Source organism: Thunnus albacares, chromosome 20 (assembly GCF_914725855.1).
Source record: "Thunnus albacares chromosome 20, fThuAlb1.1, whole genome shotgun sequence".
NCBI lineage: Eukaryota > Metazoa > Chordata > Actinopteri > Scombriformes > Scombridae > Thunnus > Thunnus albacares.
In genome coordinates, this window is record NC_058125.1 from 23,866,939 (window position 1) to 24,011,117 (window position 144,179).

General features: G+C 39.2%; 6 protein-coding genes and 1 long non-coding RNA gene across 17 annotated transcripts in view; 5 read left to right on the top strand and 2 right to left on the bottom strand.

Moving 5' to 3' along the window:
* Positions 1 to 783: 783 nt before the first annotated feature.
* Positions 784 to 16,856, top strand: LOC122971480 (hydroxycarboxylic acid receptor 2-like). Of its 8 annotated transcripts, none has more exons than XM_044338154.1 (6): positions 798 to 1,623; positions 1,880 to 2,135; positions 2,401 to 3,097; positions 3,829 to 4,420; positions 5,166 to 5,381; positions 15,812 to 16,856. In XM_044338154.1, the coding sequence occupies exons 4-6, from the start codon at positions 4,001 to 4,003 to the stop codon at positions 16,274 to 16,276; spliced, it is 1,101 nt and encodes a 366-aa protein (XP_044194089.1). In that variant the 5' UTR covers positions 798 to 1,623; positions 1,880 to 2,135; positions 2,401 to 3,097; positions 3,829 to 4,000; the 3' UTR covers positions 16,277 to 16,856. The 8 variants fall into 8 exon arrangements, with proteins under 8 accessions (XP_044194091.1, XP_044194092.1, XP_044194089.1 ...); XM_044338153.1 differs by having other exon boundaries at positions 798 to 1,431; positions 1,624 to 2,135; XM_044338151.1 differs by having other exon boundaries at positions 798 to 2,135.
* Positions 16,857 to 20,412: 3,556 nt separating this feature from the next.
* LOC122971482 (hydroxycarboxylic acid receptor 2-like) lies at positions 20,413 to 22,592 on the top strand. The gene is made up of 2 exons (XM_044338159.1): positions 20,413 to 20,849; positions 21,689 to 22,592. Exons 1-2 carry the CDS (start codon positions 20,466 to 20,468, stop codon positions 22,364 to 22,366), a joined length of 1,062 nt encoding a protein of 353 aa, XP_044194094.1. The 5' UTR covers positions 20,413 to 20,465; the 3' UTR covers positions 22,367 to 22,592.
* A 2,720-nt stretch (positions 22,593 to 25,312) lies between these two features.
* LOC122971462 (poly [ADP-ribose] polymerase tankyrase-2-like) lies at positions 25,313 to 58,699 on the top strand. Of its 2 annotated transcripts, none has more exons than XM_044338111.1 (30): positions 25,313 to 25,574; positions 26,885 to 27,246; positions 27,733 to 27,848; positions 28,019 to 28,127; positions 29,311 to 29,406; positions 29,772 to 29,808; positions 30,163 to 30,238; positions 31,564 to 31,658; positions 33,602 to 33,668; positions 34,292 to 34,369; positions 36,171 to 36,279; positions 38,285 to 38,406; positions 38,619 to 38,710; positions 39,947 to 40,025; positions 40,350 to 40,536; positions 41,650 to 41,732; positions 41,971 to 42,116; positions 42,282 to 42,447; positions 42,563 to 42,782; positions 42,972 to 43,081; positions 46,191 to 46,379; positions 46,650 to 47,034; positions 47,187 to 47,263; positions 49,703 to 49,823; positions 50,739 to 50,836; positions 51,000 to 51,074; positions 52,909 to 53,014; positions 53,188 to 53,374; positions 54,591 to 54,747; positions 57,178 to 58,699. In XM_044338111.1, exons 2-30 carry the CDS (start codon positions 26,910 to 26,912, stop codon positions 57,232 to 57,234), a joined length of 3,777 nt encoding a protein of 1,258 aa, XP_044194046.1. In that variant the 5' UTR covers positions 25,313 to 25,574; positions 26,885 to 26,909; the 3' UTR covers positions 57,235 to 58,699. The 2 variants fall into 2 exon arrangements, with proteins under 2 accessions (XP_044194046.1, XP_044194048.1); XM_044338113.1 differs by having other exon boundaries at positions 41,653 to 41,732.
* A 3,196-nt stretch (positions 58,700 to 61,895) lies between these two features.
* LOC122971493 lies at positions 61,896 to 68,888 on the top strand. Its single transcript, XR_006399483.1, has 2 exons — positions 61,896 to 62,137; positions 68,803 to 68,888. It is a non-coding gene; the product is annotated as an uncharacterized LOC122971493 (long non-coding RNA).
* On the bottom strand, positions 62,143 to 63,308 carry LOC122971488. The gene is made up of 3 exons (XM_044338165.1): positions 63,198 to 63,308; positions 63,024 to 63,082; positions 62,143 to 62,882 (listed from the first exon to the last, which is right to left on the bottom strand). Exons 1-3 carry the CDS (start codon positions 63,218 to 63,220, stop codon positions 62,362 to 62,364), a joined length of 603 nt encoding a protein of 200 aa, XP_044194100.1. The 5' UTR covers positions 63,221 to 63,308; the 3' UTR covers positions 62,143 to 62,361.
* A 10,641-nt stretch (positions 68,889 to 79,529) lies between the features above and the next one.
* Positions 79,530 to 81,449, bottom strand: LOC122971476 (D(5)-like dopamine receptor). Its single transcript, XM_044338147.1, has one exon. It carries the CDS (start codon positions 81,041 to 81,043, stop codon positions 79,637 to 79,639), a length of 1,407 nt encoding a protein of 468 aa, XP_044194082.1. The 5' UTR covers positions 81,044 to 81,449; the 3' UTR covers positions 79,530 to 79,636.
* Positions 81,450 to 85,534: 4,085 nt separating this feature from the next.
* LOC122971469 (serine-rich coiled-coil domain-containing protein 2-like) overlaps positions 85,535 to 144,179 on the top strand; it is a 64,475-nt gene continuing 5,830 nt past the window's right edge. The window contains exons 1-14 of one of the 3 annotated variants that reach the window (XM_044338134.1): positions 85,535 to 86,016; positions 110,378 to 111,771; positions 112,499 to 112,666; positions 112,780 to 112,956; positions 113,061 to 113,134; positions 114,727 to 114,900; positions 124,130 to 124,220; positions 125,136 to 125,220; positions 127,671 to 127,785; positions 131,869 to 131,952; positions 132,185 to 132,271; positions 132,553 to 132,678; positions 133,951 to 134,056; positions 137,422 to 137,461. In XM_044338134.1, coding sequence (XP_044194069.1) covers positions 110,421 to 111,771; positions 112,499 to 112,666; positions 112,780 to 112,956; positions 113,061 to 113,134; positions 114,727 to 114,900; positions 124,130 to 124,220; positions 125,136 to 125,220; positions 127,671 to 127,785; positions 131,869 to 131,952; positions 132,185 to 132,271; positions 132,553 to 132,678; positions 133,951 to 134,056; positions 137,422 to 137,461 — 2,678 coding nt within the window. In that variant the 5' untranslated portion in view covers positions 85,535 to 86,016; positions 110,378 to 110,420. The remainder of the gene's footprint in view (positions 86,017 to 110,377; positions 111,772 to 112,498; positions 112,667 to 112,779; positions 112,957 to 113,060; positions 113,135 to 114,726; positions 114,901 to 124,129; positions 124,221 to 125,135; positions 125,221 to 127,670; positions 127,786 to 131,868; positions 131,953 to 132,184; positions 132,272 to 132,552; positions 132,679 to 133,950; positions 134,057 to 137,421; positions 137,462 to 144,179) is intronic. The other 2 variants (XM_044338133.1, XM_044338132.1) reach the window with 2 other exon arrangements.

The following is a 144,179-nucleotide window of genomic DNA, read 5'->3' on the forward strand; positions in this document are numbered from 1 at the left end:
TTTAAAAAAATATTTTTTGGCCTGGCGGGGGCTCTCGCTGTACTATTATAGGGGAAACACTGTATATATATATATATATATATATATATATATATATATATGTGTGTGTGTGTGTGTGTGTATTTTTTTTTTTTTCTGCTGAAAATGAGATTATTTTTCTTAAATAGGCTGTTTGACTTCGTTTAACAACATAAGGCTCTTGTGAGTTTATGATGACCCTGTTTACAGAACTAACAGTACTGTATAAAGTATAATGATAGATTAAAACTCTGGACAGGAGGCCAATAAGATCACTGCCATGTTCCTAAGAAATTCATCTTAAACTCATCTATAAATGCCTGAAGAGGCTCCTCAGGTTGCTCTCAGGGTTTCAGCCTCAGTAACATGAGGTGCGTCTACTGGGAATTTTAACTCTGACTGGTTTAGTCCCAAATTTAGACCCAACATTTCTCCTATGTGCAAAAAATGTAAGAAGGCAGTGGGAATGTGTTTCACTTTTCAAGAGGAATTTTGATTTTTCGATTGAAAAGGTACTCTTTGTAAAATCATTCTTTTCCTACACATTTTGCTACCGCTACTTAAGTGTATTGAGTGTATTAATAAAACTATTGCGCAACGGAGCTCGCGCTTCCCGCCCATACACTCTGGGTTCCCCATGCTGCCTTCAGGACCTCACGGAAATATTACAATTATCGAGTATAATACATAAATGATCATAAACGTGAACAACAAAGGTCTCAAAAACGCATATATTACCATAATATGTGAGATGTCGCATTTATAGGCTGTAAATAACATATCCCATGTCCGTTTCTGATGTTCACTGTGGAGCAATAGGGTAGGTTTATTTTTGTAATACCGTTTATATATTCCATAGTTTATTATTTGATCAATTACATGTCTGACCTATTTTTTCATTTCATTAATTCATTTCATTTAACCCGTATTAAGTTAGTAAAATCCGCACCAAAAAATTACTTAACAAAACATGTCTATTATCCTCTGTAAGTAAACGTGAGACAAGCTTTTGATGAAGACAAATCTTGGATGGTGCACTTGAATGCATCGTCATCGTTGACCGTTGGAAGCAGGTTCACGTCCCAGATGGAGACAGAGAAATGGATCGGGATGCGGTGATTTATCGGTTCGACGACGACCAAATTAGTATATTTAAAGAAAAATGTGTATCAAAGAAGAAAATGCTGAATGACCCTGACATGATCGGACTGGTGGAGCACAGCTGACAACAAGGGGAGGATGGCGAAATATGGCTAAAGTTAGGAGCTAATGTTACAGATATTTTACGTTAGCTGAATGTCAGCCTTCATGATGGCTAAAGTTATCAGCTAATTAGCAACCAATGTTGCAGATATTTTACAGTTTAGCCGAATTAGTCTGTATGATGGTTACAGATAGCAGCTAATGTTACAGGTACTTTACATGTTAGCTGAATGTTAGCATTCATGATGGCTAAAGTTAGGAGCTAATGCTACAGATAGTTTACATTTTAGCTGAATGTTAGCCTTCATGATGTCTAAAGTAAGGAGCTAATGTTACAGGTACTTCACATGTTAGCTGAATGTTAGCCTTCATGATGGCTAAAGTTAGGAGCTAATGTTACAGGTACTTTACATGTTAGCTGAATGTTAGCATTCATGATGGCTATAGTTAGGAGCTAATGCTACTGATATTTTACATTTTAGCTGAATGTTAGCCTTCATGATGGCTAAAGTTAGGAGCCAATGTTACAGGTATTTTACATTTTAGCTGAATGTTAGCCTTCATGATGTCTAAAGTTAGGAGCTAATGTTACAGGTACTTTACGTGTTAGCTGAATGTTAGCCTTTGTGATGTCTAAAGTTAGGAGCTAATGCTACAGATATTTTACATTTTAGCTGAATGTTAGCCTTCATGATGGCTATAGTTAGGAGCCAATGTTACAGGCGTTTTACATTTTAGCTGAATGTTAGCCTTCATGATGGCTAAAGTTATCAGCTAATGTTACAGGTACTTTACATGTTAGCTGAATGTTAGCCTTTGTGATGTCTAAAGTTAGGAGCTAATGCTACAGATATTTTACATTTTAGCTGAATGTTAGCCTTCATGATGGCTATAGTTAGGAGCCAATGTTACAGGTACTTTACGTGTTAGCTGAATGTTAGCCTTTGTGATGTCTAAAGTTAGGAGCTAATGCTACAGATATTTTACATTTTAGCTGAATGTTAGCCTTCATGATGGCTATAGTTAGGAGCCAATGTTACAGGCGTTTTACATTTTAGCTGAATGTCAGCCTTCATGATGGCTAAAGTTATCAGCTAATTAGCAACTAATGTTGCAGATATTTTACAGTTTGGCTGAATTAATCTGTATGATGGTTACAGAGAGCAGCTAATGTTACAGGTACTTTACATGTTAGCTGAATGTTAGCATTCATGATGGCTAAAGTTATCAGCTAATTAGCAACTAATGTTGCAGATATTTTACAGTTTAGCCAAATTAGTCTGTATGATGGTTACAGGTAGCAGCTGCTGTCACAGATATTTTACATTTTAGTTGAATGTTAGCCTGTATGATAACTATTGCTATCAGCTAATATTACAGATATTTTACATTTTAGCTGAATGCTAGCTCTTTTGATGCAGCTAAATTTATTGGCATTTAATCTCTTTCTCTTTACCTTAGCTTTTATAATGGCCAACAAAGGGGAACCTTGCATTATGTGTTTTGTCTTTTTTTTTTTTTAAACACATTATTAAAAATAAGAAAAATGGGTTCCAGTTGAAGTATTAACAAGTTATGCCAGGCTTACACCAAATGACTTTGGTCAGTTTCACTATTGCAAACAAATTTCCAATGTCAGAGTAAAATCATGAGAGTTGTGGCGTGTTCCTGTCATCTCAGTCATTGTAAGTTGGTCATTAGTTGTGGTCAGTGACTTCTAAAAACAGCACTTCACGGAAATGTCAAATGTTTCGAGAAATGCACTTCACCCAGGAAGTACCCATGTCAGCAGGAACACCCTACTGTGAGAAACAGACCAAAGCCATACATCACTTTATTTCCTCCTCCAGTATGTTATGAATGACACAGCTGACTGGTGAGTTCTGCATATTTACTGTATTTAATGTGTAAACTTACATATAGTTTTGTTTATATTGGATTTCATTTATACATAATTCAATATTTACGTTTTTATATTATATATATTACATTTATATTTAATCTTGTTATACAAGTTTTTTTTTACAAGTTACTTTTTTTAATAAGAAACTTTTTGTGCAACATGCCAAAGTACATATCATGAAAAGATTCATATATTTTTAGTTTATACATACATTTTCAAATGCTTATTTTCACATTATTAGTTTAGTTGGTGTAATGAAATACTATTTTCTTGCACTGTTTTCTAATGTTACCTTTAGAAAAATAGTAGATAGACTTAGACTGCTATATGAAATTTTCAAGTTTATTTGTGATAGAATATTCTTCTCTTATACGTTTACTTATATTTTCTTGGAATTTGGAATTTGAAATCCAAAATGGCCAATTGTAGAGCATCTTGAAAACTTATGTCATTCTAATACAACTTATATTAAGGCTTTACTGGTCCAGTTTGCTATTTAATGTTTTGATAAAATATGTTTTATTATTATTTATTTTAATATTTATTATTTATTAGAATGCTTTTCAGATACTTTTGCAATATGCTCTTGTGTCACACCACTGGCACAAATTTACCACAGAGTGTCTTTTTGTCTGGTCTGTAGAAAAGTTGAACTGGATTATGTGCAAACACAAATGTTCTCTCTGTTTCTCTCTCTTATTCAGATTTCATTCTAAGAATTAGGAAGAGGGTTGAAAAGGGGAAGAGGCAATTCATTAAGTCATACTTATTCAGTCACCTGACCCATGACTGTTATTTAATAGAAGCACCTAAAAATAATCTCTTTTTCAGATTGTCTTTCCAAATTTTTCCAATTTTAAGATTTAATTTGTCAAAATGATATCTGAATATAACAAAAACCTCACCATGACCATGTTAAATTTCACAACTCCAATCCCTGGTGATGGAGGCAGCGGCGTAAGTTGCTGTCAATCAGTCCATAGTCAACTGGAAGGTGCCATCCTACCCCCTGTCCTCACCATCAATGTCATACTGGGGCTGCTGGGAAACATAGTTGCTCTGTGGATATTTTGCTTTAAACTGAAGGTCTGGAACCCCAACAACCTGTTCCTCTTCAACCTGGTTATCGCCGACTTCCTGGCTCTCATGAGCCTACCTCTCAGGATCGATGCTGCGCTCAGAGGCCACTGGGTGTTTGGTGATGGCTTGTGCAGGATTGACCTCTTTCTGATGTTTTCCAACCGCTCGGCCAGCATTGCACTCATGACCGTGGTGGCAATTTACCGCTACTTTAAGGTGAGTATACACATTGTATTATCGTCCACACTCTGATAAACTCGAAAATGCTGCTAACACTTTTTTCATACTGAACACTTCAGTAGGTCATATATATTATAGCATTATAGCAAAACCCTCAACAATGTCATAGTTTTGAGGCATTGCTTAAAAAATAAAAATGAAAAACTGAATGCACCAGCAAATGATGAGTTTATCTGGTGTGATCACATGATAAGTCAAGTACATTTTTATTAATATTGCCCAAAAATATAAATCACACATTTCCTTTACAATCCGTATATAATCTGTCCTTATTGTGAATTCAGAAAGAACACCAAGCAAATTTTGAGGCGGCAAAGTCAAAGTATTTTTCACTCAATGTGCTGCAACTGACACAAAGATTTGCCCCTTGTTGCACAACTTGCCTGAGAATCATCACATTTTTATGTTTTCTTCAGTATCAAAGTGATAATTGTCTGTACATCATTCGCTACACTGCAAACAGGAACTGCTAATAGCTATTGTAAAGGAGACTAGAGTGAGAGCAACACCAGCAGGCTGGGGTGGACTAAACACAGTAAAGAAAGGATCGACTTTATTTTAATCCTTTAAAATATGCCTGGATCGCCCAGCGACTGGTTCTTAGGATTGGCTCTAATTGGTAATCACATTGGCCACCAGGAAATGACAATATGACATCAGCTCTTTGACACATTTTTGCTGTAACTGAGGCAAAATGATCATCCCTGTCCTCTTGTCCCAGGTGGTCCACCCTCACCACCGGTTCAACCATCTGACCAAGAGACAGGCTGTGCACGTGTTAGTGTTTGTCTGGCTGTTGGTCATCAGCCTTTGGGCTCCTATACTGGCTTATAAACACATCAAAGGCAGTGGCAACAGCACCCAGTGCTTATACTTCACTTCTTCTTCACTCACCATCTTGGTCAAAATGCACCGCATGCTGACGGTGCTGGAGTTTTTCCGGATTTCCATCTTCCTGAGGGAGCGGCAAATGGGAAAATCTGAAAAGGTGCGAAAGGCGATGAGGGTGTGCAATGCCATCGTCGCTGTGTTCATAGTGTGCTTCTTACCTACCGTAGTGACGAGCATCGGGCTGGGGGTCATCCACTCGTACCGCCCACAGGACTGCGCCACCCATTACACTTTCACCCAGCTCATCATCGTGTCTTTGGGGCTGAACTTCCTGAACTCAGCTCTGGACCCCATCTTATACATCTTCTCCAGCTCCATGTTCAGGAAGGCGCTTTGCAGCTCACTTCCCCGTTTCCTGCGCTGCGGTCAGGACACAGGCGACACAGAGGAGACTGAATGTCAGTGGACCACCCAGCAGGAAACTGTAATCCATGAGGACCGACAGAGGGAATGAAGCCATGTAATACGCTTTTCTTCAATAACAATGACTGGATTATGTTTTAATGTGTTTGATTTTTGTAGTATTTTGTACTGAATTGTCTGCTTGTATTGTGTGTTTTATTAATTTTTTTTATGCTGCTGAAGCTTTGTTTTACGTCTGTGAACTTTGTAAAAACATTAGATTTTCAGTTATCATAATTTCTTAAATCCAAAGTCAGTGTATGTAAATATACTTCAAACTTCTGTGGTTGAAGAGATTACAGATGTGTGTTTTAATTATAGGTATTTATTGAACCTTTAAAAGTTTGAATTGCCCTCAAAGTTTGGAAATTTAGAAAAATACACATAGATTTGTTGTGCATCATCTTAGACAAATTTCTGTGAATTTTGTGAATATATCTATATATATCTATATATTGAGTCATGGATGTACAGACAATTATCACTGGATTACTTTGATACTTAAGAAAACTTAAATATGTTCTGATTCTTCAGCAAGTAAGTTCTGCAGCCTCCTTTTTCTCTGATTTTTATATGGATTTTTTGAGGTTTATTGGCAATGGATATCAGGGTTAATGATATCCTCAGGAAGTGTAGGTCACACCAAATGATCTCAATATGTGTTTCATGTCTGTGTGGTATGATCTGACTGAGTTATGACTCTGAGAAGGAGGATGGTTTTTGACCTAAATTCCTCTCAATGTCTTTGCCTCACCTTCAACTCTCCAGTGCCCCCCTGGGGAGGCTGTCAGGGTTGGTAGTTACAGTGTTGGGAGAGGTGGGGGGGCTGACTTTTTGTTAAACTTCCCAGAGTAAATTTCTTTTTGTAAAATACATCAAATCTCAATCTAGTCAAAATCTCTTTTGTTAATATGTTGTTATTTTGTTAAAGATAAACTTCATAGGCTTAAGAGCTATTTGTTGTTTTAGTAGTTAATCAGTACCTAATAATAACTAACTCTGGAAACTGCTCATGTATTCCTGCAACAGAAACGCCAAGGTCATGGGAAATCTTAGGATTTAGCATGTCACCCTCCATCCAACAGCTCAGTATAGCTATTAACTTAATCTGTCTCTTTTATCACCAAGAGAAGGATCCTCTGCAAAACTAAACAAACCTAAACATTTCTTTAAATTTAAACACTTAAATGTAACATTAATGGTGAATGTACATTCATTCCAGTTTTTCATACACATAATATTAATGTAATAATAATATAATAATAATAAAATTGACTTTGTTTTCATGTTCTGCTTTTCTGCTTAATGGTGACTGCTAGGGCTGCAACTAGCAATTATTTTAATTATCCATGGATTATTTTCTCAATTAACTGATTAGACATTTTGTCTATAAAGTGTCAGAAAACAGTGAAAAATGCCTGTTACAATTTCTTACAGTCCACGATGACGTCTTCAAATGTCTTCCCAAAAGGCATTTGAGTACATAGTTGCCAGGTTTCCATCCAAATGTAGCGCAAAATTTAACCAAATTTCCAGAATATTGGCAAAAGAAAACTTAAAAGTTCAATGTCTAGAATTTAGTTGCATCTAGCGGAATGGACTTGGCAGAAATGGAATATCATCTTCATAAGTATGTTTTAATTAGTATATAATCACCTGAAAATACGAATAAATGTTTTTGTTGCCTTAGAATGGGCTCTTTATATCTACAAAGGGAGTGGGTCCTCTTCCACATAGCCTACCATGTTGCATCGCCATGTTTTTACAGTAGCCCAAAACGGACTTTCTATCTACCACAGCCCCGCTCTTCATACACTCGCTAGCTCGCTCTACCTCAGCTGCTCTCTCTCTTTCTTGCTGGTGCTCTTTCTATCTCTCTTTTTTTGTCTCTTGTCTTTTTTAAAATGAGTTTTACAGCTCTGATCAATCTTATAGCTGGTTGTGATAGGCCACCACAGCGTGACGTCGAGTTGAAGAGGACACAATGAGATGATGTCATTAAAAGAGCGGCAGTTTAAATTCAAACGATGGAAAACATGATGGAAATATGACATTTCTGTCTGATCCATGTATTGATATGAGGAAGGTTACAGTCCCCTCATCGCTCCACACTGATCTGATGTTTTCAGCTCTTGAGTGACATTTAAGTTACATGCTTCATGTACTTCATCATTACTTACTAAGTCTGTTTGTAATGTACTTTGTCACATTTTTGCAGCAACTTCTCCAGCTCAGCCAAGTGTAAAAACTTTTAAACTCTGTGACTGTGTGTGTTGGTGTGTGTAACCCGCCCCTCTCCCGTTGCTTCTCACACACCTGCTTCAAGTTTTTGGCAACATTTATAAAGGTGGCACCTCAAACCACGCTGCTCATTTCAGAAGGTGATGTGAATGCTGACAGTGAAGCCACAGAGTAGAACTGTCAACACAAGACGTTCACCACCTCCACCCTGGTGGAAATTCTGCTCTGTATCTACATGGTGAGAGTTCTCAATTTGTTCTGGTGCTCTGTTGCTTCAGCTATTGCTTCCTTTTTCCTTGTTTTTTTTTTTTTTTTAGTGTGTGACCAAATTTTTATTGGATGTTTTTATTCTGGTGTGATGGACAGACAGAAAGTTGTAACATAATAATATATATACAGTACCAGTCAAACGTTTGGACACACTTGAGGTGTGTCCAAACATATGTCTGATATGTAGCACTGTTTTCTAAGCTCAAAATGAACAGTACTTGACACTTAAGAAGTGTTATTAGTACTAAGATCTAGAATAAAAATAAACGCCTGGTTTTCAGAGGCATTTGTGTGATTATATTTATTTGTGTGACCCTCCCTGACATGCATATGCAAAAACAGGCACAAAGGCCTTAGAAAATCCAGCCCTGTAACTTTAAAAGATACCTTCTTGATATGTCTGTTACTGGGAGGTGGAGTGGAGTACTGGCAAAAGTGAAGATGTGGCTGTGGGTGTTAGCTACAAAGGAATATTTAGGAAAGGAGAAGATGACCAGTGTAGGCTTGGATGGAACGTCATGTCCAGGTGTTTTGGCCACAGGTGGTGGAACCCATCAGAAGCTACACTCTATGAAGAGCACAATAAGCAGTGCTACAATCTCCCTCTTCCCTCTACTGGCTGCACCCGACTTGGAGTGTTCTGTCCTTCTACAATGTCTTATCTGAGACTCTGAGTCACCTCCACACCTTCCGCACTGAATTCTCTGGGCCTGTTAACCCAGCCTTCTTGATTTGGTGTGAACAAAATTGTGTGTTGCTGACTCTGTGAACAGGCACCACATGAGTCAATTCAAATTTGAATACAAAATGATTTTAGATACATTTTTACAAATTTTAGCTTTTGATTTCTACACATTTCCTTCCTGTATTCTATTCTTAGTCTGTTAACCTTGGCCATCGTGATTGTCCTTCAAAATAGCTGCTGATGCTGGCGTGTGCTCACGCACTACTGGACCAAAGCTGCCTTTGACATAATCAATCACAGTATTCTGTTATATCTGGGATATCTTTTTTCTGAAATCGAGAAAGTAGTCAACAGTAACAGTATGTTACATGATCCATAAATAAAAACAAGATTTACAAATGTGTATGTACATTTTTGGGTAATTTATGGTGTTATGTGTCTACATTTGAAACATTAGAGTTTCTAATACTTTATTTCCATTTTGAGACTTTTTCTTTACCACATTTCAGAGGGAAATATTGACCTTTTTACACCACTACATATGTCTGACATCTGAAATTATTATGAAGAACTATTTTCTGAAGATAAATATTTCTGTTGTGAGTTTGTCCCCCTTAGTTTAGCCTAGTTGACTTATCATAATAGTCATTCTCATGTAGAGGCTCTAAAATAAAGTCACATTACATTTCTTATCATCATTTCTGTGTCTATGACTTGATGTGATGCAACATCCTTTTGCATTTTCTTATCTTAAGTTTGAGGGAACATGTTGAAACAGGAAATCCTCATGGGCTAAAGCCCAGTAACCATGATTTGCGCTGGGGAGGGACTTATGTTTTTTATTTTGGCTTAGGAGAGGGACATGCAACTTAAAACAGCTGGATTTTGTATTTATTTTAAATATGATTTTTTCTTTTGAAAATACGTGTTTTACCACTGTATGGTGATGGGGCTCAAAACATTTCTGAGGAAATAAACCCTTCAAACCTGCCTATTCAGTTTGTGTTGGAATGTGACGGGTTAAATGAAAGAAGCCTCTAATAACATAATAGCTGATATTATTCTCGCTGTTTTTGACACTGTTGTGTACGTTATTTTATTTAGGAAAACAGTCATTAATATGCACATGTCACTAATGTTGGCTGTGTGCATGCTGTGGTGTGTTTGTGTGTATATGAGAGAGATGTGTAGGCTTATTAAATGTTGGTTTTGTGTGGGAGGAGGGTGGCTGTGATGCAACCATATTCTGCTGAAGTTCACACAGCTTGTGTAACTTGTAATTTCTTGTAAGGAGGATTTCCATTGTTCCTAAGCACATCTCGTTCCTGACCTCATCACTGTCATGTCAGCAATGACAGGAAAGCAAACCGTCATCTGTAATATTGCTCAAGTCCCTCACTATGTGAAGCTCTCTGATGTTTTAAAGGGGACGTATCATGCACATTTCCAGATTTATATTTATATTCTGGGGCTTTACTGGTATACCATTGCATGTTTGTTGTTTGTTTGTTTGTTTTTTGCTGATTAGTCAGCTTCCGGAAAATGCCCCTCAGCAGACTAACGGCAGCTCCGGAGGCTAAAGAAACAATAGCATTTGTATATAGCTTCTTTTTCCTGTTAGAGCCCAAATCAGATCCAGAATATGCAAGTAGACAACCCGTGGAACAACCTTAGAACAGTTGGAATGTGCGAACAATCTGATGTCATCATGAGGAGGAAGTAGAAATAACATTGCCAACATGTTGACCATGTTTAATTACAAACGGGATGATATGTCCCCTTTAAGAAGCAATTTAAAAGATGCTACGACTCAGCCACACTGATTTCCTCACACTACATACAATTCCATATGGTAAAAGGTCAGAAATATAGCAAGGAGAGAGAACAAGATGAGCCTTAAAAGTAGTCAGTAAGATCTTAAAATCATTTCTAAAACATTCTTGGAGCCATGTGTGCAGAGGATAAAAGGTATGATGTGATCATGTCTCTTGGTTGTGGTTAAAAGATCTTTGGTAAATGAGGAGAAACACAATTCAGCTGTTTAGAGCTTTAAAAAGGTAGTTGGCCTATGGCGTTTAATTAGTTTCAAAACCAATGCACACAGAAACCAGGCGAATGCATGTGATAGGAACGCACAGAACAGTATCTGCATTTTTTCATGTGAAGCACTTGGTGGATGTAATTTCTTTTGTTGTAAAACACTTTGAGCTGCATTTCTTGTATGAAAAGCGTTATACAAATAAAGTTATTATTATTCTTATATAAGCCACCATGACATTGTGGCAACGTGAAACCTGTCTATAGTATGTAACATTACAGGTATTTAACCATGTAATAAGACAAAAGTTAGCAGCCAACATTACTGATATTTTACATTTTAGCTAAATGTTAGCCTTTATGATGACTAAAGTTAGCAGGTAGCATTGCTGTAATAATATTAGGGTATACTAACATTGCCACAGTGAACAAAAGCTAACTAAATGAAGCTGAAATTCTGTCACAGACTTTAGTTTGAGCAACAGTGGTTTTACGTTGGCTTGTATGTTGACTATGATTACCAGCAATCTTTCTTGAAGTTTTTACAACTTTTCAAGCCATAAAGTGTAACTTCACCCCCAGGTCTGAGCCTAACTCCACCCACTGCATAAATTTGAAAAATGCTAAAAAGTGGGCAAGGGGCTGAGAGGGGGGAGAGGTGAGGAGAGGGGAGAGCGTGGCTAAATGAGGCAGCAGGGCAGGAGTTGTTCAGCGACATATAATAATAATAAGAAGAAGAAGACAGACAGTGCAATGACATTTAAACGGGCCAGAAGTCATTTCCCATTTCGTCCTGTAGCTCTCTAACTCTCCAACTGTCTGTTCGTTATCAGCTGGTAAATTCTTGTTTCAAAACTTTAAATCGCAGTTTAACTGGAGTCGTTACTGAACCTGTCTGACAGCAGGCGAAGCTGCTCCAGAAGGGGACAGTTTCAGCTGACAGACCGAACAGACAGTTACTGGTTACACCGTGATTGCAGGGCGAGATGTGAGGAGGATTTCTGTTGTTTTTGTGGCTGCCAGTAGTGTTTCCTCCCGCGGACATTTGCAGATGGAGAGATTTTCTCCAGCAGGCCAGCACTGCTGTTAGCTGCTGAAGCTAAAACTGACTTGATCAGTATATATTTGAAAATGAGTGCAGGGCTGGGGGAGATGGGTGTTAACACTTTACCATTTATATACATTTCATGACGTAGAGAACTCCCAAACATTTGACTCTATGACAGCATTGGCCAAGCCTTTTAAAGTTCCGATTTTAAACAGCAGATGACAGGTTGAGCCATTTTCAAGCCATGAATTGCTGATTTTTATAAATTTGATGTCAATGTCAATATTAACACCAACATTGGTGTTAATATTGAGAAGGATGGAGATACAGAGAAAGAGCATATTAAGTGAGTAATGGAAGAGGTAGGTCTTTGTCTTGATTTTTGAGGACAAAAGGGGGATCTGCCTGCTGACATAATCGAGTTCGGCACCTTGTTTCACCACCAAGGGACCAAACAGGTGAAGAGTTTGGATTGAGATTTCCTCCCTCGCAGTGACGGTAGGACTAGTCATCACTTGATCGTATGGAACAAGAAGGTGCATTAAGCTGAAGGAGCTCAGGTAGGTGGTTGTTGTGCTAGTTGGAACTTAAGTGACTTGAACTTAATGCAAGTAGCAACAAGGAGCCAGTGGAGAATCATGAAAAGTGGAGTGACATAAGCTGTTTTTGGCTAGTTGAAGACCAGACATTGATACTTTTCATTTGACCTAAATGTCGTCCTGTTGGTTTAGGTTAGCAGTGACCATTGCTGTTATTTTACAATTGAGCTAAATAGTGGTCTTAATATGGCTAAAGTAAAGGACTAATTGTACAGATATTTTATATTGCAGCTGAATGTTAGCCTTCATATGGCTAAAGTTATTAGCTAATTAGCAAGTAATGTTGCAGATATTTTAAAGTTTAGCTGAATGTTAGCCTTCATGATGGCTAAAGTTAGGAGCTAATGTTACAGATATTTTCCATTTTAGCTGAATGTTAGTCTGTATGTTGGCTGATGAGAGAAAGTCTTGAGAAACCATCTTGCACAACTGTCTTCGCGCCTGCAGGCGCCTGCAGGCATGAAGACAGTTGTGCAAGATCAGATATCCTGATAAAAATCAACAACACAGGAGCATCCTCTGTGAGAAACATAGATTCACAGACCAAAGTCATACATCACTTTATTCCCTGCTCCAATGTGATATGGATGACACACAGCTGACTGGTGAGTTCTGTATATTTACTGTATTAAATGCTAAACTTACATAGAGTTTTCTTTATATTGGAATACATTTATAAACAATCCATTATTTACATATACTTATATTTAACCTACATGAGTAATGATAAGTTATTTTTTCTAATGGGAAACCTTTTGTGCAACATGCCAAAGTACATATGATGAAAAGATTTATACATTTGTAGTTTATACATACATTTTCAAATGCTTATTTTCTCAGCATTAGTTTAGTTGATGTAGTAAAATACTATTTTCTTCCACTGTTTTCTAATGTTGACTTTGGAAAAATAGTATAGATTAGATTTAGGCTGCTGTATGACATTTTCAAGTCTATTTGTGATAGAATATGTTTCTCTTATATGTTTACAGTTATTATTTATATTTATATATATATTATTTATATTTATATGGTTTATTATTTATATTTTCTTGGAATTTGGATTTTGAAATCCAAATTGTCCAATTGTAGTGTGTCTTTAAAACTTTAAAATAAAAATACACCATATGTCATTGTAACAAACAACTTTTATTAAGACTTTACTGGTTTAGTTTGCCATTTAATATTTTATTATTATTTATTAAAATGCTCTTCAGATACTTTAGCAATATGCTCTTGTGTCACAACACTGACACATATTTTCCACAAAATGTCTTTTTATCTTAACTATGGAAAAGTGGACCTGCTTTATGTACAAATGCAAATGTTCTCTCTGTTTTTCTCTTTTACACAGATTTCACACTAAAGAAATAAAAAAGAGGTTGAAAAAGAGAAGAGGCAAATTCATAAAGTCATACAGCTGTTTTTCTCATACTTATTCAGTCTTATTTGTCTTTCCAAAATTTTACACTAAATTGATTTGTCTATTTTGGATGGACTAAAGTTAATAACACAATTTTAAGATTTAATTTGTCAAAATAATATCAGAGTATAACGAAAACTTCATCATGACCATTTTAAACTCCACAACTCCAATCCCTGGTGGTGGAGGCAGCGGTGGCAGCGGCTGCCCACCAGTCAATTTTAAACTGGAGGGTACAATCATGTTACCAGTCCTCACCGTCATACTGGGGCTACTGGGAAACATAGTTGCTCTGTGGATATTTTGCTTTAAACTGAAGGCCTGGAACCCCAACAACCTGTTCCTCTTCAACCTGGTTATCGCCGACTTCCTGGTTCTCGTGAGTCTTCCTCTCAGGATCGATGACTTTCTCAGAGGCCACTGGGTGTTTGGTGATGGCTTGTGCAGGATTAGCCTCTTCCTGATATTTTCCAACCGCTCGGCCAGCATTGCACTCATGACTGTGGTGGCAATTTACCGCTACTTTAAGGTGAGGACAGGAGTATACACATTGTATTATTGTCCATACTCTGATAAACCCAAAAAATGCTGTTAACATTTTTTTCGTATTGAACACTTCAGTAGGTTATTTGTATTATAGCATAATACCAAAACCCTTTTGAAAAATAAGCATGAAAAACTGAATGCACCAGCAAGTGATGAGTTTATCTGGTGTGATCACATGATAAGTCAAGTACATTTTTATTAATATAGCCCAAAATCATAAATCACAAATTTGCTTTACAATCTGTACATCATCTGTCCTTACTGTGAATTCAGAAAGAACACTAAGCAAATTTTTACATGGCAAAGTCAAAGAAAAACAAGACTAAAGGTATTTTTCACTCATGCAAAGACATGCCTCAACAAGATATTGTTTCAAGTTGTGGTATAGTTGTACATCAGCCAACACAGTGGACTCTAGTGTGTCATCCCATACACTGCCGTCCATTGGCCAGCCTTTGTAAGTGCAATACAAATTTCTCAGAACCATAGACTGTAAAAGCTCAAAACCAAGATGGCCGCCTGCCGGCTCAACAGCTCAGGAATATCTTGCCAATCCTTCTATAGTAATAGACCCTTGCAGGTAAATACAATTTTGTAACATCAAGTAACAACTAAGTAATACAATTCTTAAAATTTCCAAGTATTGATTTTGTGTTGGGAGAAAATGACAATTAGTCATCTGTCCACTAACACTACAAACTCCTTGAAAAATGCGTGTTTAAAAAAAAGTTCAAATATTTTTTTTCATGCTTTAAGAGGAATAAAAACTCTCAAGAAAAAAGTCCTGACTGAGGTTATCATAATTCATGCATGAAAGGGTTAAAATACGCCTGGATCGCCAAGCAACCAACTCTTAGGATTGGTTCAGGACATCTGTAATTGCTAATTTAGACTGTGACTGTGACTCTATAAATTCACATTGGCCTCCAGGACCTGACAATAAAACATCAGCTCACTGACACATTTTTGCTGTAATTGAGGCAAAATGATCATCTCTGTCCTCTTGTTCCAGGTGGTCCACCCTCACCACTGGTTCAGCCGTATGACTAAAAGACAGGCTGTGTACATGTTAGTGTTTGTCTGGTTGTTGGTCATCAGTCCTCGGGTTCCCATTCTGGCTAACAACTTCATAGAGGTCTGCAGCAACAGCAGCCAGTGCTTATTTTTCACTTGTTCTTCACTCACCACCCTGGTCACCACGCACCGCATCCTGGTGGCACTGGAGTTCATCATTCCACTGGCCATGCTGCTGTTCTGCTCCATCCGGATTTCCAGCTTCCTGAGGGAGCGGCAGATGGGAAAAGCTGACAAGGTGCGCAAGGCGATGAGGGTGTGCAACGCCATCGTCGCCATGTTCACAGTGTGCTTCTTACCAACCACGGTGATGACCATCGGGGTGTGGGTCATCCGCTCGTTTCACCCACGGGATTGCGCCACACTCTACACTTTCATCAAGCTCACCATTGTGTCTTTGTGGCTGAACTTCCTGAATTCGGCTCTGGACCCCATCTTATACATCTTCTCCAGCTCCATGTTCAAGAAGGCGCTCTGCAGCTCGCTCCCCCATTTCCTGCACTGCGGTCAGGACGCAGGCAACGCTGAGACGACTGCATGCTCAACTGAAAGTCAGTCAGTCATACAGATGGAACTGAAATCCACGAGGGCTGACAGAGGGAATGAAGCCATGTTATAAGCTTTTCTTCCAAGACAATGACTGGATTATGCAGGACTAGTATTTTGCACTGACTTGTCTGCTTGTTTTACATGTTTTATCAGCTTTTTTTATGCTGTTGAAGCTTTGTTGTACATCTGTGAACTTTGTAAACACATTAGCTTTTCAGTTATCATCATTTATTAAATCCAAACTCAGTTATACTTGTAAATATACTTCAAACTTCTGTGATTGAACAAATTACAGATGGGTGTTTTAATTATATCAATTTATTGAACCTTTAAAACTTTGAATTGCCTTCAAAAAAGTTGAAGCTATATGATGTGACACCAGTTTTTAATTTATTTCTGCAGCATTCCATCAAATGGAAATATTATACTTTACAGATGTTGCTCATTTCAATTGATATGTTTACCGTAGTAAATCCACAGCGGCAGTGAATGAGGGTGAAATAATATATCCAGGAGTTGCTGCAGTGTGCACCAACCACCACCAGGTGGCACATGCAGTCTAGATGCAGTCTGTCTGTCTCTCTGTAAGGTAGTCAATACAAAATGGCGACCATGCTCGGCAAGCAGACGCAATGGGGGAACAGAAAAACGCCATGAAAGTGTTTGGGAATTAGTCATAGCACTGATATAGTATATTTTCTGCCGGGCCTGTACAGTACACTTACACGTTATATAATGGACATTTGTGTTGTTATATCAAAACCAACCATCCATCCACACAATTTAGACCTCAATATATGAAACATGGAAATTTGTTTCCCCTAATATTTGTAATTGACTGGACATCAGATTCCCCCAGAAGATGAAAGAAAGCACATTTGTTCTCCTCAGTATTCAAAGTTAAACTGATTCCAAAATGCACAGAAAACCTGCTGTGTCTCGTTTGTGTTCATGTTCAGCAACAGTGAAAAGCAGCTGTGAGTGCAGTGCCAAAACCTTTGGGTCCATCTTGCCACTTCAGCATTTTGAGTATAGCCCCTCATATTTCTGCTCCTTAAAACTGGTATTTTAATGTAACAGCAGATTTTTATGTGGCGCATCGGAGAGAGGGGGAGAAATATGGTGCTGCACATAACAAGACGCATACAGGCCGTGGCTGTATTATAAGATCAATAAAGTTATTTTTACAGTGAGAGGAGCAGTTTCTGCAGCTGTCTCTAGTGTTTATAACCATAAGTATGTCTTTAAATTGAGAGCGATGTGCGCATTTACGCATGCGGCACAGCAGCGGCAACTTCATTAACACCAGATTGGTCAGGATCTGTCAATAAACAGTCCTGACTTTACTTCAGCTTTGTGTTCGCTGTCTGCCAAACTAGTTAGTTAGACCTAGAGAGGGCAGAACAGACATGATTAGATCATTAATACTGAAGCATCAGTGTTAGAGCAGCATGTGACTATTGTAGCTGCTGGAGATGGAGCTGGTTTCAACTACCGTTAGCTAGTTTAATCCAGTGGTTCTCAACCCAGGGCCCCTCCAAAGGGTCAGCAGCAGCCTAATAAATCTGAGGGGTTGTGAGATGATTAATGGGAGAGGAAAGAAGAAAAAACAAAGTTCTGATACACAAATCTGTTTTCAGTTTTTTGGACTTTTTCTCTAATCTTTGATTTTTGTTGAAATATTGGATCATTTGAACATTTATTGAAATGAAAACATGTGAGAAGTTTAAAGGGAAAAATCACTATTTGGTGGAGCTCTTAACAACTCATAGACATGTGAAATGTGACCCCGACTACACACTGCTTTCAGCCAAAAAGGTTGGAAACCACTGGTTTCATCTTTAACAATGTGTTGTATTTTAAAAGCTTGTTATATTATCCATTGAGTCAAATCTTCATCTGAAAAGTAACTAAAGCTGTCAAATAAATGTAGTGGAGTAGAAAGTACAATATTTCCCTCTGAAATGTAGTGGAGTGGAAGTATAAAGTAGTATCACATGGAAATACTCAAGTAAAGTACAAATACCTCAACATCGTACTTAAGTACAGTATTTGCACTCCTGGCCATCCTGGTTCAGGGATCCTTTTGAATTGCCCTTCTGAGATTTCTTCCATTTTTTTTCTACCAATTTTTTCCTTATCTCCATGATGGTTAAGTTGAGGGGGACATTGTGATGTGGGCCTGTAAATGCCAATTTTTATAAATTTGGTGTCAATATCAACATTAACACCAACATTGGTGTGTTTCATCACAGTACAGTCATATAATTTGGTTTACTGCTCAAAAAACATGTTTTTAGTGTGCAGTACCTTTAATTAGAGTAAATAAGGAATATTACGTCACTTGTTCAGTTTACCTTAACATTAGCTTTTATAATGGATAAAGGTAGCATCTAACCAATAGAATGGCTTCTATCAGCTAACGTTACTAACATGGTACCATGTTAGCCTGTATGTCGACCAAAGTTAACAGATAATACTGATGTTTATTGCTTTGGTAGATGCTTTTGTTCAAAGCAATGTACAAATAAGGTACACTCCTAGCTACAGTCAATCAAGGACAAGCCGTTGTGAATAACGGCCTCAACACAAACAGAAATGATTTTTTTGACAGAAATCCTGAGAAGGATGGAGATACAGAGAAAGAGCATATTAAGTGAGTATTGGAAGAGGTAGGTCTTTGATTTGATTTTTGAGGACAAAAGGGGGATCTGCCTGCTGACATAATCGAGTTCGGCACCTTGTTTCACCACCAAGGGACCAAACAGGAGAAGAGTTTGGATTGAGATTTTCTCCCTCACAGTAGGACTGCGACACTTGATCGTATGGAACAAGAAGGTGCATTAAGCTGAAGGAGCTCAGGTAGGTGGGTGTTGTGCCAGTTGGAGCTTTAGTGACTTGAACTTAATGCGAGCAGCAACAAGGAGCCAGTGGAGAATCATGAAAAGTGGAGTGACATAAGCTGTTTTTGGCTAGTTGAAGACCAGACATACTAACATCATTGATACTTTTCATTTGACATAAATGTCATCCTGTTGGTTTAAGTTAGCAGTGACTGTTGCTCATATTTTACATTTGAGCTAAATAGTGGTCTTAATATGGCTAAAGTAAGGGATTAATGTTATAGATATTTTACATTTTAGCTGAATGTTAGTCTCTATGATGGCTGATCAGAGAAAGAGTCTTGATCTTGATCTCTGATCTTGGACAACTATCTTCACGCCTGCTCGACATGCAAGCGTGATAAAAATCAACAACACAGGAATATACACCGTGAGAAACATATATTCACAGACCAAAGTCATACACCACTTTATTCCCTCCACCAATGTGATATGGATGACACACAGCTGACTAGTGAGTTCTGTATATTTACTGTATTAAATGCTAAAGTTACATGCAGTTTTCTTTATATTGGATTACATTTATACATAATCTATTATTTATATATAATTACATTTAACTTTGTTATACATGAGTAGTGATAAGTTACTTTTTCAATAGGAAACCTTTTGTGCAATATACCAAAGTACATATGATGAAAAGACTTGTACATTTTTAGTTTATACATACATTTTCAAATGCTTATTTTCACAACATTAGTTTAGTTGATGTGGTAAAATATTATTTTCTTGCACTGTTTTCTAATATTAACTTTGGAAAAATAGTTTAGACTGCTGTATGACATTTTAAAGTTTATTTGTGATAGAATATGTTTCTCTTATATGTTTACAGTTATATTTACTTGGAATTTGGAGTATGTAGAGTATCTTTAAACTTAAAAAATTAAAAATATACCATATGTCATTGTAATAAACAACTTTTATTAAGACTTTACTGGTTCACTTTGACATTCAGTGTTTTGATAAAATATTTTTTTTTTTATTATTCATTAAAATGCTCCTCAGACACTTTAGCAATATGTTCTTGTGTCACAACACTGACACATATTTTCCACAAAATGTCTTTTTATCTTAACTATGGAAAAGTGGACCTGCTTCATGTACAAATGCAAATGTTCTCTCTGTTTTTCTCTTTTACACAGATTTCACACTAAAGAAATAAAAAAGAGGTTGAAAAAGAGAAGAGGCAAATTCATAAAGTCATACAGCTGTTTTTCTCATACTTATTCAGTCTTATTTGTCTTTCCAAAATTTTACACTAAATTGATTTGTCTATTTTGGATGGACTAAAGTTAGTAACACAATTTTAAGATTTAATTTGTCAAAATAATATCAGAGTATAACGAAAACTTCATCATGACCATTTTAAACTCCACAACTCCAATCCCTGGTGGTGGAGGCAGCGGTGGCAGCGGCTGCCCACCAGTCATTTTTAAACTGGAGGGTACGATCATGTTACCAGTCCTCACTGTCATACTGGGGCTGCTGGGAAACATAGTTGCTCTGTGGATCTTTTGCTTTAAACTGAAGGCCTGGAACCCCAACAACCGGTTCCTCTTCAACCTGGTTATCGCCGACATCCTGGTTCTAGTGACTCTTCCTCTCAGGATCGATGCTGCACTCAGAGGCCACTGGGTGTTTGGTGATGGCTTGTGCAGGATCAGCCTCTTCCTGATGTTTTCCAACCGCTCGGCCAGCATTACACTCATGATCGTGGTGGCAATTTACCGCTACTTTAAGGTGAGAAAAGGAGAATACACATTATATTATTGTCCATACTCTGATAAACCCAAAAATGCTGTTAATATTTTTATAACACTTCAGTAGGTCATCTATATTACAGCACAATACTAGCACCCTCAACAATGTTGATTGATCAGCTTTCCGGTAGTTTTGAGGCCTTTTTTGAAAAATAAGCATGAAAAACTGAATGCACCAGCAAGTGATCTGGTGTGATCACATGATCACACCAGATAAACTCAAGTACATTTTTATTAATATAGCCCAAAATCATAAATCACACATTTGCTTCACAACCTGTACATCATCTGTCCTTACTGTGAATTCAGAAAGAACATCAAGCAAATTTTGAGGCAGTTAAGTCAAAGAAAAACAAGACTAAAGGTATTTTTCAGCCAGTGTGCTGAAACTGATGCAAAGACATGCCTCAACAAGATATTTCAAGTTGTGGCAAAACTTGCCTGAGAATCATCACAGTTTTATGTTTTCTTCAGTATCAAAGTAATCCAGTGATAGTTGTCTGTACATCCATGGCTACCCTGTAAACAGGAACTGCTTATAGCTATTGTAAATGAAACTAGAGTGAGGGCAACACCAGCAGGCTGAGGTGGACAAAACACAGTAAAGAAAGGATCGACTTTTGATTGACTTTATTTTAATCCATTAAAATACGCCTGGACACCCAGCAACCGATTGTTAGGATTGGCTCCAATTCCTAATTTAGACTGTGACTGTAATTCTATAAAATCACATTGGCCACCAGGAAATGACAATATAACATCAGCTCTTTGACACATTTTTGCTGTAATTGAGGCAAAATCTCTGTCCTCTTGTTCCAGGTGGTCCATCCTCACCACTGGTTCAACCGTATGACCAAGAGACAGGTTACGTACGTGTTAGTGTTTGTCTGGCTGTTAGTTATCATTCTTTGGGTTCCCATACTGGGTTCCAACCACATCGAAGGCAGTGGCAACATCACCTGGTGCATATTCTTCAATTCTCCTTCACTGACCACCCTGGTCACCATGCGCCGCATCCTGTCAGTGCTGGAGTTCATCATCCCGCTGGCCATGCTGCTGTTCTGCTCCATCCGGATTTCCAGCTTCCTGAGGCAGCGGCAGATGGGAAAAGCTGACAAGGTGCGCAAGGCGATGAGGGTGTGCAAGGTCATCATCGCCATGTTCATAGTGTGCTTCTTACCAACCACAGTGATGACTATTGGGGTGTGGGTCATCCGCTCATATCACCCCCAGGACTGCACCACCCTCTACACTTTCATCCAGCTCTCCATTGTGTCTTGGTGGCTGAACTTCCTGAACTCGGCTCTGGACCCCATCTTGTACATCTTCTCCAGCTCCATGTTCAAGAAGGCGCTCTGCAGCTCGCTTCCCCGTTTCCTGCACTGCGGTCAGGATGCAGGCAACGCTGAGACGACTGCATCCTCAACTGAAAGTCAGTTAACCACCCAGCAGGAACTGAAACCCATGAGGGCTGACAGAGGGAATGAAGCCATGTAATAAGCTTTTCTTCAATAACAATGACTGGATCATGCAGCACTCTGAAAAATCCTGTTTTATGTATTTGATTTTTGTAGTATCTTGCACTGAATTTTCTGCTTGTTTTGTGTGTTTTATTAGCTTTTTTAGGCTGTTGAAGCTTTGTTGTACATCTGTGAACTTTGTAAACACATTAGATTTTCAATTATCATCATTTATTAAATCCAAACTCAGTTATGCTTGTAAATACACTTCAAACCTCTGTGATTGAACAAATTACAGATGGGTGTTTTAATTATATCTATATATTGAACCTTTAAAACTTTAAATTGCCTTCAAAAATTTAGAAAAATACACATTATGTGGCAGTGTCACATAAATATTTTGAATCATATCTTGTTCTAGTACTTAATTGAAACTACATGAAGCTACATCCCATCAAATGGAAATATTATACTGTACAGATGTCACTCATTTCCATTGATGTGATTACCACAGTAATTCCACAGCAACAGTGAAGGAGGGTGAAATAATTTATCCAGGAGTAGCTGCAGTGCAAACCAACGACCACTAGGTGGCACGTGTGAGCAGTCCAGATGCAGTGTCCATCTTCAGCAAGCAGACGCAAGGGGGGAACAGAGAAATGCCATGAAAGTATTTGGGAATTAATCATAACAAATTATATTTTCTGCCGGGCCTGTACAGTATACTTACATGTTGCACAGTCTTAATTTCAGAATGGATATTTGTGTTACTATATCAAAACCAACCATCCATCCACACAGTTTAGACCTCAATATATGAAACATGGAAATTTGTTTCCCCCAATATTTGTAATTGACTGGACATCAGATTCCCCCAGAAGATGAAAGAAAGTTAAACTGACTCCAAAATGCACTGGATGTTCATTCACAGCCTCTGCTTCAGCGTTTTGAGCATAGCCCCTCATATTTCTGCTCCTTAAAACAGCAGCACTTAATGTCTCAATATAATTTTTTAACGGTGAGTGGAGCAGTGTTTGCAGCTGTCTCCTGTGTTTATAATCGTAAGTATGCCTTTAAATTGAGAGTGATGAGCACATTAACGCATGTGGCACAGCAGCGGCAACTTCATTAACACCAGATTGGTCAGGATCTGTCAATAAACAGTCCTGCTTTACAGCTTTGTGTTCACTGTCTGCCAAACTAGTTAGTTACACCTAGAGAGGGCAGAACAGACATCATTAGATTATTAATACTGAAGCATCAGTGTTAGAGCAGCATGTGACTGTTGTAGCTGCTGGAGATGGAGCTGGTTTCAACTACAGTTAGCTAGTTTAATCCAGTGGTTCTCAACTCAGGGCCCCTCCAAAGGGTCAGCAGATAAATCTGAGGGGTCGTGAGATGATTAATGGGAGAGGAAAGAAGAAAAAACAAAGTTCTGATACACAAATCTGTTTTCAGTTTTTGGACTTTTTCTCTAATTGTTGATTTTTGCTGAAATATTGGATCATTTGAATATTAATTGAAATGAAAGCATGTGAGAAGTTTAAAGGGAAAAATCACTATTTGGTGGAGCTGTTAACAACTCATAGACATGTGAAATGTGACCCCGACTACACACTGCTTTTTGTAAGACGTCAAAAGCCAAAAAAGTTGGAAACCACTGGTTTCATCTTTAACAATGTGTTGTATTTTAAAAGCTTGTTATATTATCCATTGTGTCAAATCTTCATCTGAAAAGTAACTAAAGCTGTCAAATAAATGTAGTGGAGTAGAAAGTACAATATTTCCCTCTGACATGTAGTGGAGTGGAAGTAAAAAGTAGTATCACATGGAAATACTCAAGTAAAGTACAAATATCTCAAAGGTGTACTGAAGTACAGTACTTGAGTAAATGTACTTAGTTACTTTCCACCACTGCCATGTTGAAATCCTACACATGAATGTGATGAAAAGCCGGACCTCTGAGTTTTACCAGCAGCACATAAATGCAACATAAATTTGTGGATCTTTGTTCTGTATATTAATGCAAAAGAACTTCACAAATATTTCTAGACATGTTATCAGATATAGGAACTCAAAATTGAATATGGGCCATATATCTGAAATACTGATATTTATTTAAGCTGCGATGTATTTATCTGTAATGTAATAAGCATGAGCATCAACTACCGGTATATCCACACACACAAACCTGTAAATCTTGTTTGTATTTGTAGATTATGTAAAACGCATTTGTCATTATTGAGAGGAGAAAGACCGAGAGGATTACTCCTTTAATAAGACCCATCTCACACACACACACACGCACACACACACACACACACACACGCGCGCGCGCACAGACACCTGCGCAGACTCAGAACACAGCGCTCCCTGCTGCACGACCGAGGTGCCGTCTGCAGAGCGCCACAGGCCGGGGTGCGCTCGATTTATGTCCCCACAGCGGTATTTCACTTTTACATTCATAAACAAGAAGAAAAAAAATCACATAGTTTAAATGAAGATGACAACAGAGGCAGAGGAAGATGAGGGAAGTTAAGAAGCTGTCATCTGTAAATACTCATCTTGCTTTTTTCAGATTATCAGGAAACTTGATCCGAGTTTTACAGAAGCATATTGTGTTCACCAAAGAAAACAAAAATATCTCATGATTATAAGATAAGGCCTCCATTTTCTCTTTCTTTGATGAACACAATGTGCTTCCTTAAAGATTTCCTCGTTGGTTTTTAAGTTTCTTTACGTTTCAACAAAGAAAAGACAGGAAAACATTTAAAATAATCCAGTTAGGAGATGCATGTGAGGAAACACTTATTAGTTTAAAGCAAACATGTCAAAACGATTCTATTAAAAAAAAAAACACAAATGGATCATATCGTGTTTTCGGTGCATGAGGAGAAACAGCAGAAGCTCCACCCGCCCGGGCGGAGCCAGGAAGACAAATGAAGCCTTCCTCTGTGGCTGTTCCGGACTGCGGTCTTCCTCCCTCCGTCAGCAGGTCCATCAGATCCGGTTATTTATTGTTACCCCCCTCTCTTTCTCTCCTCTCTGCACCCGGATCAACCCGCCAGCCTCCCCCCGAGAACCCGCTCCTGGAGGCGGGGGAGGAGGAGGATGGAGGACCGGAGCCGGTCTGCAGTCAGCCGGGGAAGATTTAATGCAGCGGCGGCCAATTAACAGCCGATAATATTCCCATAACATCCCTGTAACGTTACTGCAGGGTCTCTCAGGGCGTCTGCGGCCCCGCGGTGAGTTCACTGACGCCTTTTGTGCGGCTGAATTCTTACAAGATGAATGAATGAAATGAATTTTTATGTTTAATGGTGATTTTCTTTTTTCCTGCAGCAGGTTTCTATTATCTTCCGGATAGGTGGCGTATTTGTGCTCCTTCATATGTGCAATCACTGTGTTTCTGTTACATTTTTACATATAATGTAATTAAGAAGCTTCATGTTTATGTGATATTTTATATGCATCTATAATACTCCTGTCATTTTAATATACTGTAGGGAAGGTATTACATACCTTTCAGTACATGTTCATGTTATTGTGTCTTAAAGAGCTGCAAAGATTAATCGATTAGACAGAAAATTAATCAACAATTATTTTAATAATCGAACATTTTTCAGGCCAAAATGACATTTAATGGTTCCAGGTTCTCCAGTGTAAGAATTCACTGCTTTTCTTGATCTTTAATGAAAATATATTGAATATTTTTTTGGTTTTGTTGAACAGACAAAACAAAACATTTCCAGATGTTACACTGGGATTTAGGATATTATGACAGACATTTGCAGTGTTTTCTGATGTTTTATAGACCAAACAATTAATCGATTAATTAAATAAATAATCTGCAGATTAATCAGTGTTGAGAATAATTAGTAGTCGCAGCCTTATGGTGTTTTTCTTCATCTCTTTCAAATGGAAATAATATCAGTGGTGGAAAGTAAGTTAATTAAGTATTGTAGTCTATTATAATTTGGTGGCACTTGTACTTATTTGAGTATTTTCATTTGATGCTGTTTTATATTTCTACTCCACTACATTTATCTGACAGCTGTAACTACTGTAATGTCATTCTTATCAAGTCTGTTTTTTAACGTCTCCCTTCACTCAAAAATTATTTTTTCTTCTTGTTACTTCAGTCGGATGTTTTTTTTTCTTCTTCTCTGTTTGTTTTCACATCCATCTGCTGAAGGAGGAAAGTTTCTCTGAGCTCAACTTAAATCTCAGTTTAACACCTGGACGTACCTGCAGGATTTGTGACATCACAACTAATTTGGAGCCAATCGTTATCCATTCAGATTACATTTTTAGTTGTTTTTTTTCCAGAAAAAGACTACAACATGTATAGTTCTACTCACATGCAAAGTGATGGTATTTCTTAGTCACCCAACTCCTGAAAAGATCAATATATAGCATGTCTGGGTGACACATACAGTGACTTACAGGAGCCTATAAATTAAGGAAATAAAGAACAACAGTTAATATTACCCAGAAGTTAAGTTTTCAGGGTCACTGTGGTTATTTTAATCCTTTGTTTCCTGCCTCCCTGCAGCGTCGGGGGCTTGTTGTTCTTCTTCATGGCTTCGGTGGCTGCAGGTTTCTGGGGTTCAGCTGCTTGCTGCTCGCACTCCAAACTCTCCCGAGCAGGCAGTCTGAAACTGCGACGAGGCCGCTCGCCGCTATCCATGTCGTCCGGACGGAGGTGTTCGGGAGTGTCCGGTCTCGGGGGCGGGGCCGTGTCCCCGGGGCCCGTGGTGGCGGAGGTGTTGGAGGGGGCCGGAGAGGCCAACAGGGAGCTTTTCGAGGCCTGTCGGAGCGGAGACCTGGAGCGAGTTCGTAAACTGGTGACTGCGGAGAACGTGAACAGCCGGGACACAGCGGGGAGGAAGTCCACACCGCTGCACTTTGCTGCAGGTGAGAAACACTCACATAAATCTTTTACTAAATCCAGTTTTTACCTTTCCTCTGCTCACTGTTTCATTATCTGACAGTATTCAGAGTCAACAGGGGTAAAATTTTATATTTAAACATCTGTGAATGAGAGATGTTTTAAAGGATTTCATTTTCACAGAGGCAGAATGTACTTGAAGAATTTCACTTTTATTCCAAACAACACCAAAGTCATTTTTCAGAGAGTTAATTAAACACACACCTACATTCAGAGAAGGCTGCTATCAGTACCTCTCTACATTAATGGTTTTATCATTTCACTGCTTCCTCCTTGTAAAGCCTGGCAGCGCTCTGCTTTACTGTAAACTTACTGAATAATTTATTGCAATGAAACAGAACGAGACACAAAGACGTCTGAGGGGTTCAGACAGTATGAATAATAAACTGCAGAGCTTCTGAATGATTTCTGGTTTCTGAGAGTCGCTCCATTAACCGTCTCTGTGTCTTCAGGTTTCGGTCGTAAAGACGTGGTGGACTTCCTCCTCCAGAGCGGAGCCAACGTCCACGCCAGGGATGATGGAGGGCTGATATCCCTCCACAACGCCTGCTCCTTCGGCCACGCTGAGGTACACACAGTGGTGGAAAGTAAAGTACATTTACCCAAGTACTTTACCCAAGTGCAGTTTTGAGATAGTGACTTTTCCCTCTAAACTTCTCACATGGTTTCTGTAAAACAGTGGATTTTTTCCTTTAAATCTCAAAGACCTTTATATTTTGTCCTGGTGTTTTTGTGTAGGTGGTGAGCTTGTTGCTCCATCACGGGGCGGACGCAAACGCCAGAGACAACTGGAACTACACTCCGCTTCACGAGGCGGCTATTAAGGGCAAGATCGACGTGTGTATAGGTACAAACACAAACATCCAAAACAGCAGAAATACCTGAAAAATGTCCTCGAGTACAGAGTACAGAACACTATGTAGCTGCAACTGTGACAAAAAAATATCTGCTGATTTTCTTTTTTTAGAGAGCTGAAGTCAAACCGGAGCTTCCAGATTCTCCAGAAGTAGGAAAACCTCATTAAAAATCTCCTTAACATTTGTAATTCCGCTAATAAGTAAAAATCCAGCCTCGGATCAGAACCTTTCTCAACAGTATGTCATGTGTCTCGCTTCATATGTTCAGATAAGGACGACAGCTTTCTGAAAAACTCATCTAATATCATTGTTCATTCAATATTTATGTTTTATAGCGGCTTTTAACGAACATCGTTTCTCATAAGTCCTAAATGTTTATTGTCTAAATGTAACGGCTCGACAGAGGAGTCAATGAGCCAGTAGAGGGTGTGGCGGTGAGTTCAGACATGTCTGTAACATCAGCAGGACACAGAGGAGCAAACGCTCTTCACACAGCACAGATTACAGCTAACCTGACGCGCCAGATGGTTTGTTAACACAGAACCATCTGAGGAGTCGTCCATGGAAACCGTTTAGGAGAAATACTTGGCAGGTGATTGGATGAACCATCTGTCTATCACTGTCTTACTTCGCGAGGCAGCTGGATTCACAGCGCTGATTGGTCCGAACCATCGGCGGTTTGGACACGAGCTCATAACTTGAAGTCCGACGGGATGGATTCTTGATCTCATGATTGTGAATCCAGCTGCCTCGTGAGCCGCAAACAGCAACAGTGACTTTAGAAGAAGAAGAAAGCATCAGGGAGGTTCATGGATGCGGACAAAACCAAGTCATGCTTGTAGTTCTTTTAATGGGAGATGTAGTTTTTTCTGTTGTTTAATTTGTTAAAATAACAAAAGTTTAAATGTCTGACAGCAGCTGGATGTGATGTCATGACTTCAGCTCTCTACAATGAGAAACTTCTCTCAGTGTAGAGGAAGTAAATGAGAGTTCCAACTTGTGTACAGTTAGATGTTATAAAAGCATAATTCTCTAATAAATGATGAAACTGTTGAGAAGAAGAGGTGAACCTCCCTCACACTGGTCTTTAATTAAGATTTCAACTAAAAAAAAAAATTATTATTATTATTATAGTGTGTGTGTGTGTGTGTGTGTGTGTGTGTGTGTGTGTAGTGTTGTTGCAGCACGGTGCCGAGCCGACCATCAGGAACACAGACGGTCGAACCGCTCTGGATCTGGCAGAACCGTCCGCCAAAGCAGTTCTGACAGGTGAGGACTCTCTCTCTCTCTCTCTCAGAGCCACATTTACTAAAAAGAAGTTTTCAATCTGTGTGTATTTTAGCTCCTTGTTTACTCAGAATCTGAAGTAAGTGATTATGGACACGCAAGTCCTACATTATCATATCATCTGTTTATTATTCATATTATTCATTAATTACATTTTTGTTTAATTCTTCTGATGTTGCTGATGTTTGAGTACGCCCTGGTTCACTCTGAAATTTGGAAAAGAAAGATGTCGATTATACAGAACTGAAGAAAAACAACTTGTCTGAACTCTCACAAAGGAAATGCTTCAGTTTTTCTAACATAAACATTTTTGTGTGATTTTTTTTTGTTTGTTTGTTTCTGTTCAGGTGAATACAGAAAAGATGATCTTCTGGAAAGTGCGAGGTACAGTCATGTTAATATCTGTCTGAATGTCAAAGTAAACAGACTGTTTGCTTTCAGATCATTATAGTGAACGAATCTACAGACACACAACAACAAACTCCTCCAGATTCTTGTTTACTAGCTGAAGTTGAAGCCTGAAAGGTCCAATATTATTAGAGCTGAAACTATTAGTCCATCAACTGAATGTTACTTAAATTATTATATATGTGTGTGTATATATATATATATATACATACATACATATATATATATATATCAATCAATCAATTGAGATTATTATTGGTAAAGTGATCGGTAATTAAATTAGCTGCAGTTCTAGATATTATTGTTGAACTCCAGCTGATGTCCCGACAGGAGCGGGAACGAGGAGAAGCTGAAGGCTCTGCTGACGCCGCTCAACGTCAACTGTCACGCCAGCGATGGACGGAAAGTAAGACGCAGTTTGTTTTGTGTTTTTCTTTGTGGTCTTTTTTTAGTCTTGATGATGACATTTGATTCACAGAAACAAACTTTTCTTTGTCTCAAAACTAAACAGAAGACAGACTTCACAGATCGCTGACATTTATAAAAATACACGTCTCCCTACATTCATTGGCCAAAGTCTTGAGTCTTGTTTGTGTCTTTTGGTGTGAAAACACACTTAAAATCATTTTTACTGCATATCTCACATCAGTGAATCCCAACCAGGGATATTTGTAAAGATTGTAGCTCAACTAATCTGATCCACATACTGAGTCAGCTGTAACACTCGAACAATGTTGGAATAAAGAGGGCATGAAAACTAGTTAGCAAATGATCAGAGATGTTGAAATAGTTTGAAGTACAAACAGCTGAGATAACTAAAAGTCAAATATTAATGGCCAAAATAGTCAAAAGTAATGGATATAAGAGGTTGAAATAGGTAGAAGTGATTGATATAGTTTAAAGTAACTGATAATGTTTGAATGAATAAATAATTAGAATAGCTAAAAGTAAGAGATGGTGGAGCAGAAGAGTTGAGACAGTTAGCTTAAAGTATAAACAGTTGGTTAAACTAGAGAAAGCTTAAAGTAACTGATCATTGTTTGAAATAGTTAAACGTACAGATAGTTATAGTTATAGCTAAATAAACGTAACGGACAATTGGTTGGAGAAGTTGAAATTATTCAGCTGAAATAGATGGTTATGGATAAATGACTGAAATAGCTAAAATCAATGGATAAACAGTTGAAATAGTTATTATTACATAATACTGTAGCTAAATGTGATGAAGAAATGGTCAAAATCATCACTTGTAATGGAGAAGTTGTTGTAAATGCTACAAGTGATTGATCAACAGCTTAAAGTAGCTGATAAATGTTGAAATATTTTTGCTAAAAATAGATAAAAGTTTAAAATTGTTCATATTAATGGATAAGTAGGTGATAGTTAAATAGTTAATAAATGGTTGATAAACATCCAGCTTCTGCCCCAAGTGGTACAAATTCAAACTGACCTAAAGACCGACAATAATAATAATAATAATATATATATAGTTAAATAATATCTAGTTGCTACATGACTGACTAACAGGTTTGAACCAGCGAGATGTTAGAAATGTCTTTAAAACATCAGTAAAAACTGAAATGACCTCCCAGGTTTTACTTCCTCTCTGGTAGCGGTGGAGTCGGCGCGCTTGGTTGTGTTCTGGCACATTTGGGTCATTTTGTGCAGAGAATCGGCTCCAGTTTTTTTGTTGTGACTAGACTGTAATCATCAGTCGTCTTGTTGTTTCAGTCGACACCATTACACCTGGCGGCGGGATACAACCGCGTCAAGACGGTCCAACTGTTGCTGCAGCACGGCGCTGATGTGCACGCCAAGGACAAGGGGTGAGCCATTGCTAACGGGAAAAATGCAGTTATATATATATATATATATATATTTGTTGACCTTTAATATGTCTGATTAAAGTAGTTTTTGATTGCAGCACCAGAACGTGGCTGGATTAATCTCATATGGGCCCCCACAGTAAAAGTTTGTTGTTGGGCTCCTATTAAATGCTGAAATGATTAGATGATTAATTAATAAATTAATTTTTTAAGCAAAACTGTCAAACTTTATTAAATTAGTAGCAGCTTCTCACATATTTACTGGTTTTCCATTTATTTATTTATTTCAATTCAATTCAACTCTATTTTATTTATATTGCACCAAATCACAACAAAAGTCATCTCAGGGCACTTTTCACATGGAGCAGGTCTAGACCATACTCTTTAATTTACAGAGAGAGAGACCCAACAATTCCCCCCATGAGCAAGCACTTGGCGACAGCGGTAAAGAAAAACTCCTCTTTTAACAGGAAGATACCTCAAGCAGAACCCGGCTCTTGGTGGGCGGCCATCTGCTTTGACCAGTTGGGTTGAGCGAGAGAGGAGAGAGGAGGGTTGGGAAGCCAATGAGGCAAAGCTAAGACGGGGGAAATATGATCTCTTTTTCTAGTTTTAGTCAGCACACATGCAGCTGCATTCTGGACCAGCTGGAGAGTCTTTAGAGACTTGCTAGGGCAGCCTGATAATAATGAGTTGCAATAATCCAGCCTAGAAGTAACAAATGCGTGGACTATTTTCTCTGCATCTTGTTGAGACAGGATGTGCCTGATTTTTGCAATATTATGTAAGTGAAAAAAGGCAGTCCTTGAAATTTGTTTTATATGGGAGTTAAAGGACATATCCTGATCAAAGATAACTCCCAGATTCGTTGCGGTGGAGCTGGAGACCAGGGTAATGTCATCTAGATTAGCTATATCATTAGATAATGTGTCTCTAAGGTGTTTAGGGCCAAGCACAATAACCTCAGTTTTGTCTGAGTTTAGTAGCAGAAAATTACAGGTCATCCAGGTCTGTATGTCCTTAAGGCATGCTTGGAGTCTAGTTAGCTGACTGGTTTCATCAGGCTTCATTGATAAATATATTTGGGTATCATCTGCATAGCAATGAAAATTTATGGAGTGTTTCCGGATAATATTACCTAAAGGAAGCATATACAAGGTGAATAGTATTTGTCTAAGTACAGAACCTTGTGGAACTCTTTGTCTAACTTTTGCTTTCAAGGAGGATTCATCATTAACATGTACAAACTGAAATCAATCTGATAAATAGGACTTAAACCAGCTTAAACCAGCTTAATGTAAAACAAGTCGTCTAAATATGTTCACTCAGGCTTCAGGAAATAATGATTGGCATTTTATACACTGATCAATCAATAGATTATTAAAGAAAATAATAGCTGCTTGCAGTCTTACACTCCTATTGTAGCGACTACTTTTCAAAAAAGGCCGCTAAGAGACTTAGTAGGCTCCTATATGTGACACGTCCATACAAAACCATCCCGTTACCAACTCCCTTTGTCCAAAACTCCCGCCACCACCTAAGTGAACAGATTAAATAATAGGAAACCACACCCATGTGTCAAGCAACGTAAGTGACGCAATACGTGATGCCCACATCAGAAATAACAACGTATTTTGGCTCCTACACCTATGATGGTATAATACAACCCAGTTTTCTGTGTGCAGTTTGATTAAAAACACAACTTTACAACAAATGAGAACTCAGACTGGACTGCAGGGCTGCTCATTTAGAAGTCACTTGCGATTACTCAACATATGTCGACCCAGGTGATCTGGAGTACACTTGGGCTCTTTGGGCCTAGTTGGTAATCCAGACTTGCACCAGAATCTGTACAGACTGCCGGTATATTAGCAGCAGCAGTATTAGAAGTAGAAGTACTGCAGTAGCAGTAACAGTGCTGTGTGATGTACTCTGTGTTTCAGGGATCTGGTTCCTCTTCATAACGCCTGCTCATACGGTCACTATGAAGTCACGGAGCTGCTGGTGAAGGTAATTAAACCTTCAGTTTTCCTCATATAGTGAGCTGAAATCAAACTGAAATTTCTGGATTCTGCTCCAGAAGACGGGAAACCTCATTAAAAGAAATACTGATGAAAGAAACACTGAATGAGAGATTGTGTTGTGTTACTGAAGCCAGACAGGAAGTGATGTCATGACTTCGGCACTTCATTTACCTGATATTTCATTCTGTTTCTCCACTATGTCATTTTGCTCTTATTCCTGTCTTCTCTGTGTATACATCTATTGAAGTCATGTTTTTCCCTGTTAAAGGGTTTCTTGGGGAGTTTGTCATTTTGGGCTTTAGCAGCTAAACTGACTCAACTTGTTTATTTGTACAGAAACTAAATTTTGCAGTGTGTGGGATTTAGATGAATCAGTTCCTGTATATTTGTGCATTTGTCACGTATTGTACAAACACCTCTGCAAGTATGGAGTTTGTTTTGATTAGTGAAACATGGCAAAATTAACAGGAGAAGAAGTTATCTCATGTTGTAAATTTGATCAATGTGTCGACAGGCCAACAGGTGGAGCCACACTGACTTTATGTTATTTTTATTACTGAGTCTCCTGCTTTAAACTAACATTTCCTGTCTGTTTCTGTCTCTGTTCAGCATGGAGCTTGTGTTAATGCCATGGACCTGTGGCAGTTCACTCCTCTTCATGAGGCTGCTTCCAAGAATCGTACTGAGGTACAAAACAATTTTTAATTCCAGTACATTTACTCAAGTACTGTACTTAAGTATAATATTGAGATACTTGTACTTTACTTGAGTATTTCCATGTGATGCTACTTTCTACATTTCAGAGGGAAATATTGTACTTTCTACTCCACTACATTTATTTGACAGCTTTAGTTACTTTTCAGATGAAGATTTGACACAATGGATAATATAACAAGCTTTTAAAATACAACACATTGTTAAAGATGAAACCAGTGGTTTCCAACCTTTTTGGCTTTTGACGTCTTACAAAAAGCAGTGTGTAGTCGGGGTCACATTTCACATGTCTATGAGTTGTTAACAGCTCCACCAAATAGTGATTTTTCCCTCTAAACTTCTCACATGCTTTCATTTCAATAAATGTTCAAATGATCCAATATTTCAGCAAAAATCAAAGATTAGAGAAAAAGTCCAAAAACTGAAAACAGATTTGTGTATCAGAACTTTGTTTTTTCTTCTTTCCTCTCCCATTAATCATCTCACCACCCCTCAGATTTATCTGCTGACCCTTTGGAGGGGCCCGACCCCTAGGTTGGGAACCACTGGACTAAACTAGCTAACTATATATAAAGTAGTGTAAACTAGCTCCACCTCCAGCAGCTACAACAGTAACATGCTGCTCTAACACTGATGCTTCACTATTAATAATCTATGATGTCATATATAATAATATATCAGTCAGAGGAACCAAACCACTACTTTTACTGCAATACTTTAACTACATCAAGCTCATAATACTTATGTACTTTTACTGCAATACTTTAACTACATCAAGCTTATAATACTTATGTACTTTTACTGCAATACTTTAACTACATCAAGCTCATAATACTTATGTACTTTTACTGCAATACTTTAACTACATCAAGCTCATAATACTTATGTACTTTTACTGCAATACTTTAACTACATCAAGCTCATAATACTTATGTACTTTTACTGCAATACTTTAACTACATCAAGCTCATAATACTTATGTACTTTTACTGCAATACTTTAACTACATCAAGCTCATAATACTTATGTACTTTTACTTTTACTGTAGTAGGATTTTTCATGCAGGACTTTTACTTGTAATGGTGTATTTCTACATTGTTGTATTGGTACTTTTTCTGCAGTAAAGGATCTGAATACTTCTTCCACCACTGTATAATTCACACTTTGCGTTGGCTAATTAAACAGCAGCAGGAGTGTTGAAGCTGTTTTCAGTCTCATTTTAAAAACAGCAGGAGTCTTGACGTCTGAACGGGATCTGGAGGGAGTTTTTTAATTGCCTCCAGTAAGTCTCGCAGTCATGAAGCAAACTTTTTCATGTGCAGTTAACAACACGCATTCAAGTTCTCTTTGTTTTCCTTCAGTTTCTCTTCTTCTTTCCTTTTTTCTCTGCACTTTCACAAAGTGGAGTCACACATCTTCGGGATAAACACAGATTTTTCATTCACAAATTGTCTCATGAAGCATCTCAGAGCTTCAATAATTCAGATTAGCAGCTCCAGGCTACATGAGCCATTACAAGCATAACACACCCCAAACTCTGACTGAACTATTGCCGGTCATGTTGCATTGTGGGTAACGTAGGCGCCATCAGTTTTCACCCTCTTTAAATAATACTCTGTCCAGGTTACAGTATGTGTGGTTCAAAAGTGGGAAAAGCAACATTAAATCACATGAATATCTGCTTATTTTCAAAACTACATTCAGAAATACTATGAAGTTACAGTGTTACTGTGTGTGTATTTGTGTGTTTATGTGTTTGTGTGTTTGTTTGCAGGTGTGTTCTCTCCTGCTGAGCTACGGCGCCGACCCAAACTTCCTCAACTGCCACAACAAAAGCTCCATCGACCTCGCTCCCACCTCGCAGCTGAAAGAACGACTCGCCTGTACGTCTTGATGTTATTTCATTTAGTGTTTTTTTGTGTGTGTGTGTATGTGTGTCACTCTCCTTTTAGCTCTGAGAGAAATATGTTGATGCTTCATGTTTCTTCACCAGCGAGTCTCTAAACTTGTTTCTGATGTTTACTCTAAAAGGTCGTAACTGCGGCTCCGCTGGTCTGATTTTGCTCAAACGAGGAGAGATAATGCGTCTGAAAAGACTGAGTGGTGTCTGAATTATTGATGAGGCTCAACATGTTTCACTCTCCTAAGAACAAAGACAGGAAGAAAGCTCACAAATGTAGACTGATCCAAGTTAGAGGCAGAAATAAACACATCGTCTTGTTGGAAACTTAGTCAGCAAAATAATGTTGAAATATGGTTTCAGAAACTTTACTTTAGGGATAAGATTGAAAGCAATCACAAACATGTAATTTATCTCTATGGACTCATCACCAGACTCTCAGTAAATGTTTTACTGGTCAAAATTTCACTTTTACAATTTCATGTAATTAAGATTTGTATCAAATTATGTATTTAATCTGTTTATACTGCAAATAAGAATCATGAATTACAGGTTTGTGGATTAATAATAATAATAATAATAATAATAATAATAATAATAAGTTTATTTATATAGCACCTTTTAAAAACAGAGTTTACAAAGTGCTTTGACAGACAAAGCAAAAGCAAAGACATGAAACAGAAAACAACATCACATCTGACCTTTAAAAAGATGGCGGCCAAAGGCAAAGAAAGACAATAAAGAGATGATAAAAAGTTTAAAAGAAAGATGATCTAAAGACAACATCACATAAAAGCAAGTCTGTAAAAATGGGTTTTAAGAAGTGATTTAAAAGAAGTCACTGATTCTGCGGAGCCTCATCTCCTCAGGCAGGTCGTTCCAGAGTCGAGGGTCCCTGATGGAAAAAGCACCTTCAGATTTAAGCCTCGACTTTGGAGCAGCCAGAAGGGCCCCACCTGAGGATCTAAGGCTGCGGGCTGGCTCGTAGCTTGGAGCTTCAGACCCAGACGTGCTTTAAACTTGATCAGTAAAATCTTAAAATCAATTCTAAAACCAACAGGGAGCCAACGGAGAGAAGCAAGACTCAGGATGATGTGATGTCGTCTGTTAAAACCAGTAAAACCAGGATTGATTGATAATAATCCCAGTCTGAGTTTCTGTATTACGTAACACTTTTTAGTTTACTAGTGTGAAAACAAAATAGTGACTTTACAGATATAAGGAGAGATAACATGGACAGACAAAGGAAAACAGTTTGATGTACAAAACTTAACATAATGTTAATAATAATAATGATAAAGTTTATTTATTTTGCTCTTATCAGAACCAGATATTAAAAATTGCCTTTCATAAAATAATAATAATAAATATACATAAAATAATAATAATAAATATACATAAAATAACAATAATAATGTATTAAAACTATATAAAAATAAATAAAAAAAATAAAAAATATATACATATATCTGCTCATACGTAAATAATATACAATCACTACAAGAAATCAAGTTACAATATATTATATTAATGAATTAATATTTCAAACTTAGTTTTTAACACATACTGTACAAAGGTAAAACAAAACAAAACAAACAAGGATGAAAAATAATAGTAATAATAATAGCGTAAAAATAAAAGAAAAATAGTGTAATAACAGAATGTTTCTATTAAATATGACACACATGTTTATATGTGTATGAGACAAACAAACAAAACAAATAATACAAATAAAAATAAAGACATAAATGAATAATAAAAAGATAACATGGACAGCAGCAGAGTTGAACTCTTTCATATTATTATTTTTTTTTTTTTTTTTTTTTTTTTGGTGGTTTTTACCTTTGCAGCACTTTTACATCCATCCTGTGATTGGACAAATCAGTCTGCAGATCAGTGTATCAGCATCATCTCTAATGTCTTCCTGCCTGTCCGAGTAGGTGTCTGGTGTCGTATTTATGAGTCTTTGACCTTTGACCCCCTGTCAGATGAGTTCAGAGGTCACAGTCTGCTCCAGGCGGCCAGAGAGGCCGACGTGGTTCGAGTGAAGAAACATCTGAGTCTGGAGACGATCGGCTTCAAACACCCACAGACTCAGGAGACCGCACTGGTGAGACACTACATCCAGCATTAAGGTTTTATTAACATAGGTTTTATTTTAGCCACTAGACATGACGAGTTATTTTAGAAGTTAATGTGATTTTTTTTAATGAGGTTTTCTGGCCAGCTGTGAAAAAATGTCCAGAAAAGTGACAGAGTGTGTGTGTGTGTGTGTGTGTGTGTGTGTGTGTGTGTGTGTGTGTGTGTGTGTGTCTTGTGCAGCATTGTGCGTCGACCTCTCCGTACCCGAAGAGGAAGCAGGTGTGTGAACTCCTGCTGAGGAAGGGAGCCAACGTCAACGAGAAGACTAAAGAGTGAGAAGATTTAATTTAATTTTTTTTTTAATTTACAGACGAACAAAGTAGAAGCACGAAAATAGAAACGAAAAAAGTAACTTTTAAAAGTCAAACTGAAGACACTCGCTGTGTTTTTATGAGCCTGTGACGTCAGCTGTGATTAAAGCCAACGTGACGTCTTCAGATGTCTCATTTTGTCCGACCAACAGTAAAAAACCCAAAGATATTCAGTTTACAATGTTGCAAAAATGTAACACAGACCGATCTGTTCATTTTGATTTGTTTGTATTTGTAGATTTTTATTGAAATGTGTTGATATCTGTGTTGCAGATGCAGGACTGTCATGCAACTAGCAATGTCTTTATTTTTGCTTTTAACAACGAAAACAAAGCAGTATATGCTCACTCTCACACTTTCTCTGCTGCAAAAAACGATTCTCTTCTTCTCTTGGCTACAATGGACAACAACAACAACAACAACAACAACAACACAGTTTTCTTCTTCTCCTTCACAACCCGCTTTTTCTGACTCAACAGCACAACCTGGTGGCGGGAACCAGACAGTGCATCCACGAACAATACAGAATGAAATACAAACTCACAAACACTGTATCCTGGAAAGACATTTATGATTATCTACATCGCCTGCAGACATGAACCTTTATGCAGTTTAAATTTAACCCATTAGATTTAATTAAATTCTGCAAATTAACCTGTTAAACTCAACTAAATTACAAAAGAAAATAAATCGGGGGGGTTTCTGATTTAACAGTAGGGAATGCCCTCGTTGACCTCTCACATCTGCACATATAAGAAGCTCAAAGTCCACAGAGCAGCACTGTTGTTCTGTCCAGTAAAAACATGAAGCTTCACTTTAACAAAAATTAGATTTAATCTATGAAACTAAAAGGAATTATATCAAAACTCTGCAGAAACATCAGAACCAGCAATAAATTACCAGAGATCAAACAGCTCTCCCAGGTTAAAGACGTGTTGACCAGCCGAGAAGAGCAGCCAGCGTCTCCTAGCAAAGTTCCAAACTGGCGTTATTTGGATAAATTGATCACATATCGGGAATCTAAATGGTTAAAACTTAACAATGTGACATAAAAAAAAGAGTTCTATGATTTAAAAAATATAACAGCTTGTAGCTCAAGATCTCCACCGTTACTGCTGGTTGGTGTGAAATGCATTTGGACTGTCGGATGAGCTGCAAACAGTTTTACAAGAACATGTGATGTCACTGTTCCCTCAGCCTGCAGACCGCTCTCCACCTGGCGTCAGAGAAGGCCCACAGCGACGTCATCGAGGTGTTGGTCAAATATGAGGCAAAGGTCAGTAACCCACAACACGATGAGAACAAGCAAACATGTTGTTAACCTTCAATATGTGACATCAAACATCCTAAAAGCTTGTTATATTATCCATTGTGTCAAATGTTCATCTGAAAAGTAACTAAAGCTGTCAAATAAATGTAGTGGAGTAGAAAGTACAATATTTCCCTCTGAAATGTAGTAGAGTGGAAGTATAAAGTAGTATCAAGTAAAGTACAAGTACCTCAAAACTGTACTTAAGTGAATGTAAATGGTTTCAGCAATAAAAAACTTGGATCCATTAAACAACAAACAGACTAATCTCACTTCCTGTTAATCTTCCAGGTGAACGCGGTCGATCACCTCGGTCAGACGCCGCTGCATCGTGCCGCTCGCTGCGGACACCTGCAGACCTGCAGGCAGCTGCTGAGCGCCGGCTGCGACCCGCTGCTCACGTCACTGCAGGGACTCTCAGCTTCACAGATGGGAAACGACGGCATGCAGGAGATGCTGCGAGGTGCGGCGATGATCGGTACGTCGGTGGTCTGTCGAAACCTGAAACCCTTCAGAATCATTATCATCAGTGAGCTTTCTGCGTTCAATAAGGAAGCGTTTGCATTATACGGCGAAAAGTAAATGGACACGCCTGTTTTCCAGGTTTTTGTCCTGTTAGTTTGAATGAAAGCTGCAACTATTTTGATAATCGAATAATAATTTTAGTCACTTTTTAAGCAGATAGGCCCAAAATTTTTCAGGTTTTTGCTTCTCCAATGGGATGATTTAATGCTTTTCTTTGTGATACTGGATATTATTTATTATATATATTATTTTCTCAATAAGTCAGTTAATCCTCTAGTCCATGAAATGTTAAAAAGTAGTGAAAAATGGACGTCTTCAGTTTGCTTGAACCAATTAACTGTCACGTAAGACAAAGAAAAAAGCAAATCTTCACATTTGAGAAGCTGAAAGCATCAAATTTTTGCTTAAAAAATATCAAAATAGTTGCTAATTACTTTTTGGACGACTGACTAATCAATTAATCGTCTAATTGTTGCAGCTATAAAACTGAATATGTTCAAAATAAGATGTTTGAAGATGTAACTATTGACTGTGGAAAATTATAACAGGCATTTTTCACTATTTTCTTACATTTTATGGATAAAATAATTAATCCATTAATCAATTATGGGGAAAAAAAACAGTTAGTTGAGCATTGCAACGCAAAAGATCAGGGCTGCAACTGTCACATATGGCTGCAATATTCAGCTGTCAACATACTTAATGTTTATTATTTTTGTTATATTTTGTAATTTTCTACTGGTTCTAATAAAAGCTCAGAAGTCAAAGAGGAAACAGAAATGGTTCAATCTTCTGAGGAAAACTGACGTGCGCTCGCTGCTGAAACATTTCAAACAGTTAAAATACTGAAACAGCAGCTGAAATACAAACACTGAAAGAAGATGAAATAGATTCTGCTTATTTGGTTACTACAGTAAAACATCTGTAACGCAGCAAAGTAAAGAATAAAGTTATAGATCTTATTTTAAGCCAACTGTGGTCACATGTATTTTACATCGTGTCACCAACCAAAGACGTTCTCTCAGATCCTCCACAGAGTTGAATTATTTTTCTGTGTGTCTCTCAGCAGAAGCAGTTCTGATCGGGAACTCCGAAGTCGACCGACAGCTGCTGGAAGCCTCCAAATCAGGAGATCTTGAAACTGTCAAGGTATTTTACATTTTCACACCCTGCGGCAGCCGTGTTGGAGCTCCACAACAGATTTCATCTCCGTTTTGTCACAGTTTCACCCGAATGTTGTGACAGTGAACAGATTATTTAATCACCGATCATCTGGTTGTTTTTATATGATGTCGGCATCAGTGGTGGAAAGTAACTGAATACATTCACTCTTTCTTTAATTCTCACTCTCTTTGTCTTTTCTCTCCTGTTTCCTCTGCTGCTGTAGAAACTTTGCACGGTGCAGAACGTGAACTGCAGGGACGTGGAGGGTCGACAGTCGACGCCGCTGCATTTCGCCGCCGGCTACAACCGGCTGGCTGTGGTCCAGTTCCTGCTGCAGCACGGAGCCGACGTACACGCCAAGGATAAAGGGTGAGACGGGAGAGGAATCGTCTTTATTTGTGAACTAAAGCCTGCAGATTAAGTTATTTACTTTAACTCTTATTTCTCTGTATTTATTAACAGCTCAGATGATGAAACAGTGTTTGAAACTGAACTGTAACGGCAGATTTAACATCTTTCACGTCTCTCTGTCAGAGGTCTGGTTCCTCTCCATAACGCCTGCTCATATGGTCACTATGAGGTCGCGGAGTTGTTGGTCCTTCACGGCGCCGTGGTCAACGTGGCCGACCTCTGGAAGTTCACTCCGCTGCACGAAGCTGCTGCCAAGGGCAAATATGACATCTGTAAACTCCTGCTGCAGGTACACACACACACACACACACACACACACACACACACACAGTCAGGTGATCTGAAGCTGCTGAGGCTCAAACACAAAGCCCTCAGTAACGTTTCATCATGTTTCACGTCTCCAGCACGGTGCCGACCCGACCCGGAAGAACCGGGACGGTAAAGCTCCTCTGGATCTGGTGAAGGATGCCGACACCGACATCCAGGACCTGCTGCGGGGCGACGCCGCCCTGCTGGACGCCGCCAAGAAGGGCTGCCTGGCTCGAGTTAAGAAACTCTGCACGCAGGACAACGTCAACTGTAGAGACACACAAGGGAGACACTCCACGCCGCTGCACCTGGCCGGTACGAAAGTCTTTAGCTGCTAAATGCTCCACTATGTTCACCAGCTAGTCTACAGATAACTGTGTCTGTTTGCTGTTTGGTGTATATCGATATCGACCTCTCTCTGCCTTTATCATTCAAAATGGTAACTTTCAGTGATGCACATATTCTGTGTGTGTGTGTGTGTGTGTGTGTGTGTGTGTGTGTCAGCGGGCTACAACAACCTGGAGGTGGCGGAGTATCTGCTGCAGCACGGAGCTGAAGTCAACTCTCAGGATAAAGGAGGACTGATCCCTCTGCACAACGCTGCCTCCTACGGGGTGAGGAGGGGATAACACACACACACACACACACACACACACACACACACACACATACACACACACACACATGCTCATACACTGTATATGTAAATTTCCAATTTAAAGAAGAAAACGAGAAAAAACTTTGCAAACTTTATTCACTGGTGAAGACCGTGACATGTGGAAGGTAACTGAGTACTTTTACAAGAGTATTTCCATCTGATGCCACTTTATACTTTCACTCCACTACATTTCATTAGCGTTAAATATGGATCTGAGTACTTCTTCCACCTCAGATCTACAGAGAAAGCTTAAAAGAAGAGTTTAGATTATTTTGTTAATCCTAAATAGATTCAGTGATTTAGTTTCAGATTTGAGAAAAATTCCAAACTTCAAGCTTCCAAACCTCAACTCAAAGGAACCAAACTATGGACAAATGTTGACCAATTTAGGCTATTTGAGAACTGAGCATAGTATTTTGTGGCCATATTGTCCAGTAAGAACAGTCCAGTGTCTGTTTTAGTTTGAGCTGCTTTAACTTAATCGACTTTGTCTTGATTGATTCATCTTTTACACACACACACACACACACACATGTCCTCTGATTGATGAGCTGCTGATTGGAGAGACAGAAAGTGGACACACACACACACACACACACACACACACACACACACATACACACGGTAATGAGCAGAAAAATGCCTCTTGTCCATTCAGTTGATTGTCAGTCTAAAGAGATCATCATCTGTTCACCCGTCGTTCTCTCCTCCACCTCCACACTTCTCCCTCAGCTCATCCTCTCATCGCTCTAGTTCTCTTTGTCCGTCCGGTGATGTCGGTGCACAGGTGGGAGGAGAAGAAACGACTCTGTCTCCTAGAAAATGATGTTCATGTACGACTGAGCTGTGACAGCGAATACGTTTAGCTAGAAACGTTTTCTCTCAACATGACGAGAAAATGTTGTTCGTTAACGTGTTTATGAGTGAGATGTTCAGAGACAACGTACCTAGTCGTTTCTTTTCCCAACAAAATATCTGATCATGCAGCAGAATGTTTGCTGGTTGGTAGTAGCTACAGCAACATTAAACTTAACTTAAGGTTGATCTGAGACAGCAAATGTGCAGCAATAATGAAATAAAGCTTAAAATGTAAGTAAATTATTTGAAGTAAAGTCCTCCTTCCACTCAAAAACATCGAAAATCCGATTTTAAGTGTCAATCCTACGAGCAGGATTTGTGACATCACAACTAGTTTGGAGTCAATCGCGGTCCAGTGTTCAACTTGAAACTTGAAGCCTCAAGTGAACAAACACTGAGAATGAACTTTACAGTGAAGGAGGAAACATCTGGTGTCCAGCTGGAAAACTTTAGAAATTAAAAAAATATGTGCATATTCTGGATTTTTAATGAGGGAGAAGCTGTCATTTTAAGGATTTTGACAAGGTTAAACTCTCAAGTAGCTGACTGAGTACAAGTGTAATGAGAGAGAACGCTAGACAGAAGTTATTATATTTTTATATTTTTAATATATCAAGTAAGAAACATCAGGAAGTAGACTAGTGCATAAGAAAAAAACATCAACAAAGTGCTAAAAAGGTTAAAGAAGAGCTGAGTCAGCAGACTGTGTGAGTCTGGATGCTGATGATGATGCAGAGTATTTTTATATTTCTTAAAACATGTCTGAAGCTCTTCAGTTCAGGAAATTCCTGCAGCATTTGAAGGCAGCAGGATGTTGATAAATCCACAGTCGCTGCTACAGAATCACACACACATCAGACTGGTCAGTTATAACTTCTTCTGTTTATGTGGGAAACGTCAGGTTCAGCAGTCCTGTGCATCATGACTCCTCTGCTCTCCAACTTTCTTTTTTAGCAAAAGTGGCGTTTTATGTTTTATTCTTAAAAAAGCATCAAAGCGCCGCTCTGCCTGAGTACAAACTCGTACTCTTAGTCTTGTGTATTTAAAATTTTATAGACTGCAGCAGCCCAGAGGATTTCCTTTAGATAAGAATCCAAAATCTGATGAATGAAAACTTCTCAAAGTTTGTATTATTGACTTTTAAATGGAAAAGTACATGAACATTAGATCCTGCTTTTGATCATATTCAGGAACATAGAACATTTATCTCACTGTTTACATGATCATAACAGTAAAGTTTCTGATCAGATGTGTCTTCAGTTATCAACAACTCAGACTCTCTTTTCTGTACGGATTGATTGATTGATCGATTGGTTTCTGAACTCTGAATGCTGATGGAAACCAGCAGGTGATCGATCAGCTGTGTGGAGGCGATAAAGGAGTTTCTAGTTCTCCTTTTTCATTCATGACACAACAGTTTATGTCACTTTTTATGCGAACAAACGAGTGCAGCACTATGATGCACAACAGTCAGAAATAGAAGGTAAAGAGAAAAAAAAAACACAAAGAAAGGTGATATAACCATACGAATAAAAATCTACAGTCAAAATGTGAAATATCATAAGTGAAAAGAGCTGTTCAATTGTACAAGATATTGACTGTAAATGTGTAAAAATTCTCAGTATAAATAATGTAGTGTTCAAATGTCAATTACAAATAATTGTGTTCATGTAACAATGTGATGTGCAGATGATGACATTTTTACATTAATATAACATGTAGTGTATATAATAATAATAATAATAATAATAATAATAATAATAATAATAATAATACGCTGTTATCGCTGTATTTAAAAGATTTCACATCTATAAATATAAACGTCTCTGATCGACCGGAAATCGAGCTTTGACGTCTCCATTATGCATCACTGAAATCAGGCTTTCCCTCGGTTTGAGCATGTTGATCATCGTTACATAAAATACTGAGTAACTACAGTACAGCAACCTGACATGAGGACACACCTGCAACACATGACGACAGGGGTTTACATGCTTGATTTAAGTGTCTTTTTAGTAGAATATTGACATAAAAATGCGGATTTTAAAATATATTTTTACCCATTTAGAGAAGATGGATTATGATTTTTAAGCCCTGAATTTTGTCTGCAGGCTTCCTTTTCAGGCTGCATACAACACCAACAACCTCCAGAAATTTTTAAACTGACTTGTTCTCTCTCTCTCTCTCATGTTGTGTTTTGTGTTCAGCACGTGGACGTGGCGGCGCTGCTCATCAAGTACGACGCCTGCGTCAACGCCACCGATAAGTGGGCGTTCACTCCGCTCCACGAGGCCGCTCAGAAGGGTCGCACCCAGCTGTGTGCTCTCCTATTGGCTCACGGCGCCGACCCTGCCCTCCAAAACCAGGAAGGACACTCGCCGCTGGATCTGGTCACGGTCCGTCTCGCGCCACAGACACACACACATTTTTCTTTCTTCTTCACCTTTGTCTTCCTCTTACTCAACTTTTTTATCTTATTTCTCTGCTTTCTCTTCTTTCTCCTCCGGCCTCCTCCTCCTCCTTATGTCCTCCTCTTCTTCTCCTTGTCTTCCTCCTCTTTTCCTCCCCACCTCCTCCCCTCTAACTCATTTCCTCTTCCTCTCCTCCTCCTTGTGTCCTCTTCATCATCTCCTCCTTCTCCTTATTTTCTCCTCTTTCTCCTGCAGGCTGATGATGTTCGGGCTTTGCTAACAGCAGCCATGCCTCCCTCTGCGCTCCCCGGCTGTTATAAACCTCAGGTCATCAGCGTGCCGGTGTCGGCGTCTGGTTCTCCGCCCGTCGCCGTGGTCCCACCCCTCCTCTCCTCCTCCTCTTCTTCTTCTTCCTCCTGCCCTGCCCCTCCTCTCCTCCTCCCCTCTTCCTCCACTTCCTCCTCCTCCTCCTTCTCCTCCTCTGGGCTTGATGCCACCACAGCAGCAGCTACGACCATCAGCGACGCCACCGCTGCTAATGCTTCAAACTCCTCGTCTTCATCTTCCTCAGAGTTTCTTGAGATGTCGGCGCTGCTGTTGGCTGCCGAGAGGTCACTGGGCGCTGAGAAGAAAGAGGAAGGTGAGTTCTGAGGATGGAACGGAAAACCTAAACGGCAAGATAAATGAGGAAAATATTCAGAACATGTCATCAGATTATAACGTACGTACGTGTGTGTGTGTGTGTGTGTGTGTGTGTGTGTGTGTGTGTGTGTGTGTGTGTGTGTGTTCCAGGAGTTGAACTCCGTATCTGTCAGTTCTTTAAGAACGTGGGACTGGAGCATCTTCTGGAGATCTTCGACAGAGAGCAGGTGAGATCTTCAACGCGCACCTGCTGCTCAGAGTCTCTTGACTTTGTTCTACATAAATTTATGAATTTCTCAGAGAGCTTCATGACAAAGTCCAGAGGTTGCGATATGTAGCACAACAAGCTAGTGAAGCTGTAAACAGAACTGTGTTACCGCCATAGACTGTATAAAAATATGGACGTAGTTGCCGTGACGTCACCTCTTGGTTTCTGAAGAGCAGTTTTGAAGCTCAAAGTGAGCCGCTCCGGCTGTCGCCATCTTGGCAGTACGTGACGCTGCCTAACTCCCAGTCAATCAAAAATGGGCAAATAGGCGGACCGAATGGCTGAAACAAGCCACCTAGCGGCTGGCGGACCTGTCACTCAAAGCAGCCATGTCTTTCATTATGCATAACTTTACGGCTTAATAAAATTTAAACGGGTGAGTTATAAAAAAATTCACCCCTCGTACAGTTGTCATGAAAGGGGAAATTAGCTACAGAGACCAAAACCGTTGTTTGTACCAGGCTGTAAACATGTTTATTTCTGCTGTAAAGTTGGGCATTTTAACATGGGGGTCTATGGGGATTGACTCGCTTTTGGAGCCTCAAGTGGTCATTCAAGGAACTGCAGTTTTTGGCACTTCCACATCGGCTTCATTTTACAGTCCGGTAGGTTGCTGCTTGGTTACCGCACATGCTCAGTGGCGTCTGCCTTACACAGAACTACTCTCCAGAGACTGAAAACATGATGCTGTTATTAGTCTTTGGAGCCGTTTTTCTAAACAAGCTAACATGACCAAACTCTTCATGATGTCACCCAGTGCAGCGATGTGACTCACTGATGTGTTTTTAATAGTTTTTGGACAACAACGGAGGTCTACAGCACAGAAGAAGAAGATATATCAGGCTTTGATACACACACACAATACTTGTTAGTAGATCAGTTCATTGTTGGTTTGGATCCAAACATGAGATTTGTTGACAGTAAGAAAAATATGGAAATTCACCACCTATAACCTCTAAATCAGTTCTTGGCAGTTTCACAGTTTGTCACAGATGGCTGCAGACTTTTTGTAAATGACTAAACTCATAACGTTTTAACTTTACATGTCTCAGTATCTATAAATAAATGGCAACATGTCAAAGTTTAAGGTCTTTATTTGTCAAATGTGCAACAATTACAAGCGTAGCAGTCATTGGTTACCAGGGTAGGACTTTCACGGCGACCATGACAGCCATTGCAGCCCCATATACGCCCTACAGCTACCATGGCATTTGTGCCCCTGCTACTGTGAAAATCTCAAGGTCCATCTAAAACAAATGGACACATTGATTAAAACCAGTAAAAACGCGGAATGAAGCAGTTTCACGTTTAAAAATCAGTGTTTCTTTGACCGTGTTCAGCAGACGCAGGACCTCTGGACGGGCTGCTAGCCGAGCTGCTGCTAACGTTTGCTCAGCTTGTTTCTCTGATAACTTCATCTGGTTAAAAGATATATTTAAAACGACCGAGATCTAAAAGGTTTATTGTAAAAATATGGCTTAAAACTGGATAAAACGTCAATTTTTGACAGAGTTTCTGGCAGACAACCACAACGCTGACGCATGTGCACAAAATGATCATCATCTCGTGCTCGTACGCTCTTTGGTAGAGGGGGTATGACGCCATTGACAAGCGACTAAATGAAATGGATGCCTTGATTAAGTACAGATTTCTCTGGGTTTGAAAATCGTTGGAAACATTTGGGATCATGTAAGATGATGATGAGATTAAAGACTCTCTCTCTCACACACACAAAGTTTTACATTTTAATACCTTGTTTAATACTCTGTTGGTCCCAACAAGACCAACTGCTGTTCACTTTCATTCCTTTATTTACCTCCAAAAAGTTCTGATACACAAATCTGTTTTCAGTTTTTGGACTTTTTCTCTAATCTTTGATTTTTGCTGAAATATTGGATCATTTGAACATTTATTGAAATGAAAGCATGTGAGAAGTTTAGAGGAAAAAATCACTATTTGGTGGAGCTGTTAACAACTCATAGACATGTGAAATGTCTTACACTGCTTTTTGTAAGACGTCAAAAGCCAAAAAGGTTGGAAACCACTGGTTTCATCTTTAACAATGTGTTGTATTTTATTGTGGAAATACTCACGTAAAGTTCAAGTACCTTAAAATTGTACTTCAGTACAGTACTTGAGTAAATGTACTTAGTTACTTTCCACCACTGCTTGTCATCAGAGGCATAAAATGCCCCCAAAAATATATTTAGAAAAATAATAATAAAAGCTAAAAAAATATACTGTGGAATATACTATGTTGGTCATTGGAATAAATGTCAGTAAAGCCTGTAACTCTCATCAGAGAGTGTTTGGGATTGATATGAAATAAAGACGTTATTCAGAGACATTATTCATCCTGTGTGTGTGTGTGTGCGTGTGTGTGTGTGTGTGTGTGCAGATCACTCTGGACGTGCTGGTGGAGATGGGTCACCGTGAGCTGAAGGAGATCGGCATCAACGCCTACGGACACCGACACAAGATCATCAAAGGAGTGGAGAGGCTCATCAGCGGGCCGCAGAGTGAGGACACACACACTTCAACACACACACACACACACTTCAACACACACGCACTTCAACACACACACACACACACACACACACTTCAACACACACACACACACACACTGCGTAGTAATCATGTGTTCCTTTAGCCGTGTCTATTTTGCATCAAGAAAGACAGAAGAGGGATTTGTGAGGCAGCATGTTGTATAAAGTGCTCAGCAAATCAACATTTTAACATCTACAGTCATCTGCTGATAAAAGATACAGAACAGCTACTAAATGGACCCTGTGGTCGAGGTTTGAATTCGTCTTAATTAAACCGCAGCAACAGCTCCCATGATTCCTGTGTATTTACTCATCTGAGTGGTTTTATTTATTTTTAGTTTTAATATTTTTATTTGTCTGTTTGCACAGTAATAAAATATAAAAAATGTAAAGATTTTACACAAACACATTCACATATATATATATATAAAAAAAACACTTTTTAATTATTTTTATTCACTTATCTGTTAATTTTTCTGTTGTTATTGTGTTGGAGGTAACAACATATGTAAGTGCAACCTGTTTCCAACAAAAGTAAGATTATAAAAAAAAAACAACAAACAAAAAACAAAACACACTTTTGCTTGCACACACGCACACAAAACGTTTCAAAACCAACATTAAATCCAAATACTGATACAGTATTTCTTTACTTAACAGGAGAAAAAAATCTATTTAAACAACTTATGTAACTGTCAGACAAATCCAACAACTTCCTGTAATATATAAATAAATATATACTGTATATAATATACAATAAATGATAACTTGGAGTTACGCAGAATAAAACTCCTCGTTTCTGCAGGATGTTTGTAGTTTTGTTGAGTCTTAAACACTTTCTCATGTGAAGGTTTTATTATCAAATTACATCTTTGTGTGTCTCAGGTCTGAACCCGTATCTGACGTTAAATACAGCCAACAGCGGCACGATGCTGATCGACCTCTCAGCCGACGACAAAGAGTTCCAGTCAGTAGAAGAAGAGGTACAGGCTTATAGTTTTACTTCTAGTACTACGTCTACTGCTAACAATAATAACGATAATCATGATAACATATCTAAAAGAAAAAAAGTTTAGTTCTCTGGTTGTTGTTAAATGATTGGTAGGGTTTTAGACACACGATGATGTCCTCACTTGTGTTGATCAGATGCAGAGTACAATCCGAGAGCATCGAGACGGCGGCCATGCTGGAGGAGTCTTCAACAGATACAACCTGGTCAAGGTAATGTGCTGTTTGTTTTCAGACTTTATTCATTTATTTAAAATATCGTGTTGAAAACCCAATAAATATTTAGTGATAGTGATGTGTATAGAAGCAGGTGTAGTGAAACATTTCAATAACAAAAACCAGAACTGATATTCTGTAACTAAAACGTGTTTGATTGTACAACATTTCTTGGTATTTCACTAACCAAGACCACTCCTTCTAGAATATAGATTTAATGGTTTGTTGGGAAGGTGGTGGAAGAGCAGGGTGAAAAGGAGGAAGGATAGTTAGAGGGATGATTGGAGAGGGAAGGATGGATGGGGGAAGGGAGAGGGTCGGGGGTGTGAGGATGAGGGGATGAGGGTCGAGGGATGCCGAGAAAGAAGAGCAGGCGGGAAAGAGGGGAAGGAGGGAGTGGATAGGAGAGTGATAGATGTAAGGAGGAGAGGCGTCGACATCAGGGAGGCAAGTGGGAACAAGGGGGTCGAGACTCAGGGTAGGGGGTGCTGTCTCAATGGTCTGGCATCTGTACGAAGCCCCCTGTTCCTGTTTTCAAGCAGAGAAGAGAGAAAAGTTAGCGGAGGGGTCGGGTGGGAGGGACTTGCAAGCTGTGACAAAGGGGAGAGAAGCGGATGTGGTGTGTCTAAATAGCCTGTGGTGCGGAAATGGGATGCGTACAAGTCTTTGGTTCCCGAACTTTGCTTATAAGTCTATAAACTTCATTTTGTAGAAGTGACTCAGTTTGAATAAATCTTTAGCTAGTTTTTGTCTAATTCAGTAATCAGGCACAGAAAGAGAGTTTTTAAATCTTCACTTTTATTGGGCTGTTTCAGTTTGTGGAAGTTTAGTTGTTTGTGTAACAGGAAGCTAAGCAGCAAGAGTTTATTGGACACAGATCAATAGTTTAATTTCATTAATAGTTACACAAAAACTGTACATGTTCTCATATTCAAACAACACAAAGCCGTTTAACAAATACCACCATCTTGGATTTTGTGGAGTGAATGTTGTAGGTTGTATGATGCGTTGTTGGTTAGCCTGACGTAGTAGCTGCCATCTGCTAAAGTTTTAAGTCTTCTCTCCGTAATACATCCATGGTTTTAACAGGTGAGACGCACTGATGTAACACTAAAATGTCTTTTTTTCAGGCTGGTTCAGTTCATTTAAACCTGTTTCTTCATTCCTCTCACACTGTTGGAAGGCTAACAAACTATCCTACAATGCATCACACAACCCAATTCAATCACTCTTTAAAATGCTTTACTTTGAGTACTTTAAGCTAAAAGCTAACGTTAGCATGCTAACATGCGCGTATTGACAACGCTAACATATTGAAGTTTAGCAGGTATAATGTTTATCATTTTTACCATTTTAGTTTAGCAAGCAGTGTTAGCATGCTAATATTTGCACATTTACACTAAACTCAAAGTAAACCTGATGGGAATACCTTTTAAATGAAAGTACTGGGCAATCTCATATTTTGACCTGATGATGGCACTGGATGAAAAATCAGAGGATCACCAAAGTAAATACAGTTCATCCTAAGAGGAATATCAAAGTTGGTACAAAATTTCACAGCAATCCATCCACTCATTGTCAAGATATTTCACTCAAAACCACAAATGTTGACCTCAGTAGAGAAAAAGTCAGTCGATTGCCAAAGTCCTTAGGATACATCCTCTGGGAACCATGAATGTCAGTACAAAATTAACATGGCAATCCATCCAATAGTAGTTCAGATACTTCGGTCTGGATCAAAGTAATAACCCACCAGACTGGAAGATAACCACTTAGTAAATAACTGCTGTGTTCCTGCTGTCTAATGATGTTCTGGTCACTTGTGTTTCAGATCCAGAAGGTTTGCAACAAGAAGCTTTGGGAGCGGTACACCCACCGCAGGAAGGAAGTGTCCGAGGAAAACCACAACCACTCCAACGAACGGATGCTCTTCCACGGTCAGAATATCACCAGCTCAAAACAACAAAGATAAAGGGAACAAATGTATAATCACAATAAAATATATAAATATAAAATGTATCCGTTTCCCAGCAGAAACTTTAATCAGCTTGAAACTTTGATCAGTATCAGTAGTATTTGTATTGATTGTAGTGCATCCCTTCCCTCGCAGGCTCCCCCTTCGTCAACGCCATCATCCATAAAGGTTTTGACGAGCGTCACGCCTACATCGGCGGGATGTTCGGCGCTGGGATCTACTTCGCCGAGAACTCGTCAAAGAGCAACCAGTATGTTTACGGGATCGGAGGAGGGACGGGCTGCCCACTGCACAAAGACCGCTCCTGCTACATCTGCCACAGGTACGCCACCACAACGCCACCACGATGCCACCACGACACAAAAACACTGGTTTTCACCAACAGTATCACTATGACGCAGTGTTTTTAAGAGTGAAACCCTGTTTGTGTGCACAAGAACAACAATCCTTCAAATGGTTCCCCACTATTCTACTGATCAATAGCTGGTGGCGGTAATAAACTAAGACACAAAAGCAAGAAGAAGACATTAATGTTGCATTTATTTAATGTTAATTTATTTGGTTTATTTAAAACCAATAACGGTATAATTAATGACTGTATAAAATGTCCTCCTCTGCTACTGTACATAAATGAAGAACAACTAACAATTTTTTTGTTAATTGATGCGGAAAACTAAACTCCAAAATCAAAAAATACAAAAAAAATCTAGAAATCATTGTAAGGCACATTTGATTTGATTGTTTTTTTTTTTTTATCAAATGAGTATTATTTGATTATAGATCTGTGATATACAGTATGTGTAAAAATGTGTCTGTCACTCACCTGCTCTGGTTTATCAATAAAGTTTTTTATTGATAGCAAAAAATAACGATGTAACATTTTCCAAAAATCAGCTTTGCGAATGTTTTATGAAGAAGGAAACATGCTCAGGGACACACACACACTTTGTTTTAGTGAAAAACACTCAATGTAAACATAACTTAATTTATAAAAAAAAAAAACTCCATAGAGAACTTTTAACTGTTTTCAAGTTATAATTTAAGTGTCTCAGCTTTTAAAATGTCTTTTTCTAGATTTACTTTCTGTTCAAACAAATCAGTAAGCTTCATATGACAAAGAAAGAAAAATGCTGTTATCTACGTCTCTTGATGTCTACGTTGGGTCATAAATTAAAGGTTAAAGGTCTGATGATATCTCATATTTTCCTCATATATTCAAGAAGAATAAAAAGACCAAAAGCCAACAATGAACTAATGTACCAGTAAGTACTGTGTGTGTATCAAAGCCTGATTTATCTTATTCATGGACCCCAGTTTACTTACTTGCAAGTCTAGTTTATAAAAGTACATTTGTGAGGCGCTTTTAAGGATTCACATCTTCAGTAGGAACCAACAGACTCGGGGCTGTGTGCAACAAAGAGGACAGGGAATAATATGAGCTCATCTTGCCAGTAACTAACTGTAGTTATTATGTTGGGATCTTAAATCTTCAGTCTCTCCTCGTACCAATGACTTATTGTTCGTTTTGTTCCTCGCAGGCACCTGTTGTTCTGCAGGGTGACTCTGGGTAAATCCTTCCTGCAGTTCAGTGCCATGAAGATGGCCCACTCGCCGCCGGGTCACCACTCAGTCACCGGCAGACCGAGCGTTAACGGCCTCGCGTTGGCCGAATACGTCATCTACAGAGGAGAGCAGGTCAGCAACGCCTCTACTATTGTCGTAATAAATCTTTGGATCTCAGTTGGAAAAAGTTTCAGATCAGCTCAAGAAAAAAAACCAAAAAGAATCATCAGGAATCAGAGTTCTGAGCAGCAAAATGTGCACACAAGGTTCACCAAACTCACTCTGAGTTGCAATGGCCAGTGCTCCTTCTTTTATACTGTTTTGGTTTGTATAGGGCACGCCTATTGTCCAACCTCTTCATACTTGACTAATTACACCATTATAATCTCTTTACATCACCTGTTGCAGACCCAAAATCCTAAAAATAGGTTTTAGGTAGGCCTGGACATGTCTGGGCATGTCTTGTTTTATCCAGACATGTCCTTTTATTTTATTTATTTTTTTAAAGCTGTTCAGGTTTATTTTACACCATTATTTCCAATTCTTCTTCTGGCTTTATTTTTTAAAGTTATTCTCACCGATTTTTCACCCTTATTTCTTGATTCTTTCTTGAGATTATTTTTTTAAAAAGTTTAAAACAAACACACCTACAGTTTCATCCAGTGCACTGAGTGTGATTATCTTTAACATATTTTGTGCCCATACATCAATCACCAGTTTCTGTGAGGTGTATATATAATATGACTGGTGTAATGCTTTATGATAATAACAATTCAACATACTTCTGTTAAAACTCATAACATTGTTAATAATCATTTTGCATTGCATTTTGTTTCCTTCAGCACATTGTAGGTCTTGTAAAATTATACCACACATTATATAAATGTACACATATATTAATAGGGTTTTAACCTCATTATTTTTAATGAGGTCTATGGTGTTTATGTGTCATTTGTTGAAACGACCTTCCTGTCAGGTCCTTTCTTCTCTTCTCTGTTTACAGTAATGGCTTTAAAACACATTTGAACTCCTGGCTGATGCTCGTTTATGACACTGCTGATTGTTCAGTCGATCGAGTAGTCTTCAAATTATCTTCCTGTCAGCTCCTCTCTTCTCTTCTCTGCTTACAATAATTACTTCAAAACACCTTTGACCTCCTGGCTGCTGATTGTTCAGATGATTGATTGACAGCGATTGTAAAAAAAAAAAAAAAAAAAGGGCAACAACTGGAATTAAATAGTAAATGGAAAAAAAGCATCACGTACTTTTTTTGTTGTCGAAAGAGAAGCATCATAAAAACACCCAAACAGCCCACATGTATGGAAACAGTGTGGTATATTTTATGTCGACAGGCAATCTGAAGCTTCGTCTCGACCTTTGGCGCTCGTAGCTCTCAGCTTAGCGTCAGTTTTCCTTTGAAGGGCAGAGTTGCCTCTTACATAAAAGAGCAACACGGCAGATAGTCGTCGTATAAGTGGAAACCGCAGCTTGTGTTCAGACGACTGGACGATGTGATGTCTTTTGCCGCAACCAATAGCTGCACATAAGTGGCACTTCACAATCCGGCGTGAATTGAAGTCCACTCAAGCAATCAGCAGTGTTTTTAGCCTTTGAAATTACATGCGGTGGTCGGCTTTAAAACGGCAGGACTGAAGAGATGAAGAGGAGCATTATCACAGCTGCTCACTGCTCTTCACTGAACCACATTCATATTGTCACATTTTCTGTCTTTCAGTCTTCATGTCTTTTCCTGCAAGTGAAAGCAGTGCAGAATTGTATCAATAGCAAAATGGGTATTTTAGTGCTGATTGGTATATTCGATGTGATGTTGTATTTTGTGGTTAGTGGAGTGGAAACTAATATTATATGATTTAGCTGCTGATCATTTTTGATAAATTTCAGGTTCACAGTGAAAGAGGTTTTCCTCGCTGTAATCTTAGCAGGACAGCATTATATCCTCCCGACCAGGACTAATTAAACAAGGACGTTAAAAGTCTCCAGTCTCCATGGCGACGTTAGTAACACAACCCAATCATTAAACGCGACAAAATATGACGGTGCCCACGACATAACAAACTTCTCCAAGTGAGCGACATGAAAGAAGAGATTAAGACATACAGTTTGTAAAATAAAACAATCACTATACTTCCTGTTAAAACAGAATAATTCCCCTTTATAGAGAAAATTCTACATGAAAACATATTTGTAAAATCTATTGACATGTTTTTACAAAAACGGTAGAAATTTTCTTTAAAAACTCACCATAATTTTTAACGTTTACCCTTCAAAATTCAAGATTCAAGAAAACTTTATTGTCCGTTAATGCAGGCAATGATGTAAATTTGTCTTTTGCTGGTGCATAAATAAAACTCTTTTCTTAATCCACATAAGATTTTACAGAAACGTTTAATCCTTTGTTCATAATTTAATGACAGAAATCTGAAATCTTCCAGGGATTGTTTTCTTTTTTTCTAATTGAACCTTAATGCAAGCAGGAGAGCCGATGTCAGCAGAGTTTTTAGTCTTACTGAGTGTCAGTGAACGCCTCTCTGCTGCCCGCAGGCCTATCCAGAGTACCTGATCACCTACCAGATCATGAAGCCTGAAGCGGACGGATGAGGAGGAAGAGGACGATGAAGAAAGTGAAGAGGACATTACAAAGAAATGCAGAGGAAGAGTGCTCATCGTAGTTCATCAGTTGAGCGTTTGCTTTACTAACTGCATGCACAAAGACAAACTTTATTTATACAATGTATAAAAACATGTAGGTTTTTAATCAGATGCCTGTTTTTTGCTGTTTTTTCTATTGTTTGTTTTTTGCACTTTATTATCCATGATGTGATGTGATGTGACTGTTTGATTTTGTCCTTTTGTCACTATAACAGTATTGTCCAGTGATTCAGGGTTACAGTACGTCTAGTGAGGATGTGTCAGTTTCATCGCATCGGTGTCGAAGCTCTTGGCTTAAGTTTAAACCTAAAAAAATTATTAAATGGGACAAAAACGTGAAATTTTCAGAGAAGGAAGCCTTGTTTTCAGTTGGACTACCATGCCTTTTTATTTAATTTACCCAATAAGCTCTTAAAGTATTTATACCTCAAGAATGGCAGAGTTTTTTTTGTTCCATACAGAAGCTAATTTGACATGAAAATGATCAAAATTCACAGTTGCTCTCAGCAGCATAAACCCTCTTTGCAAAATGTTGTTTTGACCACGAACGCTGATGCTCGCTGTTCAGCATGAGACACTCGGATGTTGCTGAAAATGATTCATCCTCTCTGAAGAGCAAACTCTTGCTCAGTCTCTCCTGACAAACATTTCCAAAAACAACTCTATGTGTTGCCTGGCAACACACTAACGAGGTGAAGTATTACTTGTATTTTACAAAGATGTTGTGTATACATATTTTTTGTACAAGCATGTTAGTTTATTAACATTTATATTGTGGAAAAATATCTCTTTACTTGGGTTTTGAGGCAGGTTGAAGAGCTGATTTTCTCTGCAGGAGTCTGATTCAATTCATGTTGTCTGAATCAGCCTCAATGAAATGCAGCCTCTGATTGGGTAATATTGTGATTATCAGCCAATTAAATAACACAAGAAAGCCTGAATATGTTTACCATTAGCTTAGAAAGCTTACAAACGCACAAACATGGTTTTTCCACTGCAAAGGGAAACCATCTACTGCACCAAGATTGCACCAGTACGGAGCTTCAGTTAAGGATTAGCTTGTTAGCAGGGCGACAAAAATAAAGTATTCAACCAGTATGCAAAATATGGTACAAAAACACAAATCAAAAAAGAATGAAGTAAGCAGAAGTTGTCCAAAACAGAAACACTCGCTGTGTCTCAAATCGCATACTTCTGTACTTACACTTAACATTTTGAGTGCATAAGTGCGTTCTCACTGAGAAGTGAAGGTAAAAAATTTGAGTGTGGAACTATGGACAATTCTTGCCCTCAATGGCTGCCATTTTGGCTGCGTAGCGGAAGGGGAGGAACCACTTTTCTGTAAGTGGCGGCCGAGGACGTTGTAACTATACATGTTTTTCAGCACTAAGCACCACTATACTGTCGTCGAATATAAGCCTGTAATGATTTAATGGCGCAAACAATAACGCAAATGCTAACGCTAGCTAATGCTAATTTGCGATCGTCATTTCCAGCAAGTGCACAACGGCCATGTTTGATTTGAGACAACACTACCCTGTCGAAATTCGCACACTACGTGAGTAAGTACATAGTGTACGCGGTGTACTACATGGAAGTGTACTAACGGAAGTATGTGATTTGAGACACAGCTTTAGTTTTGTGCGTTAGCTTACACGGTGTGCTAGTAGGAAGCATCAAATTCCGTTAGCTAGAAACTAGCAGCAATGAGAAAAAAAACTATTTCTGTCCAGCTCATATGGTTCACTGTTTTCCTGTCTAAATGAAGTTAAAAAGCTGCCACAGGCGGAGATCTTGCATACAGATAAATACTAAAAAAATGTGATCCAGCTGTTAAGTAGTAATTTTGTCCAACTGTCCAGTATTGCCACAGCGTGGTGAACGTGCAGTGGCAAGGCTGGAAAACAAACACGCTGCCTGTGGTTTTCTTTCTACATTCTCACTTTTAAACCAACGAAGGAGGAAAAACAAAAATGAATGTCACATATGTAAATCTGCTCTGACTGTTCTACTGTTTTGAGTTCTTCTCCTGTCGTCTGTAATGTGAAGTTAATGGACACTAACAGGGACGTTTTGTGTCCTATTGCATGGTACTGTGGTGCTGTCTGTCTGTCTGTCTGTCTGTCCACCTCCAGGCAAATTATAGGTTCCTCATTTTGCAAATCAGCAGCTGAATGTGAAGAATTTGATTCCAAAATGGGGCAATAAACATTTACTCTACAAACTGATTGATCAAAATTGAACAAAATGGTGCTATTTATTAAGTATTTCAGGTCCTTCAAACTGTTAGAATTTATTAGAAAAATGAAAAACAAACTTAAGGAGAGAAGTTTTGTGGCATTTTGGAAACAAACTCTTTACTCTGTTTCACACATTATTGAACCACAAGGTGTGTTGGACCACACTTTTATTGCATCTTGTAAAAAAAAAAAAAAACTTTCAAAATACTTAATTTAAGAACTAGAAACTTCCTACTTTCCCCCCTTGTTAAATATATACAAATAACTATTGGTGTTTTGTCATGTTGATATTTGATAGTGAAGCTGGGCGGTTTATATGTTAAAACAAGTTCACCTTGACTGGTTCAGATGTGTGAAACAGTCCTGTGCTGTTTAATCTGTTCCTCAGTGTCTAGTTTTTAATTGGCAGAATCAGGATGCTGTCAGCTACACAGCGGCAGACATTTTGGAGGAAATAAATGACTTCTTAATGATTCTGTCTGTGATTTTCTATTACTATTACTATACTATTCTATTCTATCACAAATGTGTACACCCAGTTTAACATCAGAAAGGCTTAAAAGTTTAAACTCTACATTATGAAGCTCTTTTAATGCTAAAATTAGCATGTTAACTTTGGTATGCTAGCATTAAGCTTAAATTACAGTTGAGGCTAACAGGACTTGATTTATCCAAAGCATTGAAGCGACAGGCTCTTGATATAATTTACAAATCATCCCTGATGGATAAATGGTGAAAGGTCCAAAACTTGATGTAAACATAAGTAAAAACACTGCCTGCAAGTCAAAAGTCAGGGTTTCAATTTGCTCTTAACGCTTCATTTGCTATGTTACCTCTACTTCCTCCTCGTGATGTGACATCAGATTGTTCACCCATGCCCGCAAACAGCTGTCTGTTCTGTAGCTTTGATTGCTAAGGTGGTTGCTAAGGTGTTTCCATGTGTTGTTCACTCTCATATTTCAAATCTGATTCAGCTCCAACGTATTTGAGAAGTTGACATTTGGAGTAAAGAAGGAAAAAGAAGTGAAATCCTGCTACTATAGTTTGTTTATGTAGCCTCCGCAGCTGGAGGAAGCATCCTGAAGCTGACCAATCAGAATAGAGTGGGCTCATCAGGAGGCGGGCCTTAAAGAGACAGGAGCTAAAATGGCCTGTTTCAGACGGAGACTGAACTGAGGGGCTGCATAAAGGACCACTATAAGATAAATAAGGAGTTTTTAACTGGAAATTATGCAAAAATATCCCAGTAGAAACCCAGAATATAAATATAGAGCTGGAAATGTGTAGAATATGTGTCCTTTAATCTTAACATGACAAACCTTTTTATCTGTTCTCACAAAATTAAATTTCAACTTCTGACAGCAGCTGCTGTCGTGGAGTCGTGTTGTCCTTGAATATGGAACATAAACTCCAGGAACAAGCTTTATTTTTTCAGAAAAACAGATGAAAGAAATGCTTGATGAGAGATGTTAAGTTACAGAAGCTAGCGAAACACAGGCTTGACAGGAAGTGACATGACATTGGCTCTTTATTAATGACCTCACTTTCAGATGTGATCTGCAGACATCACATACAGCCACTAACTGCCTCTGTCTGGAAGATTGACATCCTATCAAATCAGCATGACAGCGGTGCAGATTGTTTGAACACCTGCCAGCTTCACACAGATCCTGAAGGAAGACTGTACAAGCTGTAATTTGTAAAAAAAAAAAAAACTTGAACCCGTTGAGTTGAATGTTCAGGTGTCTTCTGTTAATGTAGGATCTGCTTCTCTAACAGCAGCACTGTTAGTGTTTTTGTATTTCCTGTCATCGTTCTCATTTGTCTCTTATGTTCCTTGTTTTTGTTCTGTTATAAAGAGCAAAGTGAAAAACCTGTCTGTCCAGCTCTGGTTATGACCATTAATTGGTAACACACTGAAGTGTGGCTCAGTGTTTAGTCATAATGTTCAGCACAAGATAGAGCCCCAACTCCCTGTGTCTCAAGATGACACATAATGCTCTTCCTCTCAGTAGAGCTTTAGTTCTGCTGGTGTTTACACATCCCTAGGGCTGAGGTATTCTCAGTACCCAGAATACCTTGGTAACCTGATGGAAATTTGAGGGTTTAGGTCTAAAAATGTTGCTTAGATTAAACTGGGCAGAGAAGTTAAGTAGTTGTCATTTCAGTATACTGGCAGTTTAAGTCCAGTTAACAACTCTGAGGCAAAGACAGAAGCAGAGACAAAAAGTTCTTTTGTTAAAGTTTTATTAACACTTTTCAAACAATCTGAAGCTCGGTTTACCCTGCCAAAAAAAAAAAAAAAAAAAATAAAGTTAGTCACCTTGAAAATGGGTTTAAATGAGCTCAAACTCCAGTTTGTATTTTTACCTCATTAGACCTTCTGTCCTCCTTTGGACCCAGTCCCTGGTGCAGACAGGCCAGTCCTTCTGGCAGCCCTGAAGCTAGAGACTGGTGGAGGATACTCAGGGGAGTATGTCATGTGGGAGTAGGCCTCTCTTGCTCGCTGGTAGCCGTCTCTGGACTGGATGATGTAGGATGAAGGCGGCAGAGGGGACGTCTCCTCGCTGCCACCCTGTGGAATCTCCTGAGCTGGGTCCCAGACTGGGAAGGTCGGGGAGGCGACGGCTCCTTCAGGCATGTTATCCCATGAGAGAGAGCTGTCACTGAAGGGGTCTTGGTAAGCAACAGTTGCAACCCCACCGGTGGAAGCTGTATTTTGAAATGTTTAGCATGAGAAGAAAGCAAAATTAGATCTTGAGCTTGAAGAGTAAAGCTTTAGTAGTTTAGTGATTAAAGAAGAAATTTACCCTCAGAATAAAAACTGAGGGTAAATTCAAGCTATAATTTGGGCTGCAAGAGTGCAAGATAGCATTAGACTTGCATGTTCAAAAGATGCAAGTGAACGCTTGTTCAAGCTCATACCTGAGTTCCCAGCGGGGTATACAGAGCTGAGAGAAGGAGCTTCATAGACGGGGCTGTACGAGCCTGTGTTTGATGTTCCACTGGAGCCAACAGCAGGCTGACGCTGCACAGAGAAGCTGGGAGTCTTGGTCCCAGTGCCAACAGGAGGGCTGACGTACCCGGCACCCGAGGAGGGGGCAACAGCAGCGCTGGAGTCATACCTTACGAGAAAGCTGTTGGCCATACTAGAGGGAGCTCCCAGGCTGGAGGGGGACTGGCTTCCAGTGGGAGAGCTGGCCTGTTGGACGGACACTGCAGGCTGCTGAAGGTTAGCAGATGGTGCGTGCTGCTGGGACACCAGGGGAGCATATGAACCTCCAGACTGGAGGTTTGATGATCCAGGAGCAGATCCTCCAGCTGAGAGCCAGGTAGCTGTGTAGGGATATTTGTAGTCTGGGAGGAAATACAGATGCCTCAGGAACAAGCCTTCTGTAGTCAATACAAGCTTCAACTTGAATCTAGCAGCCTTTGAAGGCTGTAAGATCATGTCATGAATATTTCAATTGTCTGAAGATGGTAAAGAGGGAAACTTACCTCCTTTCGTTGCAGGGAAGCATGCACCACTGCTGAACAGCAGACAGATCCAAGAAACCCTGTAACAGTTTTACGAAGAGCAGCTTATTTCTACCATGAAGGTTAAACTGCTTAGGAAGTTACAGATATTAGCAGTAACAGCTCAAAAAGAGAAAACAAAGACATTTAGCTCACCTTAAAGAGAGTCCGAGTGCCATGTTTGACTCACAAACAACAGTAGTTCAGCTTCAGCAGCAGACAGGTGATGAATATAGACCCAAAGCTTGAAGCTGTGAGTTGAATGTGGCTGCTCGCTCCTTATATTGCTGCTCCACATGCTCTCTATTGCAATCACAGTCATTGATGACACCTGGAGCCCAATCAGAGGCAGAAGCACCTGTTTCCAGTTGTGGGGGAAGAACTCTTATTCAAATGAATGTAAACACACTTAATAAAGAGTAAAAGTATGTTAAACATGACAAAAACTGCAGTGTAATCTGCAGAAATTCATCATATTTATGATATTTTTGTTATAAATTCTTAATCTGAAATGTCTATATAGTATACCTGAATTTTCTGAATCTGAATTTGTGAATCCTAAAAAACACAACAAAGTTCTTGTTCTCCAGAAAGTCTTACAGGTTCATAAAGAAGAACAAAAAAATCCTGCACACTATCAATCACTTTATTAATAATGTTTCTGTCCACAGACCTTCATCAAGCAACATTCATACAGACAAAGAGCAGCGGTACCATTTACATATATAGAAATGTAAAATATCTTTTACGTTGTTTATGAAGTGAGTACAAGTGATCGACAGTGTGTATTGACGTTGACATTGATGATTGTCTACTGGAATTCAGACAACATAAATACAGACAGATGGTTTTCAGATGTAATGCTATAAATTCAGTGGTATTTAATTTTAAAATTACAAATTCGCTAGTGATTACTTTTTGCTGTCAAGATTTAAATCAACTATAATTTCCTTCCAAAGTTGTGACACTTTGTCCTAATTTTAAGCAGGTTTTGAGTGTTTTATTGCCAAATAAGTTTGCATATACAAGGTGTTGTGGTGCATAACAATAAAAAAATTGAAGGTAATAGAAAAAACAAGTATACAACTACCACAACAGACAGGTGATATGAATATATCAATCAAATTTTATAATAAAGAATAAGTAAAAATCTATTTTATGTCAAGAAATCTGTTGAGTTTAAAAAATAATGAACAAGATATTGACTGGGAATGTGCAAATATTCACATTATAAACGATATATATGATGTGCAATCTAATAATACCAAGAATACAAATAATTGCGTTAATGTAACGCGCCATGTTAGATGTTTTGGGTTCACAGATGTGCAGTATAAGATTAAAGATTTTACATCAATATAACGTGTAATGTTCATGGGTGGGATAGAGTTTGTGTCTATGGGGGTCTGGAGACTTGATGAGGCAGCTGCAGACAGGAAGAAACTGTTCTTGTGTCAGGAGGTTTTGGTCTTGATAGGTGGCTGTGGCTCAGGAGGTAAAGCTAACTGCAGGGTTGGTGGCTCATCTCTTCCTGTCCATGTGTTGAAGTGTCCTTGAGCAAGACAGTGAACCCCAAGTTGCTCCCGATGGTCAGGCAAGCGCCTTGCATGACAGCTCCACCGCCATTGGTGTGTAAGTGTGTATGAATGAGAGGGAAAGATTGTAAAGTACTTTGTCCAACATGGTAGAAAAGCACTGTAAAAGTGCAGCCCATTTACCATTTACCATAGATAGCAGCCTCTTTCCAGAGGGGAGCATTTGAAAAAGTGGAAGGGGTCGGCCGTGATCTTTCGCCTCAGTGTCCTGGAGGGACGGCATGTTGCAGCCGATCACCTTCTCAGCACAACGGATGATACACTGCAGTCTGCTCTTGTCCTTGGCAGCAGTGGACCAGATGATGATGGAGGAGGTGAGGATGGACGCAATGATGGTGGTGTAAAAGTGCACCATCATTGACTTTGGCAGGTTGAATTTCTTCAGCTGCCGCAGGAAGTACATCCTCTGCTGAGCCTTCTTCGTGAGGCTGCGGATGTTTGAGGTCCTGGCTGATGATGGTTCCCGGGAAGCAGAAGGACTCCACTGTTAGGTGGAACAGTGCAGGTGGACCCAAATGCAGGAGACAGCAGGCAGTAGGAACTGAAGAATCAATATTATTTGTTCAACACACGAATGGGACTCAGGAGTTCAGACAAACAGATCAGAACAAAAAAATGATCCAACAAAGACTGAACTGAACCACAGGACTAAAATACAAACTGAACTAATGAGGGAATAAGGAACAGCACCAGGTCATCAAAATGACACTGTGGATGGCTGCCTCAGTGTGTCTGTGCACATTGTTTTGTTTTTTTTTTTTTATTTGCAAACTGTGTTTTGCTTCAGTACCCAGGATTCTTACACCAGACAGGATATTATGACTTTAACTAGGTGAATTTGATGATCCCGAATAGAGTGAGACACAAAAAGGAGCATAAGTTTGAATACAGCTTTATTTCTGGCCAGGGTCCTGTCACATGCAAATACAATGAACAAGCAAACTGAGCTGGGATCTTTTATACCTTACCATGTCTTCAACATATGTTTTCCATTGTCAGTGGACTTCTCCTTAGTATGTTGAATTATGATATGGACCTGTCAACATGTCAGACATCTTGGCGCCATTCCTATCAAGCTACAGAATTTACACATAAGGGCCCTACACTAGATGTTATTCCTCATTTGTCTTTATGACACATCAACATGATGCCTCAACTAAAGGTTTCTTACATTCCCTAAGATGTATGCAACACAAAGAAAATACCTAATATCAATGACCATCAGAGAAACAACTCCTTCGGATTTATATCCCACTTTTTTCACCTTATTTGTGGAATTATTGGACATTGTGGTAAAAGGTGTCCTCACCTTCTACTCCCCCCGTGAGTTCATGTCATTCATACTGGTCTATGCTTACATTCTACCACAGGTCAACATGAAGGAAGCACAGGTCAAACTCACCGATCAGATACTGCGTGTGGAGCAGATAAACCCAGACTCCTTAGTTATTGTCCTCAGTGACTTTAACAAAGGTCATTTAAGCCACGACCTCACGAAATATACAGTTTATTAAATGTCCGACCAGAGAGGAGAATACTTTAGATCAAAGTTATACTATCAACGGTGCCAACCACTCTGACCATGCGATGGTCCACCTGATCCAGTCATACAGGTAGAAATTAAAACTCTCTAAGCCTGTAGTGAAGGTATCTATGAAGTGGAACTTCTTAGATATCTTCACTATAACGAGTGAGTGTTTGGACTGTACTGACTGGGATGTTTTCAGGACTGCCACCAACAGTCTGGAAGAGTACACAGAGGCTGTGACGTCCTGTTAGCTTCTAAGAGGACTACTGTGTACCATCACACACCAGGGTGAGTTACAACAATGACAAACCCTGGTTCACAGCTAAACTCAGACGGGTGAGGTTGGAAAAGGAAGAGACGTTCAGGAGTAGGAACAGGGATACGTTTAAAGAGGTTAAATCTCCAACAACAGTTCTCAGCTAACGACTCTGCTTCTGTCTGGAGAGGTCTGTGAGGGAAGTGATTGTATGAATATGTATAAATGCTTATGTGAACTTATGGAAGGTAGTGACAGTCATAGAAACCATGTTTGTGTGTCTGGACAGTATGTTCCCATGTGAAAGAGAAACGAAGAACATCTGTTCATACGAGGGCATAACCTGCCATGTCTGTATGGGCAGTCACAACAACTCCTGGGGGTTGGTCTGAAAGAGATAAAGGAGTATTCACCCCACTTTTTGGGGCTCACTCCTCTGCAACAGCTTGTATGTTTCTTTCGAGTGTGAGTCAGCCATGCTCTGAGCTTTAAACAAAGTGTGACATGACTGTAATGAGAAATTGTGTCTTTCTTCATTGAAGTCAAGTGCAAGAGGTGAATTGCCATGACAGGTCTCAGATGGATCACCAACTTTAAACTTAAAGCCCCCAACTCCATAAAGAACTCACGCCTAGCCAACAACCTGAATGAGTTCTGCTGTCAATTTGAAAGACAAAAGGACAGTCCTTATACCATCCCCCCCATCTCCAGCTCCCCCACTTCAGTAGCAGGCTGGTTAAGTAGCCCTGCAAAGCAGTCAGACCAGACTCTGTCTTTCCCTCCACCCTGAAGCACTGTGCTGACCAGCTGTCTCTGGTGTTCACAGACATCTTTAACACCTCACTGGAGACATGGACGTGCCAGCCTGCTTCAAGCCCTCTGCCATCATCTCTGTCCACAAAAACCAGGAACCACATGACTTAACTACAGAGCCATCACCCTGACTTCTGTGGTGCTGAAGTCCTTTGAGTGCAGTGCACTGTCCCAACTCAAATCTATTACAGACCCTGTGCTGGACCATCTGCAGTTCACCTACAAGTCTGTAGACAACAGCAACACAGTCAACATGGCCCTCCATCCCATCCTCAAGCACTTGGACTTGTCAGGAACCTACTTCAGAATCCTGTTTGTGTACTTCAGCTCCACCTTCAACACCATCATCCCAGTTCTCCTACATCAGCAGCCTCACCAAGAGGGCTCAGCAGAGGATGACTTCCTGTGGCAGCTAAAGAAGTTCAACCTGCCAAAGTCAATGATGGTGCACTTCTACTCCACTGTCACCATCTGATATGCTGCTGCCAAGGACAAGGGCAGATTGCAAGGTATCACCCACTGTGATGAGGTGGTGATTGGCTGCAACCCGCTGTACCTCCAGGACACTGAGGTGAGTAGGAAAGATCATGGCCCAACCCCTCACCCCAGATAAATTTTCCCAGACACTCCCCTCCAGTCTTAAGGCTTAAGTCTCATGACAGTTTGTTCCTGTCCTCAACAAGGCCCAGGACCCCTACAAATATCATTGCACACCTGTGACACCACATTGTACATTCATAGTAAATCTGTACAATTCCATAGCTCAATATTTTTGAGTTTCATGGTAGTTTTCCCTCCACCTTCCATTTTGACTGAGCACCACAATACCAGGCAGATTCCTTGTATGTGTAAACCTACTTGACCAATGACCGTTCAACCACGAAATACAGGTTGTATGACTCGCAGGTTTGCCAAGTTGCATTGTGGCTATGTCAGTACTAGCTTTTGATGGAGAATATTGTTTGAGATTGAGCCTTTAACTGACCATTGCATAAGTACTTACAAAAAGACAACTGCATACCTCTAACAAGAATTTTAGGTCTGTGGTGTTTAAAAGGCCTTAGATTTAAGATTCAGGAGCAAAGGTACTATAGTTTAAGCAAGTTCTCATTTGATCATGTTAGTCTGTTAACAGTTTTGTAAGGCAAAGACAGAAGCATACAAGTTCTCATGGTTAAATTTTTAATGCTTTTTCAGACACTTTACACATGTTGAAGTGGTTCCAGAAGGGCTGAAGCTCAGTTTACCCTGAAACAAAGACAGAAGTCAGTCACTATGAACAGTTTAAATAAGCTCAAACTTCAGTTTGTATTTTTACCTCATTAGACCTTCTGTCCTCCTTTGGACCCAGTCCCTGGTGCAGACAGGCCAGTCCTTCTGGCAGCCCTGAAGCTAGGGACTGGTGGAGGATACTCAGGGGAGTATGTCATGTGGGAGTAGGCCTCTCTTGCTCGCTGGTAGCCGTCTCTGGACTGGATGATGTAGGATGAAGGCGGCAGAGGGGATGTCTCCTCGCTGCCACCCTGTGGAATCTCCTGAGCTGGGTCCCAGACTGGGAAGGTCGGGGAGACATGAGACGGCATCCAGGCGCTTGGGTCGTAGGCCACGGGGGCTGAGGGGAAGGCAACGGCTCCTTCAGGCATGTTATCCCATGAGAGAGAGCTGTCACTGAAGGGGTCTTGGTAAGCAACAGTTGCAACCCCACCGGTGGAAGCTGTATTTTGAAATGTTTAGCATGAGAGAAGAGAAAGCAAAATTAGATCTTGAGCTTGAAGAGTAAAGCTTTAGTAGTCAGTGATTGAAGAAATTTACCCTCAGAATAAAAACTGAGGGTAAATTCAAGCTATAATTTGGGCTGCAAGATAGCATTAGACTTGCATGTTCAAAAGATGCAAGTGAAGGCTTGTTCAAGCTCATACCTGCGTTCCCAGCGGGGTATACAGAGCTGAGAGAAGGAGCTTCATAGACGGGGCTGTACGAGCCTGTGTTTGATGTTCCACTGGAGCCCACAGCAGGCTGACGCTGCACAGAGAAGCTGGGAGTCTTGGTCCCAGTGCCAACAGGAGGGCTGACGTACCCGGCACCCGAGGAGGGGGCAACAGCAGCGCTGGAGTCATACCTTACGAGAAAGCTGTTGGCCATACTGGAGGGGGACTGGCTTCCAGTGGGAGAACTGGTCTGTTGGACGGACACTGCAGGCTGCTGAAGGTTAGCAGATGGTGCGTGCTGCTGGGACACCAGGGGAGCATATGAACCTCCAGACTGGAGGTTTGATGATCCAGGAGCGGATCCACCAGCTGAGAGCCAGGTAGCTGTGTAGGGATATTTGTAGTCTGGGAGGAGATACAGATGCCTCAGGAACAAGCTTTCTGAAGTCAATACAAGCTTCAACTTGAATCTAGCAGCCTTTGAAGGCTCCAAGATCATGTCATGAATATTTCAGCTGTCTGAAGATGGTAAAGAGGGAAACTTACCTCCTTTTGTCGCAGGAAAGCATGCACCACTGCTGAACAGCAGACAGATCCAAGAAACCCTGTAACAGTTTTACGAGGAGCAGCTTATTTCTACCATGAAGGTTAAACTGCTTAGGAAGTTACAGATATTAGCAGTAACATCTCAAAAAGAGAAAACAAAGACATGTAGCTCACCTTAAAGAGAGTCCGAGTGCCATGTTTGACTCACAAACAACAGTAGTTCAGCTTCAGCAGCAGCAGACAGGTGATGAGTATAGACCCAAAGCTTGAAGCTGTGAGTTGAATGTGGCTGCTCGCTCCTTATATTGCTGCTCCACATGCTCTCTATTGCAATCACAGTCATTGATGACACCTGGAGCCCAATCAGAGGCAGAAGCACCTGTTTCCAGTCATGGAGGAAGAACTCTGAAAGACATAAATGAATCAAACTTCTTCAAAACAGTCAATACTTTCTTCTCTTTTTCTCTATTGATATGATTTATTTATGGATTGCAGATGTACAGCAAAATCCAAGGGATGACATGTTAAAGTGAAAATACAACCAAGAAGATAAAAGACAAAGAAACATAAATAAAAAAAAATATTGAAAACAAGACATTCAGCATCAAATTTAACAATAAAATCCTGAAATCTAGAAACACATCACCACAAATTTATTTAAAAAATAAAAACACTCATATTAAAACACAGAAGTACAACAAGGACAATCTGAAGATTTACTTATATCTGTGACCCTTTTTCATAAATAAGTCTAGTTTGTTCAGTGCTTTATGTTCCATCCTCAGTGTGCTGAAATATATACTTTCATCAACTCCAACAGCCTCAACTAAGAGGATAAACACTGTATTTATCTCCGTCTGTCTCTATTGATCAACATGTTGTGCAAAGGCTGTTTAATTGTGCTGAAGTGACTTCAGAGAGACAATGAAAGAGGCTCCGACACAATCCAGGCCTTCTTCTTCCTCTCCGGGAGATGAAAGTGGAGTGTGTGTTAGAAACAGCTCTTAAGGCCCCAGTGGCGTTTGTTGTCTGTTCTGCTCCTCGACCTTTGACCTCGCTGCCGTGAAGCTGCAGCGGTGCTTCAGCGAGAGGAACAAAAGCTTCAAACAGCGAGCGAGAGGCGAGGACACTTAGAAAATCACGGCTACAGGCTGATCTGAGTCTGAATGTGTATTTTCATATAATGCGCAGTGTGTGTGTGTGTGTGTGTTTTAACAAAATGTCATCATGCTGAGTACTGAAGGAGACTCTCCAGCTGTTAGATATCCCAGCATTGGTTGTACTGCTAAAAACGCAACATGCACATAAAATTTTGTATGGCAGTGATATAAACAGAAAATTTACAGTCTTTTTGGCATCAAATTCTTTGTGTTTCCTCAGACAGTGTTTCCCTGTTGAGCTGCATGTGGAAGTATAGTAACAAAAAGAGGGACTTTGGCACTAAAAAGACTGTAACATTGAAAGATATCTACTTAATTTGACTCATTTGGACGCTGAAGCTTCATATTAGCTTCAGATAAACTTTTAAATACATTTTTGCACAGAAGGAGGACTGTGGATTTTGTCCTCCATCACTTACATTGTAAGTGCGTTATGAAGGGATCTTCTAATGGTCAGTATGAACAGGAGGAATGATTACAGCAAGAAAAACATGTCTTAATGTTCATTTGGGCTCCTGACCCGTCCTTTAAGTTGTTAATCTTAAACATATAGGCACTGCAGAATAAACACTAAACAGAAATGTTAGCAGAGAAGCTAAATAGGCCCGTTGACGATGGTGACAGCATATTTCAACATAGCTGGAACAGCCAGAGAGGACGTCCAGCCGACAGCCAGATAACGTTGGCTCAACTTTCATTTTGGAACAACTTTTCACCCATCTAGAAGGGACTTTCAAACAGCGGTGATACAACATCTCTGTGTTTTCTGAGAGGCAGCTGAACTCGTCTGTTTTCTAATTTTCAGAAGCCTTGCTAGCTCGACTAGCTAAGCGCTGAATCAAAGATTAGAAACTGTCCTTGAATCTCAAAATTTAGTAAAACATTCTTTCCACAGAAAAGGGGAAACACCTGCTGCGTTTCTGTTGTTTTACAGACAGCAGCTGTCTGTTCTGTACTGAATGAAACTGATGAAGTTAATTAGTGAGAGAGCAATTAAATCGACAGCAGGATTTGAGCATAAATCACAGAGGATCACAGGTGCAGGGAGATTATTGAGAAGATTTTAGACAAGTCAGTCAAACGGAGATGAAGTTACACAAACAGTTGTCAGATTGCAGAACTCTTAGTGGAGAGAAAACTTCATTTCACATGCAGTTTATGTCTGTGTGTCGATGACTTTCGTCCTCCTCCTCTCCCCTGTCTGGCAGGAAGCTGAATGTTAATCAGCTCTGACCTCTCCATCTGGATCGAGTCATAATCACAGCGCTCCACCTGTTCCATCTATAAAGCCTCATGAAATATCAGTGTGAGCATTCGACTTGTCTTTGGCCTGAAAGATCAAAGCTCACATTGAAACCTGCACTTATTCTGCAGGAGAAGCCTTTCGTATCTCAACTGCATCCTGCACACGTTCTCTCACAACTTCACCTGAAAATGATTAGCATGAACTTTGCACAAGTTTTGGCTGACCTTACAAACCCCTTGGATACATTCACTGTGAGGAAAAATATTAAGTCCATCAGGTGGAAAAGCTGGTGTAAAGCAAAGGATTTGAAGGAGATGGAAGAGGAAGGATGAGCGAAGGATAAAATAATTTAATCGTGAATCTCTTCTATCGAACCAAATGGATCAAATTCTGATGATAAAAGGAGTCATTTCACTCAGAAACATTTATTCAGCATTTTAAAAAGCATTTTAAAGCACTGGTTCCCAAACTTTTTCTGCTGGCCCTCCTTTTGTGGGTAAAAATATTTTCAAGCTGCCGTGACTTACTTACACACACATAAACACACACTCTCGGACATGTTCTCCTACAGAATTGAATTAATTTAATTAATACAGAACTACATCTTGTGTGTGTGTGACACCTTACTAAAAAAACAAAATAATCAATCAATCAATCAATCAATTTTTATTTATATAGCGCCATATCACAACAAAAGTCATCTCAAGGCACTTTTCACATAGAGCAGGTCAAGACCGTACTCTTTAATTTACAGAGACCCAAAAATTCCCCCATGAGCAGCACTTGGTGACAGCGGTAAGGAAAAACTCCCCTTTAACGGGTAGAAACCTCAAGTAGAACCCGGCTCTTGGTGGGCGGCCAAGACCGGTTGGGTTGAGAGAGAGAATAAGTCACTTTTACAGTAGAGCAGCAGTAGTATAAGTTTTTGTACACATTTTAATTGGAATCACTTGATGTTTGTCTTATTGTCTTAACAGCATCTGGTTTCAACAGATTTTCTCATAGTTCCCTCTCTGCATAAGAACTGCAAGTTAACCAACCTTCTGAGAATTCACACAAGCTGCACATTTTCTCTGCAAGAATTAACTGTGAATTCACATATAAAGCGAGAAGTGAGCAGCGGCATTCTATCTATTCAATCCACACCGACTCCGACAGCAGACGTTTACTGAACCAGAACAGTTTGCATGTTGGCTCCACAGGAAGAAATTGACAGTGTTTGTATTTACTGATTCATTGATTTTATTTCTCACCTGTTATCTTGCCGGTTTCACTGCAGGCAGACTGGGAGTCCTCATCAATCAATATAGATATGGGTAATAAGTTCAAAACATATATAAGCAGGATATTTGTGTGATTTTAAACTGCTGTCTGTGCAGATTACGCTTCACTAAACATGACAGAGGAGAAAAAAACAGACTCTAGTTTGATAAAGCATATCGGCCCAGTTCATGGATGTAACAAGAGAGACGCACAAGTGGCGGATGTCAAAAACGCGTCTAAAAACATTTTCTATGAGGTTCTGTAGTCGCACCCCCACTGTTGTAACTCTGGGCTCAACTTTCAGTGAGATTCAATAAGCACCAGTGTTACAGACGATGTAAAAGATTAGTTTTGCAGGTATTTGGTCAGTATTGAGAAATTTAGACCCGACAATGGCGCTAAAGGAAAAGTCAGAGAAAGTTATTTGAATTTATTTTTTAAAGAGCTTTGAATATTTGTAGAAAATTTCATGCCAATCTATCAAATAGTTGTCAAGAAATTTTACCCTGAAACAAAAATGTTAACCTGCTGGTGGCCCCAGAGGGAAAGTCAGAGGACCACTACAATCACTAGGATTCATCCTCTGAGGAATATGAATGGCTCTACCAAATTTTAAAGCAATCCATCCAATAGTTGTTGAGATATTTCAGCCTGAGTCAAAGTAACGAACCAACCATCTGACCAACATCTATTGAGCTCCATCACAACTTGTCTTGTAAGTTTTTAGTTCAGCTGAGTGATGAGATGTATCAGTATCCTGTGAAACAATGAAAAGAACAAGGACCATCTGATGATGCTTGAGCCTAAAATTGCTCTCAGTTTCCTCTACAGTTTCCTAGCAACAGCTGGAGCCACAACCATCTCTGCTGGCTGACAACCAGCAGATGAAACCTCTGTGAGGAACCCTTGAGATTTAACCCCACAGCAGAAACATCTACAGCACAGTTTGACCAAACAAACACAAACACTTGTCTGATCAACAGGAGATGGAGGACCTCTCTTAACACAACACAGCCCGCAATTACCTGAAGGAGCAATTAAGCACTGAAACTAATGATTTAATTGTTATTAATTGTCCTTCCTCATCTTTAACATATCAAAGGCTGGTTCAGTGAGTGCAGCAGGACAATGACTAAGTGAACCTGAACACTCACATCAAACAAGTTTGGATCAAAATGTCACTTGATCACTGCATCAATTACTCAAATAACTGGGTTTTACAGCTACTTACAATTAGCCAGCGAGGTCAGTGAATAATAAGACATTAAATTAGACAGCATGAAGCATAAAGTACAAGTCAGTGACTGTATTTTGATACATAACTTGTAAATTAACAATTATGGCTGTGTGATACAGTTAAAAGTATAAAGACAATAAGAATATTTTTCAAACATCGATATGAAAAATATGCAAAACTACATACAAAATATGATTAAAATAAGATCTTTCACATGACTAAAACACATCTTGGTTGTAATGGTTCATTTAATCTAAGAAGAAAAAAAATCATTCTTCAGCCAAACTGATCACAGCAGTTTTTTTTAACCAGGTTTTCAGATTTCTGTCTGAGATTTCTGCCAGAACAATGGAGGTAAAAGTTTATAGTGATTTCAGCGTTGAAAACTGACATTTAAACAAGACTAAAGCCACAGTCAGACTGAAAACTGCCCAGCAAAATTTAATCATGTGGCCAAGAGCAGGGGGGACAGGAAGTAACGTGGGTAGGGTTGTAAACGTTTACTTAGGGAGCTAGCATGGCTAGCATGCTAACCATATCCTCTATATAAAGATGGCGTTGCAAGGTGTGATGTCACCCGTTGGTTTAATTGGAGCTGGTTTGAAGCCCAGAGTTGCAGCTTCTGGTTGGCCCCATCTTTTCCAATAAGAGTCAGGACCTTCAAAATAGGGAGTGCAGGGTGTTGCCTTTCACACTCAGGAAACATGCCCCGCTACCTCAGACCCAAGCTAACGCTAGCTTACTGGAAACAGCGAGCACTGCACTCTTGGGCTAACATTAGCTACTTTAGCTAAACTGTGCTAATAGGACATCAAGTAACATTAACTTAGTGAAATATTGTGACAATAGCCTTACTCAGTGTTAGTCCCGGAGCCGGGGAGAGCAGCAGGTGAGCCAACTGTCGGGCTCGAATTTAGAGATTGAGGTACTTCAGCCTCAAGACGTGGTAGCTGCTGAATGTTGCTAACAACAGTCCACAAAATTGTAAATTACATAGCTTTTATCAAACATGTCACTGTCATTAACCTCTGTTACTGCACTCACTGCAGTCAAACAGCATCTCTTTTACTCTGCTGCTGGTATTATTTCACCATGCACTCATAAAACAAGAATATACATATACGTTGTGACCAAAAGCGAATGTGTCTCACCCTGTTCTACATGGATATGAGTCTACAGCATGCTAACATGTGCTAATGCTACATGTTGATGGTTAGCAGGTTTAATGTTTACCATGTTCATTGTGTTGGTTTAGTGTGTTAGCATGCTAACATTTGCTAATTTGCACCAAACACAAAGTACAGCGGAGGCTGATGGGAATGTCTTTAATTTTGCAGGTATTTGGTCGTAAACCAGGAAGAAAGTTTGACCTGATGATGGCAGTTAATGAAAAGTCAGATGATCAAAGTTATTACAATTCATCCTCTGGGGAGCATGAACATCTGTACCAAATAAATTTAAATGTATCCAGTTGTTGTTTAGACATTTCACTGAGTCAGTAGGATTCATCCTCTCAGTCCTACAAACCTTCGTGGCAATCCGTCCAATATTTGTTGATATTTCACTCTGGACCAAGGTGGTGAAGTCTGATTGACTGACTGCCAAACGTCAGAGAGAAAATCAATAGTGTGATTTAAAGCTCCAATACTTAAATAGTCTTTACAAAGCAGGTCACAATAATGGATCAAATGTGCTTTTTATTAACATTTTACAAATCACAGTGTATACTGCAAAAAACTGACTATGAGTGAAATTGTGTAACAGCCCAAACAATTTTATTTAGATTCTGCATCTCATCAGTATCATTTATATATCTGACCCCTGATAATAAAACAGTTATATTTGTGTTTGTAAGCCTCCCTCCAGTCAAAAACATGTTTTTTTTCTTGTTCCTTCAGTTGGATGTTGTTCTCGTCTCTGTGCGGTTTGTTTTCAAAGTTTCCCTGAGCTCACCTTTAAGGCTGCGTAGTGACTGCGTTTCAGTCAAACCATATCTGCATTTCATCCTTTTTGTACGCAGATCTTGAAAAAAAAAGACTATTTGTATGGTTTTGCTTGCAGCCAATCACCGCAAGCGTTCTTTGATTTAATGCAACTTGTGATCGGCCCACTACTGCAGCAGCTACAACTCAAACAGTCTGTGGTGATAATACTGCAGTACAGGTTATTGGATAAATATTTCAATAATTTGAACACTTGAATACACAAAATGTATTCATGTAAAAATCAATGGATGGGGAGGAGTGGTGATATTTTACACATCTGAATGCTTCCATTAACATGAAGGGTATCGAACAAAGTACTATATTAGTATCAGTATCACTTTAAGAATACTGGTGTTGTAATTTTTTACACAATGCCCAGCCCTACTCATCTTAAATCTGGACGTACCTGCAGGATGAATGACATCACAACTAGTTTGGAGCCAATCGTAGTCCGGTTTGCAAATGACACAAGTGTGATGTGGAAACCTGAAGCCTCCAGTACGGAGACACTGAGACTACACAGTGAAGGAGGAAACATCTGGTGTCCAGCAGGAAAAGTTTAGAAATCAACAATATTTACAGATTCACAGATTCTGGATTTTTGCATGAAGGAGAATGAGGAGAATGATGTTTTAATAGTGGAATATTCTAGATTTAAGGTCTTAAATAAAATGATTTGCTTGACTCCGACAGGAAACTGTCAAGTCACAGAATCGTTTTTACACACTTTATTCAAATTAAGACCGCTCGCTCAGAATAAAAACACTTCAAAATGAAAAATCCAATAACTGACTGGTATCAGTGATGAATGTGGCAGGAAATTAGATCTGCCTCCTCGCCGTGTTCTGTCAAAACACTTTTAAACGCTCCTTCACTTTTTTTAGTTAAAAGCCTGATCTCATTGTTGTTTTTCATGCGCAGTAAAGCACTTTATCTTCTTGTTCCCTTTGTTTTTATGTCCAATTTTTAGTTGCTTATTCTTTTCCCCTCTTCAAAAAAGCAGAGGAAAAGATGAGAGAAATTTCAGACGTACAGACGGAGCTGCCAGGCGAGAGGAGAAGAGGAGGGTTATGGATATGATGAAGGAAGACATGCAGGTGGTTGGTGTGACAGAGGAAGATGCAGAGGACAGGAAGAGATGGACACGGATGATCCGCTGTGGCAGCTCCTGACAGGAACAGCTGAAAGAAGAAGAGATGAATAAACAAACAAATACATTTTATGCAACGCTGGTTTAAATCCAGGGTGATATATTGTTGCTGCAACAAGCAAATCAATCAATCAATAAAGACCAAAAAATGCAAAATGTTCTGCAGTAAATTTACATACAAATGCAGTTGAAAATTTGGAAACAAGTGTTTTCATATTTTGAGTGTTTGAAACGTCTGTGTGGCCGTTATAGCTGAAGAAGTGGCAGTAAAGATGGCTGCACTGACTCTGTTTACATTTAAAGAGTCAGTTGAAGGAATATATAAATAATACCTTTTAAAATACTAATCAAACTCTAAGATTTCTGTCATTGTGATCAGAAGAAATACATCATTTCATAAAAATCTCAAACACACGATGCTGTAAAAGAAGGCTAACATCGAGCTAACAGAAGACAGCAGGGTGGCAACAAAAGGGAGACACAACAGGTTAAACTTTAACAAAAGATCATTTATTAAATCAAATGATCAAGTATAGGATGTGTATGTGGATGTCAGGATCAGTGTGAGGTGTGTGATGCATGCATGGAGTGTGTGTGTGTGTGTGTGTGTGTGTGTGTGTGTGTAGGTTTTGTCAGGTGCATGAAAGCAAAGTAAATAAATGAACAGGTGACTGGAGGGGAGAGCAGAGAGCAGCAAGCAGCAGTCAGAGGAGAAACAGAGACGAGCCTGTTAGCTGCTGCTCGGCTTTATCACCTAAGAACAGCGGCGACAGGATTATGACCTTTATAAATGGGTTTTGATGACTTTATTTCCGACATATAACTGCTTTTACAGGATCTCCTGGTCAGATTTCTTGGCAAAAAAAACACCCAAACAGAGAGATTCTTATGTATTGACCTAAGTTCATCTTTACATCGGTTGACATGTTTGTGTATCAAACATCAGCAGATCATATTATCTCACACCTGAGGAACAATTAGCATTTTGAGTATTTATTGCTGCCACAACTCTCACTTTCTGAAGTTCCTGTTTTATTTTATTTGTTTTTTTTTTTTAAAACAGTTTCGAATGTACAGAACAACTTTTCACTCGTAACATTAGAACGATCACTGCAGGCTCGTTAGCTTTTTGACCGTAGTTTTATTGTTTCAGGAGCCTTTTCTTTTCCTGTAAGAAGAATCTGATAATAAATGTTTTTATCCCTTCAGCTTCTACTTCTTACATCACCTGCTGCAGCAACTTTACAATCAGTTTGTTTAATATCAGACTCTCTCGTGTACAACATGAGATTAGTTAAATTAATAAGTCAGGAGACAGATATTTTTTTTAGCTGACATTAATAAATATTCTGTAATATGCATCATGACAAGAAATCAAAGCTGTCTGAAATGATTGATCTCCAGCCACAGCTCGTATTTCACCGTCTTTATTTCTGTTGATGGGTGAAATTCACAGTTTGCTGTCTGCAGAAAAAATATTGATAACTGGTAGATCAACATTGGTTCCCAACATCAATCCAAAGGGACAAAAGATGATCATGACAGACAATATTCAGTAAAAGTAAATAAAAACATCTCTGTAACTCAAATTTCAAATTGTTTGCCTTTTCTTGTGAAATTGTGTACATTTTTTTTACCTTTTGGACTTCTGAAAATCCTTTAAATGCAACAATCTGACAAAGAAATCATCACTCTTTGGTTGAACTGCTCACGTCTGCGATAAAAACACCACTTTGATTTGAGGGTTTTCAGCCAGAAAGGTTGGGAACAACTGATTTAGATCATCTTAACATCTGTTCCTTCATGAGATCACCAGCAGGAGGTCAAAGGTCAGCCACTCACATCCCTGCTCCGTGACGCATGATGTGGAGTCAGAGCTCCAGGACGCTCACAGGTCCTGGATTTGACCGGGAATAACATAACAGTCTGTGGGTCCCGGCGAGTTGAAGGGCATCATGTCCAAAGAAATCTCCGCCTCGCATTCATACTGCAGGATGGCGGGAAGCAGTAAGTTCTTGTGATTCTGTGAATCATCTGAAATGACAGAAACTTTGTCAAAGTTCTGCTCCAGATCTCCTCTGGTGTGCGGCGGCGGCGGCGGCGGCTGCAGGCAGGCTGCGAGTCTCTGCGCCCCGGGACCCGGCATGGCGCAGGCCTCCTTCTGCATGGTGGTGTCGTGGTGATAAGACACCAGCTCGTTGCTGAAGTCCACCGTCTCCACTGTGGAGGTGGAGCAGTATTTATTACAGCCCAGGATGGTGGAGAAGGCTTTCCTGAAGTCCGCGTTGAAGGCGTAAATGACCGGATTCAGGGACGAGTTCGCCCAGCCGAACCACACGAAGATGCTGAAGGTGGTGTCGCTGACGCACGGCGGCTCTCCGAGCTTGTCCAGGCCGCAGAAAGGCACCACGCAGTTCAGGACGAAAAACGGCAGCCAGCAGAACACAAACACTCCCATGATGATGGACAGAGTCTTTAAAACTTTCGTTTCTCTCTTGAACGACGTTTTCAGGGAGCTCTCGTCGTGCGTTGACGCGCGGTGGCGGTGGTTTTGCGCGCGGGGACCCGCCGCCCTCTCCAAGGACGAGATCCGTCTGATTTGGGTTTGCGCGATGCGGAAAATGCGCGTGTACGTCCCCACCATGATCACCACGGGGATGTAGAAGCTGATGAGGGACGAGGAGATGGCGTAAGTCCGGTTCAGGCTGGCGTTGCAGTCGTCCGGGTTGTCCGCCGTGGAGTTGTCCGCGTCCGCGCGGTGCCAGTTGAGCTGCACGGGGATGAAGGAGATGAGGATGGAGAGAGTCCAGGCGACCCCGATCATCAGGAAGGCGAACCTGCGCGTCATTTTGCTCTCGTACTTGAAGGGGCTGGAGATGGCCCAGTAGCGGTCCATGCTGATGATGCACAGGTTGAGGATGGACGCGGTGGAGCACATGATGTCGAAGGCGACCCAGGTGTCGCAGAAGCGGCCGAAGAGCCAGATGCCGGCGACCTCGGACACAGCCCTCCAGGGCATCACCAGCACCGCCACGAACAGGTCGGACACGGCCAGCGAGATGACGAAGGAGTTGGTGACTTTGGAGCGCAGATGGCGGAACTTGATGACCGCGGCGCACACCAGCGTGTTTCCCAGCAGGGTGGAGACGATCAGGACGCACAGGACGCAGCCTGTAAGCGCGCGGAGACTGAGATCTCCGCCTGTCCCGGGACTGTCCGCCCCCGCTGTGACCACCTGGCGCTGGTCCCGGTGGTCCCGGTGCTGGATCTGACTCTCGTTGTAAAAACTCTCCATCGATATCCAGAGTCACTCCCGCGGTGCCATATCAGCTTCTCCTCTCGTTGTCTTTCCACCATCACCTGCTGCCAGTCTCCACTCCAAACTCTCTTCCCGCGTTTCAAACACGCAGACAAAACGAAAAAAAATCCTCCTGAAGCTCCAGAAACAAACCAACAGCAGTGAGATGTTCCTGCAGGAGACGCGCTCCGGTTCTCCGCTCAGACTGACTGCGGCTGCGACTCTCCGCGCATAATTACACACTAATATATATTTACCCTCCGCAGGCTGGAGCATATTCACCCTCACGTTAAGACCGTTACTACATATCGATTTCATTGTCTGCTGATCAGATTATTCATCGTCTCATATTGGATTCTCTGAGATTTACGAATCCAGATGTTGGCGGGAAGTATGCCAAACAAACAACTATAAGTTTTAATACATGTTCATGATAGAAAGTTACATAATAAGAGTCATATAAGAGAGGGAACTTTCTCTCTCTCAAGAAAATCCTACAAATTTCCAAAAACTTAATGAGACAGATACATAAGTTATGAGTCTGTCTGCTTAATACAACAACACAGAATACAAAGTAAAAACATCTCACGAGGGGAAGAAGGTGAAGAATGAGAGGAAATTGCAAAAAGCTGAATTTACAGATCACAAATGTTACAACACGGTGCAAAACATGAGCTGATGGAACTAAGTTGGTGTCTATTTTCTGTGAGAAGAAGAAGCAAGTAATCAATTAACAGTTTTACGAGGTAATTTTCTTATCAGGTGAATGTTATGAGGCTCTGTGTGTCACCACAAATCTGCACTAAAGACACAATAATGACAATAAGCTGATGATTTAAAGGCATACAAGTGCTTTTAATGAGGCTTTTTACTTTGAACATGTGTGTATAGCCTAATTAGAAAAAAGTAAATGTTTCCATTAAATATTCCCACATTTTGGCACTACTTTTTCAACCATTCATGTTATAATATGTATATATAAAGTATATACAGTATAATACACTACGGGGGAGGATGATGTGAAGTGTTCAGAGCAGCAGATGAAGTTGAACTCTGACCTCTAGTGGACAAATACTCACAGCATAACAACAGCAGCAGCAGCAACAGAACATTACAAAAGCTGGTTTCAGTTATTATGGGACAATTTGTTCATTTTCATCTTTCCTTAAAGGTCTTGTCACACATAATAATATGATAAAACATATATATATATGTATGTAAACATGTATATAACAAATTAAAATATAACATCTTAAAAGTGCTGCAGAGAGCAAGTGCAGAGCTATTTAAATGCTCGGGCAAAGAGAAGGAGGTTTGAAGCTTTCTTTTGAAAGTATCTAGCGAGCTAGCTTCCCTGATATCTAGCGCTAGTGTGTTTCATAGTTAAGGGGCATTTTTGACAAAGGCTGCATCACCGATCATCTTTCAGCTGTTACTGGGAATCTCCAGTAAACCAGCAGCAGATGATCGCAGTGTTCTTGAGGGAACGTGGCTAACAAGAGATAAAGGGACATCTAACTCTTATTTTTTATTGTTTCAAAAACAGAAAAGAAGAAAAAAAAGGCAAACATGACAAAATCTTTTTTTTTGTCTGCATTTTTTTCCAATATGGTAGAGTGACACATATAATACCGGCTTGTAGTTGTACATTAATATTATTTCCATAAAAGCTTAAAATATAAATTTCAAAAAATATATCATCATTACACATATTTGTTAGTTGTGTTGTAATTTATCTGTACTTCAGCACATTGACTTTGAAATTAAACCATGACTACGAGGTTAATCTTTCCTCTTTACCTTGATGGTGTTTACATCCACAGATGAACAGTGTAGGAATTGTAGCTTTAGTTTTTACTTGTCAAGTTCCAGTTCTAGCAGACCAAAGATCATTTGACCAATTAAAACAAACTTTATCATGATATCTAACATTTGGTGTCAAACTGTTTTCAGTCGTTGACTGTCTGACCCAGAGGACACTTATATCTCCCCTGGTGATTCTATGTCGAACCTGAACTATAAACTGGACTTTTGCCTTTGGTCTGATTTTCAGTGAGTGACACACCTGCTCAGCTGGACTGAGGTCAGGTGAATGACAATGCTGGTGGAGAACATCCCACTGCTGGGTCATAAAAAACTCCCAGGCTGCGTTTGCTGTAAATTTAGGATCATCCTCCTCCTGCATTGTCCTACAGTTGGCAGACTAGCTAAAAAAGTGGGCTACAGTTGCTCCACTGTTCACCCAGCATGGATGTTAACATAAAAAATAAACTACTTAAAACCAAGTCAGCACTTTCATTCATTCAAAACAACTTAAATGTGTCTGAATGATGGACTTTACTCTGCTCTCTACTTACCAGCTGCTAGTTTCCTCTGGCTGTTTCCAGGTTATCCTGGTGCAGTCACTGGATGAGTTTATGTATCAGCATACCAACGGAGGTCCCACACCTGTCAAATAGGACACATGACATTTATTATATTATTTACATGTCTTTACTTTATAGTCTGCATGCACAAACACGTTGCTGGTAATGTAAACATTTGTGAGCTCACTTCTCCCATATATGTAGACATTTCACACAGCAAATAATCCCAAATGATGTGCAAAAGCTGATAATAATAAAGGAGTAACGTTAACATACAACAGCAGTTTGTTAGCTACAACAGGTAGGCCTAGCTAGTTTACCTACAGATCAATTAGCATAGGTAGCTGAAGCTAACAGTTAGCTACGTTGGTGGGCAGGTAAATAATTTAAATTGTGTTTGGTAGGAGAGGTCAACTCGATAAAGTCATGCACATAATAAGACAAGTAGACCACAGAAATTGAAATTGAATTCACCTGTACGTAACGTCGATGTCTACGCTGCGTTTACTTTGAAAATCCCTGGGTTGGTTCCGCCGCCTAACATAGTTTTATCTCCAAGATGTGTAAAAGAAGTTATGAATTATGTTCATTATTTAGTCTATTTGTTTATTTATTTATTGTAGCCTCTCCTTAAATTGAGCTGCAGACAACACGCTTCAAAACGCGCACTTTACTTTGAAGGCGAGCTGTCTCTGTTTCCGGCTCCCGGCTTTCTGTTTCAATTTTCAAAGTTTTATAATGGAACAAGCGGACGCTTAAGTCCGCTGAATTGTATTGCACCTCTTAAGACAATGAAATCTGGTAATACCCCTCAAAATTGTTTTCATTATACAACGTGAACAACTGCAAATGAATTATACTTTATGCACGGACCATTTTACTGTTGAGTTTTATGTATTTTAAATGCACATTTAGGGACGGTCATTGCAAACTAGCTCAGACTATAAATGCTGTGTTATACTGTACATCATTACCTCATATTATAGACTTACCCAGATACAAATAAACATCAATAAATAATAAATCAATAATTATAATCCAATAATATGATATACATAATAATATTATTACCAATAATAATACTATTCTGAAAAATGCCATTCTGCATTATGTCAGTGGTGGAAAGTAACTAAATACATTTACCTAAGTACTGCACTGAAGTGCCATTTTAAGGTACTTGAGCTCTGAACAGCATCTCAGTCTGTTTGGCTTTTGGCCTTTTACAAAACATCAGTGTGTCTTTTTGTCTCTTTGTCATGATTTAGACGTCTCTGAGTTGTTTGCAGTTCAACCAAAGAGACATTTTCTCCTCACATAGTTTCAAATGAATAACAGTTTGAGGCCCAAAGAGGTAACACTGTCCAACATTTCACAAAAACTCAAAGATTAAATAAAAGCTCTGAACAATTATTCCGAGTTTATGTAGCTGAACTTTGTTTTTTCGTCTTTCCTTCCCAAATCTATCATTTCAAGACCCCTCAGATTCATCTTCTGACCCCCACAGAGCAGCTCAGACCAGCTCCACCTCCATCAAACGCTGCATTGACTCATCAGTATTAATCATATATTTAATATATCAGTCACGGCACAGTTTTCTGCAAAATGACAACTTAAGTACTACTTTAAGTAAATTTAGCTGGTAATACCTCTATACTTCTACTTAAGTAGGATTTTAAATGCAGGACTTATATTTGTAGTGAATTATTTTTACATTGTGACCCCTAGGTTGGGAACCACTGGACTAAACAACTAGCTCCACCTCCAGCAGCTGCAACAGTAACATGCTGCTCTAACACTGATGCGTCACTATTAATAATCTAATGATGTCATATATAATAATATATCAGTCAGAGGGACCAAACCACTACTTTTACTGCAATACTTTAACTACATCAAGCTCATAATACTTATGTACTTTTACTGCAGCACCTTAACTACATCAAACTCATAATACTTATGTACTTTTACTGTAGGAGGATTGTCCATGCAGTACTTTTACTTGTAATGGAGAACTTCTACATTGCAGTACTGGTACTTTTACTGCAGTAAAGGATCAGTGCTGGTAAACACAGTATTTTACGTTGTGTTTCCGGTGTGTCTGGTGAGGAAAGGGTTATGTTTACAGTGTGCAGATGACGTCAGTGACAGCTGTGCCTTGGGCAGGCGCTGTCCGCGTGCGCGCACGTGCATGTTTGTGTGTGTGTGTGGATGATTCAGCAGCTCGAGCAGCAGCAGACAGCAGCTCGTCCTCTGGACATGTGCAACACAAACGGACTTCAGGCGGACAAACGGCTTTGATTTTGACATTTAACGGCTCACAGGACACGAGGAAGGTAACCGGCAGCCCGTGCAGGTGATAAATAACCGTCGGAGACCCCGTAGTGTTCATTTCTCACAGGCCGGAGAACGGCAGCGAAACACCGCAGGAGTCAGACCTCCCAGTGGATTTTATCATCAGATATTTGGACTTGTATCGTTTTGTTGTGTTTTTATCAGACTTTCTCCGGCTGGATTTAACCGAACACATCCTCAGCTGCTTTCATTCAACCATCTCAACGTCGACGTTTCCGCATTTTGACGACTGATGCTGCGTTTATCCGGCAGGTGAGTCCGAGTCTCCCGGTGTGCTAACCCAAAATATCGAGCACTTATATGCCACTTTAATACACCCATGTTCATTTATACGTATATATACAGATATACAACATTACACACATTATCCTCGAGTTATATAAGAGCTTAAATATGGACAAACACGGCCTCTAACTGTTAGCTAACTGCGTGAGTTAAAACTGAGCGAAATCTGAACGTAGTTCTGAATGACAGCAGATGAGCCAGCTGAGCCTTTGAGTCCTATTAATGATTATTTCCATGATCGATTAATCTATTCTGCTAGTTATTAGATTAATCGATTATTTTTTTTAGTATGTAAAACGTCAAAAATGAATGAAAGTAATAAAAAATGTTCATCAGTTCCCCAGAGTCTAAGGTGATGTTTTCAAATGAGAGCTACAACTATTAATCGATTTATTGATAAGCAGAAAAAAAATCTGCAACCATTTTGTTAAATATTTTAATCATTCAAATTTTTTATAAGAAAAATGTCCAAAATTTGACAGTTTCAGCTTCTCAAATGTGAAAATTTGCTGCTTTTATATAATTGTAAACTGAATTTGATCACCAGAAAATTCAACCATTTTGATAATCAAATTAAAATTGAATAGTCCATTTTTAAGTAAATATAACCTAACGTAGCTAGTTTCAGCCTCTCAAAAGTCAGTAATTCATTGTTTTGTTTTTGGTTTTTTTACAGCTGCAAGGATTAATCAATTGGTTGACAACTATTAAACCTGCAGTGCCAATAAATCTCTCTTAATTTCATATTATTCAGAGTTTTTAATCTGGTGTCTGGTGTGACATTCCCGTTCTGGCTGGATAAATGTACTGAGCATGCTCTATGGGCAGCACGCACAGTACAGACTTACGCTCCGGAGTGGCTAACTTCCTGTTAGCTCTCTGTTAACTTGATTGGAATTAAAATATTTTAATCATGCAGCACTTCTAGACTTTCCAAATGTTATCGGATTGAACGGGTCAAATTCTGATAGTGAAACGGGTCATTTCGCAGGGTTTGTGTGACGCTCAAAACAATTTATCCACCATTTTACAGCTGCAACAGTAGCAACAGAGTAGGCTACTGCGGAGCCTGTGACGCGAGCATGTTTTTGTAATTACACCAGCAGGAGGAGACAAAAGAGGAGATGAATTATTGCCAAGTATTTTGATCAATTAATCGTTTTGTCATTTTCTAAGAAAAAAGAGTCAAAATTCTCTGGTTCCGTCTTCTGAAATGTGAATATTTTCTGGTTTCTTTAGTCGTTTATGACAGTAAACTGAATATCTTTGGCTTCTGGGCAAAACAAGACATTTGAAGACGTTACCTTGAGACATTTATCACTATTAGCTGATAGTTATCTGGCTTCAACTAACGATTATTTTGATTATATTTAATCTATGAAATGCCAGAAAATGGTGAAAATTTCCTCGAGTCAGAGATTAAATTGTCAGATGTTTTGTTTTGTCGGATCAACAGTTGAAACTGGTAAAAATATAGCCTAACACAAAATATTGAGTTGATAACGAAAAGTTTTAAATTATCACATTTGAGAAGCTGCAACCAGCTAATTTTTTGGTATTTTTGCGTAAAAGAAAAGCTAAAACAAGTAATTGATTATCAAGCTAGTTGCAGGTTAATTTTCTGTTGATAAAGTCATTGATTAATCAACTAATTGTTGCAGCTCTGTAACTGACAATGAAAATACTCGTTAGATGCAGATCTGCAAAGACAAACAGTCCAAATACAACAAAAATATTCAGTTTACAATGATATCTCCTTCTCTAGATCAGTTAATCTATTAATTGACTAATCGTTTCAGCTCTAGACTTGACAGTATTCTGTGGTTTGTTATAAATCTGTTATCCTGTATGTAGAGGTAAATGGAAATGTATATAAAACCCAGTTTTCCCTCCACAATATAAAGCCATAATAACTATCACCAATGACACTTATATGCGTATGAAATAACATCATCCATAAAAAGTCAAAATGTCGTCTTCTTCTTCTTTGCATGTCGTGTTTTATGCGACTACTTTCTGCTGAACCAGCAGTTTCTTATTCACATGTGAAGACGTCAGTGTGGTGTTCAAGTCCCTGCAGACGGAGAGTGTTTGGAAGTCCGTGTGTGTGTGTGTGTGTGTGTGTGTGTGTGTGTGTGAGAGGAATGTTCTGGAGGCTAAAGACTTGGCATTCCTTATGGGAACGGCCACATTCCTTGCATCTTTAGCCCCACTGTTTCCATTCTTTAGTTCAGTTTTGGCTCCGTCTTTTGTTCCCTCACTGGCTTCCCACCAGAGTTCACTTGCATTCAGGTGAGCTCTCAGCTGAGTTTTTGTCCCTGCACCACCAAGACCCCCTTGGTTTCATGCTTGTATTCTTATCTTTTAATCAATCAGTTCATATTGTGTCCCTTCTTTAGATTTGTGGTTCTGTTGTCTAGTTGTTTGGTTCTCTCCACTCGTTCTTTGGCTCCACTGGCTTTGTCCTCTAGTTGTTTTTGTTCTGCAGGTTCTGTTCTCTCATTGTTGCGTTCTATAGGTTGTGATCTTCAGCTGTTTTGTTCTACAGGTTCTACTTGCTAGTTGTTTTGGTCTTTGGTTCTGTCCTCCACATATTTTGTTCTCTTATTTCTGTTCTCTAGTTTAGTTTTTCAGGTTGTCTTCTCTAGTTGTTTTGGTTTATATGTGTTCTGTTCTCTAGTAATTTTGTTCTTTGGTTCTGCATAATAGTTGATTAGTTCTGCAGGTTTTGCTCTGTAGGTCTCTTGGTATTTGGTTCTGTTCTCTAGTTTTTTGTTGGTTCTTTTCTCTAGTTTGGTTTGTTTGCACTGTAGTTTTGTTCTGCAGGTTCTGTCTTCTAGTTCTTTGGCTTCTGCTGGTTCTGTCTTGTAGAACTTTTGTTCTGTCCTCCAGATGTTTTGTTGGTTGTGTCTTCAGGTCTCTCTGTGCTGCAGGAACCGTTGGATCCGTCCTGCTCGGTTCCACTTTCAGTGTGTTCTGCTGACAGAACAGAAGCTGCTGTTAATCTGGTGTCACTGCAGAGAACCTGCTGACACCGTGACTGATCGGTTCGTCCATCTGTCTCCACCCTGATGTTTCCACTTGGTTGGACTTTCTTTCTTTCTTTCTTTCTTTCTGTCTCCTCTGACTGATAATTTGCCGTCTGGCTGCTCGAGTCCCCGCTGAGAGGAAGAATCTGGTCTCCAGCACAGAACCGACTCAGAAACCAGAAACACTGACAGTGATGACACCATGAAAGCCTGGTCTAACTCTCAACTGTCATTGTCTTTAATCATTAAGGCAACATTATTGATGAGGATCCCTTAAATTTGACTGTGACCTCACAGCGTCTTCAGGCTTCTTTAATCTCTGTGGTTCATCGCTGAGAAGCTCTCGGTCTCAGTTTTAAGGCAGAACCATCACTAAGCTCCTGACTAATGATTAATCCTGTTAACAGGAGAGACACTCTGTCTTTCTTATGCTGACTCTTCGCTTTAATGACATAAACTTTCTGTCTTTTCTTTTCTCCATCGTTGATTCGCTCCCTGCCTCTCTGCTGCTGACTCATGTTATTCTCTCAGTTAGCTGACTCTGTTCAGCGTCTCTCTCTTGACCTTCCTCTTTGAGCCTTTGTTACACTGAGGTGAGGGTTGGCTGTAAATGTGTAATTTAATGTATTTTATGTAATGCACTGATGGTGTGCATTACAGTTTCCCAAAAGTCCAAAGTTCAAGGCGTTTGAGAAGCTGAAACTTAAGTATTTGTTTTTTTTTAACACTTCAGAATCAGTCATTTCTGTCATTTATCAAATAGCTGCAGATGCTTATTTTCCTGAAGTTCACTCCCTTCTCCTCCTCCTCTTGTCTGTGTGTTTATTTAATATCTGATAGATAATTGATGCAGCCTCTCTCTCTCTCTCTCTCTCTCTCTCTCTCTCTCTCTTTCTCTCTCTCTCTCTCTGCTGATGGATTTTGGAGGCAGGAAATGTTTGGTGAATCTTTTCGATCTCTCTGTGTGCGTCCTCTCGTCTCTGACTGGGTGGTGACTGTCTGCAGAGTTTCCTCACTCTGATCAAATCACCGTGCTGAGACCGCTGTTTCCTGAAAACTCGTACTTAAACTCTACATGCGTACTTTGTACTTTTGCTTGTTTAAAGCGGTTTTATTTTTTTCAGACTACAGGGACGATTATTTGACTAAAGTAAGATCCTCCAAAAGGAAATAATGGCCTTGACTTGTTGTTTTTCATGTGAAAGTCCTGTCAGCTGTGAAGATATTTCCCCCACTGCAGTATTTCAAGATAAACACTCTTTTTTTAAATCTTTTTCCACAGACTGTGTGAAAACGGTGCCTATTCACAAAATCACATGTTTATTTATGCAGATCAGTGGAAGGTAAAAAAAAAGTCTGCAAAGCTCCAACAATCTGTGCTGTTTTGTTTACTCTTTTCAAGCAACGACTTCCGTCTCATCCCCTCTCTTCAAAGACATTTTCACAATTGATTCATCAGTCGAAAACCCAAAGGTAAAGACAGATCCTCCTCACATCTGGACCGCAAGATGTTTTGGCATTTTCACTTGATAAATGACTGAAACAAGGATGCAACTTAACAATTATGATTAGCCTAATTGTTTTGTCTAATTTCTGAGCAACAGTCCAAAATGTAAAGATACTCAGTGTCCCATCAAATATGACAAAGGAAAGCATTGAATCCTCACATTTAAGAAACTGCAACCACTGAATATTTGCGTATAATTATTTTAAAATCGATTAATCAGTGAGTTTAATTTTCTGTCACTCTGGTGCAGTGTGTTGTTCCTTTTTTAAATGCACAACTGTTCTCCTGGCCGTCTCAGGATTTAGGCCACATTAGCAGGTTTACAGTCCTCATATTCAGGTAATGAAACATGCTGCTGATTATCCAAAGTCCAGTTGCACTCGATTCAACCTTTGTTGGATAACCATGACCTGGCTGACTGATAATCTTCACAGACGTGCTGCTGATTAGCTGCTGGATTTCCACAAGTTTGTTTCCCGATCTGTTTTGGATGAAGTGCGGTCGGATCAGCAGAAGGAGTTAACATGTGAGGAGTTTAGTGGAGCAGAGAGAAAGAGCTGCTTTGTGGCAGATTAATGAAGGTGGTGGTGGTTGGGGTGGGGGTGGGGGTGGGGGTGTGTTGGACTGAGTGGAGGTCCAGAGCCTCCAGTACAACGGAGATGTTGTCCATGCCAAGTTGCTATGTAACCAGCAGGGTAGAGGGGGGGGGGCGGGGGGTACCGGCACTAAAGGGTTTGAAACGGCTCCCAGGCAATACATGTTGCCTTCAAAGTCTCATGTTCAACTGGGAAAACTGACTTCTAGAGCTGCAACTGACTGTTATTTTCATTATTAATTAATCTACTAATTAGTTTCTTGTTTGAGTAATTGTTTAGCGTATGAAATGTTAAGAATGGTGACTGTATAGAGATGTGGTCTCCACTTCCTGCCGCTATGCAAAGTGAAGTCAAAATATCTCTATCTCTCCGGGAGCGGCCATCTTGCTTGTGTGTTGTCATTTGGAGCCAGAGTCTGGCGGTCAGCTGTCCTGCCGCCTGACAGAGGTTTGAGAGCAGCTGTCAATCATGATGTCATCTCCTCTTTTATATCGTCAAACAACTAATTAAAAACAAACTTATCAGAAGAATCAGCACTGGAACAAACCTCAGCATGATAAGAACGACCTTAAAATGACAGAAACCATCTTTGGGAAAAATGTATTTAACGTGTACTCTGATTTTTTTTTTTTAGTTTGGCTCATGTCCCATCTGCTAACACGGAGTGGGCGGGGCTTTATGATCTATTCTGCAGCCAGCTACCAGAGGGTGATCCAGATGTTTTGGCTTCACTGTCATGTTGTCCATATTATATACAGTCACTGGCAGTTAGCCTGGGTCAGCCTACTTCCTCCAGCTCGGCTTTGGCATCCAGCTGTGTGGACCACAGCCGCTGGCCCTGTCAGTGCTGGAGGCTCCGTATGAGACACTTAAACGTCTCGTAATGAGAAACGTCGGTTGGCATAAAATCAAACCGGTTTAAACTCGTAGACAGGACCAGACCAGCAGAACCAGAAACTGACCCGAGCCTAAAAGAGAGTGATCTTATGAGCCATCTGCATGCTATAAACAGCATCTACATTTATGCACGATCATTTGGTAACCGTAGTAACTCATTTGCGCATCACCAATGTGACTGCAGGGATTTTCCCCGATAAATCAGAAAGTGAAAAACAGTAAAAATGAAGCATGTCGTCCAATTTAAAAGTGAGGGGAAAGAAGTGAACACTGCAGACTGATAATGCTGATAATCAATTATTATTTTTCTGTGAACTCTTTTTGACTCCAGAGAAGATCAATAAACACATTAGTACACATCTCAGTAAAGTGCTGGCTGACCTGCTGTCAGTCATAAATGGACCACAACTAAAAAACAACAACTGATTATTGTTTTTTCTTTGGTCCGGACAAAATTAACTGATCTAAAGAGGTATTTATAGGAGAGAAACATCAAGATAATTACTGTCTTTGTCTTTTCAAAAGCAAAGAAATAATATAAAAAGGAACAAAAAGCTGATGCCTGCTTCCATTTAAAAACATATAACCAGAGCAGAACATCCTGATGGCCACCTCCTGGATATTTAGGCTAACTGAGCGTGTGGACATCAGGCCGGAGGAAACCCTTCGCTCCGTGGATCAAATATCCTCCATGGCTCAGTCTGTCAGACGCCCAAACACACCCTGCATCCGACTGACAGCTATGAATAATAAAACACACCGGCTAAATGTGGCTTTTCTATTTTGATAAGGAGTCGTCCTGACTGAGGAGGAGTCAGAAAACAAATTTTGTCCTCGAGTGACTGTCATGTCAGGTTTCAGTAGGCAGATAGTTATTAAATCCTGCAGATGATTTCATGTTTAACTGCAGATCAGACGGACTTAACGGGACGTTTATAATCGCCCGACTCTCAGATTTCAGAGTCTGTAGCTTAATTATTCTATGAAATCGCAGATCAAAGGCATCAGGTTTTATTTTTATGAAGCATGTCTTGAATTAAAGGAAGTTTTATATTAAAGTAAGAGCCGGACGTAAACTAGGTTTTTGAGGCTGATACCAATATTTAAGAATAATAAAAATCCAATAATACATCAGTCAGTATTTGTTTTTTTCCTTTGTAAACAGATAATTTTATCTTAATGTGATAATGATATGTCTGAGTAAAGATGTTTTACTTTTGAACAATCAGAAAGATAAAAAAAAAAATCAAATACAGCAATAACAGTAAAATATAACAGTGAATTTTGTAATTGAAATTATTTAAGTGATAAATTATATAAAGGAGAGTGGGCATAGTGAAAAGATTATTTCCATTTTCAATTCTTCTTGATTAATTGATCTTTTAAAATGTCAGAAAAATTGTGACAAACATCCATCTCGGTTTGCTTCAGCGTAAAGGTGATGTCTTAAGATGTCTTGTTTTGTCCAAAACCACCAAAATATTCAACATAAGGTCACATAAGACAAAGAAAAGCAGCAGATCGTCACATTTGATAGGCTGGAACCAGATAATATTTGGGATTTTTGCTTTAAAAATGATGTAAATGATGCAGTTGTTGATGCTGTTGAGGTAAATTAGTGCAAATTAATTTCTTATCGCTTAGTGATGTACAATATTATATTTGTGTCTTAAATAGAAAACACTTTCCTTTTATATAATAGATATAATGTAATATCTTTGTTTAGTTCTTGTGTCTGTTTAGGAGAATATTATAATTACACATCACCTGTAAATCTCAATATAGACTTAATGATTTTTTTCCCCCAAAAAACACAAGAGATGCAGGAAGTTTTTCAGCTTTTGTAAGTGTCTGCGGATCTTCCTCCACCAATCAGAAGGCAGGGTTTTGAAATATGATGGGGACATGTCAGCATTGTCTAGAGTTTGGAAATTATGCCTTTAGATAGAGGACATAAAAAAAGCTGCGTTTCCACCGCAGGAACCAGGGTCTAAATTAATTTAAGTGAGTAAATCTGATATTTTGGTATTTTGAGTGTTGGTTAGACAAAATAAGACATTTGAATTACAAGTTAAATTGGGCTTTAGGAAATTGTGGCAGACATTTTTTTTGTTTTTGTTTAGTTCCCAAAAGTGAGAAATAACTGTTGTGTAATGTTAAATATGGTGAAGAACAGATCATGTTGATTCTTTTTAGTGTTGTTTATGTTGTCTGGAAGGCTGCTGACATGATTTGTACCAGTCGGCTGGAGCATCGAGGCATCACTTAAGGCCATTAAAACTGTTATGCTTCTGCACATTTTATACAGCAGAATTATTGAGGAAATGAAACAAAAGCTTGGTAACGAAGGCAGGGAGGGAAAACAGAAGAGGAGGTTGTGTGTCTCTGCCCTCTGCCAAGAATATCTGTCCTCTGGAGATCTGCATGTACAGAGACTGAAACCACTAAAGGCACAGAGGAGGAAAACAAGGACATGATGGCGAGAGATTAACAGACAGACGAAGGAAGACGGGAAGAAAAGAGAGAGAGAGAGAGAGAGAGAGAAAAGAATGAATGATAGCTGACATTCATCATTTAAATTGTGCACAACAGCTGTTTCGGGGTTGGTTCAGGTAATCGTCTATCAGGTTTTCAAGTGTTCTACTGATATTTGTTGCCATTTTCTCTTTTAGACAAACACACCAAAGAACAGGAGAAACTGCAGCAGAGTTCAGATAAACTTATCAACGTCTCCAGCGTGATAACACGAGTGTGTACTCATGAGTGCAGTTACATCACATCTGGCCTTTAAACTTTTAAACGCAGCACACAGTTCATGTTATCTTCAGGAGGGAGGAGAGGGATAATGTACATAATGTTGTTGTTGTTGTTTGGAGCTACAACCAAACAGATAGTATCTTAGCAGTAGCAGACAGACTGAGGCAATAATCAGATGATTTTATAGGGTTTGCATTTATCTACACAGGCCATTCTGTTCCAGTCATAAGTGGTTTTAGAAGATGTAGACATGATAAAACATGCAATAAATACAATTGCAAGTTATATACAGAAAAAAGAGAAATAAAATGCCATAATGGGTACAAATGCAATCACATTCAGCAATCTAAAACCAGTGTGCCAAGTCCAAGAGTGTTCTGATGTGACGTTATTTGTAAAGTATAAATTAAAGGTCCAGTGTGTAGAATTTAGTTGCATCTAGCGGAACGGACTTGGCAGAAATGGAATATAATATTTATGTGTATGTTTTAATTAGCATATAATCGCCTAAAAATAAGAATTGTTGTGTTTTCGTTAGCTTAGAATGAGACCTTTATATCTACAAAGGGAGCGGGTCCTATTCCATGGAGCCCGCCATGGTCCACCACCATGTTTCTACATTAGCCCAGAATGGACAAACAGAAAACTGGCTCTAGGGAGGGCTCATGGCCACCATAGGTTCTCCTACACACCACTAGATGCCACTAAATCTGACACACTGGTCCTTTAAGTGAACAATGATTTTCCCTGGTTAGTCTTAATCCAGGGAACTTCCAAAATTGACTGCGCTGAGTTTGTTGTAGGGAACATTTTGTTTTAAAGTTGATGGTGGCAAGTAAGAATAGTTTTGTATCATTGGTTTATACTTTTCAAAAAGAGGCAGTGTAGCTTGTCCATTTTCCATTTTTTTTATATACATGCAGTGATGAGCGGTAAGTATGACCAGTTATGAATGAAATGAAACTGTGATAATATGAATTTCTTAATTGAATCAAGAATCCAAGGAAAGAAGGTGTCAAATGTTGTACAGATTGTAAAGCCCTCAAAAATGAAGTAAAAAAAAAAAAAAAAATTGACTTAACAAAAAAATAAAAGATTTCTGTCCAGCTAAGATTGAAGATTTGTGTAGGGCACTATTTTGGCAATCGTCATCTATACAGCAAGAGTTAGACAAATGCATAACCATTTTTGGATTTATCAGTGATTTATCTTTGGATAGTGTATTAAGTGAGTGTTCAATTGTGCCTTTTATCTGTATATAAAACATGGTGTCATCTGCATACAAATTCATTTTTAACGCACAGCTCTAGGTTATGAATGTAGATTTGAAAAAAAGGAGAGGACCTAAGATTGAACCCTGAGGAACTCCTCTGGTAATCACAATTGCATGTTACATTTTCTCACTGTACTACTGCTGAGTCTTTGTCAGTCCAGGTGGGTGTTCCAGGAAGTGCAATATGCTTCAGTGTAGAGATGAAGAGATTACTTAATTTAAAATCAATTTCTCAGCTGACAGAAAATTAATTGGCAGATATTTTGATAATTGATGAAAAAATCTTTTTTTTTCATTTTTTAAGCAAAAGTGTCAGACATTCACTAGTTTCAGAGACAATTTCAGAGACTGAAGTTTTTAACTGATATTAAAGGATTGTCATCCATCTGACACACCTCTGATGGTATAGATACGTTTTTATTTAATCAATACAGCTGTCTACACAGGCAGCGTATCGGCTTGCATTCGATTCATGCTTTACTTGTGTAATTGAGACCTACAGCTTATTGTTTGTAATGTTTCAAGTATATTTTTTTCTGTTTTATGAGCTTAACTACAGTCTAGAGCTGCAAGAGTTAGTTTTCAGCCTCTGATCTGAGAATTTGATGCTTTTCTTTGTCATATATGATAATAAGCTGAACATCTCTGAGTAAAACAAGCATTTTAAATACATCGCATTCATGAATTATAACAGGCATTTTTCAATATTTTCTGACATTTTATAGACATTAATGATGACTTGAGAAAATAATCGTCAGATTAATCGATAATTTATTTACAAAATAATTTGTAGCAGCGCCGCAGTGAGTGTAATAGACATTGTGTTATTAAAAATAAACGTGTGTGTGATGTGTCATCCTCTAAATGTTCTTTTTTCAAGAACTGAAGAACAAAACCTGATAAACTGTCTGGATATTTTACAGTTTCCTCTCTTTGTTTGTGTTTGTGACTCAGTCTGAGCAGCAGCAGCAGCAGCAGCCAGCCGATCAGGTTACTATTGATTCATTTATCATTGAGCGATAAAAGGAATATGATCCGGCTTCATTTGCAGAACTTTGGCCTGTGAGCATTTTTATTCTCTGCTGCTCACAGCTCGTCTTACATTTTTAAAAGACTCGGGCAAGAGGACACAACTGCTCAGGAATAGGAAATTGTGTGGAACTTCACCCTCCAGCCTCTTCTCGGGGAAGAAGATGAAATTAATGGTGTCCAGTTTTGCACCCACCGTGGGGGTCAGTCCAGCCCATCTGTTGTGTGGCTCGCTGGTCCATCTGTGAGTTCAGCTCCAGCAGCTTTTTTCCTCTTCTCAGTCTGAGAGTGTGAATGAAATCGGACCTCACAGAGTGCAAAGACTCACCTGAGAGCCCGGAGCTGTTTTTTAATACGACGAGAACAGCATCTGCCAGGAGACAATGAGACCATCATTTAGAAATTAACCCTGAGAGGCAGAATCAGGACTCGAACAGGCAGTGACATTGTTCCACTGTTTACAAAAAACAACCTAGAAATTCTGATTTGCAGCAGAAAATGTGTAATGAAGGAATATTGTCAATTAATGCATCGGGCAAGTCAGAAAACGTTGATACTGAATGTATAAGTAAAAAGTTCACTGACAACCTGTTTCATCTCCCAAAAACAAAAGTCAGGAAGAAAAGTGAAACTCCAGAGGTCAAAAACAGCCAAAGAACCGTCTCGTGTTCATTTTACTCTGTAAATATTAGAGCAGTAAATTATTCGCCAACTATTTTGACAATCGACAAATAATTTTGAATGATTTTTTTGAGAAAAAATGCCAGAATTTCTCTGTTTCTGGTTTCTTTGGTCCTCTATGACAGTAAACTGAATATATTTTGTGTGAAACAGTGATAGTGTTTCACCATTTTCTGATTTTTTTTTTTTTTTTTATAGACCAAACAACTGAACGAATATTCAAGAAAATAATCAACAGATTAATCGATAATGAATTATTAATCGTCCATAATTACGTAATTATGGACAGAAATCACTAGATACAACAGATATTTTATTACGCATAAAGGAGTAAGATTATAAACTGGTTTGTAATAAACATTTTAAAATTAAATGTAATATTTTATTTTATATAAAAAGCCTAATTTTATCATAATTAATCAATTTAATACCGTATATTTAAGTTTTTGCAAAATAATTTCTGAAATAAAAGGTTTTTAATGATAGCAAAGAATGTAAACTAAAATAATACATTTATAATTCTATTTGTTTTTATCTAGCTGCTAATATTTGATAGTTTTTAAACATGATGTATGTTATAATTAAATCCCATTTATGTGCATGCACTGTTTAATTTCCTGTTTTTGTTAGTGTTACTTCTACTACTGATGAATTGATTACAATATAAAAGTGCTGTGAATAAAAAAAAAAAACAAAAAAAAAACCACGAAGCATTTTAATCTAAAAGGTAAAATCTGAGGCCCCAGATGGATGTAGTTGACCTTTTCTAGGTTTTCTCTCTGCCGGCCCTCGATTCCTCTCAGCTCAGTGAGCGGAGAATTGGAGCATGAGGACATTGATGACTCAGTGTACGACTGAATGATGTACAGTGCAAGAGGAGGAGGAGGAGGAGAGGGAGGAATAATGGGATGTTTATTGAAAGAAGAGGAGGAGGAGGAGGGCTTGAATAGAGAAGAAGGAGGTCGAGGATGGAAAGGAGAACATCAGAAAGACAAAGAGATGCTAGATAAAAGCTGGAGTTTAAGAACATTATATTGATTCTGAATCTTCTCAAATTCCCTCAAGTTTAGGTTTCAACATTTGCAAATAACATCTATAAATAACTAAAAATCAATGATTCTGTTAAGGAGGAAACTGAGCAGAAACAGCAGATATTAAATGGTGATTAAAAGTAAGAGATACTGAAATAACAGCTGGAGTCTGACTTTTACTTTATCAGCTACTTCATCCAAATACTGGAGGTCCTGATTCAAAACTGTTATGACTGCAACTAATGATCCATTTAATCTGACAATTATTTACTCAATTTAACTGTTTTGTCTATAAAATACCAGAAAATAGTTCCCAGAGTCAAAGATGACGTCTTTAAATGTCTTATTTTGTCTGACCAACAGTCCAAAACCCATTTTTTCAGTTAACTGTCATGAATGACAAAGAAAAGTATTAAATCATCACATTTGAGAAGCAAATTTGTGGCGTTTTTGCTTAAGAAATGACTAAAACTGAGTATTCAGTTGATCAAAATAGTTGCTGATATACCTTCTGTCCATCGACTAATTGATAAATCAGCTAATGATCTGCAGCTCTATAAACTATGAGGCTGATTAGCTTCAGTATTGTGAGTCTATTGTGAGAATGGGAGGAAATTATTGTGATTTACAGCTGAGAAGTGCTGACAAATATGTGATATAAATGTCAATAAATTCATGAACTTAATGAATAATTGTAAGCCTTATTGTCCCTACTGGGTTTCCGTCAGTCTTTGACCAGTTTGACTGGGAAAAAGGTGTTAAATTGCATTTTATGTGCTATTAAAAAGTCTTAAAGGTAATTTGGTGAACCCTGCAGAAACCCTGATATTCTTTGCCAGTAAAAAAGAGAATGGAAAGCCAAAACTGAGGCAGCTATTTGAAACAAACCATAATAAAATAGTTCATGTTTGACACATCCTGTGTGAAACTGGCAGCTTCGATTAAACATTAAACCTCCCTGTTGTCCTTCACATAAACCTCATGGAAACTCAGTCAGCTAATGACCTCCACTGTGCCCTCCGCCTGGGCCTGTTCACATGTTTTATGCTATTTTTTTTTCCTTTAACGTTTGGATCGAATCCAACTCTGTCTCTGCTGAAATTACACAGCTAAATATAGCAGCTGCTGAGGGGCAGACATATTGATATACTTCCATATCTCCCTCTCAGCCTGTCAGTCCATCAATCACATCAGCCTGACTTCAAGTACGAACCAGAGCTAATAAACAGACTCTGAGGAACTCTGAATCGCCTGCAGCCACTTCAGCAGCTAATCGGTGATATTTTGGAGTTTATCCCGAGCATCTAGTTGATTGTTTGTTTGGAGGTTAGAAACAAGTGAACCTCAGAAAAATATGTAGAGGATGCTGACGAGTCCCGGCAGGTCTGATGGTGAGGAACCAGCTGCTGAGTGCAGATGAAGCTCTGCAGCTGTTTCCTGGCTGCTCTGCTGTGAACTCCATTAGTTGAAAGTGGCTTGTAAGCATCATACAGTCAGCATGAACTCAGCATGGGATCCTTTTATCGATACGTTTCTGTTGATCACATGGCTGTTCACACTGGGTTTAAACCAATAATTATTCAATCGTCGGATTTTGAGAAATGGATCAATAATGGATAATCTCTGATACTGATTATAATATATTTACAGACACTAGTACCAATTTGATATTTGTTTCAATGCTTAATCAATGGTCATTTATCAAGAAAAAACACCAGACATGTTGCTTTTCTCAGTTTTATAATAGTTTAAATGAAATGTTTTAGCCCTGCTGATGCCGCCAGCAGCTCAAAGTTTTTGGTTCAGAGTTAAAAGTTTAGATTCCTGTTCAATGGATCGAGATGAAAGTTGGTGCCGACATTCATCTTCCCCTCAGGAGGATTTTTAATAACTTTGGTGATCCCGAAGATATAATTTGATTAGCACCCGCTCTCTCCTTACTCGTCAGTGAAGCGCTGCTGCATGTCACCGCAGAAATCACAGTTTAACAATTTCTTGTCCATTAAAGAAATGGACATGGATGACTGACACCTGGTTCGTCATTCATTCATTCAAATGGACTCTTTGGCTGGCAGCCAGAGTCTGAAAGCTTCAGATTTCCCGGTGAGACTAAAGCTGACTCATCAAAGGGAAATGACAGCACATGTCTGTGTGTTTGTCTTATCTAAAACACACACGTTCACCTGCGGTAATGATTTAGACGTTGAAATCTCTCTTCAGCATCAGCCAGCAGCAGTAAAATCAAACTGGATTGCAGATGATGATGATAATGTTTGGGTCCCAAAACTAACAAACCATACATCAAGCAATTCCCATGCACAGTTTTATGTTCCTACTAGCTACCACACATACCATTCTCAGTCCTATGAAAATGACCAAAATATGCTTCCAAGCCTTGTTTTATTCATAATATCTTCATGTCCATTAGTGGTAGAGACCTCAAATATTGGCACAAAATTATTAAAATGTTGTATTTGCAGAAAAACATAATGATTAATATCATATTTGTGCAAAAATGTGGGTTTGTAGTACCCTCAATATCAATCTTGTTTATTAAATCTGCTCTTTTTTCCAAATAAAAGGCCTTATAAAAAAAAACAACATAGCATGCAGTACAGGCTTTTATTGGTTTTGGCAAACAGAAAACATGTTTGTCTTCAACCCTACAAAGTTTGGTGAGGTTAGGATTAACACTTGGCAAGATATTAATGACCAAACATGGCTTCCCAGATAAGACATTTTTGTGGCTATAAAAATGAAATGATATCAAGAGCTGAAAAAAAATATGAAAACACAGGATTTGATCAGAAATATTTTACAGGCCTTGCTTTTGGGACCCATTCATGATATAGACAAGGTTTGAACAAAATCTGAGATGGTGCTGCAACAAACTTATCTGAATGACCAACACGAAACTTTACAGATCCCAATACAGCAAACCTAGACTGCAGGCTCAAGAGAAACATATATGCAACTAACTTTAAAAATGAAAGCAAGGTTATCCCTGTCTATCTAACTCAAAGGCCTTTGTATTACTGGCTGCCGCTTTTTGTTGAAAATTCTTGCATGTGATGTAAATGGAACGAAAAAGGTGGAACTCAACTGTGAGGGCAGCGTTGCACCCGGAAGATCTACAGAGCGCACACACTAGAGTTATCCTGTAGTTCATCTTCAAAAAAGGCAGCGGTTGCAAGCAAGTTTTGATTCAATGACTAAATAATTACCTTTGCCAGACAAATGTGAATTTCTGTGTATTGTTAACTTTCTACGCCGTCACTCAGAGACTAACGTTAGCGGAGCGGAGCAGCCATCAGCAGTAACAAACAAGATCAGCTGACCAACACACACCGCAGCATTAAACAACGTAAACTTTAAGGTGAAGAAAATAACTCTGAACAGTCTGTCAGTCACCTCAGAAACCCTTCGCCCGCTCAGTGTGTCGGATGTCTTTCCCCGGAGCTAACGGCGGCGCAGCAGAGAGGCTGCTCTCCTCTGCTGGAGATGTGACGTTAATAATAACACAGCGGAGCAGAGAGGCTGCTCTCCTCTGCTGGAGATGTGACGTTAATAATAACACAGTGGAGCAGAGAGGCTGCTCTCCTCTGCTGGAGATGTGACGTTAATAATAACACAGTGGAGCAGAGAGGCTGCTCTCCACCGCTGGAGATGTGACGTTAATAATAACACAGCGGAGCACTCTGCCTCCCTCTCAGTCTGTTATTCTCATACAAGCAGGAGATGCTTTCACATTAGTTCTGCTGTTTTTCATGCACATGGTAGGAAACCTGAGTGGTTCACTTTGTACAGTAGCTAATCTATATTTGGGGAAAGTAAAGAAGGGAAGTTACTGGTTGAACTTTCTCTGTCAGCGGTCACATGATGACACAGGGAGTTCAGTGACCCCGTGCTTCCAGCTCACAAGTTCAGTAAGGAAAAAGCTGCCACGTTGGTCCAACATGTGTGAAAACAACCTTTCACCTCGATCAATTTTAACCTCATGTTGTCTATGTTTTCGTGAGATGAATCCAACTTGTGTTTGGCCTGCTGCTCTGTATCATTTGTTTAGTGGATGCTTGCTGTTTTGTAGTTTATGAAATAAGAGTTACCTGCTGGTAGTTGGTTAACATGACATAGACGTTTTGAGAAGGATCCCATAAATTATTTTATTTTTAAAAATATTTTTGACATACACAAAAATCTAAATGACTTCAAACATATCTCTGGCGTTCTAATATGCATCTGTTTTAATGAGGTACTGTAAAAACATTTCATCGTGGTGCATCCCCGGCTTTCTAACCCCAAACTGTCAGACAGATGCTGCAGATGTGTGAAGACAGTCAGACTCTTTCAGCTTAATTATACACATCCTGCTTTCCTTCTGCTCTTCTTTTTCTCTCCATCACTATCAAACTTTCTCGAATAAAAGTCCAGCTTTTAAAATCCGAAATAAGTGCAGACTGATTATATATAAACAACAAAATGAATGAACATTTAAAGCAAAACAGCAACAGAAACATCAAACCTTTCAGGGATCTCTGCGCTGGATGTTTTACTGTTTTTATTTGGACAACTTTAATCTAAAAAGTGTAAATCTCCCATGTGCAGAAACACACAAAGAGACGTAGTAACACAAAAAGATAAAAGGAAGCAGAGAGAGAGGAGTAGACACACAGAGAGTAACGAGAGACTGAAGATCTCATCATTCTGTTGTGACCTCGTTCATCAGTCTTCATTCCTCTTGTGTGTCCTTGGCGGCACAGCAGTGTGTCTCTGCTGCAGTACAGCCGCACACACACACACACACTGGAGGAAAACATGGCCACAGTGTGTGTTTGTGTGGTGCCGTCACGACTGAAGGAGTCAGACGGCACGTTTTAACACCTCGAGTGTGCCTGAGAGTCTCAGTTATTCAGGTCACAATAAGTCAAGTAGATATCTTTCAACGTTACAGTCTTTTTGTAACTATACTTCCACCTGCAACTCAACAGGGAAACACTGTCCGAGGAAACACAAAGAGGGAGTCTGATGCTAAAAAGACTGTAAATGTGTCAGATATCCACTTGATATAACTCAGACTGCTGAAGCCTCATATAAGCTTCACAGAGACTTTTAAACGACTGTGTGGACACACTGTGGATTTTAGCCTCCGTCACTTACATTGAAAGCACATTTGAAGGATCTTTTAATATCCAGTATGAACAGGAGGAATGATTACAGCGAGGAAAACCTCTTTCACTGCTCATATGGACACCTGACTGCTGGTTTAAGACACACTGGAAAGATTGTGACCTTTAACCCTGGAGAGACCAGTACTATTCACACTACTGTAAATTAACAGCAAAACAAACTGAAATTGGAGCCACATGTTGCTCTGAGAGACTGTCAAGTTCTACTTCCTCATCATTTAAAATATTTTATTAATAACTGTTGTGTGAGACTGAAGTGTCTCTTTGTGATGTTGTAATTTGCTCACGGGGTTCCCTTGTGAAAGAGATTTTGATCTCAGTCTAAACCAACATGTTCCTCGTTAGCTGTTGGCTAACTGTCACTTCTGTTGATTGACTGATAATTAATGAGGCAACTATTTTGATAGTTGATTAATCATTTAAGTAATTCTAATAAACAACAATGCTAAACATTCTCTGATTGATTCCAGCTTCTCAAATGTGAATATTTGCTGGTTTAACTTCTGATGGACAACTTATTGACATTTAATAGACCAAATAACCAATCAATGAGTTTTTGCACAACATCTGAAACCGAAACTTGATCATTTTTGGCTTTGGTGAACGATTGTTTCCAAACTCTAGAGTGTCTTATATCTGGTAAAAATAATGACTGGAGGGTTTCGGGGTTGTGATGACTCTGTTGTTCTGCTTCTCGGCCGGTGACTGTGACACAGCAGTAACAGGAAGTTGTGAGTCAGCGTAATGCTGCATCTTTTATTGGAAACTCTTTATTAATTTATCTTTCTCTGTAAAGTCAGTATGTGACGGGAAACAAACAATAACTCTCGGTTGACTCTTGACTCTTTGTATCTATAACTTTAATGATTGATATTTTCATTTGTGTATCTGAGCGGAGGAGCGGAGCAGCATTTCTATTTCAGCTCTGGAGGTTTTATGTAATCCCCGCAGCCCTCCGGGCCGTGCAGATGATCCTCTTAAAAAAAAAAAAAACCTCGGATGATGTTTTGACCTTTGCTTCTCTCTCACACTGAAATCATAAGTTTTTCAGCTGTGTCATGCCTCGTTGTCTTCTGCTGGAGATAAACACATCAGCTGTTTTAATTTAAGGCATCCAGAACAGCTTGTGATGCTCGCTTTAGTTCATGGTATGTACGGTGGCCTCGGGCAGACAAATGACTGAGGAGGCTTATGTTTTTTTTTTTTGTTTGTTTTGTTTTTTATTTTGTCCTATCGACATCAGCCATGTGCCAAGTCTGCAGGGCTGGAGGTGTGTGTGTGTGTGTGTGTGTGTGTGTGTGTGTGTGTGTGTGTGTTGTGATTATTTGGTCTGATGAGAAAGAGAGAAATGAAAAGCTTGTTGAGGACGACTATAGCTGCAAATTATGATTATTTTCATTGTTAATTAATACATTAATTGATCATTTAGTCTCTCAAATGTCTTCAAATTGCATATTTTCCTTTGACAAACAGTCAAAAACCAAAATATATAACTTTTTTTTTTTTAAATTTAAAGCTGATAAAAGCAGAAAATCTTCACTTTTGAGAAGCTGCAACCAGAGAATCTGATTATATGACAATTATTTCTCGATTAATAGTTTTGTCTATAAAATGTCAAAAAATAGGCCTAGTGAAAATCCTGATTCTCAAAGTCAAAGTTGACGTCTTTAAATGTCTAAATTATTTTATCAGAACAACAATTCAAAAACCCAAAGATATTCACTTTACTATCATGTAAGAAAAACTTCAAATCCTTATATTTTAGAAGAGGAATTCAATAATCAATCAAATCAAATTCAGTCAAAACATTTGCTGATTAATTGTCTGCAGCTCTGAGACCATGTCCTCTTTAAGCCAGCTAAATTCATAAACACATCTGCTTCTCTCTGTTTTGTTCCTCCGTCCAGACTAAAATGGTGTTTTTCTCCCCTGAAAACGGAGCTTTTCCAAAACGTCCTCCAGAGCACGAAAATGTGAAAATGCCAGCTTGGTGTTATAGTGTGTACGGGGAAAACGGGTTGTCGGCACAAGGGGTGTGCCCGAATACAAATACGTTAGTCTGCAAAGCACAAATAGTGGGTTTCATATGAATATTTGCAAGCAAAGTGCTCCCAAGGGACTCTCCATAACCTGTTGTTCCACTTCTCCTTTCCACAAAGTTAGCTTGTAAAAAAACAGGCAATAAATGAAAAGTGCAAAGCAAGAATAGCCTTTGAAGTTCTTCTACAGTTTGCATGCTGTGCTGTCTCTGTGTTACTGGTGTATAAACAGGTAGGGGTCTGTCTGCAATGAGTCGATGAGTAAAGTTTTAGTTCAGTAATCAGCGCAGTCGTCTATGATCTGGGAGACTCCAGTTCAAGACCCAATGTGGGGACCTTCTTCATAAGGTAGTTTATTCATGAACACTTATTGTAACACTTTAATTTTCTAAAATGAAAAGTGTAATAAAAACCAAAACAGGACTTTTAAACCTCTTTCCACTTTTATTCGAATACAAATACAAATAATTTTGCTGCCTCAACAAATACAGATACAAATACAAATACTGGGCTCTCTGCACATCCCTAGTAGACACAAGGGATGTATTTGGTCAGCATGCCTGTCACTTGGTCACCAGTAGTAGGGTGTGTGTGTGTGTGTGTGTGTGTCACCGGGGTGGTGTGGTAGTAATTAAAGGTCGTCTTCTGCACCTGCTTGTCATTCAGCTTCGTTTGTAACAGAGCGGGTGAGTACAGGCTGATCATTTCTGTTGACCGCTTTCACTATATTATTGTCTTCAAAACATCTATGCAGAGCATCTAGGTCGTCAAAGTGTTTTTTTTTTTTTTTTTATCATCGGGTCAAATAAACACCCTTAAACGTAGCCACGGACTCACGCTTCTTGCTTGGACACAGCGTGTCGGACAGATCTCCCCACATTAACCCTCTCAGTGGGCGGCTGGTTAAGTTTTTTTTTTTTTGATTTTCGATGGTCGCAGCTACACGGAGCTTTGGAGAAACGCTGTCATATCAGTGACAAAGCGGATCGTGGCTGTAGCGTGGCGTTTTTTTGGAAGAAGAAGAAACACAACAACAACAATGGCGGACGACTTCATGCGAGTGTTGTTCTCTTAATTGCAGAGTTAATGTTTTCTTGCAGTTGCCCGGTCAGTTAAGCGGGTCAGAAATCTTTTTGTCTGGTGAAATACTGGATGCTGTCACCTGCTCAGGTAGTTTTTAACACGTTGTGGGAGGTTTTTAAAGATGGAGGACTGTTGCTGTGGCCTCGTCTGCTTCTGCTCCACCCAAAATCTGTCCTTTTTAGTATCAAACAGAGCAGAAACAGGCGTGCCTTGTTTCTAGATTCACTGCCTCGGGGATTGTACCCAGTCTCACCTGTCTGTGTGTGTGTGTGTGTGTGTGTGTAGAGATAACACATTAACCACTGCAGTCTCTCTCACACACACACACACACACACACCACACCCATAATAAAAACATCAGCTGTGTCTGCACCTTCAACAGAACACACAGATAGTAATCATGATGTTTTAGAAGACACACCCATCTGATCCTGTCTGTGTGTAACCTCACACACACACACACACACACACACACACACACACACACACACACACACACACACACACACACACACACACACACCCTTCAGTGTTCAGCAGCTGCAGATGGCTTCACGTGTTTCAAGCTGTTAATCACACTAACAGTTGCTCACAGAGCTGCTGCTGCTGCTGCTCCTCGGTGGATTTTTCCACTGACTCAGCACTGAAAGTGATTCTCTGAATTAGCTGCTGACACTTTTTCAAAAGGTCAAGTTCACTATCATTCGAACGTGACCCAGATACCGTGATGTTTCTCAGATACAATTCACCGAGACCGTGAGAAGCATATAAGTCGTCCATCAGCGGTCTTACTGTTCGGTGCAGTCTTTATATGTCCCTGTGTGGTGTCATAAAGCTGCATTATGTGTCTTTTAGATTTTACTGTCACACCAGGTTGTAGAGGTAACGTTGCTCCGCTTGTTTGATGCCTCCGCTGTGTCTAAACCAGCTACTGAGTCCTCAGACTTGTTGTCGTTGTAGAATAAAGAAGCTGCTTTTTTACGTATCTTTTGTTGGTAATTTCGCCCCTAAAATACTTCCACACACTGCTGCTCAGACGCTTCCATGTCATTATTATCTGATCAGCTACTGTCCTCCATTTTTATTTATTAGCTTAGTTTAGCTGCAATGGGTCAAGCTGATAGTGGATTTTAAGGAGCCCTCTACTGGATCATGAGGCAAATTACTTACTGTTGTGTTTATAGACTGTAAAATTTTGGATTTGAACAGGTCATTACAGTTTGAATATTTAATTTGTTGAGGTTTACAGAGAAACTTTGTCAGCTAACAAAATCTAAATTTCCCAAAAAAGTTCCTGCACATTTATAATAATGGTAAATTTATTACGTGCAGTACTGTGTAAAGGTTTGAGGCAGTAAAAGTAAAGTGAGGATCATGCTTACAAAATAAAGCTATGGATAGTTTTTATTGATCAGTTGACTTGATGTGATGTCTGTGATGTCGCTAAATTAGCTGTCCAGCTAATTGGCAGTTTGAGGATGGATTTGTTCGTCCTGGATGACGTTATCTTTAATAACGGAGGCGCGATGAGTAGAGAGTTGAAGCCGCGATTCATATGATTGGCTGATCTTGTGATCGCTATTAAATGAGCTATATGTGTGTTGGAACCCTCCCAGCATGCACTGGGGCAACAGATTAACATTGTTACTGCCGTTATTGTGCTCCACAATGTTTCCACTGTCACTGTCAGACAGTCAGATATTACCAGTGAATGTGGTCAGACTGGGAGCGCTGGGTGCGTGACTGGTACGTTTCTTCCTCTCTGAACACATGACGGGACTTTACGGTGATAATCACATGTCTGTCGTGATAATGTAACGTCATAAAAACATCCAGAGATCAACTATAATTACTGCAGCATGTTTCAGCAAGTAAGCTAATCACTTAACAGGTTTAATTGTTTCAAATGTCAAATTAAATGTTCTGGTTCTACTGGTTTTAACCGTCACAATCTTTGAGTTGAGTTAACATTTTATTAATATAAAATGCACAGATGTTATAGAAGCAATGTTTATTTTCTTTTTACCTTATTTTATTCTTGTGGTGATGTATTTTAGTGTTTTTTTTTTTAATTGTTATTGTTATCTTTTTAAGTCCTGATTATTGGAGCTTTATACCTCTGTGTATAAGTACAAATAACTCTTCATTCTGAAAAATAAATGATAATTACACCAATAGATCATAATTATTAGTCAACAACCTGCATGTTCTTACCTCAACATTCTTTCATTATAAATCTGAGTTCATCCTAAAACGTCCTGTTAATAAGCTGCACCTCAGCAGGTTTTTGGTTAAAGGGCTCATTGCTATGACAACAGCTCCAGATGAATTTTAAGTAGAACGGGGCCCGGGGGGGGGGGCTGAAGATTCTTTATGACTCCGGCTGGATGTGTGTCGTCCCGCTGCAGGTGATCGGACGCCTCAGTGATGCTGCTGCTGCGTTATGGACGAAGAATATAAACATCTAAAGTGCCTCAAAGCTTTTGCACGTTACTGTTCGTCCTCACTTGTAAGAACTCAGTATCCTGTTTGTTTATCGGAGGAGCTCATTGACCTTCATTTATATAAATATTAGGAAGGTTTCTGACGTCCTCTGATCAGCAGGATTATTCTCCAGATAAAAACCTTCAGACAGTGTGCAGGATTCTTTGGTTTAGAGCTGCAATGATTAGTTGATTAGTCAATTAGTTCTCAACTATTAAATGAATCACCAACTATTTAGATAATTAATCATTTGGAGTCATTTTTTTAATTAAAAAACTGTCCAGATTCTCTGGTTCCAGCTTCTTAAATGTGAATATTTTCTGGTTTCATTTGTCCTCTTTGACAGTAAACTGAATATCTTTGTGTTGTGGACAAAACAAGACATTTGATGATGTCATCTTGGACATTAGGAAACAGTGAACAACATTTTTTCACCATTTTCTGACATTTTATGGAGTAAACGACTAATTGATTCATTGAGAAAATAAGCAGCTGTACTTTGGTTTTCTTTTCAAGGCTTTTAATATCTAAAATATCCATCTGACAGAATAAACATGGAGTGAGCTAAAAAAAAATGGTCGTCATATTGGCTGTTTAATTGAAGGTCATTGTGACACGATGAACTCTAAACACAGAGATTTGTTTTAAATCTGGCAGGAAGTACAGATAACTGACCTGTGATGAATAATAAGATTCTTACATCAGTCTCTGTCTTCATCTTCTCTTCCGTCTGCAGCTCCTCTTCCTCAGTGTCTCCATGGTGAAGTGGGCGGGGTCTGATGTCAGCCCCTCCTCTCGTCGGCCCTCCTCCTGCCATGCCCACCATGGTTTCTAGGTTGCCCAAATTCGGCTCGCGGCCCAAATCCGCCGCACCTTTATCTCAGATGTGTTCAGCTCCCACCTCAAACGCCGGCACCTTCACCAGCGCCGCCGCCACCGCCACCACCGCCACCAGCACCCGCCTCACCAACGGGTTCTACCACCACCCCGGCCCGGTCACCGCACCGCCCACCTCTGTGAAACAGAACGGATTTATACGAGTGCCCACTTCGTTTTCTATGAAATGGAAGAAGGAGAACGGGGCGATGGAGGACGGCGGGGGGGGCGACACAGAGAAGGAGTGGCGGAGAGGAAAAGGTGTTGGGCAGAATCGGAGCGGCAACGCCCATCAGTATTATCCTCCACGGGAACACGGGTCGCCTCAGAGGTCACCGGCGGTGTCGCAGCACGACCTGAAGAAGCCAACCGCATCCTCTGCAGGGAAGGGGCGTGGCTTTGGCCAGCCTGTGACATCAAAATCATCATCGCCGTCGCCACAGTCCAGCCCTCGAACGCTTCCTGTGTCTAAAAGTGGATCTCACAGTTTCAAACCGAGCCAGGCTGCCTCGGGTCTGACCAACGGCACAAAGCAGACCCTCAACGGTCTCTCTGGATCTAAACCACGGAGTACAACTAACGGTTTTCTGAGGCAGCCTCAGAGCTTTGCTCGCCCTGGCGGTTCCAGGCCGAGTTCTGGTCCTGGTTCTCGATCTGGTTCTCCCCTCCAAAAGAAACCGCCGGCCAGCCGTTCGCACTCGAGCGACAGTCTGGGGCCCGCCCCGTCCGTCCATCTGACTGAAAGTGATCGGTTTCGCTCTCGTAGCCTCACCCAGGTACGGCGGCAGCCCTCCCCCACCCTCCCCCCTCCCTCCTCCTCCTCCTCCTCCTCCTCGTCCCACTCTCGCTCCCCCACCGCCACCCGCTCCTACTCCAACAACAGGGCTGCCGAGCGAGGCCTCAAAGAGCCGACCGCCTCCTCTGCGCAGGTTCCACCCAGAGGCAGCGTGGCGAAATCACCCGCTGGCAGCCAGACTCCTGAGGGCGGAGGTAGAGGCGGAGAGGTCAAAGCTCAAAGGTCAGGGGTCGGCATCCCCTCCCTGCTACCACCTTCTGCTTTAAAGAAGCCCCTCCTACCCAGCCTCGGCTCCGCCTCTAAGCCCAGCGGCATCAGCTACAAGCTGTCCCGCCCGTCACTCATGAAGCAGTCCCGCCCCCTCAGAGTGACCTCAGCCAACGTGTCGGGAGGAGATGCGGAGGTGAACGGATGGAGGAACTCAGCGGAGACGCCGTCTACGACAGACAACAGCCCAGGTAAGAGATTATCATCACACTGAACCTCTGACATCATCACCATCCAAAATATTACTAATCCCTTCACTTCCTCTTATCTCTTCTCATCTAAAACCTCATAAAATGTCAGTTATGTCCAATTTTATCCTTTTATATCTCATCACATCTCTAATCTCAACTCATCTCATATATTTCATGTTGTATTTAATCTCTAATTTCTCATTAAAGTTCAGTTTATCTCATTTCATCCTTCCCTCTTCTCATCTTCTCAACTCATATCTCATCATAACATATTTCATCTCTCAAGTCTCATCACATCTCTCATCGTATGTATTTCATTCAGTTTTCTTTCATCTCTGATATCTTAACTTTTTTAAAAGATTTTTCTCATTTATCTCTTTCTTCATCATGTCTCATCTTCTCATCTTCACACCATCTCTCACCAATTTCATCTCAAGGCATCTCACTTTTAGTTTATTTCTGATTCGTCAACTCATATCTGGTAACCTACATCTTCCTTTATCTCTAATCAAATCATTTATTCTCTTATATCTCAAATTTCTCATCTAATCTTCTCTCTTCTCTACCCTCATTTCCTCTGATCCTCTCATCTCATATCTTATCATATCTATCGTACCATGTCTCACCTCATATATTATTCCGTTTTCCATCTGATAAACAGTGTCAGTCAAAAGTTTGGATGCTTTCTCATTATATCATCTAAAATGTCTGATCTCTCTCCTCTCAGAAACTACCCCAGAGGCTCCGGAGACAGGGGGGCTGATGACAGAGTTATTGTCCCACAGAGAGCTGTCGATTGTGGGGGAGACGCTGGAGGACATGTCCCTGTCCTCCACTTCTTCTCTGGATAGAAATGACACCAGTCAGGAGTACATGGACGACTTTGACAACCTCGGTAAAGGACGACACGGATGCAACTGTTGTTTTTTGACTTTTTCATGTTATATATATGTTTTTATATGTGAGCTTCAGATGAGAAATGGAAATTAACATGTTTTGTGTTTGTAGGGAACGGAGGGGTGGGCATACTGCTTCTCTCCTCTAAAAACGATGAAGATGACTCAGGGCTCGACCAATCGTGTACCAGGTTTGATGACGACAAGGTGGCGGTTAACGGTGTTACCAAGGTGACTGGACTGTGTTTTCTGGACGACAGTATGGACTGGGCTGGCGTGAGACTGAGTGGTGAGTTTTATATATATATATATATTTATTAATGCAGGTCAAGAAAAGTCTTGAAACATTCGGTTAACAGGTTTTCTTGTTTGTTTGTTTTTTTTTTCTTCCAGGTGAGCGAGGAGAGCATCAGCTGACCCGGCTCTCCCGCCGGAGAAGGTCCAGTCAGCCTGACTACCACGACCAGGTACCAAAGCTGATCAATAGACAGATCAACAGATTGTGTAAAAGCACACAACATGAGTCTCTTATCAATCAGCATCGATTATCTGCTTCCTGCAGAGCTGAGAAGTCACTCAGATTGCTTCTATTCAGCATATATTTAAAAGACTTCAGCAATTAATATAAATAATATATGTTCCAGCCTACATGACTCATCTCTTATGAGATTATTCTGACACGTTAATCTGCAGTAAACTCATTTCCACATCAACAACATCATCACAGCACATAATGGCTTCATGCAAGTTTAAATATATACAGACAGCCTACGTTTATAAAATCCTAAAAGATCTCCAACACTGATTTATATGAACATATATATATGTATATATGTATGTATGTATATATATATATATATACATATAAAAATATATACTGTTAACAAATGTAAACAAAAGCAAAAACTACAACACACCATCAATTTATCTAAGTTAGGACTTAATAATAATAATAAACTTTATAAAGCAGCTTTTTAAACAGCGTAACAAAGTGCTTTGCAACGACAAAAAAATAACAAAAAAATAAAACAGTTCAGCACCTTTTTAATTAAATGAAATCCAGCAAATAAAAGTATATACAATAAAATACCAGAAATACAATCAAATAGGATAAAAACAGTAAAAAACAAAACAAAAAACAATTAAACATTGTGGAAATGGAAAACTTTGAGCTAAAATTACATTTTTTTAAATATTTAGATTTAAAATATGTCAGTGATTCTGTTCATAAATGAATGATGTGTAGTTTAAAATCCACTTAAAAGATAAATTATTTATCATACTTTCTTCTTCTCTTCCTGTTCAAATCAAAAGTTTTAATTTATTCATCCGTAAAAACATCCTGATCAACCAACGCTGAATATCAAAATACAGGAAATGAATCCCCACAAATAAACCAGATAGAAGAAGCAACATAATCTTTGGGAATAGTTTGAGGATTTTCTACTTTTTCTTTGTTTTATTTCATTATAAACTGAATATTTTTGAGGTTTTGGACTGTTGGTTGGACAAAACAAGATATTCTAATATGTTATCTTGGGCTCTGGGGAATTAATGGACAGTTTATAGACTAAATGAAATGGAAATTGAATGGAAATAATCGTAAGTTGTAGCCCTAATAGTGTCATCAGAAGGATATCAGTCTGATATATGAATACAAGGAGTGTCATGATACTTGACTCCTCCCGTACACAGTTAGAACAGTTTGACACATCAGTCACATTGATCACAGCATGTAAAGACAGTTTCTAACCTGTCAAACACCTTTTTTAAATGATCCAGCAGCACTAAACTAGACGCTGGAAGGAAACCGCTGACTGTGAGTCCATTAAAACTCTATCAGACAGGAAGCTGTTTCAATATATTGGAGGAATATTTTCACTTCTTCCGGTTCTCGCTAGACGAAGGAGTCTGGGACGACTACTGTTTTAAATTTGTTTGCTGTTAAACTTTCAAAATGTCTCTTCATGATCCAAACATGTAAGAAGATGTGAAGTAGTCTAACGTGTCTGTCCTCTCTCTCTCTCTCTCTCTCTGTGTGTGTGTCCCGACGCTGCAGGGGGGTTCGTCCCTGGACTTGTCCCCCTCGGACAGCTGCGGATCCGGGGGAACCTACATGTGGGACGAGGAGGGTCTGGAGACGCTGGGAGGCGCCGCCACCACCGCCTCCATCCACACCAACGGAAACACCACCCACCACATCGGGAGCTTCGACTCCGACCTCAACAGCATCGTAAGGCCTGCCAGTGTGTGTGTGTGTGTGTGTGTGTGTGTGTGTGTGTGTGTGTGTGTGTGTGTGTGTGTGTGTGACATAAAGACCCTGATAGAGGTTAAAATAGACAAACTGAAGAAGAAAATGGCATCAGATCAGTCAAATATGCTTTTCTTTTTGTTTTATTTGCACAATATTAATACAAGATCAGATACATAAGTCATAACGGAGTCGTCGTGTTGCTCCGTCGTCATCACAACAACAACATCATTATATTTCAGGAACATTCATGTTCTCATCTGTGCAAACCAGGATCTACAGTATTGTTCAAAAGAGAAAGAAACAGTTTAGTTTTAAAGGATAAGTTACTATGAATTGAATTTCAGCTTTTTGATGTCTTAATTGTGTGTTTGAAGCTCTTGAAAATAACTAAATATACAGAAAAAATAACTTTAATTTGAAAGTATTAGATGAACAAATAAAAGAATGAATGTTTTTAGTAACAAACTGGCACTTAAAGTTCCCTCATTTAGTGTTTATTATCATTATATAAACATTCACTACATGTTTATAACACACTATAATGTTGTTATAAGCAGATGGATTTGTAAAGATTTATAACTCAATGTATTAAACTGTCTTCATAGCAGAAGATAATAGTTGTTGACATTACTGCACATTAATAAAAATTATCCTTACATCTGCTTATAACTACATTATAGCGTTAAAAACCATTTATTTACTGATTGTATATGATTATAAATGCTGAAATGTTAGGAACAAACTCAGTTAAAGTAAAACAAAATCAATCAAAACATCTATTTTTATTAATATGAGGTGAAAACATGAGAACTTTCTAATTTAACCAGTTGAGTAAAATGTGACACAGTTGCCAAAAAAAAAAAAAAAACCCCAAGATAAATCATCTTACATGATGCTGATGTCACACAGAAGCAGCTTAATTCGCAGCTCATTTGTTGATTTATCTCAGGCGAAGCACCCCGAATAGAAAAGAGAAAAAGACAAAAAAAAGTGAGTGTTTAATATTCCAGCAGCATCAGCTTCATCCTGCTTCTCTGTCCTACTTTGAGGAAGCAGCGTTCTCAGACGGGTCACGGACGTCCTGCGTCGGATGTCGGACAGCGAAAAGAACAAACTGAACCTCAAACAGGCAGAAACAGGCCGTCGTGTTTAATGTCAGAATATGTACAGCTGGCACTTGTTGCGCATTTTTGGAACGAGTCTGAACTCGAGGTCTCTCAGCGGGAGAACTGAAGAGCACTGAGTGATGATAAATACGCAGCACAGACATGTTCATGGTGTAAAAATGCAACAAAAACACAACACAAAGGACGAAGACACGCAAACCTCCACATATACAGCAGATTATCTAAGAAGGATCTATACGACAAAGAACAACTTTCTTGTTTCCTCAGAGCTCCACGACACTTAAATTGTACACAAGTAAAGAAATAGACGAGTCACCAAATATAATGAAAGGTCAGATTGTTGGAAATGATGAGAAACTGAATTCTTTGCTCTATAAAAGCTGCAGATTGTGGATCCAGGCCGTACAGCTCAATGAGTCTATAGATGTTACTTTTATCTTCAAACCTTCATCCTCAGTTCTTCCTCTCAGAGGTCGTCCATCTTTAAAACCATGAACTTCCTGTGTCGTCTGTCGTCACTGTGATCACACGTCTGCTTCAGGTGTCCTTATCAGGACTGTTAAAGTCTGAATGAAACCCTCTGCCTCCCTCGTGTGGCTGATCTGTGAATTACAGCTTCTACTGCAAACCGATGAGCTTCTATCTGGTCTGCATGTCGAAATATTATCGTCCTCTTTAGTGAAAATGATCTTTGGTTTCACCACAGAGCGTTAAAAAAACGATGCAGGATAATGATGAGGACAAGCCGCAGGGACACAGTATGATTTAAGACACACAGATGCAGTAAAAATCAACTATGATACAATAAAAAGTAAGTTAAACATTCAGCATCTTAATTTCATTTGGCTCCTCGCTGAGGGTAAAAGCTCAAAGTTTATGTTGCTCTTTTATATTTAATTGAAACTTAATCCATATTTATATTTAATTGTATATTTAATTTATATTTAATTGCATCTTGGGATTGGGAAGATTTGAGGCAGCTCACTGTGCTGTTTTTATATTTTAGAAAGTTGATACCAGCTTCCTAACAAGTAAAACTAGTGTCAAAGTTTTTCCATGAAAAATATAAATGGCATTAAAAACTTACAAAACATACATTTTTGGTAATTCAGTGTTAATGTATTTTTCTTGGAAAGTCAATTCAGTTAATAACATAACATAAAATAATTCATTTTCCTCTTGCATCTAATCTCCTCCCCTTCATGGAACATAAACGATAAAGTATTAATTTGCTCAAAAGGAAAATAATAATGATTTTTTTTTTCTTTTTAATTAAAAATGTTTGGCCAAGAGAGTAACTCAAGAGGTTTATTGAGAATTGTTTATTGTTTAATATTACATTTTAGCTTAATTGTGTTTTTAATTGCATATTCATATAAGCAACATCCATCCGAATTTCCAAATCCTCCACATAAATAGCTGTAAAAAATTATTAGCCTGCAACTACCGATTACTCTCTTGATTATTTGACTAATCGTTTTCTCTTTGAAAGAAAAACAGCAAAAAATGTCTTTTTTATAATTTCCCAGAATCAAAGGTGACGTCTTCAGATGTCCGAACTGCCTCATCAACAGTCGGAAATCCTGTTTCCTGTCATACATGACAAAGAAAAGCATTCAATTTTCTCATTTGAGAAGCTGAAACCAGAAGAGATTTGGCTTTTTTTTTTGCTTGAAAAAGCACCTAAAACAATTATTTGATGATCAAAATACCTGCAGATTGTTTTTCTGTCAATCGACTAATAGATTAATTGACTAATTATTCATATTGTTGTTTTTTGAACTGTGTCGATACAGAGCTGATGTACTGGAGCAACTCTCAAACTAGTCAACAAGCCTTTAAGATGTTTAATCTTTTAGTAATTTCATGTCAGAGAACATTTCTGAGTTTAGAAAGATTATGAAATGAACCAGCAGGTGGCACTCTCAGCACAAACAGATGAAACATGACTTGACATCAGTTTGTGGAGCTCTGATCTGTGGATGGAGGACGGGACGGTCAGGACGAGACGGTCCTTCACTTCTCCTGCTCAATACAGTTAATACAGCTCCTGAATAATGTTAAGTGGCTCTTAACGAGTCCTCTGTCTTAATGAGCCTTGTGTGTTAACGAGCTGTTTGTCTTAAAGACTGATTGACCTTAATGAGCTCTCGGGACACTAATGAGCTCTAACTGATGTCTGAAGTTCAAATCTGTACCTGATGGTCCTTTAATTTTTTGTTGTTGTGTTTTTTTTTTTTTAAAGATTTTGCAGCAATTTGTAAGTTTGTTGATTAAAGTGCAACACAAATTATCATTATTAATGCTTCGAAAGACCACCAGGGGTCAGTGTTGGTCCGAGAGAAGGCTCTGTGTGTGTGTGTGTGTGTGTGTGTGTGTAGGGCAACAAGTCTGAAGCTGTCAACACACCGTTACGCACCGAACTCAGGTCAAACAGCCTGAAATCACTAGGAAGCTGTTGTTTTGTGTGTGTGTGTGTGTGTGTGTGTGTGTGTGTGTGTGTGTGTGTGTGTGTGTGTGTGTGTGTGTGTGTGTTTTGAGGAGGTGGGTCAATACAAAAAGCAAGAAGCTGCTTTCTGTTTGTTGGTGCGGTGCTGCCAAGTCAAGTGAGAACGCAGCGGAATGAAAGTGTGTGTATGTGTGTGTGTGTAGCTTCCATACAAGACTGAAACATTGATTAGTTCAGAGACTAAAACGAGGCGGTGGAGGAGGAGGAGGAGGAGGGAAGATGAGAGGAAGAGCGTCGAGAAAGAGTAGACACTGATTTTCTCCTTTACCGTTCTGATGATGGCAGGACTGAGCGAGAGCGATTTACATGCCGGTTTCTGTCGATTTCTTAAGCTCCATTCAGATGGGATGAGCATCACAGGGGAGGTGGGGGATGAATTATTCTCTGTGCTCCTCGCTAATTGAACTCATGGTTTTCTGGACGGTGTTTTAACGCCGGAGAATCGACAGGATCTGGTCTGTAAAAGACATGAACATTCAGCAGTACAAAGCTAAAAGTCTCTCCGGGGGAGGGGGGGGGGGGGGGGGGGGGGGGGGGGCGCGCTAGAGGGTTGAAGATGAGGCAACGATACTGCGTGAGATGAAGAAGTGTCAAAAAACTTTCATAACTCAGTCGAATCTGAACACACACACACATGAAACACACATCGATATCATCCAGTGTGACCTCCACTTCCTGATCATTATCTCTGATATCAATCGCCAATAAACTTCCAGAAATTCACTTAGAAATCAGAGAAAAAAAAGACACTTCAGAAGTTGCCTGACAATCATCACATTTTAAAAATTTCTTCAGTAAGTAGTATCCATGGTGATAACGTTGATAAGTATTGAGGAACTGTGAAGTTTGATGTTAACACTGAGAGTATTGTGAAGCGACGTCAACAGAGGATTCACCTGCTGAGGAAGTTAAATTTTTTTTAATGCCTGTAAGGGCACCTTATGTATTCTCTATCAGTCTTTTATTGAAAGTATCTTAATATTTTCTTTTATTTGTTGGTTTGGGGATCTCTCTGTCAAGGACAAGAACCGCCTCTACAATATTGTGAGGGTCTGTTCTAGGATAATTGGTATCCATCAAAGAGACTTGCGTTCTCTGTGGGAGAGGCAGGTGGTCAAGTTTCCCAACCCGACCACATCCCGTCCTCCGACTTCATTTTAACGCCCTCAGGCCACTTGTGAAGACAAATCGTCTTTCAAAATCTTTCATTCCTTCTGCCATCAGGCTGTTAAACCTTGATAGCACTATGTGGAATGAATAATATTTCCATACTCTGGAGTACTGGAGTTTTATAGTTTTAACTAATCATTCTGGGGCTTGTTATTGCTGGGATTTTACTTATTTTTTATGGATCTATTTATTGTTCATTTATTTACATGTCTGTGAGTACCTGTGTACTGACTGGCTCTGGCATAGATCTGTCTGTTATTTGTTTGTTTTTTGTTTTCTTATGCATGGTCTGGGTACACTACCAAACTGAATGGGATAAATAAAGTTGTCTGAATCTGAGTATCACAGTAATCCAGTGATAGTTGTCCGTACATCCATGAATACACTGCAAACAGCAGCTGCTAACAGCTGATTCACACGACTTTAATGGAGACTATTTGTCAAAATGTGAATAAATATGGTCTAAAAACAGGTCTGAAAGGGAAGAGCTGTACCTAATAGAGCTGTAAAGATTAATCTATAGTTTCCAACTACTAAATAAATCGCCAACTATTTTGATAATCAATTAATCATTTGGAGTCATTGTTCAAGAAAAAGTACAAATTCTCTGATTCCAGCTTCTGAAATATGAATATTTTCTGGTTTCTTTAGTCCTTTATGACAGTAAACTGGGTTGTGGACTGATTGTCGGCACAAAACAAGACATTTGAGGACATCATCTTGGACCATTTTCATTTTAAAGACCAAACAACTAATCAGATTAAACCATAATGAAAATAATCATTAGTTGCAGCCCTGCTACCTGTAGCTGACTTTACAACAACCCATTTAATGAGCTTTTATGTTTTTCTGTCGTCGTATTGGTTTCCAAACAGGCTGTTAGCATGTTTCCATCTGTCAGATTAGCAAAAACATTTTCACGCAAAAGTCCAATTTCACACTGAGCTGATAAAATGCAGGAAAAAAAATCAAATACAAGGACGCTGCTCCAGATGAGATTAAAATGACAGGAGGAGCAGCTGAAATTATGACCCGACCAGCAGGTAACGTTAACATCACCTCACCTCCCCCTGAGAAATAAACCCGGTCCGAATGAGGCTATAAAACGATTTGTAGTTCTACAATAACAATGTTTAAGGAAAGGAGAGGAGGAAAAAGATCAATCAGAAGGAAGCGAGGAGGAGAGAAAAAGCAGGAAATAAGAAAAAGTAGAAGGGGAGGATGAGGAGAGATGGTGGAGAAGAGAAAAAGGAGATTAGGAGGTAATGTGCTGCTGTGGATGGCTGCTCTCAGCCACTGGGGAAAAGCTGAGTTCCTGCACTATGTGTTTAAATTACTCAGGGTGAACGTTTGGTTTCCTCTCAGGTCACTGTGGTGTGACTAAGCTTCTGCAGGCAGGAAACAATGAAACAAACTGTGTGAAGTCAAAACTCCTCTTCGTCTTCAAGAAAATTCTCTCCTCTTCTTCTTCTTCTTCTTCTTCTTCTTCTTCTTCTTCTTCTTCAAGGCAAAGTTTGCTTTTAATTTATGATTAAAGGAGAAACTTTCATACTGTTTTCAGATTAGTGGAGCCCTCAATTTATGGAAACAAAAATTTCCACGAACGCTAATATAATTTAACTTAAAAGATACTGTAAGTTCATATGCCCATAGTACACAATCCTCATTCTGTGTGTTCAGTGTCGGTACGTCACAGCCTGGTAGAAATAAACATGGAGGAGAGCATCAACAAGCAGCGACGGGGGTCAATGGAGAGACGAGGAAGCTTCTAATTTGTTGGACATTTATGGAGAAACTTCTATTCAAGCCAGATTGGAAGGAACCGAATTCCAACATAGCCGTTTCATCCATGTTTATGATTTTTATGATAAATTTGCACCATGTGTGACAGCCGGATACATCAACACAAATAGATCAGATCTGACTAAAACATCAGAATTGAGCATTAAGGCCTTAATGTGAAGTACGATGGAAAACCAGCAGGGACGATAAGACCCTGTTATAATGTTATTGTTATAATGTCACATTTTTCAGACTTCCTAGCAGTTTAACAATAATTCCTAATAATAATAATAATAATACACTTAATTTATATAGTACTTTTCACACACTAATGCAGCTAAAAGTGCATAATATATATTTTTTAAAAAGAATAGAGCAGACAATGTAAACAACTAACTAGTAGTAACTAACTAGTAACTATAAATGGCAAATAAATGTTGTGGAGTAAAAAGTACAATAATAATCATAGGTTTAAGTTTATTTATTTTTATATTTATTTGTTATTTATATGTTTAGCACCTTTCAAGAACAATATTTGCATCTGAAATGCAGTGAAGTGGAAGTATAAAGTAGCATAAAATGGAAATACTCAAGTAAAAGTATCTCAAATTTGTACTTAATATAATATTATTTCAGATATAATATCCCGATGAAGTAACAGTCTCCAAAACCAGCATATACACACATCTGTGAGAGTCAAAAACGTCCCTTAATTAGTTCAACATACCGTCTTATATGTCCGGTCGATTATTGTTTGAGTCGTTGCTAATATGATAAAGAAGACATGTTTGAAAAGTTTGAAAATGCACCTGAATCGAACCCTCAATACAAAAACAAACGGGCTCAAAAGACCTTCTCCTCACAATGACGGTAAGGCCTTTTAGCCTTTAATCAGCATCTGGTTGAAGCTTACTTCGTCCTTCATGCTGTAGCTGCCGTTTTACAGATGAAGAAAATAAACAGTTTTGATTTTTGGTCTTTTGAGTTTGTTCAAGGATTTTATTTCATGCTTGTGTCTCTTTGTGTCACTTGGTAGAAAACTTGAAATCAAATAGAGAACTATTGAAATAACATGTATAAAGAAAGCACAAGGCCAGAAATCACACTGTCCTTCATGTGTACAATGACAAAAATGTAAAATATTCACTATTTCATCAGTCTGGGATGTGCAACTTATTTGAGGTGTTATTTTTAAATGATGGAAGAATGCTTTTCAATGATCCTCATAGAAAAAGGTCATAAACTTGTAAGTACCTGCAAAGGTGGAACAAGTCAGTTTAAACCCACATTTTTCTGACAAAAAAAGTATCTAAATTGTTCATTGTACAGTCAATTGTATAGTTTGCCATTTTGTTGTGTTTTCCACATGCACAGTAATCCTCAATGCAATGTAAAACCATCATGTACCTAGCTCAAGAGCTAACCGCTATCATGCATTGTACAGAGAAAAGATGAATTTAGACATCTGCAAGATAAAGAGGACGACCAGAGTAGAGTCTAAAATTGTCTTTGTTTTTGACATCTGACACGCAATACTGCACTTTACAGAAAATTTCCCATCTAGCAACTAAAACTGTTAAGCTTAGCAAAGTGCTATTTTGCAGCCAAAAACCCGTCTGGTCAGGTGAACTAAAACTGGTTGGTTCAGGGTAACGGCTAACAGTTCAGTTAAGCAGCAAAAACAGTCTGGCTCAGATTAGCTAACATTTCATTTTAGCCCCTGAACAGTTAAATTCGGATTAGCGATGGTTCATTTATCAGCTAAAAAGTTAAGTTATAGCTAACAGTTCAGTTTAGGAACTAAAAAAGTTTGTTCAGTTTAGCTTACTGCTCTTTTAGCCCATAAACAATTTGGTTCACTAACTGTTCAGTTTAATAGCTGAAACTGTTTATTTCAAGTTAACTAGGAGTTCAGTTTAGCAGTTAAACCAATTTGACTCAGACCATCTAACAGTTCTGTTTAACATCTAAAACATTTTGATTCAGGTTTAGCTAATAGTTTGATTTAGCAGCTAAACTGGTTTGATTCAGGTTAGCTAACAGTTCAGTTTAGCAACTAAAACTGTTTGATTCTTAGTCAACAAAGCTAGAACTATTTAGATTCTCCTAATGACAACAAAAACAGAAATTGTTCATTTTTCACTTGTATTGTGCTTTTCCTGTTTTGTATTATTGTTCAAATATCTGGTGATAATTATCATCTGATCCTATGGAGTGAAGTCAAATTATACCCCGATGCAGTATAAAAACTATATCTGTGCACCGATGTAGTACAGAACCACATGTTCATCCACAGCTTTGGAGCACATCAGGAACATAAGTAAGCCATTTTGGATGCTGCCTTTACATCAGTGGTGAAAACTGCAGTTCCTCAAATGACCATTACATAATACTCATCTGTGTCGACGTAAATGCGAAAATCCATCGTCTCTGTTGGAGAAGTACAGTACAAATACAACATTTTTCACAAGATGTACAGCTCTCAGCGGTCTCAGTGGCAATATTTTATTTCTAAATTATTATTCTGTCAACAAGATATTAAGATGTTGGGTTTGTTTGCTCTAAATAACGTATATAAATAAACAAATAAAGAACTGTGTATCTCTGTTTTCTCTCTCAGGACATCCTGAACAACCTGGAGTCTTGTGATCTTGAGGATGACGACCTCATGCTGGATTCAGACCTCCCAGAAGACGCCTCTCTGCACAGCGGTATGTTTATGTGTGTGTACAGATGTCATAAACAGATGTAAATTAAAAATAAGAATAGAAGAGCTGGAATGTGTGTCAGGATATGCCAAAACAGTCTAATTTTCCTATGAATGTGAGTTATTGTAATTGACTTTTATGGTTCACTTTCTGTACCTTTTTATAAAAGAACCAGATATTTGTTTTGACACAGTTGGGAATCTTTTGTACTGATGATTCAACCACAAGAGTTTCATGTCCATCAAACCTTGAAGTGGTTCAGCTATTGATTATTTAATATTGTCTATGAGAAAAATGACTTTCGCTGGTGAAACCCTTGACATCCGAAATGACAATTCCCGTTTCACAACTCTGTTTTAATCTGACATATTTAGTTCCATATTGCAGCAGCTGTAATCATTTGGTTCAGTTATCCAACAGTTCAGTCTAGAAAGCAGTTCAGGTGCAAAGACTAACGTTTCATTTAGTTTAAGAGTTCAGTTTAGGACCTAAAGTAGTGCGGTTCAAGTTAGCAACTAAAACATATTTATTCAGGTTAGCTAACTGTTCAGATAAACAGCTCACAGTTTAAACAGTAAACTGGTAAGTGCCAAGTTTTGATCCTGGTTTAATCAGTGAAATCCCTCCTAGTAAAAAAACATATTATCATGTGTTATGAACTGAATACACAACATTGGAGTTGAAGATTATCTAACCGCCCATCCACCCCCTGAATACACCCTTAATTACATTTTAGTCATGCTGTTCAAAGGACATTATCAGGATTGTAAGACATATTACTCATTTAGTTAACAATCATGATAACTGGCTGAATTTGTCATGTCTCTACTCTTTATTAGTTTTCTTATACTCCATATATTCATATTTCATTTATAATAACTCCTGTTTCATCCTCCTGGTCTGGTCTGAACCCTGCAGATGCAGATGGGATGTCCCACATGGCTCAGTGGAGGAGGAGACAGCTCTGTTGGGGAACGCAGGACATCCACAATGAAAATGAAAGGTAGAGAAAAGTACCTTTCAACTGACAAAACGCTTCACATAAACATTAGAAAAAAGTTTCCAGATTGTAAAATTGAAATATAGAACTATTCAGATTTTTTTTTTTACCAGGAAAACATTTAAAATGCAAACAAGGTCTTGTGAATCTTCCTATAAAACTCTTGTAATGCTGCCAAAGTTAGTGAAAGGTCAAGGAGTCACACATAATCAACAAGTTTTTTTAATGTTAGCATGAATGTAATCAGCAAATTTCGAGGGTTCACCGACTCAGAGTTGGAGTCAGAAAGTTATTTTAAAGTAGAAAACTTTTCCCTGATATTGGCATGACAGGAAAAGGTCACAGAGGCACAAAATGAGTTATTTTTTAATATGTTCAGCCATATTTGTATCTGATTTACAAGCTAGAAAGCTGAAAGATTAGTCTGTATGATGGGCTAGAGGGAAGATCACAGGGTCACTAAAATCAATATGTTTAATCCTATTAGGATCATGAATATTTGCAATAATTTTTATTTCAATTTGCAAATTAATTGCAAGATATTCTGGTCACAGAGAAACAAATGAATTGTTGATGTCAAAAGGCGTCATGTCATAACCTCTGCTGCTTGGAAAAGTAAATAATAAATTGTAGCTTTAAGCGAAATGTTAATATGTGAAATATGAATATGAGATTGCTTTTTTTTTAATAACACAGCTCACTACAGAGCAACTTTTCTGCATTTTTACATTCTTGATAATTCAGTATTTGTGGTGAATGGCCTTATGAACTGTTTCTTTGGGCAGAGTTCAGGAGCTTCAGTAAAAGAGAGTCAGTGCTGGTTTCCATCCACTGACCATGGAAACAGATTATTTTCATTATTTAAATGAATTATTATTATAGTTTCTTATGGCCAGTTTAGACCAAAGATTTGTGACGAAATGAGTTGAAACTTGCAGCTATTTGCAATGTGCTGGTCTGAAACCCACCAGTTTACACCGATACGACTAGACCAGACGGTGTATCATTTCTATAGCAACGACTCTTTACTTCTGTTCTAACTGCTGACTTTTCAGGCTTTTTTGTAGCTCCATACTTTGTAGCATCTTAAAATATGAATAAGGATATTGATAGAGACTTACAGTTGTAGTCCTAGTACTGATGAAATATAAAAAAAGAGGAGGGTTGAGAATTTGGATTGCACTTTTATTGGAAATTGCAAATTTTAAGGTTTGTCATACGGACACCGCAGTTCCTCAAACACCTTTATGAGGTGATCCTTTCTTTCCTTCATCCAAAATTTTGCCATTTCGACCAGCTGACAGTTTGTAACTGACTTGACCAGCTGACTTTGCTACGAGCTGATTCGCTGTCGCAAACAGGTTATGTGCCTTACCTTCTAAAACCAGCCACTGGCGTCTTGACAAGCTGAGTCACAGGCGGCGCCACTGGAGTCGAGCTGAGACCAGTTTACACCGCTGCGACTTTTCCCTGCAACGTTCTAAAACAGTTTCTTTCGTCTCATTGTGAATCTTTGGTCTAAACTGGTCTTCAGAGGTCATGATGACGTTTCGTTTTGTGTCTGAACAACAGTCCAAAATCAAAAGATACTTAGTTTACTCTCATGTATGACACAGAAAAGCCTCAAATCCTCATATGAAATGCAAAACTGAGTAAAACTCAGGAGAAACTCAGCAGCCAGACGTCTCTCCGTTCTCTGTTTAGGAGCGGCTGAGATTGACACTAAAATGAGAATAGCTGGTCCACCTTAAAGGTCAGTCCACCTTAAGTGAGCCTGGTCAGGCTAACCCATTGTTGCTAACTTCGGAGCTAACCCCCTTCACTTTTCCAGCAGTTGGGGAAACAACAGACGAGACTTTTCTTTGTCTAGAGAAGCTGCAGCATTTATTAACTGACACACTGCAGCCTGTACTGAATATTTACTGCCAGACTGACAACTTACTGGAATACTTTTCCTCTACTGCGCTCACGTTCACCGTCACTTTTCTGCCGCTCGCTCTCTCACGCTCGCTAAGCGCAAACATTACGCACTTCCCTATTCTGTAAAGGAGCTACGCTACCAAGGCAACAACACAGAGGTTGACTCACGTTTCAGATCCGCGCTGCGCAGAAGCTCTCAAATGCAAGTGGTTATTGATTTCTGAATGAATTGGTATTTGGTGTTATTTTGTCATAAAAAAAATGTTTTTTTTTTGGCCTGGCGGGGCTCTCGTTTGCCTGATGGCCCACCTGTACAATTATAGAGGAAACACTGAGTTTATTCAGGGTTTTAAAAGGTTTCCTAATGGTAGTTGTCATGAAATCTCCTCAGTCTACCTTTTTGACACCAGTGTTTTGGAAGTGTTTGTAAGAAAAGCCTTTTAGATTTACAGTATTTCATACACGTCCCTGAACACAGCAGGCAGAGGTGCATTTACACTTTTTCTGTCTGTTCCTGTCTTGTTGTTGGTCAGGTCTCCCTGCCTGTCTCCTGGTACTCCTGGTCTGGGTCTGGACGTGGAAGAACTGGCTGAAGATTGTTCTGCAGTCAGATCACAGCTGGAATACCTGCAGAGGCTACTGCTACAGGTGAGACTATAACATATTATAGTGTGCAGAATTACCACTTTTTCTGTCAAAGACATTTAGTTCTTTTGCTTTAAATGTTTAGTTTTGCATGTCTTCACTGTTCATTTGTGAGATTTAGTAAAATAGAATATAACAGCTCTTCTGGCATCAAAGGGTAAAGCTGACATTATTCTACATTTTTGTTATTGTCAACAAATCCCAAGAAAATACCAAAACCAACAATGTGTTCTTCTCTAGTCTTCTCTGTGTGTGAGCCCATTAGTTCCTACTGAAGACATAAATCTTTAAAAATATCTCAGAACTATATAGTTTGATGTTTAAAAAAAAAAAAAAAAAAAAAAGGCTCAGTGATTTCTTAAAACAGCTTTTAGCAAACAAACAGGAGGAAAAAAAGTGCACTTGTTGGGGAGTATTTTCACCAGCAGATTAATCCACATTTAAACAAATTGTATAATTTGTAGGATAAGCCTCTTTTGAGATGCATCATCTTGTTTTTAAGATTATCTTGACGAGTCATTGCATTAGCCTTAAGCCCCGTTTGAACTACAGCGTCTTCCAGAGGGAACAGTTCATACTTCATGAATATAAAACATGTGACGGCTCCTTCAGTATTCTGTGTGCTTGTCTGATTACAGTTTAGTAGTCATGTAGGCCAGATCAACCTTCTATAGGGCCCTGAGGCAGAGGTGTGTTGTTGGGTGTCCACTTTATACATAATAGTACTCTAGAGCTGAAATGATTGAGAGGTCAATAAGCCAATTGATTGATTGTGAACTCACTCACATGTGTTCATGACTGTAGGTCAGACAAAACCAGTCATCTAAACATGTTGCTCAGGGGAGTAATGATTTGTATTTTTCACTATTTTCTGACATTTTATACACTAAAACACAACTTTACAACAAATGAGCTCAATATAAACTATTACGGTCTTCAAACTAGATTTTGATAGATTCCCTCTTTAAAACCGGGACCACAAATGGAGGATTTAGGACCCGTCATAGTTGATGTTGTACTTCAGTGAATGAATCAAATGATAGATCCAATAGATATGAAGTAAACCTGGGCTTTCGGGTCCCCTCGAGGTCTGGGTAATCCAGCCTTGAAGGTAGCATCTAGCATCTGGTTTGTAATCACCATCATTGAACTTAATCACAGTTTCACAATTGCTTCCACTAAAATCCTTACAGGCAACCTGCTGCCTTCAACTTTTATTTGAAGTGTGTTGAACTGGCTGCAGAGTTGTGCACCTACACACATAGTGAGGGCAGAAAAAGTCACAGTGAATAATAACAATCAAGTGTTTATGTTTGAAACATGTGTTGATATTCATGCTTAGACTTTGTCCAGCTGGATATTCATGTCTATTACAGACCACATCCTGTCTGAATGGAACTTTACTCTTGTTTAAATCATAACATCATATATCTACTTCCTAACATTCACAGTATAAAGTCATACAGTTGTTGTTTTTTTTTTTATTTTTTTATTTGTGTTTTCATCAAGTATTTGTGATCAGTTGAGGTGTAATTTAGTAGTTTCCAATCAGCCTGACCTGCATGTCTTTGTGTTGTGGGAGGAAACCTGAGAGCCAGGAGAAAACCCACGCAGACACGAGGAGAACATGCAAACTCCACACAGAAACAAGCCCAAACAGGCAGGAGGAGGTGTTTCTGTGAGGCTGCAGCGCTGAACACTGAGCCCGCGTGCCGCCCTGGAGAGGGAAGGAAGGAGGTTAGGAGAGGTGGAGGAGGGGAGAGGGAGGGGAGGTAGAGGGGGAGAGGAGAGGGGAGGTAGAGGGGGAGAGGAGATGAGAGGAGAGGGGGAGAGGAGATGAGAGGAGAGGGGGAGATGAGATGAGAGGGGAGGTAGAGAGGGGAGAGGAGAGGTGGAGGAGGGGAGGGGAGAGGAGAGGTGGAGGAGGGGAGAGGAGAGGGGGTAGGGGTGAGGAGAGAGGTTGGTGGAGAGGGGTGAAAGGTAGAGCGGAGGAGGATGAGGAGTCGGGGGTAAAGGAGGACGAGGAAAGGAGGGAGGATGGGGGTGAGGGAAGATGGAGGAGAGGAGGGGGGATGGAGAGAGGGAGGGAGGGTGGAGAGGTGAAGGGGTTCTGCTCATTGTTCAGCCTGCGCTGAACAACAGCATAACCAGCCCCAAAAACCTCTTTTCTTCTTGTTTGCTTTCTGTTTTTGTGCCATTTTCTCCTCTTTTTCTTTTTTCTTTTTTTCCATTTTCTCCTCTTTTTGTTTCCTCTTCTCTTCTTTTGCCCTTTGTTTCTTTTCCTCCTTCTCCCGTTTTTGTCTCGCTTTCTTTTCTTTCTTGTCCTCATTTTCATCTCGTTTCTCATCTTTCTCCTCATTTTTGTCTTGTTTCTCATCTTTCTCCTCATTTTCTTCTTGTTTCTCATCTTTCTCCTCATTTTCTTCTCGTTTCTCATCTTTCTTCTCATTTTCTTCTCGTTTCTCATCTTTCTCCTCATTTTCTTCTCGTTTCTCATCTTTCTCCTCATTTTCTTCTCGTTTCTCATCTTTCTCCTCATTTTCTTCTTGTTTCTCTTCTTTCTTCTCATTTTCATCTTGTTTCTCTTCTTTCTCCTCATTTTCTTCTTGTTTCTCATCTTTCTCCTCATTTTCTTCTTGTTTCTCTTCTTTCTCCTCATTTTCATCTTGTTTCTCATCTTTCTCCTCATTTTCTTCTTGTTTCTCTTCTTTCTTCCCCTCGTTTTCATGTTCTTTCTGTTCCATCTTCTGGCTGTACAGAAGTGCCTCCTCTCTCAGCTTGGCAGAAGCTATCAGTATGGCTTTTTCTGCCTCACATCTGGCTATAACCTTCATACACTCCTCCTTCCAGAAGTGTTCGGTGTTTTCAGCCTGCCTGCTTTTGTTCTGGACACTTTCTCTGAGGGAGGAGATGATTGAATCTCTCTCAGAGATGTCCTCTTGGCTCTTCTGGAGAACCTCTGAGAGTTCCCTCTCCTTGGACTCCAGACGTTCCTCCAGCCCTTTTATGGTGGCCTTACTGGTGTGATACCTCTCCTTTACAAATTGTGACCAGTCGTTCCATTCAGCAATTTGCTTATTAGCAGCGTCCAGGCGACTGTGCAGATGTCGGCAGTCGGGACAGTGAGGCCTTCCAGCCGCTGGTCTCTGCTGGTTCAGACGGTAATCACGCTGATCTGGGCGCTGATTAGGACGGTGATCTGGGCGCTGATCACGCTGATCTGGGCGCTGATTAGGACGGTGATCACGCTGATCTGGGCGCTGATCTGGACGCCGATCTGGGCGCTGATTAGGTTGCTGATGTGGTCCAGCATCAGCAAATCTGCCCTGACGTCTTATATCTCTGTACATGGTTTTAATAAAAACAATGTCCAGAGGTAGGAAACAAGAAGTTGTCTGTCGTAGACTGTGGTGCTAGACGGTAGTCGTGCGTGAAGGACGGTCTACGTTCTCTGTGGATCTGGGACACGATGCTTGTGTGCAGATGTGAGATGAGATGAGATGAGATGGTCTCATACTTACAGATAAACTGATGATCATTCTAGAATTCTGACATCACAGCCGTTTGCCTTTGATGTGTCACATGTCTGATGACATCCGGAACTGATGACATCATGAGCTCAACCTTGGAGGAGGTCATGTGACCTGACAGCAGATATCAGATTAAAAAATAAAAGATGGATTAAAAAATAAAAGTTGGATTAAAAAGTAAAAAATGGATTAAAAAATAAAAGATAGATTGATTGATGTTGACATTATTTAAATTAATGACTAATGATCACTAAACCAGCTGATGGAAGCTGATTTATCAAACACCTTTAACTTGTGCTGTGATACAGATATAAATAATCTGTAAATTTTTTTTTTTTTTTTTAATTTTTATCCCATCCTAGACACACATTTTATCACATTTTCTCAATCTGTGTCATCTATTGGTTATTAGAACTCATTATCAGCTGTTACAAGTACTGCAGTTTATTCCTACACTGATAATAAGACACACAAGGAAAGTGATAAAAGTGAGTCTATCTATCTATAACACACGTGTTTTAATAACATTTATGTGGTACGGGCGTGTGTTTTTCAGGAGGAGGACGTGGACGATGACACTCTGACCACAGACACCCTGAGTCCCGAGGCTGCCGACTCCTCGCACAGCTCAAACGCACAGGTAGGAACACACACACACACACACACACACACACACACACCGCACACGTAGGTTCAGCAATAAAGGACAGGTTCACAATGTTTCTAGTGTGTCTTAAAACAACAGGTGTCTATATGAACAATGAAATCTCATACACGCTGTCCCAGTTTCATTTTTATCCTTCATTTCCCAGAATGCCTTTCCACAGCCCTAACGTGTGTGTGTGTGTGTGTGTGTTTGTGTGTGTGTTCAGGTGCAGGATCTCCTGCAGGAGGTGCAGCAGCTCAGAGAGGAGCTGAGAAGCCGAGACCGAACCATCGCACAACTCACCCTGCAGCTGGTCCGTGTGTGTCCACCATGTTTACATTTTAACTTTACAAAATAAAACCCAATTAATCAGTATTCAGTCATCGTTAACGAGCGTTTGTGTTTATTTTCTCACATTACGATGAGCGTAGTCTAATATTAGGAAGCTTAGACTGGTGACAGTTGAGCTGAGTCAAGTAACAGTCCAACGGAGCAAAAATTCAGCTGCAGACGTCCAGAAAATATTGACTATTATGTAGTAATTGCCTGTGTGTGTGTGTGTGTGTGTGTGTGTGTGTGTGTGTGTGTGAGTAGACTGTTCCTGCAGTGACCAACAGGTGTCATTGTCAGGAGACGACGGGAAAAATGGATCGACACACGCAGACGAGTGTGACGGAGAGAGAGAGCGTGGCCTCGCAGACGCCCTGGAGAGTACACACTGTGAGAACACACACACACACACACACACACACACACACACACACAATCGCAGTCAAACATGGAACAATAAAAACTTCAAAATTACTTTATTTGTATAACTTTGATGCAGAAATGCAAAACAAATAATAAACTGCAGCAGTAAATAAAATGTTTATCAGTTACCCTAAAACAAACAAATGTTAAAAACAAACATTAACAGGAGAATAAACAAATCAGTGTAAACTTAAAGATGTGTAAATAACGCAGTAAACCTTGTTAGAAAATCTGAAACAGTGTGTAATTGGTTCCACTTTATATTGTATTTAAGGCTTGATGTGCTTCACTTGCTCCTGTTCAACAAATCTAAACTACAGTGTGTGTGTGTGTGTGTGTGTGTGTGTGTGTGTGTGTGTGTGTAAGCTTGTATACAGTTTGTTCATTCATTCGTGTTTATTGTTAAGCACTTTTTGCTGCATAACGCAAAAACTCGTCCATATACTCCAGCATATTGTGACGGCCGTTTTTCTGGTGATTTATCAGTTAATCCTGAAAATAATTGGCAGATTAATTGATAATAATCGATAATAAAAACCATTAGTAGCAACCTTAATCATTATATATTAATACCCATTTATCAGATCTAATTATGTACATTTCACGATTGTAAATAAGCAGAAAAATGTTCATTTGCTGCCTTGTCTTGAGAACGCTGTCAATACAAGGTCCAACTTACTCTTTCCCAGAGCTTTCAGCCACATCTCATGATTCTGGCAGATTCAGTTTTTAGTTCAGGTGCAAAAAAAAGTATCTTTGCCAAATAAAATCCCAGCGTCACCTGTCAGGAGTGACGAATAAAAAGAGCGAAAGGTGAAAACTGCGTAAAACTTTATCTCTTTGGGTTCCTGACGAATCACAGACCGACCGGTTTACTGATGTCACCAGAAAGGGTTTCTGGGAAACGTAGTCTCTAGAAATTAAAGCCTTTTGTTGCTGTTAGACGCCAGCGTGCAAAGTTAAATGTTGCTTGAGGAGCTTTCTGGTGCTGTAAATATTATTATTATTATTATTATTATTATTATTATGTGTGTTTCTTACAGGAGTTTTAAGCTCGTTTCCTGTTTTTCGTTGCATGTTTCAAGCCAAAAGTCAGAGTTTCCCTTTTCCAGCTCTTTCTTCTCGTCTTTCTCTCTTCCTGTCATTTCCTCAAATTTTTTTTTCTCTTGACGTTATGAATCCTTTCCCTCCCTGTCTCTGTTTCCCTCTTTCTCTCTTTCTCTCTCTCTCTCTCCTCAGGCTTTCCCTCCTGTTCCTTTCCTCTCTCCACCCTGGCAGTATCAGCGCTCCAGGCCTTACAGGGGGAGGCCGAAGCCCAGCATCCCCTCCCACCTCGCTAGAAAAAGTGAGTCCTATCACTCCCTCCACCCCATAGTTCCCAAATACCTTCATAACTCCATCCCTATCACCCAGTCCTTCATCATCTCCTCCTCCTCCTCTATATTATTATCATCATCACCACCATTAAGGCTGGAAATCCTCAACTTTGCAATAAAATAACATCCTGTGTCCCTGGTAGACATTTCTTAGGTCTTTATTTTAATTATTGTTTAAAATATTTTGGTTATTTCTCTGTATGTTTTTCAAATATAAATATTTTAATCAAACAAATGATTTTAGCAGAAAAATCCACACTATGTAGATATTTCTTGCAGAAGAAATATGCTGTAGTTTCACAGAATTTAATTACTTGATTAAAAATACTTTATTTCAGTGAACGTTGTCCGTCCGTCTGAAAGCAGGAAACTTTTAGGTGCATGGAAACACCTCCACAAAACGAGAGGTCGCAAAAAAAAAAAAACAGCCATGAAAAACCATCTGTTTATCTCTATTGTACCAAATTTATCATCCAAACACAAAGACCTTTATCAAAGCGACGCACAGGATCATAAATCAAAGACAGAAACGATAAGCGTTAGGAGACTATCATGCATGCAATTATAGATTGTACTAAGTGTGATCAAGAAAGACAATATATGAAGGAAGAACTTCAGGGCGACTGGAGTTCAGGAGCTCAGCGTTAAAACTCTAATGAACCTGCCAAGTTGGAGGAGCAGTAGAGTTTTCATTGAGTTTATTAGACAGACAGGATTAATGTGCAGGATTTAATCTCTGGTCCCCACTCTGGAGCAGAAGGTGGCGGTAATGCACCTAATACGCTGGTTGCCAACCGCCGTTATAAACCAAAAAGAAGAAGTTTTTTTTTTCCAAACAGAGTGGTACATCCTGTCAGCTGAAGTGTAACCTATCTGTGCAGCCGAACTTCGCAGCTCCTCCGCGGACTATTTTACCCTGACGGTCCCAGTGCTTCCTCTGCAGGCTCCACTTCACTCAAGCTGCCAGTCAGACCTGCTGCTTCTTCCCACTTTAACCTGAATAACAAACCGGGGCTCGGTGCTCCGGTTGGATCCACACGGAGAGCCGGGGCTAACGTTAGCTGTGAGGCTAGCGGAGCGTTAGCAGCAGCATGGCCGGAGGGAAGCACAGCCAGCTAGCCTCCGATAGAAGAAGTAGCTGGTCTGACGGGCAGCTGAGTGAAGTGAAGCCTGCAGAGGAAGCACCGGGACCATCAGGGTGAAACAGTCCGTGGAGTCAGGCGGCGGAGGAGAAGGCAACAAATCGACCTCTCATAATCAGCAGAAAATGTTCATTTCGGTCGATACCGATGACGTGCCGATACTATCGTACATCCCTAGTCGTGCCATTGAGTGAGTCATGCATTCAGACTGTCTCAAGTGTAAAAATGACTATTTTACAGCAGCGTTATAGTAAACTTAGGATAATGAAACAGCCGACACATGTAATTCCAAAACTCTCAACAAGAAAAGAAAGACGACTATTAGCAGCTAATGACAGGATGACGTGATATCATGCACAATGTTTTATAACCATATTTATAACCTCAGTGAACCACAAAGTAAAAAAGGTACAGAAGTTCATTCCTGGCTTTCATGTTGTGAAGTATGAATTCAGTATTAGAATTAATGTTTAGTTTATTGTAACAAATGAAAGTGTTGGATTGAGCCTCGTGCAGGATAAACGTAAGGTGAAACTAACTGTTCCTGCACAGAAACGTATTTTAATGAAACTAATTAAAAGAGTTCAAGTTCAGGCTTCCATTTATATTAAATCCTTTATTAAAAAAACATAATCCAAAAAAGTTCACCAAGAACCCAAATTTGCACACTTGTCAACTGTCCAGATTACTTTAAAGTGAACTTCAACAAGAGGTTCAGTTTCTACAAGTTCAACATTCAAAGTAACCAAAAGTAAACAGGTCAGAGGTCAGAGATGTTTTTAATGGAGACGTTGAGACACGACTGCACTGAATCAAGAACTTAATTAAACTTAATTAAAGGTTTCTGTGTGACATTGAAGGTTATTGTAAATTATTCCTGTGGATGTATGTTAGCGGTGCTACAGAGTTCAGACATGAATTTAATCTGCTGGTCAGTTTATTTTAGAAACACACAAATTTCACTCCATGTTAGTTTTTTCTTTGCTTCCTGATATATTTGTTAACTTTTTTCAAAATTTTCTTTCACTCTTCTCTGATCAGTTTGTCAGTTTCATCCATCCATACATATATACATTTGTACATGTGAAACTCGACGGACCGCTATGACCTGCAAGGTGACGATAACATGAGACAGCTGAAGGTGTCTGAAAGCAGGCTGGTTTCCAGTAGCTGAGACTTGCTGGTTTGTGTGCTTGCACTGAAGTAAAGGTACTCAAAGATGAAGTTAAAACAATCTAAAGACTTGTAGCAGCCGACCTCTCTTCAAAATATGACAGCATACCCATCATAAATATTTATGCAAACACTACTTCTACATTTCAGTTTCTTTATTAGTTGTATTATCACATTAGAATTCGACTAACTTTGTCACTTTCAAACATTTTCCAACGCTTCAAACATCATTTTCATTAAACGTTTTTTTATATAAATTCTCACAAAACATCATCATCAAACCAACAGTCAGTGTTAACTAAAAAACTGTAACACAGCTGATAGCGTTCAGCCAGCGATAAACTGTTCTCCTTAACACATCCATGTAGTAAACATGCTAGCAGATTAGCACGCTAAAGGTAGAGCTAGTTCAACTACAACAGACTGTATATAGAGATGGACGGAGTGACGTATAACAGGGCAGGTTTCATAATCAAGTCACATTAAACTTAGTGAAATATTGCGACAATAGTCTGGAGAAGCAGACATCAGAGCTACTATAAGTCTTCAAATCTTATTAATGGAGCAATAATTTCCAAAATAACCACCAGCACACTTATTAGAGGGCCTGAATTTAGACATTGAGACCAGAATGACTCGTTGAAAACAATGATTGACTCAGTATTTCTAGAGAGAAGTTGAGGTTTTTGAATTGGAGTCAGTTGGAGCTTTAGATGCTGATTGGGCTACTCCTGTTGGTCACATGACCCTCACCTGGCAGGTAGTAGCAGCCTGTCGAGAGTCTCCCGTTCGCACATACATCCCTCCTTCCTTCCTTCCTTCCTTCTTTCTTCTCCGTCTGTCTTTATTACATCACGTCCGTCTCACGCTGAGTACAGACAGATCGAGACACTTCACGTCTCCGCTTGAAACTGTTGAGAAAACTGTCTTTTTAATCTTCTGCTGTATTTTCTCCTCTAACCGTCCTCCCTCTGTCCTCTGTGTGTGTTTCTCTGCATCTCCTCTCTGCCCTCGTCCAGGAGTGGAAAAACTAGTGCTTTACTTCAGTGACACTGCGTGGTACGGTAGCAACTTTTTATTAAATCTTCTTCTTCTTCTTCCTCCTCTTCCTTATTCCTCCCTCCCCTGTCTCGTCCGTCTTTCCAGATAACAGGTACTCGGCTCTTAAGCTGTTGTTTCTCCCAACATGGACTTTTGTAAAGTATTTAAGTGCACAAAACATTACAAAGCAAATTATCAAAAATGTATAAATTCACTAAATATATACACAGACATAGTTAGGCGATTGAAATGTTAAAGATCTTCTCCAGACATGGTTTAAGATCTATAAAAATGCTCAACTTTCTAATAAAGGTGCAGTAAATTACTTTGCTGTCATCACTGTAAGAGCTGCCTGTATTAATCACATCATTGTTCGTTTATTGTGTTTTTAATAACATTTCACCACATTAAAAACATTTACACTAACTACATTTTATGTTATGTTTCTGAACTTATCAAGACGACATCAAAATCACCGTATCAAAGACGGCTGCAGACATGACGACTCACAGTCGCTGGTTGTCATGATAACACAACATAAGCTTTTAGCTCGGTAGTCAAGGAAAGAAGTGAGCGTTAGAGCAGTGATGGAAACATTTGAGACGGTAAACATGAGCTTAAAGAAACGCTGAAACATCTCAAAGCAGGGACAAACAACAAAACTGAAATCAGACTGAAGACGACTCGACTAAAAGCTTCACAGACAGGTTTTTATCTGCATGTGGAAGACGGATATCCAACATGTTCCCAACAATATATGTGTTTTATGTGTCTCTGTCATTGCTGGTATACATGAAAACAAGACCTTTCCGTTCCCATCCTTGTATACCTTAAATATAATTTTTATTTTTATGAAAATGAACGAAATGCATTTAACATATACGTGTATTTAATTGTATTTGCTGTTTATTTCAAGTTGAATATGTATCTATAAATCTGCAGCACCTGTTAGCTTTCATTCTGAGTGACTGAGAATAAACTTCTACTATTTAAATTATAATTAATAATGAAATTAATTATGAAATTGTTAAAACTGATAAGCTTCTGTGTTCATATAGACTGTGTATGTTATATTGAAGAGGTGCTGGGGTCTAAAAAGGTTTAATGCATCAGAAAGTGTTTTTAATGTGGCTCAGTTAGCTGATACCTGGAAATGATGCTGGTGAAAGACTGACACTGAATATTAAATCAATCAATCAATCAATCAGTCAAACTTTATTTGTATCACACCTTTCATACAGTTTAGTGACATTCAAAGTGCTTCACAAATAACTGACAATCCAATAATGAGAATGAACAAATGTAAACATTAAAACATTTAAACAGACTAATGCACACAAGTAATAAAATAATAAATTTAATAAAATTAAAAAATGAAGTGATTATAAAAAATATAACAATAAAAAACAAAGACAAATAAAATTGATAAGCAGGAAAAAAAATTTTTTAAAACACAATAAAATAAGTGATTAAAGTAAAATAATGTCCATAAAGGATTCTAATAAACACTTCAGATTGTGCTGTAATATCAAAACAATGAGTTAAGAGGATAAAAAGCTCACAGAGCAGCATCGTCCTTTCTAATGATCAATAACTGAATTATAATAAATCAGATCAGTAGAAATTTCAGATGTCGAGTTATTACAGATGTGAAACCACAATATAAAGAATAGATATGTTGCTATATAGATAGATATGTATGATATATATGTTACTGCAAAGTGAAATTTGATAAGTTAAATTCATAAGGAACTGATTCAACTGAAGGCCGGCTCTCTGGACAGTTTTACCCTGGAGGACAGGCCCCACCTTCTCCTTCACAGTGAAATGAACCGGGCGAGTCCAGAGGCTCGTTGGGAAGCAGCTCTGAGCTAAAATTATCTCTGGAAATGGCTCTTAAATGTTGTATTAGATGAAGTGCACTTCAGCACGGCTTACTCAGTCACTTGAAGCAAGTCAAACCGCCGGAGATGACATCACTCAGGACGGCCGTTATCTCTTCCACATGACGGAGTGAAGCTGCTGTGAAATCGCGTCACGTCCGAACAGAACTGAAGACTTTAGAGGAGTTGTGATTATTGGTTGAAATTTGGCCTTTTATGGATCATCAGGCTCCGCATGAATTGTTTACCTGAGCATCATGTGACAACGTTTCACCTACAGCGCAATTTTTAACCACATATCACTGAACGTACATACGATTTTCTCTTTTTTTCACATGCAATAAATACGTCAGACTTGACAACAGCTACATGGCGAGCTAACCAGTGCTGCCAACTAACTGGCTTTCTCGCTAGATTTGGTGACTTTTAAGACGCCTTTAGTGCTTTTTTTTTTTTTTTTAAGCGATAAATCTGGCGTCATTTTGTGCAGACATTATTATCTGGCTGTGGAGGTAGTCGCCAGTATTTCTCAGTGAATGAGCACTAATGTGGGTCTCTGGACTGACTGACAGTGTGGGACCGACCAATCAGCAGCCAGACAGAGACGTGAATGAGCTGTGGATGTGCTACAGTTACGCAGTATAGTTTTTTAATCTTACAGGTAGATTTAGATGTATATTGAGAATTTAGTTGCTTGATAAAGAATAACTAATGTTGTAGCTACTTAGTTTAGTTTTGTCATTTTCTTTACTCACTAACGTATTGTACAGTATATGTAAAAAAGCTTTAGCTACTTCCCGCTGAAAATAGTCAGCAACACTGAAACTGAACAACTCCTGATAAATTCCTTATAAAATATATCCTTTAACACCCACAAACCTCCTAACTCTCTTTCAACTAAACCCCTTGAATCCCTCAACCTCCTAAATAACCTGTTCACATCCTCCAAAGTTCACAGTGAACTCACCTTATCAAGCAAAATGACATAAAAACCCAAACACCCTAAAAAAACATTATCCAGCCTCCCAGAAACTGTAATGATGAAAATAACGTGTGTTTTTAGTGTTAAAGACGTGTCTGACTTTGGGAGAAACAGCAGGTTTGAGTCTTTTGTTTAGTTAATGTTTGCTTCAAATAACACAACATTTTAAATTGATATTAAATTAGAGTCTGTGGTAAATAAATGGTACATTAAAGTCAATTAAACCTGCATTAACTGATGTTTTGTCCACTTGGTGACAGAATAAACTAGTAGGGGGAGGATGAGTCACGGTGCAGATGTGTCTGCATCTGTTTGGGAGCCAGAGAGAGAGAGAGACCAGGATAATCAGCTCCAAAAATAGAAAATCAATCTGTGGTGGCCGCCACAAATAAACGAATGTATGGGAAACACAGATTATTATAAAAACATATATATATTATAGCTGCTTGAGCCTTAACTTTATATTTGTACATTTATCTGTGCTCCATTGTTGTCGATGTCGACCTTTTTAAAGGGTAAAACATCAGCAGTAATCACACATACAGATATATACTGTATACTTGCTGTTATTCTATTGCTATACTAATACTTGGTGTAATACAGTACTAACCCTCCAGCTCACTGAAAAATACAACCTCACGTTTATTCATTATTAGATTAGATTCAACTTAAACGAGTACAAAGCCAATGAAACGCAGGTAGCATCCAACCGTATTATTACCGTATTATTTATAGATGAGTGCAGGACAGTAAGTAATGCTATATCTTCCAACATGTACAGTGATGGACAGTGAAGAGTTACAATATATTAATATTATATATGTTAATACAGGACTTTAAATACTTGTGGACAGTTAGAGAATAGATTATATGAACATTCGGTTCAATATGCAGCGTATAAACAACACATGTATCATTGGTTCTGTTATTATTGTCATAATTTTAATAGTTGAGCTAATTGATGATGCAGAGTGAAGTGATATTATTCATCTAACGAGCCTCTGGGGGCCAATGAGAGGACAGGAAATGAAGGGGGAGGGGGGGGCTGCGTCGTAGTATGGGTGGATCAGCAATTTGTACGCCAACAAAAGTGTGTGTGTTACCGTGGGGACATCCTATAAGTCGGGGAAGCAGAACACTCTGGGGAAAATTTGGCAGTGGAGTGATTCCCTCATTGCAACACACACACACACACACACACACACACACACACACACACACACACACACACACACACACACACACACACAAGGTGAATCCTCCTTGAGAACACCTGCATGTGGTCGAGGACGCTCTCCATCTCCCTGTTAATCTCTCCCATTGTTTCTATCTCCCTCTTCATCATCATCCTCTTCACTTTCTCTCTCTCTCTCTCTCTATCCCCTCCTTCCCTTTCTGTCCTTTCTCTGTGTCACGTTTCCTCTTCCTCCCTTTTTCTCAAATCTTTCCATGTCCTTTCTCTCTCTCTCTCTCTGCCCTTCTCTCTCCCTCTCTTTAATCCATCCACCCTGTCATGTATTATTTATGAGGGATGGTCACACACACACACACACACACACACACACTTTCAGACATTGGAAAGGTCTACCTGTCCGCAGGAGACAGACAGGTGTGTGTGTGTGTGTGTGTGTGTAGACAGACAGGCTGCAGTGCCGTCCTCATCCACCAGATGTCAATGTTGCCCAGCGGATGTTTCCTCCTTCCTGCTTATGTTTTCCACACACGACCTCTCTGGTGTTTTTCAAACGTTTTCATGTCACAGACTCAGTGTAGAAAATCAGTGTCGCCTCCTGCTGGATAATTCCTGATTTCGCTCCACTTTGACAGAAGCATTCATGAGAATAAAGCTGTTTTTAGCTCTAAGACAAGGAGCTTTTTTCCCCCATCACAAAATGACCTCAAGTTAAAGGATAAGTCTGTTGATATTCTATGTTTTTCTTATTAACGAAAACTCCAAAAAGAAGTATTGTTACTGATATATCTTCTTCAGTGAGCCACACAGCTGCACACACACTGTAGTTTATTATGACTAAATAACACAAACACACATCGTCCTGCTGTCAGAAACACTCACAAGAGCATCAAATGAGGATTAATCCGCCGCTCAAAATAGTCCCCAACAAATGCACTGTTTCCTCCTGTTTGTATGTTTAAAAACTACAGCAATCGGCTGTTTTTTAGGAAATTACTGAACCTTTTTTAAACTTGAAACAATATATTTGTGAGCTGTTAAAGATTTTCATTATCAGCCAATGAGCTTTGAGCTGAGAGACACAGATGGAGTAGAAGAAGAAGAGTATGAAGAGATGGATGAACACATTGTTTATTTGGGGCTTTTTTAAATGGGATTTGTTGACAATAACAAAAATATTGAATAACACCACTGACACCATGTCAGTTTTAATTGTAGACTAGTATGAGTCTGTTTAAATATTAATTAATAGTTTTGACAGCTCTGCTCAGACAGACATCACTCAAACTACTGTACAACAGTTCATACAGTAAATGATTGTTTTCCAGTGATTTATTACTTTATTTTGTTGTTTTGGGGCATTTCCACAAAGTAGTTTCATTTATTATTATATTCTTTAATCAGTGCTGATAGTTGTCGCTCCTTCGTTTCTGTTTTGTGTTGCATTGTGGGACAAAAGCTCCTATTAACACTAAAAAAAATCTACTGATTAAACCTGCAGATCATCATGTTAAAGTGTCATTTCAATCTACAGTACTTTAAAGGTTAGATTGTTATGCTATTATCATTATAGATTCATCTTTTGCTTATTTTTTCCAATGATTGTATTAATTTAACAGTTAACAAACATCAGAACATAGTGAAAAAGACCAAAATGTCTTCACAGTTGTTGTTTTGTTTGACCAACAGTCCAAAACCCAAAAGATGTTCATTTTATTAACTGATTTAAAACTGAGAAAAAACAAACAAATCTTCATGTGAGAAGCTTGAACCAGAAAATATTCAGCTTGTTTTACTTTCTAAAGAACTTGATGGAGAAAATGATTAAGGCAAATTCATTTCTAAAGCACCTTTCGATCCAATGTGCATCACATAAAACATGAAAGAGGCATTAATACCAGATAGAAAAAAGAAAGCCAAGGCAATATTAACAACCCACATGAAATAAGGTTTAAAAAGAATAAAACAGAAGATACAAAGGTTGATAAAATTCAATAACACTGAATTAAAAAGTTTAAAAAGTACAGTGAAAAATGTGAATACAGAGCTCCAAACTAAATGTTTGGCAATTGAATTGTAATTTAGTGTGGGATTAAAATAGATCTGACTTTGTGCTTTTCATTTTAATTTTCACACAACTCTATTTCAGACTAAAGCACTGAAATCAATTAAAGCTGCTCGGATTGTTTCATAAGGCTCAGGTGGGCGGTCGAGCTGCTGTTTTTCAAAGGTTCAGTGGTTCGATGTCCATGTGAGAGACTCTGAACCCTGAAGAGAGAAAATATAAATCACTTTAACCAAATGAATGTAATTGAAAGTCAAACCATGATGAAATTATGGCTACAACTATAAAAAACGTGGTTATTTTTCTTTGCCAACAGTGATTCATTCATTACAACAGGTGGTGACAGATTATAGGTTTGTTGATCGATACTGTACAAAGTTGAATCCAGCTGATTTAAGACTAAAGGTTCAGTTTGTTTTGTCTGATGGTTTTTTGGTTGGCGACGGTGTTTTGATGGATTTCAATCAGCTTTTCTTGTGTTAAATATCTTCAGTTTGCCGAGGTTGAACTTTTAGAGCAAGAAGACAACAGTGTCTGTTTTCCTGATTACAATCCAAACCTGTTCACAGTTTTGATTTGAACTGTTTTCTGACAACAAACTGTAGACTGTGAAA

Excerpts from the sequence above, each read along its gene's own strand:
- LOC122971488 (XM_044338165.1), bottom strand. The coding sequence starts at position 63,220 with ATGGCACTCGGACTCTCTTTAAG. Across the intron at positions 63,083-63,197 it reads GCACTCGGACTCTCTTTAAG|GGTTTCTTGGATCTGTCTGC; the intron begins GTGAGCTAAATG and ends AAACTGTTACAG. Across the intron at positions 62,883-63,023 it reads CTTCCCTGCAACGAAAGGAG|ACTACAAATATCCCTACACA; the intron begins GTAAGTTTCCCT and ends ATTTCCTCCCAG.
- LOC122971476 (XM_044338147.1), bottom strand. The coding sequence starts at position 81,043 with ATGGAGAGTTTTTACAACGAGAGTCAGATCCAGCACCGGGACCACCGG.
- LOC122971480 (XM_044338151.1), top strand. The coding sequence starts at position 4,001 with ATGATATCTGAATATAACAAAAACCTCACCATGACCATGTTAAATTTC. Across the intron at positions 4,421-5,165 it reads CAATTTACCGCTACTTTAAG|GTGGTCCACCCTCACCACCG; the intron begins GTGAGTATACAC and ends CTCTTGTCCCAG. Across the intron at positions 5,382-15,811 it reads TGCTGACGGTGCTGGAGTTT|ATCATTCCACTGGCCATGCT; the intron begins TTCCGGATTTCC and ends GCACTGGAGTTC.
- LOC122971482 (XM_044338159.1), top strand. The coding sequence starts at position 20,466 with ATGACCATTTTAAACTCCACAACTCCAATCCCTGGTGGTGGAGGCAGC. Across the intron at positions 20,850-21,688 it reads CAATTTACCGCTACTTTAAG|GTGGTCCATCCTCACCACTG; the intron begins GTGAGAAAAGGA and ends CTCTTGTTCCAG.
- LOC122971462 (XM_044338111.1), top strand. The coding sequence starts at position 26,910 with ATGGCTTCGGTGGCTGCAGGTTTCTGGGGTTCAGCTGCTTGCTGCTCG. Across the intron at positions 41,733-41,970 it reads GAGATCTTGAAACTGTCAAG|AAACTTTGCACGGTGCAGAA; the intron begins GTATTTTACATT and ends CTGCTGCTGTAG. Across the intron at positions 53,375-54,590 it reads TCCTGCTACATCTGCCACAG|GCACCTGTTGTTCTGCAGGG; the intron begins GTACGCCACCAC and ends TGTTCCTCGCAG.